This window comes from Bombina bombina, chromosome 4, assembly GCF_027579735.1.
Source record: "Bombina bombina isolate aBomBom1 chromosome 4, aBomBom1.pri, whole genome shotgun sequence".
NCBI classification, from domain to species: domain Eukaryota; kingdom Metazoa; phylum Chordata; class Amphibia; order Anura; family Bombinatoridae; genus Bombina; species Bombina bombina.
The window spans coordinates 787,847,234-787,991,412 of record NC_069502.1 but is presented as its reverse complement, the minus strand read 5'-3'; the positions used below and the strand labels follow the sequence as shown (position 1 = coordinate 787,991,412).

Sequence of the window (144,179 nt, the reverse complement as noted above, 5' to 3'; positions counted from 1 at the left end):
TCTAAGTACGTTTTTAAACGGTTTTATACTGGATTTTTATATCAGTATCTGTGCATTTTATTCTTTATAGTAGTGTCTATTACATGCAGTTATATGAAAATGAGTGTATACTGTCCCATTAACCAATAGTATGTACAGGCCCCACTTAGCTAAATAATTATCCAAGTCAACTACATAGTGGCCTAACAAAGCCTGAATAAGGTATTAAATACAAAATTAGACCTCAGATTTTTTCATTGAAATATGATCACCTATAAGTAGATAATAGCATTCGTAGGAAGAGTATCCCCAAACGGTAGATAGTTTTCACTCTAAGGCCACATAACATACTATGTCAATAAAGGGGAAGTATCAGGGGAAAAAAAAACTTGAAGTTTTATTAACAGCTTGGGCTTCCTCCATTTTAAGATTATATCACTGATACATTAAAAATAGAGTATGCTAAACTCTCTCTCACCTTTTATTGTTCTTCCACCTCTTAGATTTGGGAAAAATGTTCTTTCCACTCTACAGACAAGGCACCCCATTTGTATGTTGCCCTTTTTACAGGACAAGCCCACCTTAAAGTTGACCAGTCAGTTATATATGGTTTAGATGTACTTAACAATGACTGTCTAAATATAATAAATATGCATTATACTTTTGTTTTGTACATTTCTATCTTTTTCAATAAAGCGGATTTGAAATTATATATATATATATATATATATATATATATATATATATATAAAATATAAATATATATAGTATGCTCACCCTACTCATGTTTTCCATGCCACCAGCTACAACAATATCAGATTCCCCGGTCATTATAGACTGAGCTCCAAGACACACCGACTTTAAGCCAGACCCACAGATCATCTGGCAGCTCCATGCTGGAATGCTATAGGGAACACCTGCAGCTACACTGGCCTGACGAACAGGGTTCTGACCGGTACCTTAAAAATAAAGAGAGCGACAATGAGTATTTTACTGACAGTTCTCAAATTCTCCAATTACAATATATATTAGATATTCATAATAGTTTTCAAGCATTTTGAACATGCAAGACAGTAACTTAAATAAATCACGTAAAACAGTCCCTAAAAAAAATTGAAAATGTTAGATACTGACTTCAACAAATTTTCAGGACCATATTTATACAGTTCTGTAGGTTAAATAGTTTGCTAAATTAAGAATAAAAGTTCTATAAAATATGTACAGGAGGCCCGCGTTTTACAACGGTTCAATTTACACCGTTTCAGAATAACATCCTTTTTTCCAGTCATGTGACTGCTATTGAAAAGCATTGAGAAGCAGTGCATTTATTAAAATAGCCAGTAGGTGGAGCTGTCCGCTTATGCAAGCAAAGCCAAGCAAGCTGAAATTAATCAGTTTAACCAGACCTGAGCTATCGAGCAGATTTCAAAGGAACAAGATCTTCCTGTCTATAAATCAGTCCAGATTGGAATGCATAGATAGAACTGTTTGCAGAAAAATGCAAGTGAAGTCTGTGTTGTGTTATTTTATTAGGTTTATAATGCTGTTTAGCATTTAAAGTCTTCATTTCGAAGCTTTAAAAATAATGTATTAGGTGTTACTTATGACCAGGAACCTATCTCCCTCACTTCCCATTGACTTACATTATAAACTGGGTTTCAATTTACAACCATTCCTTCTGGAACCTAACCCTGGCGTAAACTGAGGGCTACCTGTACTAAGAAAGGATTTTTTTTTATTTATTTTTTTTAAGGGTGGGGCTTTGTACATATCAGGTCCAAAATGCTTTTTTTATGCCAACATACTGCAAATATAATTATAGTGAATTTTAATTTAATGGACATGAAATGTGTTTTCAAAGGACAGTAGTTAAATTTTAATGATTCAGTTAGAATGTGCAATTCTAACCCCTTCACTACCGGGACTTTCAGAAAAGAACTTGCCCAAAATACCAAAGAATTTGTAGCTTTTTTGCCATCAATCCATTTAAAAAGAACCTTGTTTTTTCCCCCATTTATCTGTCAAAACTATATATTTCTTTTTTAAGTAGACAACCCAAGGTATTAGCCCACTTAGGTATATTTCATGCCATCATTTCACCGCCAAATGTGGTCACATAAATATAAAATGTTAACTTTTTCACAAACTTAGTCATTTTTGTTACTGAAATTATTTACATACCACTTGTGCAATCATAGCAAAAATGATTGTAAAAGCTTCTCTGGGATCCACTTTTTTCAGAAATAGAAGACATATGTGGCTTTCCCATTACTTTTTCGTAATTAGAAGGCTGCTTTTTGCTGCTGCGAACCACACTTCTATTAATCGCGGCAGTGAAGGGGTTCATCGGGTAGCTTGTAAGGTTAATTTTAGCGTAGAGATTACCCTCCCACCCCCTGACCGCTCCCTCACCCCCTTCTTAGGTACTGGCAGACAGTCTGCCAATATTAAGTTTTAAGGCAATTTATTTTTAATCAATTTTTTTTTATTTTATTTTCTGCAGTGTAGGATCCACCCTTACCCTCCAACCTTCCTCATTCCTCCCAAACAGTTCTCTAACCCTCTCTCCTCTGTGTCTGCCATCTTAGGTACTGGCAGCTGTCTGCCAGTACCTACACAATTGTATTATTTATTTATGTATTATTTTCTGTAGTATAGTGGTCCCCCCCTCCTGCGATCATTAGTTAGGAACCCCCAACACTACCTTTTTTTCTGTAGCATAGTGCCCCTTCCCTCCTTCTCCCTTTATTTTTTATTTTCCGCATTCCTGCCCCTGCTGGGCTGCCCACCTGCCTTCCGGATTCCCCCCCACACCTCCCGCCAGCAAATGATCGTTCCAGACAATGACACAGTGTGCCACCATCTGTAATGATCTGGCATCTGCCCTCATATGGAACCGGAGCACCGATCATGCTCCAGTTCCATATGCAGGTAGATGCCATGAGTAGCGTAGAGAATGAGGCAAATTTGATAATAGAAGTAAATTGGAAAATTGTTTCAAATTGTATGCTGAATCATGAAAGAACATTTTTTTTTTATTTTATATCCCTTTAAACTGTCTCCGCATAATATGTTTAAAAAAAATATAGAAACTTTACTATAAACATCATGTTAATAAAGTTGATTTCAAGCATTGTTTGCAGATTGATCATGAAGCACACCTGCAGCTAGTACATGTCCAAATATCACTTCAGAGACTTCATCTGGTTTAATACTTGCTCTTCTTAAAACTTCTGTGATCACAGTAGACCCCAGGGTATGTACAGGAATGCTAGACAGAGTTCCATTGAATGAGCCTGGGGAAAAGAACACATTGTTTAATAAGGCTACTAAAATAAAATACAGCTAGGCCCATATTTTCTGAGCAGTGCTATTACACAAGATTATAGCTAGTTAAAAAGGGACTATTGGGTGAATAAATCTATAATTTTACATCTTTTTTTTTTTTAAAAAAGGTATGGTTACCTATTACAGAATTCTGCAAATAGTGCAGAATTATGTATCAAAATAGAAAATTACATTTACTGTCCCTTTAATAATAGCCTGAAAATACTTAATTATTCTGTTTAAATTGAATCGTCATGCGATTCTGTTTCCTATAATTAAATGGACTATGTTATAAAGGAAAACTCCCACCTGTCATGCATATGAAAGACAACGATTTAAAGGGACATAATACTCTTATGCTAAATCACTTGAAACTGATGCAGTATAACTGTAAAAAGCTGACAGGAAAATATCACCTGAGCATCTCAATGTAAAAAAGGAAGATATTTTACCTCACAATCTCCTCAGCTCAGCAGAGTAAGTTCTGTGTAAAAAATTATACTTCACCTGCTCCCAGCTGCAGGTTAAACAAAAAAAAAAAATGAAGAAATGAACAGCAGCCAATCAGCATCAGCAGTGCTGAGGTCATGAACTCTTACTGTGATCTCATGAGATTTGACTTAACTCTCATGAGATTTCATAGTAAGCTTCCTTTACCTGATTGGTGAAATAATATGAGAGTTCACAAGGCTCATCCCCTAAGCTGTCCCAGGACAGACACACTAAAATGCTGCTTAGAAATCCTTTATAATGGGAGATGGCTACTGAGGTAAAATATCTTTCTTTTTTACATAGAGATGTTCATGAGATATTTTCTAGTCAGCTTTTTACAGCTATGCTGCATCACTTTCAAGTGTTTAAACATTTGGGTATTATGGCCCTTTAAACATCTTAAAAAAAAGCGGTTTGTTTTGAATTTAAAACCAACAGTAAGTGCATGTTTGTAAATAGGTGATCCATGTGCTATAAAACGGCCTACAAGCATATAAACAAACCGCAAGAACATCCATTTTTATTAAGAAAAAAAAAAAAAAAAAAAAATGTAATATATTATAAATGCCCTCCTCCAGAAAAAAAAAAATACTTCAATGACTAATTTTGGACATTGTGTGTGTATGTTATACATATTTAAAAGGCAAGCCCCCAAGAGCAGCCAGCCATTGGTGTTTTGAAGGCAAAGGGTGAACACCAAAAACTGATTTGATTTAGATTTTTTTTCTGTTCACCCATTTTGCATTTTTGAAAGCATTCTTACTTTACAGCATTTTCTCACAACCGCCCAAAACATTTGCACAGTGCTAATATATTATACACACACAAAGTACATCTTAAAGGGACACTGAACCCAAATTATTTCTTTTGTGATTCAGATAGAGCATGCAATTTTAAGCAGCTTTCCAATTTACTCCTATTATCAAATTTTCTTCATTCTCTTGGTATCTTTATTTGAAAAGCAAGAATGTAAGTATAGATGCCGGCCCATTTTTGGGGGAAAACCTGGGTTGTTCTTGCTGATTGGTGGATAAATTTAACTGTCCAATAAACAAGCTTGTCTTGGGTTCTGAACCAAAAAATAGCTTAGATGCCTTCTTTTTCAAATAAAGATAGCAAGAAAACGAAGAAAAAATGATAATAGGAGTAAATTAGAAAGTTGCTTAAAATTGTATGCTCTATCAGAATCACAAAAGAAAAAAAATTGGGTTCAGTGTCCCTTTAAAGTACTTGCATAGTATTTTAAAATGACTTTTACTCTGAAATACCATAATAATTGATGCATAAACACAATATTAATCAGTATTATAACTAAATACACAGGCAAAAAATATATATATAAAAAAAGCTACATAATCAAATCTCTCTCTATAGATATAGATAGATATCACACCTTTCTTAACATTTTTGTTAATTATAACAAAACATAGTATTTATAAAAAAAAAATGACCATTAATTACTATATTTACTGAAAATAAAAGTATAGAGAAAATAGAATTACAACCAACCAAAATAAAACACAGAAATGGTCTAGCTTAAAGGAATAGTGCAATTATAATTAAACCTTCATGATTCAAATAGGGCAGCAATTTTAAGCAACTTTCTAAATTACTCCTATTATCAATTTTTATTTGTTCTCTTGGTATCTTTATTTGAAAAGACAGGAATATAAGCATAGGAGCTGGCCCATTTTTAGTTCAGCACCTGGGTAGCACTTTCTGGTTGGTATCTAAATGTAGCCACCAATCAGCAAGCCTTATACCCAGGTTCTGAATCAAAAATGGGCCGGGTCATAAGTTTACATTCAAATAAAGATACCAAGAGAACGAACAAAAATTAATAGGAGTAAATTAGAAAGTTGCTGCTCTATCTGAATCATGAAAGTTTAACTTTAACTAGACTATTCCTTTAAAAGGGGACAGGAAACTCCCTAAAAAAATGCTCATGATTGAAAAGAATATAGAGTTTTAAACAACTTTCCGATATACTTCTATTATTAAATTTGCTTCAGTCTCTTGTTATCCTTTGCTGAAGGAACAGCATTGCACTACTGGCAGCTAGCTAAACACATCTAGTTAGCCAATAACAAGATATAAAATGTGTGCAGGCACCAATCAGCAGCTAGCTCCCACTAGTGTAGGATATTGTTTGTCAACAAGGGGATACCAATAGAATGAAGCACATTTGAAAATAGAAGGTGAATTTAAAAGTGTCTAGAAAGTAAATGTTCTGACTCATGCAAGTTTAATTATGACTTTCCAAAGATTTAGACTTGAGATTAAACATTTACAGAAAAAAAGGTCCTGTAAGGGCATATACAAAAAAAGTGTTTACCTAATGATTTAATATTTCACTAATTCAAAGATCCCAATGTTCCTGAATCAGCAGCCAATGACAAACCAGAATTGGAATGGTTCTACTATGCAGCCAATCAGAGCACAGGTAAAACAAGGACACTAACACAACAAATATACATTTGGTATAATGTATACTGCGCTTTTCTCCACATTTACAATCAAATCATGTATAGCCACTCATAGCAACACACACACATTTAAAAGGGGATAGAAATGTCAAAATTGAAATGTGCATGGGTGTAATTTAAACTTTAAATAGAAGCATGTTTGCAATATACTAACATTAGCAAAAATAATACTAGTAAATGTTATTACTGTATTCTGCAGTATACGCAAATATCCTGTGAGGGCCGTGCACCAGTATTCAAACACTACACCTCCTCACAGACTCAGGTGTGGCTTGCATGACAAATTACGTCTACACAGAAGAAACACACACCACTGCCAATTCTTTGAACAGGCATTTTGTTTGAATACAGGTGCGCAGGAACGTACAGGATATGTGCATATGCTCCAGAAAAACAGCAATAACTTTTACTAGAAGCAATTCTGCTAATGGGAGTATATTGCAAAAAATGATACTATTTCATTTTGAAATGCACCTATGAACACTTCAATTATGACTTTTCCATCCCTTTAACTATATGGTGATTGTATTATTGTAAGCACTTGAATATTGGTTCTGCAATGATGTTGTAAAACGTCATCCCCTTTATTATTGATGTATCAAGTATTGCTGTACTTTTGTAACTAATAAAATGCTACATTAGGGCCAAAAACAATTCAATAAAAAAAGCATTCAGTGCAAATGTACAGTGTTCAAAAGTAACCCAGTCTACTTCCAAGAACATTAGCTCCAGCAATGGTGAAAATAATTGTGGTTTGTACAAATGGTTTGTGGTTTGTACAAATCTTGTTCTTAAAATGTTATATGAGATTTGCCATAATATAGTAATAAACAAAAAACAGAGGTGTTCTTTATAAATTAACTACAATGCACAAATTAGAGGACTAAGAACAACTGTTTTCAGTATTGCTAAATGCTCTTGAAACATCTGGTAAAATCCTTAAAGGGACACTAAACCCAAACATTTTCTTTCATTATTTAGGAAGACAATAAAATAAAATAAAAAACATTTCAATTTACTTTATTATCTAATTTGCTTCATTCTTTAGATATCCTTTGTTGAAAAAATAGCAATGCACATGGGTGAGCCAATCACACAAGACATCTATGTGCATCTACCAATCAGCAGCTACTGAGCATATCTAGGTATGCTTTCCCGCAAAGAATATCAAGAGAATGAAGCAAATTAGATAATAGAAGTAAATTAGAAAGTTGTTTAAAATTGCATGCTCTTTCTAAATAATGAAAGAAAACAAATTGGGTTTTATGCCCCTTTAAGTTTCTATAGTAGGTTTCAAACGCTGCAAAATGGTTACATGTAAAACAAAAGAATACACTAAATACAACAAAGATTTGTTTTTAACGTTCCTGCAATATTGTTTATTCTGTGTTGCTGTTTGATTTTATATCAAGTCTTACCTATAGCAGTGCGAGCTGCAGACACAATCACTACAGGTTCTTTTCCACAGCTCATCTTGTAAATCTGTGAGCTTCTATCTCTACTGCCAAGTTCCTACAGATCTGCTCTGTAACAGGCACTGACAGCAGTATTGTATGCACTGCCTAAAGACCTCCCCTACTTCCTGTCAGCTAACAACACGCAGGCTATGTCTAATGTAGATCAAACGCCCCCTGAAGGCTTGGAGGGGAATGACAATTAAACTGACAGCAAGGTGGGTAAATATATATATATATATATATATATATATATATATATATATATATATATATATATATATATATATATATATATTATTCACTTTGATCTCCCATTTAAGAGAGTTAGACACTTCTGGAACCAATGGATGGGTATTACTATATTACGTGAGGCAGAGTGGTAACAACTATTTATTATGTATATCAGCATTATAACTATACTTAAAACAATAACACGTCAATATCTCATACATTATGAAATAACATTGCAAGGCCAGCCAGTTTTCTCCTCCCTTTTTTTTTTTCATTCACGCCACGCTCAGATTCGTACAGTCAGCAACCAATGAAAACACAAACGTGAAATGGTCCTACAAAAGAAGCAGCCAATCAGAGCACTTGTGAAAGGACTGACACGTTATTAACCAACCAGCGAATAAACTCTGATATGGTTCTACGTTGGAAGCCAATCAGAGTAAAGAATGAACTATGACTAAATGGGTGATTTTCCCACGGTCTAAACAAAATGAAAATGAATTACCATAATTGTTACAAAGAGATAATCGGTTGTAGAATTAATTAAACATCGGTTTGTAAAAATAAATCCTCAGTGTGTTACATTTTAAATCCATTATTTCTGCTGTGTTGTAACTATTCAATTTTAAAATAAAAAAAAAAATAGTGTACATAATACTTTGTAATTTATTGGTCTTAAAAAAATATCCAGCAATCGTGGAAATTATAGTTCTTGCCGATACTAGTTATCACATTCTATCAATGAATGCTAGCATTAGAGACTACATATTTTGTCCCAGTTATAACATACTTTGATTAAACTGGAATTACTATTTTTGTTATTTCTTGCACAGAAAGGGATTTCTCCTGATATAATTCATTCAGAAGTATCTCTAATTTAAAAAAAAAAAAAAAAATGTTACAAATCGTTAGCAATTACTGATTATAACATATGTAGTTGCTAATTTTAACATACAGATTTTAGTGAAGTATCTAACAGACATTGTAATATTTTACCCTTTTTAATTATTTTATCTTTAATATCTACAATATCACTTAAATCATTCAACAATTCATGCAAAGCTGGCTCTGAAGCATCCATCAATTTAAAAGGGCCACCATATTTCTTAAAGGGGCAGTAAACCTACACAATAATGTTATATAATTCTGCACACAGTGCAGAATTATATAACATTATTTTAGCGCCAACTGTATATAACAAAGTATTTAAAAGATTTTTTTTTATCACAAAGTAGAATTTTACAGAACGCCGCTCCTGGCTCTACTGAGCGGGTCTGTTTTTTTTTTTTCAGAAGAGCATCGCGGCACACTGTTTAGTCACAGCCGGCCCAATCGCGCCATTAAACTCAATGTAGCTCGCTACTGGACCAGACCAGAGCGGGAGTGAGTTACATTGAGTTTAATGGCGCAATAGGGCCGGCTGTGACTAGACAGTGTGCCACGATGAACTTCTGAAAAAAAACAGACCCGCTCAGTAGAGCCAGGAGCGGCGTTCTGTAAAATTCTACTTTGTGATAAAAAATCTTTTAAATACTTTGTTAAATACAGATGCGCTAAAATAATGTTATATAATTCTGCACTATATGCAGAATTATATAACATTATTGTGAAGGTTTACTGCCCCATTAATGCTAGCAATTACACAACCTTAAAACATATGAAAGAGATTATACAAAACAGGGGTGGATCTTTGATCTGTGTCCATTAGAGGGACATGAAACCCAAAATTGTATTTCATGATTTAGGTAGAGCATACAATTTGAAACAACTTTCCAGTTTACTTCTATTATCAAATGTGCTTCAATCTCTTGGTATCATTTGTTGAAGGAGCAGCAATGCACTACTAGTTTCTAACTGAACACATGGGTGAGCCAATGACTATTGGTGTATATATATGTATGCAGCCACCAATCAGCAGCTAGAACCTAGGTTCTTTGCTGCTCCTGAGCTTACCTAAATAAACATTTCAGCAATGGATAACAAGAGAAGGAAGCAAATTAAATAATAGAAGTACAATTGAAAGTTCTTTAAAATTGTATTCCCTGTCTGAATCATGAATGTCTAATTATGACTTTATTTTCCTTTTAAGTCAAAGTCAATGGTGTGCACAGCCATAGCTTAACTCTATTTGATAAAAAAGAAACAAATACTTACAAGACATCCAGACACATCCAAAGTGTTCAATGGCCAGCAATGAAATCACTTATGGGTCCAAGTTTTCAAATCCCAGGAATTCTAGCCCCCAAAGTGTTGTATCCTCAGTCTAGGGGCTGTCACTAATAAGTGATTAGCAACAGCTGTATGATCTCACAAAGGAAGCAAAAGAAGAGAAGGAGCTGTAAGAATTATTCTTTTAATATACAGTATAAGTATTATATGCCTTGATTAGATTAAACTGATTATAGACAAATATTCAATCTGGGTTATCTAACAAATTAAAATAACACTCATATTTTATCAAATATTAGTTGACATAAATCTATTTATTAATTGCCATAACAAGTAAAGATTAATACATACCTTGAGATCTAGAGGTACCAAATACAACATTTAATTCCAGTCCACTGTATTTATATAAAAATTTTTTCCAAGATATTTTTTATTTAAAAGTTTTGTTTTTACATAAGTAGTCAAATAATCATGAAACATGAATATGAACATAAAATCAGTCAATATACACAATAGATGCATACAGATGCATATACAATATCCAATCGTGAACATAAAATCAGTATTACTTTGCACTGTATCCAAACTTTAAACGAGTACTATAGGTACAGTGGGGCAAAAAAGTATTTAGTCAGCCACCAATTGTGCAAGTTCTCCCACTTAAGAAGATGAGAGAGGCCTGTAACTTTTATCATAGGTATACCTCAACTATGAGAGACAAAATGTGGAAACAAATCCAGACAATCACATTGTCTGATTTGGAAAGAATTTATTTGCAAATTATTGTGGAAAATAAGTATTTGGTCAATATCAAAAGTTCATCTCAATACTTTGTTATATATCCTTTGTTGGCAATGACAGAGGTCAAACATTTTCTGTAAGTCTTCACAAGGTTGTCACACACTGTTGCTGGTATGTTGGCCCATTCCTGCATGCAGATCTCCTCTAGAGCAGTGATGTTTTGGGGCTGTCGCTGGGCAACACGAACTTTCTACTCCCTCCAAAGGTTTTCTATGGGGTTGAGATCTAGAGACTGGCTAGGCCACTCCAGGACCTTGAAATGCTTCTTAGGAAGCCACTCCTTCGTTGCCCGGGCGGTGTGTTTGGGATCATTGTCATGCTGAAAGACCCAGCCACGTTTCATCTTCAATGCCCTTGCTGATGGAAGGAGGTTTGCACTCAAAAATTCATTCTTTCATGTACACGGATCAGTCGTCCTGTTCCCTTTGCAGAGAAACAGCCCCAAAGCATGATGTTGCCACCCCCATGCTTCACAGTAGGTATGGTGTTCTTTGGTTGCAACTCAGCATTCTCTCTCCTCCAAACACGACGAGTTGTGTTTCTACCAAACAGTTCTACTTTGGTTTCATCTGACCATATAACATTCTCCCAATCCGCTTCTGGATCATCCAAATGCTCTCTAGCATACTTCAGATGGGCCCGGACATGTACTGGCTTAAGCAGGGGGACACGTCTGGCACTGCAGGATCTGAGTCCCTGGCGGCATAGTGTATTACTGATGGGAGCCTTTGTTACATTGGTCCCAGCTCTCTGCAGGTCATTCACTAGGTCCCCCCGTGTGGTTGTGGGATGTTTTCTCACCATTCTTGGGATCATTTTGACCCCACGGGGTGAGATCTTGTGTGGAGCCCCAGATCGAGGGAGATTATCAGTGGTCTTGTATGTCTTACATTTTCTAATTATTGCTCCCACAGTTGATTTCTTCACACCAAGCTGCTTGCCTATTGCAGATTCAGTCTTCCCAGCCTGGTGCAGGTCTACAATTTTGTTTCTGGTGTCCTTCGACAGCTCTTTGGTCTTCACCATAGTGGAGTTTGGAGTGTGACTGTTTGAGGTTGTGGACAGGTGTCTTTTATACTGATAACAATTTCAAACAGGTGCCATTAATAAGTGGTGGACAGAAGAGCCTCTTAAAGAAGAAGATACAGGTCTGTGAGAGCCAGAAATCTTGCTTGCTTGTAGGTGACCAAATACTTATTTTCCACCATAATATGCAAATAAATTATTTCCAAATCAGACAATGTGATTGTCTGGATTTGTTTCCACATTTTGTCTCTCATAGTTGAGGTATACCTATGATGAAAATTACAGGCCTCTCTCATCTTCTTAAGTGGGAGAACTTGCACAATTGGTGGCTGACTAAATACTTTTTTGCCCCACTGTATGTCACATTATCATTGGGATTTGGTAATATATCCAATAGGGGCTTCTTCAGTCGCGGGCTTTGGTAATGTTAAAGGGACAGTCTAGTCCAAAACAAACTTTCATTATTCAGATAGAGAATGTAATTTTAAACAATTTTCCAATTTACTTCTTTCACCAATTTTGCTTTGTTCTCTTGGTATTCTTAGTTGAAAGCTAAATCTAAGCGGTTCATATGCTAATTTCTAATCCCTTGAAGGCCGCCTCTTAGCTCAGGGAATTTTGACCACTAGAGGGTGTTAGTTCATGTGTTTCAGATAGATAACACTGTGCTCATGCACGTGGAGTTACCTAGGAGCCCGCACTGATTGGCTAAAATGCAAGTCTGTCAAAAGAACTAAAATAAGGGGCAGTTTGCAGAGGTTTAGATACAAGGTAATCACAGAGGTAAAAAGTGTATTATTATAAAAGTGTTGGTTATGCAAAACTAGGGAATGGGTAATAAAGTTATTATCTATCTTTTAAAACAATAAATATTCTGGTGTAGACTGTCCCTTTAAGCAAAAGTACATATTACATCTCAAGTGGTATTATTCTTAACATTGGATAGTAAAACAGTTAGACATACATGAAAACCAAAATAAAATTCTACAGGATTTATTTTCCTCTGCTTACGAGGTAAGGCTCAAAGGTGTAAGGAAGTGGGGTATGGGTTCCTGGGAATTTATTATTATTATCGGTTATTTGTAGAGCGCCAACAGATTCCGCAGCGCTAATTTTTTAATAACGTAACTCAGTAGGAATGCTGATGGTGTCAGGGGGAAAGGGAAAAGAGCGGGTGGGGGGGGGGGTGGAGCCGAAAGATAGAATTTTAAGGCTGGGTTGGCAAAGAGTATTATATAACATTGTAAGGAGAAATAAGAGCTATGCATGAAGTTGTAACCCCATAAGGTACTCAGATGTATCACCCCTCTAGGATTTTGTCGCCACTAAACCTATATGGGTAAGGGATGTGAGTTGTATCTCCCCTCAGGGATTGCTGTCACTACTGGACGAAGACGGAGAAGGGGTATTGGGTATGACCCATTCTGACTCACAGAGTGGGAAAGGGTGAGGAGAGATACCTTTACTATCTTTTTTAATATAATTTTTCTTAAGGTGTTGAATAAATATAAACATTCAATATATTGCAGTTTCCAAACATATCATGTAACTAAATGTATAAATGATATAAACATAACATAACTATGTCAAAACATGGTACTCAGTAGGAAATATTGCTGAGGTACGTAATTTGCTAACTTATAAAAATGTTTCAGACCATAACCTTCTGCTCAAAGACAAGTCTCATCTGGAGTCGCAAAGGTCTCATAGAGGGACTATAGGAGTTATGAAAATGGTCAATATATAAAAATGCATTCTAGGGTAAGTAGAAATTATTACATTATAGGGGTTTCTCGCTAAAGATCCAGGCTGCGCCATCTCGGCCGCTGACGGCACAGCAAGATCATATATACTTTTAGGAATCATAGCATAAATACAATAGCCCCATCAGACACACATAAGCATAAACTTAAGCATATAAATATACTACATTCAGCGGCCTGTAAACAGACGTGTTGTGTTCCAACAAATAAGATATATGAGCCAATGCAATCCTATTAATATCATAAATGGCAGCAACTAAGGCTATGGGACATAAAGTTGGGCTATTTCCTCATAAACTAGGTAACCTTATGAATAAGGAAAAGTAGTGGGTACCTTTAGGTATCATTAATTGGTGATGGGGCATGTCTATATATACATAGGGTGACAAATAGCAATCAGAAGGTAGTAACCAAGAAATAAGTAACGTTCATATAATTGGAACATATATAAACCTAAGGCAGTGAACCCAAAACAAAGGGCATTATGTAATAGTGGGTCCTATATCCCAGACATGTAAAAATTAAACATACATGATAAACAACAACAACATTTGTATGTAGGTAATAGCCCTCATTGACATATTATATATTAACAAAAGATATACAAGAATATATACCTATCCAGCTATTTTATATAAACCAACATATATAGCTAGTAGGTTAGAGCAGGATCAACTGGTAGGATATCTTTGGGACTAAAGACTCTTGTTAAGATTGGGTTCCGGAGCAAGTCCATCATACTATCCAGCACTGAACATTTTATAAAAGGGTAGTATCAAGTACTCAACAGGATTATTCAAATAATTGGACCGGAAAGAGGGGTAGGGTTTTAACCGATTTTGGATTTACAGGATGTATTCTCTGAGTTCTTAATATGGAAAGTAACAATCATACAATCGTACGAATAGAACATAACAACCAGATCAAAGTTACCAAGAAGGAAGTATGTCCCCCATCTTCAGAACAGTGCAGAAGTTAGGAACATTAGTACTATTCTCATGTATGGCATAGCTATGCCTGCTAGTAAACTTTTAGGTAAAGATTATTTTCAGCCAGAGGCTGTAGAGTAATAAAGAACTCAGTAGCCAAATCTGTTCGCATTGTGTCTGGCAGGCAATGAAGGCAGGTTCCACCGTGCACAGATCCAGAATACACAGACTGCCGACATACAAACATCAACAAAAAAGACATATTACTGCAAGTATAAGGTACAACCGAACAATAACAAAAAACTTTTAAACTGATAATAGGTATTAAATGTTCTGTTCGCATACTATTTATACTATCCAATCAGGCCCATAAATCCAAATGTCCTTAGTGCCATAGTTGCAGGAACAACCCATACAGCGCTTCTAGACAGTGGGTCTTTACAATTTCTGGCAGCATACCTCCCGGGTCAAATATATTGACTCCCCTCCACCCAAGCAGTGGGCTCACAAAGAAGGATCCTGTCTCCACAATACGCCTGCCAGGGATCGCTCCATGTGGGCCTCCCGGGTCTAACATCAGCCGAGACTGCATGGATCATGGCAGCTTTGTCGCTTGTACTTTCAAAGGTGGGGTATTCATTATACTCCTTTCCGGGGTCACTCTATTGAAGTTGCTAGACTCCCATATGAGGAAGTGGGTTCACATATACAATTCTCAGTGGTAGCTGCGCAGCCATTATTAGGTTCTCCTCTGTAGCATGTGGTGCGTCTGCAACCACGACCATTGCGGCCTCCAACATGTGAGATCCCCCTTGCTTTTGTGTAGCTTTGATGAGTGGCGATCGACTAGGAATTGTGTCCGCCAGGACTTTGATCACCCGTGACTCCAGTTGTTGACAGGAGGACTCAAATAGCTGCAAGATGTTTTCCCCCCATCCATTCATAGTTGCCATATTCCCTCTTGAGTCGCACTAGCCCAAATGTAGTGATCAGTCCAAGGTGGCACAGTCAACTTCACTGGCTCAAGAAGTTGTGCACGGGTATATACGGCCACTCAGGCACTGGGAGCCGCAATGCTGATTATATCTGCCTCTGAGATCACATCAATAGTAGTCATAGATGGCAGCCTCGTGGCGGTTTACCCATGTATGGATCCGGGCAAAATCTACCTCTTAGGTTCTAAATCTTAAGTAGTTGTGCTAACAATGAGTTCGTCTTATTGGAGTGTAGAGCATGGATCCTAAATAATATACGGCTAGATTACGAGTTTTGCATTATGAGCAGTGCGGTGCTAACTTGCAAGTTAATACCACCGCTTACTTCCCTACAGCGCTGGTATTACAGGTTTATAAAAACCCGGCGTTAACAGGCAAAAAGTGAACATAGAGCAAAATTGAGCTCCATACCGCACTCCAATACCAGCGCTGCTGAAAGCTGCGGTGAGCTGGTTTTACGTGCTCATGCACGATTTCCCCATAGACATCAATAGGGAGAGCCGGCTGAAAAAAGTCTAACACCTGCAAAAAAGCAGCGTAAAGCTCAGTAACGCAGCCCCATTGATTCCTATGGGGAAACAAAATTTATGTTTACACCTAACACCCTAACATGAACCCCGAGTCTAATCACCCCTAATCTTACACTTATTAACCCCTAATCTGCCACCCCAGACATCGCAGACACCTACATTATACTTAGTAACCCCTAATCTGCCGCTCCGGGCATCGCCGCCACTATAATAAACAAATTAACCCCTAAACCACCGCACTCCCGCATCGCAAACACTAGTTAAATATTATTAACCCCTTATCTGCCGCCCCTAACATAGCCGCCACCTACCTGCATTTATTAACCCCTAATCTGCCGCCCCCAACTCCGCTGCCACTATACTAAATTTATTAACACCTAACCCTTAGTCTAACCCTAACACCCCCTAACTTAAATAGAATTAAAATAAATCTAAATAAAACCTACTATCATTACCTAAATAATTCCTATTTAAAACTAAATACTTACCTGTAAAATAAACCCTAAGATAGCTACAATATAACTAATAGTTACATTGTAGCTAGCTTAGGGTTTATTTTTATTTTACAGGCAAGTTTGTATTTATTTTAACTAGGTAGACTAGTTAGTAAATAGTTATTAACTATTTACTAACTACCTAGCTAAAATAAATACAAATTTACCTGTAAAATAAAACCTAACCTGTCTTACACTAACACCTAACCTTACACTGCAATTAAATAAATTACATTTATTAAAGACAATTACCTCAATTACAAAAAAACCAACAAACACTAAATTACACAAAATAAAAAAGAAATGATCAGATATTTAAACTTATTACACCTAATCTAATAGCCCTATCAAAATAAAAAAAAAAAACCTAGCCTAAATTAAACTACCAATAGCCCTTAAAAGGGCCTTTTGCAGGACATTGCCCCAAAGAAATCAGCTCTTTTACTGTAAAAAAACCCCATAATTTATGTAAGAACTTACCTGATAAATTAATTTCTTTCATATTGGCAAGAGTCCATGAGCTAGTGACGTATGGGATATACATTCCTACCAGGAGGGGCAAAGTTTCCCAAACCTCAAAATGCCTATAAATACACCCCTCACCACACCCACAATTCAGTTTAACGAATAGCCAAGCAGTGGGTGATAAGAAAGGAGCGAAAGCATCAACGAGGAATTGGAATAATTGTGCTTTATACAAAAAAATCATAACCACCACAAGAAAAGGGTGGGCCTCATGGACTCTTGCCAATATGAAAGAAATTCATTTATCAGGTAAGTTCTTACATAAATGATGTTTTCTTTCATGTAATTGGCAAGAGTCCATGAGCTAGTGACGTATGGGATAGCAAATACCCAAGATGTGGAACTTCCACGCAAGAGTCACTAGAGAGGGAGGGATAAAATAAAAACAGCCATTGGCCTGGCAAATAAAATTAAATAACACTAGCAGACTGATGTAAAAGTTTTTTTTTACAAAATTTAAACTAATGTTACACCAGATAGGAGTGGTGGCACTGAGGATGGAAGTAGGCACAGTATATGCTGGGAGCCTGACACACAGGCTGGCACTAGTGGCACGCTGGCCTGGCAACTTAAATTAAATAACAATATCAGACTGATGTAAAAGTTTTTTTTTTTAAATTTACACTAATGTTACACCAGATATAAGTGGTGGAAAACAGAGCAATTAGGCAGAGTATATGCTGTGGGCCTGACACACAGGCCTGATGGAAAATGAAATTAGATTACACTAGCAAAATGATGTAAAAGTTTTTTTTTTTAAATTTACACTAATGTTCCCTTAGGCCCTTACACAGGCTGGCACTAGTGGCACGCTGGCCTGGCAACTAAAATTAAATAACAATAGCAGACTGATGTAAAAGTTTTTTTTTTTTAAATTTATACTAATGTTCCCTTAGGCCCTTACACAGGCTGGCACTAGTGGCACGCTGGCCTGGCAACTAAAATTAAATAACAATAGCAGACTGATTTAAAAGTTTTTTTTTTAAATTTACACTAATGTTCCCTTAGGCCCTTACACAGGCTGGCACTAGTGGCACGCTGGCCTGGCAACTAAAATTAAATAACAATAGCAGACTGATGTAATAGTTTTTTTTTTTTAAATTTACACTAATGTTCCCTTAGGCCCTTACACAGGCTGGCACTAGTGGCACGCTGGCCTGGCAACTAAAATTAAATAACAATAGCAGACTGATGTAAAAGTTTTTGTTTTTTTTAAATTTACACTAATGTTACACCAGATATAAGTGGTGGAAAACAGAGCTATTAATCACAGTATATGATGTGGGCCTGACACACAGGCCTGATGGAAAATGAAATTAGATTACACTAGCAAAATTATGTAAAAGTTTTTTTTTTTAAATTTACACTAATGTTAACCAGATATCAGTGGTGGCACAGAAGAATTAATCACAGTATATGCTGTGAGCCTCACACACAGGCTGACAGGCAGGCAAATGCAAATAAAATTACCACAAAAAAAAAGACTGAAGTTCTAGCCCTAAAAAGGGCTTTTTGGGGTGCTGTCCTTACAGCAGAGATTAGATGAGTCCTTCAGGACTGTAGTGGACACTGAATACACTAGCCTAACTATCTATTTCCCTATAAAATCACCAGCAGCAGCACTAAACCTCCTCTCACTAAGAATGCAGGATCGTAATGAATCTAAAATGGCTGCTGCCCAGGAGCTGGGAGGGTCTGGGAGGGAGTGTCTGCTGCTGATTGGCTCAAATGTGTCTGCAGACTGTGAGATACAGGGTCAAAGTTTCCTCAATGATGACGAATAGGGGGCGGATCGAACATCGCATATGTTCGCCCGCTGCGGCGAACGCGAACAAGCTAAGATCGCCGGGAACTGTTCTCCGGCGAACAGTTCGCAACATCACTGTTACACAGCACACCCTCTATTACTGGAGAGCACTCCCTGTAGGAGCCCATACGAGCTGACTAGGTTGAGCTTTAAAAAAAGGGAGGTCTGTGATGCATACCATTTATAAGCATTCTGACTTCTTTAAGCTTCACTGTAGAACTGCTCCATGTGGAGGAAAACTTACCCGGACAAAGTGCAAAGTGAGCCTGCGCCAAATACTGATCAGCAAAGATGGTACGCTGTGCATACAGATATCAGAGAGCACTTAAGACCCATGACATACTAGGAGATGCGTGCCAAATCAGTTTGGATCGGGAACAATAGCTATATTCCACAAAAGCACATCAAATCCCCTACCAGAATAAAAAAACATATGGAGTCCCTTCTAGGTAGGAAACTAGCCCCGTGTGATGGGAAGTACTGCTTGCTTGAGAAAACCCCGTTCACACTGTGAACACCGTAGGGATGGGAAAAATATATGTGTCTATCCAGCAAACAACCTCGGTCTTGAGGTTCTATATGTGGCCCAAATTACCTCATAAAAGTGCAGCAAACCAGAGTAACTTACCCCATACTGTCTCTGGGATTCCTAGATTGGTTGCAATTTGGACAAGAATCTGCTTACATGTCTGCAAAAGGAGGTACCCTGTGCCCACAGTCTGTGAGATGGTCTGACCCCCTATTATTGTATATAGTGACACTGTTTAACCCACCAGTACTGTATAAAGTGAGTTAGTGACACAATCTGTAATCTGCCGGTGAGATGGCTGGCCTGACCCTACCCGCCCCAGTACTTTATAAAGTGACCACAGTAGTCAGTGACATGGTCCAGCTCCCCTTGTACTGTATATTAGGGTTGCCACCCGTCCCTTAAAATACAGAACACTTAAGTTACACATGCTGCAGGGTGTGCAGGGAGTAATATGAATAGTGCTGTCCAGAAACACCATACATGTTCCTCCCTGCAGAGTGTGTAACTCATAAGTGTCCAGGAAAACATGGCTGAGGTGGCAACCCTAACTGTATATAGTGGTACTGTAGCTGTAGTAACAAGGTCTGTAATTTGATGGTTCCACAAACATACACACACATACATACATGCATAAATACACACACACACACCATACACACACATAAACACCAATGGGTAAAACAGAAACACTAACCCCTGTAGTCAGAGACAGAGACACTAGTGAAGCATCATGTCACACTCATATATCATCAGTGCAGGCAGTGGCAGGTCAATGTTTTTTTATTGGAAAAAATATATATATTTTTTAAGCTGGGTCCCAGTCCAGTGACGTGCTGTCATAGGAGGCAGGTGAGGCAGCGCCTCACCTGTCCTGTGTAATTACACCTTATTTTATTAATACTAATAAGAATTTTTTTTATTTTTTTTTTAATAATTGTTGTGTGTGGGTATTTTCGGGTGACCCCCCCCTACCCCCCCACCCCCATTAATTGTGTGTCACTAATTAATTATTGATTTAAATAAAATCCTAATCCAATACATACACATTGCGCAACTAGGCAGAGGCTGTGAGCCCTACCGTTGCGCAATGTGTAAGTATTTGTTTGTATGGGCCGGCGGAGAGTGAGACTGCCACCCAGTGGCTGCTGGCAAAAGTCTCCTATTCCTCTTCGCGGCCCATACCGCTCCTAATGGAGGCTGGTCTATACCAGCCTCTGGAGCCCTGCCTGCCCCATCAGCGCAGCGGTCCCGGGGTGGGACATACTGGTGCGGCAGGCGGGAGACTGAGGTGCGGCATGACGTCATCAAGGTGGGCGGCGGTAGGCGCACTTGCAGAGGGAAACTGAGATGCGCTGCGGTGCACACTGTCACATGCTATTGCTCACTGAGACACACTGGCCTCCACCCCGTGACTACTGCAGCAGCCCTGAGCCAGCCACGCAGGCCACCGGGTCCGTCAGGCTGTCAACAGGAGTGAGACCGGCGTGAACGTGAGTCGACTCAACAGTCAGTGATGACCAGGTAAGTGAGAGGCTGAGCTGCTGCAGCTGCCATGATGTACTTCCCCCCGGGGCCCGGGAATCCAGCAGCATAATGACCCAGAACACCAGCCCCTAAATAACTGGACAGTATTGGAGGGACACAGTCATGAAAATTATAGTTTTGGAGGTAAAAAGTTATTTCTTTGATTTTTTCTTTTTTTTTTTTCTTGATACTTTTTTTTCTTTCTACCACAGGGGATGTTTAGGAATGCTTAGGAATCATGGCGTCTGTCTTTTTGAATTATCATAATTCAAAAAGACAGACCCCATGATTCTTAGATATATCTTGTTAGATGATCAGTGATTTAGCCAAGTGACCAAATAAGTTTATTATCTTTTGTGTATGGGGGAGTTTGTTTTTGGTAGAGATTTTTATGTCCATAAGGTGTTCTTCACTTCCACCTTAGCATTTACATGGGTCATTAAATAATCATATTGCAGATCCATAGCCAGTGAACTTATTAATGTGCTCTGGGGTCTTCCATGAAATAAGCATTCCTAAACATCCCCTGTGGTAGAAAGAAAAAAAAAGAAAGAAAAAAAATCATAGAAATAACTTTTTACCCCCAAAACTATAATTTTCATGCCTGTGTCCCTCCAATAACCTCCTGAGCTGACCCCAATGCACTTTGAGAACATAATGAGCCAGGGTGAGTTTAGGAAGAAGTCTTATACCTTGTCAGTTCTCTTAAGCCATAAATTAGCTTCCTCTTATACAGCCAGTTTACAACTTGATCACTCAAGCAAAGTTCTATGAGTTCTCAGAGATGTGATGTGTCATTATGAAAAAAAACATGACTATGCACAAGTCATTTTTTGTTCTCCAGCAGCCATGCTGGGATTAATAGGAAATATAAAGGGAGAGCCCGGACAGGCTTATTGAGAAAATATGGCTACAGCAGTACAGCTGTTTATCAAGGGTGGTGGTGATTATACTGCACAGTCATCACCTCTTGGGCTGAGGGCTCATGTCATGACCAAGTTTATATTTAATAAGACAGAGTGCCTAGAGTATTACTCTTTTTTTTGGTATGCCTTCCAAATCTCTGCCTGCCTTTGCCTTGTAATATCCATAGTATTTTTTATTTAATTAGCAAGAAAAACAAATAGCTTGACAATAAATAGTTACAGGGGATTCTCAAAGAACCTCATGGTGCTGAACCTAATATGGGCTGGCTGCTAAGATTTACATTCCTGCTTTTAAAATAAGCATAGCAAGAGAACGAAGACAATTTGATAATAGGAGTAAATTAGAAAGTTGCTTAAAATTGCATGCTTTATTTGAATCATGAAAGAAAAAATTTGAGTTTAGTGTCCCTTTAACCCCTTAACGACCAAGGACGTACGCCACACGTCCTCAAAAAAAATACTGTTAATGACCGAGGACGTGTGGCGTACGTCCTTGGTCTGGAAAGCAGCTGGAAGCGATCCTGCTCGCTTCCAGTTGCTTTCCGGTTATTGCAGTGATGCAATAATATTGAGGCATCCTGCAATAACCCTTTTTAGCAATCCGGTGCAGAGAGAGCCACTCTGTGGCCCTCTCTGCACCGGACATCACCGGCTAAATTCGTTGGTGGGTGGGAGCCGGTTTGGGAGGCGGCCATCGATGGCCCTGATGATGTGTAGGGGGGCGGGATCGTGGGCGGGGGGTCATCGGGGGCGCGCACGGGAGGGCGGGCGCGCACACGGGAGGGCGGGCGCGTGCACGGGGAGGGAGCGGGTGGGAACCGCTGCACTACAGAAAAAAAGATGTATTAAAAGTTTTAAAATACAAAAAAGATTCATTAAAAGTTTTAAAATAGTATTTCTATACATTAGTCAGGGGGTGGGGGATTGCTCTGGGGGGGGGGGAAGCTACACTACAGAAAAAGTACATAACAATTAAAAAAAAAACATTTCTCTTGCAAACTGGGTACTGGCAGACAGCTGCCAGTAACCAAGATGGCCCCCAATAAGGCAGAGGGGGGGATTAGAGAGCTGTTTTGGGGGGGATCAGGGAGGTTGGGGGCTAAGGGGGATCCTACAAAGTAGCATATGTAAATATGCTAAAAATGTATTTTTTATTTTTTTAAAAAAAACTTTTATTTTAGTACTGGCAGACTTTCTGCCAGTACTTAAGATGGCGGGGACAATTGTGGGGTGGGGGAGGGAAGGGAGCTGTTTGGGAGGGATCAGGGGGTCTGATGTGTCAGGTGGGAGTCTGATCTCTACACTAAAGCTAAAATTAAACCTGCAAGCTCCCTACAAACTACCTAATTAACCCCTTCACTGCTAGCCATAATACACGTGTGATGCGCAGCAGCACTTAGCGGCCTTCTAATTACCAAAAAGCAACGCCAAAGTCATATATGTCTGCTATTTCTGAACAAAGGGGATCCCAGAGAAGCATTTACAACCATTTGTGCCATAATTGCACATGCTGTTTGTAAATAATTTCAGTGAGAAACCTAAAATTGTGAAAAATTTAGCGTTTTTTTTTTTTTATTTGATTGCATTTGGCGGTGAAATGGTGGCATGAAATATACCAAAATGGGCCTAGATCAATACTTGGGGTTGTCTACTACACTATACTGAAGCTAAAATTAACCCTAGAAGCTCCCTACATGCTCCCTAATTAACCCCTTCACTGCTGGGCATAATACACGTGTGGTGCGCAGTCGCATTTAGCAGCCTTCTAATTAGTAAAAAGCAAAACCAAAGCCATATATGTCTGCTATTTATGAACAAAGGGGATCACAGAGAAGCATTTACAACCATGTATGCTATAATTGCATAAGTTTTTTTTGTAAATAATTTCAGTGAGAAACCTAAAGTTTGTGAAAAAAATTGTGAAAAGTGAACAATTTTTTTTATTTGATCGCATTTGGCGGTGAAATGGTGGCATGAAATATACCAAAATGGGCCTAGATCAATACTTTGGGATGTCTTCTAAAAAAAAATATATACATGTCAATGGATATTCAGAGATTCCTGAAAGATATTAGTGTTCTAATGTAACTAGCGCTAATTTTGAAAAAAAAAGTGGTTTGGAAATAGCAAAGTGCTACTTGTATTTATGGCCCTATAACTTGCAAAAAAAGCAAAGAACATGTAAACATTGGGTATTTCTAAACTCAGGACAAAATTTAGAAACTATTTAGCATATGTTTTTTTTGGTGGTTGTAGATGTATAACAGATTTTGGGGGTCAAAGTTAGAAAAAGTGTGTTTTTTTCCAATTTTTCCTCATATTTTATAATTTTTTTATAGTAAATTATAAGATATGATGAAAATAATGGTATATTTTGAAAGTCCATTTATTGGCGAGAAAAACGGTATATAATATGTGTGGGTACATTAAATGAGTAAGGGGAAAATTACAGCTCAATACAAACACAGCAGAAATGTAAAAATAGCCTTGGTCCCAAACGGACAGAAAATGGAAAAGTGCTGTGGTCATTAAGGGGTTAAACAGCTTTGTAGCAAAACTGAAACCGTAGGTGTCATATTTTCTCTATCAAACCTGTATATCCTTTTGCTTCCTGTGTCCAGCAGTTGCATGTTAAGATTCCATAGCTCTCAGATTCTTATCCATTATTTAAAAAAAAATAAAAAAAAATATATATATATGTCTAAGTATCCAGAATTATTAAACGGTACTGTATATTCTACACAAATATTAGAATACTGGAATAAGTATTTATGTTACGCTGTGTAGAGAAATTAAAACTACAATGATACATTGTTGCATGTTAATAATTTTGTGACAAATTCATTTTAGTAACAAAAACAACATTTTGATGTACAACTTATCATTGAAACTATGTTCTACCATTAACTATCTCTGTCATAGATCCAGGAGTTTTTAAATGGATTGTGACATAATAACCAAGCCATTGGATTGGATCAAGCAGAGATTGTTAACCACATGAATAACCTCTCACAAAGAGTAGATTTACTCACACAAGGTCTTAAGGACTTGCAAACAGAGAATGTGACGCTGCGTAGCCTCATTAAAGATACACTTGCAGCCAAAGCTACCACAACTGATAAAACTCAGGAACCCACTGTATCCCCACCTGATATTTTCAGAAGTGATAGAACTGAGTTTCGCCAATTTAAAAACGCCTGTTATTTACTCTTTACACTCAAACCAAAAACATTTATTAAAGTTAGGCAAAAGGTTCTAACCACTATTTTGTATATAAGAGATGAACCCTGTGTGTGGACTAATACTTACTTTGAGAGTAATGATCCAATATTAGATTTGGTAGATGCATTTTTCTCTACTATGGCCCTCCTCTATGTGCTGAGAGTGCTATGAGAGCTTTGAAACATGGTAAAAAAAACTGTAGAGGACTATATAGAAGAGTTTAAGCATTGGTCAAAAGACAGTTCATGGAATGATATATCATTATGTAACCAGTTTAGATTAGGTTTATGTGAGTCTTTAAAAGATGAATTGGCAAGGGTAGATATGCCCAGTACTCTAGAAAGTTTAATCACCCTCTCCATTACTAGGGAAAGACGATTAGAAAGATATCAGACGGATACATATCTTAAAAGAAACATACCTGTTAACCCTTCCACCATCAAACAAACTACTGAACCTATGGAAATAGGATTCACTCGAGGTCCATTAACCTCAGATGAAAAGAACAGGAGACGTATCATAAACCTTTGTCTCTACTGTGCTACTCCAGAGCATGAGGTTAAATCCTGTCCACTCCCCTCGAGACAGAAGAAGGGTAAGAGACTTACAATTCAAGAATGTTTCTCTTCTAACTCATCCCATAACACTTATTGCACTTTACCTGTTTCCTTACAGTGGGAAAATCAATACCTACAATCCCAAGCAGCAATTGATTCAGGCACATCCAGCAATTTCATTGATAAAGTACTTGTCAAATTAAATAAAATCCCTATATTTAAAAAACAAACACCAGTTGTCATAAGAGTTATTGATGGTTCCTAGATTTCTACTGGACTCATCACACACCACACTGTTCCAATATCAGTCACCATGAGTTCAGGGCATAAAGAGCTCATAAGCTTTGATATAATAACATAACCTCTTTTCCCTATAGTTCTTGGACTAAAATGGCTCCGTTTACATCAACCATCTATCTGTTGTATCTCTGTACTTTTAAACTCACACCACTGTACTCATAGTTACCAATCGCATAACCTTCATATATCTGAATTTACTTTACCACCACACTATAGAGATATTTCTGATGTCTTTGACAAAAAAGAATCAGAAAATGTACCTACTCATAGGAGTTATGATTGCCCAATCGATTTAATCCCTGGTTCTACCATACCTTATGGACACTTTTATTCCCTATCAAAAGAAGAATTATCCCATCTAAAAAATTACTTAGATGGAAATTTTAAATAAGGCTTTATAAGACCATCATCATCACCAGTCAGGTTATTTACTGAGCTTGATCTCAGAGGAGCATATAATCTTATACAAATAAAATCTGGTCATGAGTGGTTAACAGTCTTCCGGACCGCTATGGCCTCTATGAGTATAGAGTTATGCCTTTCGGCTTGTGCAACGCTCCCGCAACTTTCCAACATTTTATAAATTATATATTCCGTGATCTATTGGACATTTGCTTAGTGATCTATCTGGACAACATCTTCATATATTCTACCAATTCCGAGGATCATGTGAAACATGTTCATGCAGTACTCTCCAGACTCAGAGACCATCATCTATATGCTAAGCCAGAAAAATGTATTTTCGATACAGATCATAAATCATTCCTCGGTTATCAGATATCATCAGAAGGTATACAGATGGATAATTCCAAGATTACAGCCATTACCAGCTGGCCATCCCCAAAGAATAAAAAGGACGTACAGAGATTCATTGGGTTTGCTAACTTCTACCGAAGAGTTATTAAGGGATTTTCTGCTATATGTAAACCTATGACACAATTAACTCGCAAGACAAAAGTTCCCATTGGACTGAAGAGGCACAAAAGGCATTTGAGTTTTTAAAAGAGCGCTTTACTTCTGCCCCTAAATTTCGTTTTCCCAATGAAAACATTAAATTTATTTTGGAATTAGACGTTAGAGGTAATTTATGTTGCAATGTGCAAATGTAATTTGATCTATGTGGGAGAGACCTCCAGAGAATTAAGAACTAGGATTTTGGAACATATTGGGGACATTAAATGGAATAGATTTGTACCAATAGCTCAGCACATGGCAGCAGAGGTAATGTAAATAAAATCCTGCTACAAAAGGAGTGCAGATGGATACATGAACTCCAGTCAGCTGCACCAAAAGGGCTAAATGAAGCAATATCATATAAATGCTTCCTGGGATAAAGATGCTGTATACCTTTAAGATCGGTCTCAAACAATCCAGCATCATAAAAGCTGAATTTAAATAGATCTAAAAATCAATTATGAATGTACATACAATAAAGCCCCCTAAACACACTCCAATCCTGTACATGATCGTCCCAAAGAAAGAAACATCATACAAATACTTTTGGGTGTTAATATGGCATATACCTTTAAGGTTTGGTTGATAATACTGCAGATCCTGACCAGTTTAAATACCATTTACGATCAATAAGCATGCAATAATTATAAGAATTCAAGCTGTACATACAAACTAATTATATGTATATAAATGTGTATCCTTTTATATACTCTAAAAACATGCTATATATCTCAAAATCTTGCTATTAACACATTTTTTGATCATGTTAAGGACTGACATGCTTAGGGTTACTATATGCATAACCTCTAAAAACTACATAGGTACCGTATAAAGAGTGAATCATATGTGTATAACTGTAGACACTTGCACATAATAGAAGAAGAAAAGGAATGATGTAATTTTTATGGTTAAATAATACGCTTCGATTCTGTAAATTGATGACATGGAGAATAAAACATATTAGAAAGGACATTAGTTTAATGTTCCATAATATAATCAGATATCAGTGGACAAGATTAGTATGTCCAAATAATATGAGCGCACTCTGCCGATATGTATTGTTCAAAGCGGACGCCAGGCAGTAAACACTGCTGCCAATAAAACTGATCACCATGGCAACATATTCCTATAAAAAAAGTAGAGATGGCTGAGACCGCCCCTAAGCCCTGACGAATTCATGCACGAGTGACGAAACGCGTCGGTGGGCGGGGCTATGAGGGAACTGTGGATATGATACTATACAAACCAGAACTTAACTGAAAACCTTTGATACATTTGATACATTGAATATGATACATTAGCAACATTAGTCTGTTAATGTTATCAAGTTAGTTGGAGACTGAATAGCCAATTAATTTGTGTGATTACATAACGCTAAGGTGGATGTTGCCTAAGGACAACGCTCAATTATAAATGAGTGTTTGGTTCAAGTTCTAGGTATTGATAATTATGAATGTTTGTCAATAAGTATTAGGGATACAGTTAGAAATCGGCTGACTGTGTTAAATCACAGCAGTACGCAGGAAGGAGGTCGCATTTGAGCTCATAGATTGATTATATGTGCTCCATACGTGTATCCCTGTATACCTATATGTTCCCTTATACTGACATTTTAATCCATAGTCCCTCATAGCCCACGCTGTCCTTTTTTAATTTAGCAGTTCACTACCTGGCTATCATTTAAATAGTGGAAGTGAATTAGCCCCTATTGTCCTGTAGTTGCAGCTGTGTTTTTAAATGTTTTGTGTATGTTGCATATTTGTAAATAAAGTCTTTCTTTTTATAAGTAAATGTGGGATTCCAGGTAGCCCTGGAAGAATCTGTCTTAGGCGCTTCCATGCTCCTCTGGTTTTTGTTTGGGGGAAAAGGACAAAAACATATCCCACCTTATGACCCTTGAACTTCGACCTCTTGTCCTGTGGTAGGAAAGCTCCCTTTCCACCTGTAACCGTAGCTGTAATGGAGTACAGACCCGGACCGAAGAGGGACTTGCCCTTAAAAGACAAGGATAGTAGCGTTGACTTAGAAACAATATCCACTGACCACGATTTGGGCCACAAGGCCCTCCTGGCCATATCTGCAAAAACATAAATTATGCTTACCTGATAATTTTCTTTTATTCAAATGGAAAGTGTCCACAGCTGCATTCATTACTTTTGGGAATTCAGAACCTGGCCACCAGGAGGAGGCAAAGACACCCCAGTCAAAGGCTTAAATACCTCTCTCCCACTTTCCTCATCCCCCAGTCATTCTGCAGAGGAACAAGGAACAGTAGAAGAAATATCAGGGTAAAAAGGTGCCAGAAGAATAAAAACAGATGACACAAAGAAAAACACGGGCGGGGAGCTGTGGACTCTGAAGAAAAGGTAAGCATAATTTATGTTTTTCTTCATAAATTGAAAGAGTCCACAGCTGCATTCATTACTTTTGGGAAAACAATACCCAAGCTATAGAGGACACTGAATGCAAAACAGGGGGGTACAAAAGGTGGCCCATTCTGAGGGCACCAGAACTACAAACCCTACCCAAAAAACCCTGCTTCGTCCAAAGCCTATAAAGCTTTGAAAAAAGGAAAAGTTCCCAAGGACACTGACCCACAGATAGTCCATAAAACCTTGCTAGAGACCCCAGAAAAGGACTCGACTGAGCTAACCCGCCTCCAGGAGACACCGCCGCCCAGGAGTCGGTCCCAACAATCCACCCCTTACTAGAGAAAGGGATCAAGCACCAAAAACTCCCCAAAAAAGGAGAAAATGTGAAAGAAAAAATCAAGGACCCCCGAAGGGACCCCAAATATAGTGCAACCGGTTCCAAATGAAAAAGGAACCCCCGATAACCAAGCCAAGCTCACAGACACCTGAAACGGTCTTGAGAAACAAGCAGGCAACGAACACATATCTCAGATCCTGCTCCACACCGGACCAGCCCAAGCGACAGGCAGGTCTGAAAAACAGGGAAACAGAAAAGACCCAAACACCAACCCCTAGGGAAGGACGGAATGGGGTGAACTTGGTCACCCCAACAGAACTCAGGGCTAACCCAAGAGCTCCTTCAAATAGGTACTGCCAAAGATATCCCCATAGGAGATAAACATCGCAAATGCAGAAGATTCCTATGAGAACCCATTATAACTGACAGTCAACACAGAGATTCTAATCTCCACAGAAGGAACAGCACAGGCTCCCAGAAAGCAAACTGCTCACCCTTACAGGATAAAAATATCTGTTCCAACTTCCTGCACACAGGACAGGACAACAACCCTCCAGAAAGAGGAAACCCCCCTTCATAAGAAGGACCAAACAACCCCCCCAAAGGGAAGGGCACATATAAGAACATGCTCACAAGGCATGAGCCAAATCTGATGATAACAAAAACCGAATGAAAGACATCCAGATGTCCCGAAGAACACAGAAAGAACTCCCCACGAAGGGGAATATACATTGTTCAAAGGACAAGGCAAGCCATAAGTAACGCATCCGAGAGCGCCCAGAACCTGGCCAAGCTGCTAGCAGGCTTAACTAGCCATTCCTTAGGCCATAGCTTATGTTCTCTGGGAAAAACTGAACAACCACAGGATTATAAGTTTCAAGACTTTCAGAAAGATCCCAAAACAAAACTATGGGCCCGAGCCCCAGAATTGTTTAAAACAAACAACACCCCAGGGAAGACGAATACCCTGTCTGAAAAATCAGACCTCACCGGGGAATAACCAGACTAACCCGGAGAACGGGAACAAGACTCACTCACAAATCTCAACCCAATAGGAATAGAACACCCCCTACAAGAGTTCAAACACTCCAAAAAGGAGCTGGAGCATGAAATAGGTGCGCCAAGACTCTAGAGACCAAGTAAGAACCTTGAGGAGCAAAGTCACTCGAAGAACGAGTAGAACAAAGGCAAGGATCCATATCTCTCTAGAGTACGCAACCGGAGTACCACACCCAAGGAAAAAGAATGCAGAGCATCCCACCCCAGTAGGACAAAAAGCCCCAAGTGAAGCTCGGAGAAGGAGACATAGTCTAACGTCCCTTTTAGGAAAACAAACTCCCGAATAAGGAAAAACCACACGGCCCTCCCCATAAAGCGGTTAAAACCGCTAAGGAGAAACGGACAAGGAAGAGAACCTCAAAAGGAACCAGTCCAAAAGGACAAATCCAAGGAGCCCCTGAAAGTCAAGACCGTCAAGGCCGGCGGCAAGGAGGCCCTGAGTCCTCCACCTTCCAACCCACACTCCCATTCCCGACAAAGTAACGGAATCAGAGTGTTGCAGCGGAACTTCACTGAATCCCTGTCGCTAAGCTAGAGGGGCTAACGTCTCGCGGACCCTATATAACGAAAGGCACAGCATGCCGGAGCAGAAGACCCCGACCCTGAAGGTTGACCCCCTGAAGGACAGTTTCCCCCGATAGCTGAGCAGGCCATCCCATGTCTAAAGAGCCACGGTCAACAGAAAAATACAATATCGTAAGCAAACTTCTGGTAGCTGCAGATGCACCAGCGCCATAATAATGGACATGCGAAAACGTGCCATAACCTCCGGGGGAACAAGCCACCTTCCAGAGAAGGATAAGCAAAATCTGGGTTACCTGCATGTGTAGTAAGAGTTGGTGGTAGGGAACTCGCCACTCGGGGGAACGGGGCCCCCAGAGATGGATGGCTCAGCGGCTCAACTGAAGGGCATGTATCACCCGGGCCAATTCGTATTCCTCAAGAGAAATAGACTCTGAGTCAGAGACGTTCGTCTCCACATTATCAGAGTCCTCCATAACTGGGATATTGAATACAAAAAAACAGACCAAATAAGAAAAGTAAATGGCACCTGACACCCACAATGGCTGGGGCACTCACCACCTCCTAGGACTCAGACACCAGTGGACCAGAAATGTTCCGTTGCCACATGGTCAGGAGTGCGGAAATGGAGAGTCAAAACGTAACCACGCCCGGTCACCAGGTGCACCGTGCGGTCCAGAAAAAGCGTGCTCAACCGTAAAGGCTGCGTCACTTCCAAAGGCTGTTATGTTCCTAGCCAAGAGCCTAAGTAACACCACACATAAGCAGGTTGAATCACATAACAAACATGATTAAAAAAAACCCTGTTCGATAACCCCCCAACAGGAGATATTAACCCTTGATTCCAAGATACAAAAGGAGCCTCACTGAGACCCGCAAGGTGGTAGCCTCTAAGGAAAACATTTATAATACAAGGCAATCATAATGAAAGAAAATGAAATAATCTTACCGGAATCTATGCCGTGGAACAGGAACACGGCCCTTCAAGTGTGACAGATAGTAGCGTCTCCTCTGCCATGGACTTGAGAGAAGAAAGCAGGCAGCGAAACTCGTCAACGCCGATTGCTGTGGAGCTGTTAATATGAGTCGGGATGGTTTCGCAGAAAGATTCTCCCTGCATCTCCGGACTTTCATCCATGCTCTCATGAGAGGCTGACAGGACTACTTAAAACGCCAGTCCCATGCCGAAGAGTACTACCCTCCATAAGAGACTATTGAAAAACTTCTGACACTTCTCTGCCAACCTCCTGGGACGAAAGGCAAAGAATGACTGGGGGGTGAGGGAAGTGGGAGAGGTATTTAAGCCTTTGGCTGGGGTGTCTTCACCTCCTCCTGGTGGCCAGGTTCTGAATTCCCAAAAGTAATGAATGCAGCTGTGGACTCTTTCCATTTATGAAGAAAACTAGAGTTTTCAGCATTAATGCAGATAATTTGGAGAATGGCATCTCTGATGAAAGCATTTGCCAACCATAGGGACTGGATATGCTCCTGGATCATCAGAAGGTTGCCCATAATGGTTTATTATATTTGCCTCCGCCAAAGCATTAGGGTTATGTACTTGCGAACAATGTTTAGTCTTTCTTTTCTTCTTCCCTGCTACGGGCATAGTGCTCAGGGCAGCAGACACAGCAGCCTGTATACAGGCTGTGAGATTGTTGGACAAAGGGTCTACCCCCAGCCGGAGTCACACCGCTATCTTCACAGCATCCTGTGGTGACCATGGTTGGGACCGGAAAGTCTGCATCAGCAGAGATCTGAGAATCTGCCAGATGGAGACAGGCACCACGGACATTTCTCAGCAGGTGGCTTGGGCCCCCACAATGAGATGTCAAGATGAATGACAGGCAAAAATCGCATAATTGTGCTGGAAGGCACACTGTATTTCATTTGCATAGCATACATTTATTGTTGTCTATGGAATGTACAGAGGACTATTCCTCCATATTCTCTATTAGTATAGAGCCATCCATAGTATGGCAGTGTATAATGGCAATCTTTGGAACAATCTTGAGCCTCACAGCGGGATATCCCTAGGCTTTCTATGCACAAATCTACTGTCCTCCTTTATGCCCTGCTCAGGGCATCTTACCACCTCTAATCCAGCCGAGCCGAGTTGCTACTGCTCTCCAACAGGTCTGTTGCACAGTGAAACTGATGCGAAAATGGTGCAAAAAGGGCTGTCTATGGCAGGAATCTACGTCTCTGCCCACTGCTACATCATAAATGGCCTGTGGGCTGTATTAGTGACAAAATTACATAAAAACGGCACTGCCCTCGGGATGAGCCTGCACCTAAACTGTATGGAGTGAACAGAGCACCGGTATTGCATCCAGTGTGGCTGTCTCACAAACACCATTGTGTGTCAGTGTCTGACTGTTATGGTGTCCATACACTAGGACTGTATAATTTGTCGGTGTCCTGAATAACTGCACGAGTAAAGCACTCCCCTCTCAACCGCATAAACACACTGAGTCTGCTTATAACCGTTTACCGCTTGATACAAACTAGGGGACATAAATGTGCCTCTAATAACCACAGAGACACAACCTTACACCTCCTCTCTTTTTGACAAGTTGCCATGAGAGAGGGCACAGCTTACCCCTAATTTGCATTTTTGTATATCATTTAAGATGGGTTTAAAGGACCAGTCAACACAGTAGATTTGCATAATCAACAAATGCAAGATAACAAGACAATGCAATAGCACTTAGTCTGAACTTCAAATGAGTAGATTTTTTTTTTCTGACAATTTTAAAAGTTATGTTTTTTCCACTCCCCCTGTACCATGTGACAGCCATCAGCCAATCAAAAATGCATACACGTACCATGTGTTCTTGCACATGCTCAGTAGGAGCTGGTGACTCAAAAAGTTTAAATATAAAAAGACTGTGCACATTTAGTTAATGGAAGTAAATTGGAAAGTTGTTTAAAATGGCATTCTCTATCTGAATAATGAAAGTTTAATTTTGATTGAGTGTTCCTTTAAGTCTGTAATTTAGTGAGTCACATTGCATTACCAGACGGGATTTTGGTTAAAGGGATACTAAACCCAATTTTTTTTCTTTCACAATTCAGATAGAGCATGCAATTTTAAGCAGCTTTCCAATTTACTCTTACTATCAAATTTTCTTCGTTCTCTTGCTATCTTTATTTAAAAAAGCAGTAATTTAAAGCTTAGGAGCCAGCCCATTTTAGGTTCAGCACTCTGGATAGCATTTGCTTATTGGTGGCTTCATTTAGCAAACCAATAAGCAAGCATAACCTAGGTTCTAACCAAAAATGGGCCTGCTGTTAAGCTGTACATTTGTTTTGTTTTTTTTAAATAAAGGTAACAATAGAACAAAGAAAAATTAGAAAGTTGCTTAAAATTACATGCTCTATGGGAGTCAAAAAATTTGTGTTTAGTATCCCTTTAAGAAACTGGAAAGAGACGTGGGACTCACAGTTTCTACCAGTATTAAATATGCCTATAGAGAGAAGTGCTCTCACAGGAATGAGCAACTGGCTCAATACCATTGTTAGCCTGTTCTATGGTGATTTACTACCTGGGTGCAGCTTTTTAGCCCAGTAATGCTTTTATGGCTATATCATCCCCGGCTCTCAATGAAAGCCAAATCCATGTATTAAAACTTAATTTCTTCTTAACATTGCACCCAGGGCCGTCTTTAATATTGATTGGACCCTGGGCAAAAATTTTCTTGGGGCCCCCCACCCCATGCAATTTTGATCTCCACCCCAACATCCCAAAAAACAACTAAATCAATTTTTTATTATTATTATTATTAGCCCAGCGGTGGATCATCCACTGCTGGGCTAATCATTTAAAAAAAAAATGCAATATGTGAAACTGGACGTAAGCAGTACTAATAAGTAAATAAATATATAAATTCCTCCACTGTGGATTCATTTAATATTCTTTTGAATGTGATTCTGGTGTGAGGTTAGCTGGTTAAAGAGATTTAGGGCAGCCAACAGGAGCAAAGCAAGGGAAAGAAGGAAGCATGGAGGTGCAGACAAATATAAGTTTACTGACTGGAACAGCAGAACTACTATGGGAAGCTGTAAAACCTGAGACAGAGAGAAAATAAAAACTATAAAAATAAACCTTACATTAATGTGTGAAGTATCAGCATGACACTATACATCAGCCACACCAGCACATGTCGCTTCTTTGCTAGGAACAAGTTCCCTCTCACCCTGAACTAGACAATGCTGCATGGGGAGGGGCGTGTGTGCACTCACTTATTCTTCCCACTGACACCTTTCTACAAAGCACTATTCTCCTAACAAACTTCAGTTAGTTGATCTTAGGGCCACAGCAGAAAGAGCAGGGCTAAGGGGACCAGTAGACTGGATGCTGTCTGTCCAAGGCTGCATGGATACAGTGTGAGATGAGTCACACAGCCTCAAGACTGAAGAGAGCAGTGTATGCAGCTGCACAGATGCTCAAATCCTCATGTGCCTGCCGCTCCAGCTTTCTGCTGCATGCGCCTACAGTCAGCCCTACCCAGAAACAATCCCCACCACCAGAGCAGTTACCTGGTAACAGTGGTAACCCAAATAGGACCTTTTCTGATGCAGTGGGAAATGGCTGGATGCCTAGTTAGGGCTTTGCATTCAGTGCTGCCCAGTGCACATCTAAAACAGCACATGGCACTAGCTTGGCATGTCACATGACACCGGCACGGTCTGGCACAGTTTTTTAAAAAAAATATAAGCAGAGTACTTTTGACTGTGACAGTATTAGGACTGAATGTGTGTGTTCCCCATGTCACATCAGCAGTCTGGTATGAACAATAAAAAAAAAAAACTCTTGGGCCCCTCAACAGAGACTGGGCCCAGGGCAGCTGCCCCTTTTGCCCTGTGTTAAAGACGGTCCTGATTGCACCTCTTTCTTCCTACCTTCATGATATGAGGCAAATAACCACTGGGAGGGTAGGGGAAGGGATATTTATTGCTTTGTTTGGGGTGTGTCTGCCTCTCTCTTGGCTGCCAGGTTGAGTAATTCCCATAGGTTATGAATGTTCTCATGGACTCTCACTGCCAATAGAAGAAAATTAAGAGACTTACCCAGCTTCCTGCGTAGACCCATGTACTAAAGCAGACATTGCTAAATTTAAAGAGATAGTAACACAGAAATTTTAAAAAGTGTCCAAAATGCTAATAGAAGGTGTATGGTGTATAAATATGTCTGCAGCATCATTTGTAGATGTTCATACTAACAGTTGGTGCTCTATGAAAGTGAATGTAAACTTGAGCATCGTCGTCTCCCCACCCCCCGGCGTTTAGCCTCCTAGCACAAACGTCATGGCCCGGGGGGGAAACTAGTGGATTGCAGATTTGTCGTCTGTCAATCAATTAAAGAATCCTGATATCATTACAAGGTAAAAAAACAGAATTTATGTTTACCTGATAAATTACTTTCTCCAACGGTGTGTCCGGTCCACGGCGTCATCCTTACTTGTGGGATATTCTCTTCCCCAACAGGAAATGGCAAAGAGCCCAGCAAAGCTGGTCACATGATCCCTCCTAGGCTCCGCCTACCCCAGTCATTCGACCGACGTTAAGGAGGAATATTTGCATAGGAGAAACCATATGATACCGTGGTGACTGTAGTTAAAGAAAATAAATTATCAGACCTGATTAAAAAACCAGGGCGGGCCGTGGACCGGACACACCGTTGGAGAAAGTAATTTATCAGGTAAACATAAATTCTGTTTTCTCCAACATAGGTGTGTCCGGTCCACGGCGTCATCCTTACTTGTGGGAACCAATACCAAAGCTTTAGGACACGGATGAAGGGAGGGAGCAAATCAGGTCACCTAAATGGAAGGCACCACGGCTTGCAAAACCTTTCTCCCAAAAATAGCCTCAGAAGAAGCAAAAGTATCAAACTTGTAAAATTTGGTAAAAGTGTGCAGTGAAGACCAAGTCGCTGCCCTACATATCTGATCAACAGAAGCCTCGTTCTTGAAGGCCCATGTGGAAGCCACAGCCCTAGTGGAATGAGCTGTGATTCTTTCAGGAGGCTGCCGTCCGGCAGTCTCGTAAGCCAATCTGATGATGCTTTTAATCCAAAAAGAGAGAGAGGTAGAAGTTGCTTTTTGACCTCTCCTTTTACCAGAATAAACAACAAACAAGGAAGATGTTTGTCTAAAATCCTTTGTAGCATCTAAATAGAATTTTAGAGCGCGAACAACATCCAAATTGTGCAACAAACGTTCCTTCTTCGAAACTGGTTTCGGACACAAAGAAGGCACGACTATCTCCTGGTTAATGTTTTTGTTAGAAACAACTTTTGGAAGAAAACCAGGTTTAGTACGTAAAACCACCTTATCTGCATGGAACACCAGATAAGGAGGAGAACACTGCAGAGCAGATAATTCTGAAACTCTTCTAGCAGAAGAAATTGCAACCAAAAACAAAACTTTCCAAGATAATAACTTAATATCAACGGAATGTAAGGGTTCAAACGGAACCCCCTGAAGAACTGAAAGAACTAAGTTGAGACTCCAAGGAGGAGTCAAAGGTTTGTAAACAGGCTTGATTCTAACCAGAGCCTGAACAAAGGCTTGAACATCTGGCACAGCTGCCAGCTTTTTGTGAAATAACACAGACAAGGCAGAAATCTGTCCCTTCAAGGAACTTGCAGATAATCCTTTCTCCAATCCTTCTTGAAGAAAGGATAGAATCTTAGGAATCTTAACCTTGTCCCAAGGGAATCCTTTAGATTCACACCAACAGATATATATTTTCCATATTTTGTGGTAAATTTTTCTAGTTACAGGCTTTCTGGCCTGAACAAGAGTATCAATAACAGAATCTGAGAACCCTCGTTTTGATAAGATCAAGCGTTCAATCTCCAAGCAGTCAGCTGGAGTGAGACCAGATTCGGATGTTCGAACGGACCTTGAACAAGAAGGTCTCGTCTCAAAGGTAGCTTCCATGGTGGAGCCGATGACATATTCACCAGATCTGCATACCAAGTCCTGCGTGGCCACGCAGGAGCTATCAAGATCACCGACGCCCTCTCCTGATTGATCCTGGCTACCAGCCTGGGGATGAGAGGAAACGGCGGGAATACATAAGCTAGTTTGAAGGTCCAAGGTGCTACTAGTGCATCTACTAGAGTCGCCTTGGGATCCCTGGATCTGGACCCGTAGCAAGGAACCTTGAAGTTCTGACGAGAGGCCATGAGATCCATGTCTGGAATGCCCCACAGTTGAGTAATTTGGGCAAAGATTTCCGGATGGAGTTCCCACTCCCCCGGATGCAACGTCTGACGACTCAGAAAATCCGCTTCCCAATTTTCCACTCCTGGGATGTGGATTGCAGACAGGTGGCAGGAGTGAGTCTCCGCCCATTGAATGATTTTGGTCACTTCTTCCATCGCCAGGGAACTCCTTGTTCCCCCCTGATGGTTGATGTACGCAACAGTCGTCATGTTGTCTGATTGAAACCGTATGAACTTGGCCTTTGCTAGCTGAGGCCAAGCCTTGAGAGCATGGAATATCGCTCTCAGTTCCAGAATATTTATCGGTAGAAGAGATTCTTCCCGAGACCAAAGACCCTGAGCTTTCAGGGATCCCCAGACCGCGCCCCAGCCCATCAGACTGGCGTCGGTCGTGACAATGACCCACTCTGGTCTGCGGAAGGTCATCCCTTGTGACAGGTTGTCCAGGGACAGCCACCAACGGAGTGAGTCTCTGGTCCTCTGATTTACTTGTATCTTCGGAGACAAGTCTGTATAGTCCCCATTCCACTGACTGAGCATGCACAGTTGTAATGGTCTTAGATGAATGCGCGCAAAAGGAACTATGTCCATTGCCGCTACCATCAAACCTATTACTTCCATGCACTGTGCTATGGAAGGAAGAGGAACGGAATGAAGTGTTTGACAAGAGTTTAGAAGTTTTGTTTTTCTGGCCTCTGTCAGAAAAATCCTCATTTCTAAGGAGTCTATTATTGTTCCCAAGAAGGGAACCCTTGTCGACGGAGATAGAGAACTCTTTTCCACGTTCACTTTCCATCCGTGAGATCTGAGAAAGGCCAGGACTATGTCCGTGTGAGCCTTTGCTTGAGGAAGGGACGACGCTTGAATCAGAATGTCGTCCAAGTAAGGTACTACTGCAATGCCCCTTGGTCTTAGCACCGCTAGAAGGGACCCTAGTACCTTTGTGAAAATCCTTGGAGCAGTGGCTAATCCGAAAGGAAGCGCCACGAACTGGTAATGCTTGTCCAGGAATGCGAACCTTAGGAACCGATGATGTTCCTTGTGGATAGGAATATGTAGATACGCATCCTTTAAATCCACTGTGGTCATGAATTGACCTTCCTGGATGGAAGGAAGAATTGTTCGAATGGTTTCCATTTTGAACGATGGAACCTTGAGAAACTTGTTTAAGATCTTGAGATCTAAGATTGGTCTGAACGTTCCCTCTTTTTTGGGAACTATGAACAGATTGGAGTAGAACCCCATCCCTTGTTCTCCTAATGGAACAGGATGAATCACTCCCATTTTTAACAGGTCTTCTACACAATGTAAGAATGCCTGTCTCTTTATGTGGTCTGAAGACAATTGAGACCTGTGGAACCTCCCCCTTGGGGGGAGCCCCTTGAATTCCAGAAGATAACCTTGGGAGACTATTTCTAGTGCCCAAGGATCCAGAACATCTCTTGCCCAAGCCTGAGCGAAGAGAGAGAGTCTGCCCCCCACCAGATCCGGTCCCGGATCGGGGGCCAACATTTCATGCTGTCTTGGTAGCAGTGGCAGGTTTCTTGGCCTGCTTTCCCTTGTTCCAGCCTTGCATTGGTCTCCAGGCTGGCTTGGCTTGAGAAGTATTACCCTCTTGCTTAGAGGACGTAGCACTTGGGGCTGGTCCGTTTCTACGAAAGGGACGAAAATTAGGTTTATTTTTGGCCTTGAAAGACCTATCCTGAGGAAGGGCGTGGCCCTTACCCCCAGTGATATCAGAGATAATCTCTTTCAAGTCAGGGCCAAACAGCGTTTTCCCCTTGAAAGGAATGTTAAGGAGTTTGTTCTTGGAAGACGCATCCGCTGACCAAGATTTCAACCAAAGCGCTCTGCGCGCCACAATAGCAAACCCAGAATTCTTCGCCGCTAACCTAGCCAATTGCAAAGTGGCGTCTAGGGTGAAAGAATTAGCCAATTTGAGAGCACGGATTCTGTCCATAATCTCCTCATAAGGAGGAGAATCACTATCGATCGCCTTTACTAGCTCATCGAACCAGAAACACGCGGCTGTAGTGACAGGGACAATGCATGAAATTGGTTGTAGAAGGTAACCTTGCTGAACAAACATCTTTTTAAGCAAACCTTCTAATTTTTTTATCCATAGGATCTTTGAAAGCACAACTATCTTCTATGGGTATAGTGGTGCGTTTGTTTAAAGTAGAAACCGCTCCCTCGACCTTGGGGACTGTCTGCCATAAGTCCTTTCTGGGGTCGACCATAGGAAACAATTTTTTAAATATGGGGGGAGGGACGAAAGGTATACCGGGCCTTTCCCATTCTTTATTTACAATGTCCGCCACCCGCTTGGGTATAGGAAAAGCTTCTGGGAGCCCCGGGACCTCTAGGAACTTGTCCATTTTACATAGTTTCTCTGGGATGATCAAATTCTCACAATCATCCAGAGTGGATAACACCTCCTTAAGCAGAGCGCGGAGATGTTCCAACTTAAATTTAAATGTAATCACATCGGGTTCAGCTTGTTGAGAAATTTTCCCTGAATCTGAAATTTCTCCCTCAGACAAAACCTCCCTGGCCCCCTCAGACTGGTGTAGGGGCATTTCAGAACCATTATCATCAGCGTCCTCATGCTCTTCAGTATCTAAAACAGAGCAGTCGCGCTTACGCTGATAAGTGGGCATTTTGGCTAAAATGTTTTTGATAGAATTATCCATTACAGCCGTTAATTGTTGCATAGTAAGGAGTATTGGCGCGCTAGATGTACTAGGGGCCTCCTGAGTGGGCAAGACTCGTGTAGACGAAGGAGGGAATGATGCAGTACCATGCTTACTCCCCTCACTTGAGGAATCATCTTGGGCATCATTTTCATTGTCACATAAATCACATTTATTTAAATGAGAAGGAACCTTGGCTTCCCCACATTCAGAACACAGTCTATCTGGTAGTTCAGACATGTTAAACAGGCATAAACTTGATAACAAAGTACAAAAAACGTTTTAAAATAAAACCGTTACTGTCACTTTAAATTTTAAACTGAACACACTTTATTACTGCAATTGCGAAAAAGTATGAAGGAATTGTTCAAAATTCACCAAAATTTCACCACAGTGTCTTAAAGCCGTAAAAATATTGCACACCAAATTTGGAAGCTTTAACCCTTAAAATAACGGAACCGGAGCCGTTTTTAACTTTAACCCCTTTACAGTCCCTGGTATCTGCTTTGCTGAGACCCAACCAAGCCCAAAGGGGAATACGATACCAAATGACGCCTTCAGAAAGTCTTTTCTATGTATCAGAGCTCCTCACACATGCGACTGCATGTCATGCTTCTCAAAAACAAGTGCGCAATACCGGCGCGAAAATGAGGTGTCTAAAACAGTGCCTGCCGATATTATTTTACAAAAATACCCAGATTAAATGATTCCTCAAGGCTAAATATGTGTTATATATGAATCGATTTAGCCCAGTCTACAGTCTTAATAAGCCCTTGTGAAGCCCTTATTTACTGTCTGAATAAAAATGGCTTACCGGATCCCAGAGGGAAAATGACAGCTTCCAGCATTACATCGTCTTGTTAGAATGTGTCATACCTCAAGCAGCAAAAGACTGCTCACTGTTCCCCCAACTGAAGTTAATTCCTCTCAACAGTCCTGTGTGGAACAGCCATGGATTTTAGTAACGGTTGCTAAAATCATTTTCCTCTTACAAACAGAAATCTTCATCTCTTTTCTGTTTCAGAGTAAATAGTACATACCAGCACTATTTTAAAATAACAAACTCTTGATTGAATAATAAAAACTACAGTTAAACACTAAAAAACTCTAAGCCATCTCCGTGGAGATGTTGCCTGTACAACGGCAAAGAGAATGACTGGGGTAGGCGGAGCCTAGGAGGGATCATGTGACCAGCTTTGCTGGGCTCTTTGCCATTTCCTGTTGGGGAAGAGAATATCCCACAAGTAAGGATGACGCCGTGGACCGGACACACCTATGTTGGAGAAAGATAAGTATGTACTGCACATTTTATGAATTAATTAATTTTTTTAAATTCTATCCTTTGACTTGAGCGACTATGCTCAAGTTTACATTCACTTGAAGGTTCAAAGCTCTTACCTTACAGTAGCACCGTTCATGATGCTTACCTCAGCTGCAGCACAATGCCAAAGATCTATCATAATTAAAAGCATTCCACAACCCTGGGGAATGGTGGATAAATTCACATTTCATCTGGGGAGAGGGGTGTGGATCCGACAAGGAGTAGCACATTATTTCCTGCTGTAAAAAGATCCTTCATTGCCTGGCTGAAAACTTCTTGTCTGCACCTTTGTCCGACAGCACACTGCAATAAGTAAATGGTCCTCAGATTGATTTGAGAACCCCTCTTAACGATGAGTAGATAAGCATTTCAAACCTTCACCTCAAATGACTGAGGATTCATGCAAAGTTGGAGGGATTTTAAGCTCTGTGATATTGTGGTGTCCTCTGCCTCCTCCAGAGGTCAGAAGGGCAGTTCTCCCACATGATGGTTCACGGACACACCATCTAATGAAACAGGCACCTTTAAGCACTTCAGAGCAAATTGAAAATGATAATGTCCTTTTTTACATTTAAAAGAAAAAAACAGGACTCTTTAACAGACACAATCCTACAGTTCCACTCCCAATTTTTGTATTTTTAATAGGGACGTTAAACTGCTGGACATAACGTCAAAAGAGTACTTACTGCTCACCATGCTATTGTGCTTTGTACTTGAAGCTCTCGTCTGAACCGCTCTCAAGTGATGCACAGTCACAGATCAGTTGTGTTGCCAGATTTTCTATAGATTTAAAGAGAAGTAAAAGTGCAGGAGAAATAAAATTAGCATTGTGAGTAGTAACCATTCTACTGTAGTTGTGTCCAGCAGTTTAAAAACATAAATTATGCTGACCTGATAATTTCATTTCCATCGTGGGGAGGAGAGTCCACTGCTTCATTTATCACTTGTGAGAAATAAGAACCTGGCCACCAGAAGGAGGAAAATACACCACAGACAAAGGCTTAAATACCTCCCCCCCACTTCCCTCATCCCCCAGTAATTCTGCCAAGGGAACAAGGAACAGTAGGAGAAATATCAGGGTATAAATGGTGCCAGAATAACAAAAATAAATTTAGGTCCGCCCACCGGAGAACATGCAGGTGCAGTGGACTCTCCTCCCCACACTGAAAACGAAATTATCAGGTAAGCATAATTTATGTTTTCCATCTAAAGGGGAGGTAAGTCCACTGCTTCATTCATCACCTGTGGGAACAAATACCCAAGCTCTAGAGGACACTGAATGAAGAAAACGGGAGGGTAAAGGAGGCAGACCCTATAGTGAGGGCACCACAGACTGCAGAACCTCTCCCAAAATCTGCTTCCGCCAAAGCAAAAACGTCAAATTTGTAAAATTTTGCAAAAGTATGTAAGGATGACCAGGTGGCTCCATTAATGCCTCATTCTTAAAGGCCCAAGAAGAGGCCACAGCTCTAGTCCAGTGAGCTGTAATCGTCTGAGGAGGCTTATGTCCGCTGTCTCATAAGCCAGAAGGATCATACTCCTCAACCAAAAGGATAGAGAAGTTGCAGAGACCCTCTGCGCTTCCAGAGTACACAACAAATAAAGACGACGTCTGTCTGAATTCCTTTGTGGCTTGAAGATAAAACTTCAAGGCTCGAACCACATCCAGATTATGAAGTAATCTCTTCTTCGAAGAGGAAGGGTTAGGACACAAGGAAGGAACCACTATTTCCCGATTAATGTAGCAACTCGACACTACCTTGGGAAGAAATCCCAAAGCGGTTCGCAGAACAGCTAAAACAGAAAATCTAAGTAAGGAGGCTCAAATTGTAATGCCACCAACTCAGATTCTGTGTGCCGATGCAATAGCCAATAACAACAGGACCTTCCATGAGAGAATCTTAATGTCCAGGGCATGCATAGGCTCAAACAGAGCCCTGTGCAAAACCTTAAACACCAAGTTTAAGCTCCAGGGAGGAGCCAGATTCCTGAAGACCGGTCTAATCCTAATCAGAATGTTAAGGTATGGAGGGAATGGATTCAATATAACTAGACCCCAAAATAATTATAAGCTAGTATATAGTATATCTAGGGTAATCAAACCCAAATATTCCTGTCTTAGCTATTAACTATAAATCTGGTGGGGGGTGCTCTTATCCGGTAAAGTAGTAGATAAACAAAGAAAAAAATGGATAACCAGAGCACTCTTAGTATTCAATTATAGAACAGTGAGGTAGTATGCAGTGGGTGTAAGGTAAAACTTAACATTTAATTGTATTAGTTAAAAAGGTAGTAATGACTACCAGTGTAGTGCATTAAAAGCTGTATTGTGGTACAGTAGAGCTGGTGAACCTAGGAGAGTATCCTTAAAGACGTAGCTGCAACAATGTAACCAAGTATAAAGTCTATAAGCATAGAAGGGAATGGGTCTGCTGCAAAAACACCATAAAATGCTCGCGGATTGCACTAAAACTAATCTACTAAAGAGGACAAGCCTCAACCAATTATGCTAAGCTGTGCAGTACTGGAGCGGTGTATATGGCAGCAGAAATTCCAAAATTCAATAACAGAATGGATACAAAGTAGCGCTAAGTAACGTCTATGAGGTTGCAGAGCTCTCAATTAAGCGCCTGATGCGCATTTCGCCCTATCCGGGCTTTGTCAAAGGCTAACCCGACTGGGTAGAGCCTCACTGTTTAAAAATAGTATGGTGGCCAATCAAAGGGGTTGTAGTCCTACACACCCCTTTCCCCATTCGTACACATGGGCGTCATTTCTAATTGGCTATGGTTTACCACATGACATCATTCGAGTAGAGTCACATGGGGCAGGAAAATATTGACAGCGCTTAAGATTGTAAATACAATCTGCGCTAGAATGACAGTGAATATCATCAAATGAAGATGTTACAATGATTTCTGCATTGCGTAATATCTAGTAATTCCGCACTTAAAATTAATTTATGCAGTAAATACATCTGCGGGAAGGGAGATCTTACCAATGTTTCAAAGGTTAAAATAAACCTGCGATTATTTCTTACAAATATCTATCTTTATATACTCCCATCATTAGCAACTATCAGAAGTTATAGAGTACAACTTTGACGTTATTGATCAAAAATTATGGGGTTACTCTCATATACGGTGATCAGATATAAATGGGGGTTATGTATGGTTATTATATGTGTGTTAAGAACCCGATTACAAAAATATAGATGAGACAACTGGTGTAATGTATCTCCGGGATGTCTGTATGTACTTTCAATCGTGGTTCAAAGACTGACACCTCATCTATACTCCAAAATAAGTCTCACAATAGTAATCTTGGTTACATGTAATTACAGTATTTTTAACCTTCAACAAAGGATAGACTTGAGAATAAGGTCAATGGTTTGTAATTTTACGTTTTCACTAAGGAATGGACATAATACAATTGTTAGTCTCTTAGTTAAGTGGCAAATATCCTGGTTGATTATTGCTATCAATCTTATATTGCTTCAACAAAGGATAGGCATTAGAACAGAATAAAAAATTATTGTATTTTAGTATTATTTCTTTTCAAACGATATATCAAAAATCCAGTTAGACCTGGTCATAGACTAAAGTCTCGCGAAATTGCTATATTCTTCTGGATCATAACAGCAAGATTAAAGAGGAAGTGTGCTAATGTCAATGTTATTTATTAGACTTTAAATGAGCACGTAATTCATTTTTATTAGTATGGATTATAAGAAGGAGTTATATCCGTCCTGTTCGTTCAATCCATGTGGTGTTAAGGTTTTCAGCCAAAAAATCCATCGGCACTCAGCCTGTAACAACATATTTTCCACATTTCCTCCTCTAATGCCTGTCTTAATTACTTGTAAGACTGCAATTTTTAGATCTGGTTTGTTCCCATGTTTGCGAAGATAGTGTTTCGCCACTGGTGTTAGGGTTTTGCCTTTCTTACTGTCTGTTTCACAGTTTTTTTATACTATTAATGTGTTCTCCCAGTCTGACGCGGAGTTCCCGTGTCGTGATGCCTATGTATTTCATTCCACATTTACAGAAAAGGCAATAGACCACATTTTTAGTTTTACAGTTTGCAAAACTGAGCATTCGTTTAGTGTCGCCCACACAGGTAGTGAATTCCCTTTCGTTTGTCATAAATTTACAGAAACTGCAATTCCCACAGGCATAGGTTCCGGTAATATTCCTATTACTTGGATTTCTTCTTGTAAAGTGACTCTTGACCAGTCTGTTCCCAATGGTGGGCGCTCTTCTCCAACTGGTTAAAATTCTCTTACCCAAGCATTTCGATAGGGATTCATCTGATTTCAGTATGTTACTGTGTTTGTTCAGAATTTCACATATTTTTGTGCAGTTGTTATTAAAAGTCGTCACAAATCTAATTTCGTTGGTACTACTTTTTATTTTGTTCTTAGGAGTTAAAAGGGAGTCACGTAAAGTTCTTTTAGCCCTTTGATAAGCTACACGTATTACTTTTCGGCTATATCCTCTTTCTCTCAACCTTATTTTCAATTCTTTGGCTCTTTTGTTAAACACTTCAAAATCAGTGCAATTTCTCCTAATCCTCAGAAATTCTCCAGTAGGTATCGCTTTTTTGGTACTTTCAGCATGGCAACTATCATATTGTAAGATAGAGTTGGTTGCTGTGTCCTTCCTGTAAAGATCCGTTTTTATTTTATTGTTCACATCCTTATAGATTGAGATGTCAAGAAATTCTACTTTATCCCTACTTAGATTGTAGGTCAGTTTTAGGTTCATTGTGTTCTGATTCAGAATGGAGATGAATTCCTTGAAGAGTGTTTCGTTGCCTGTCCATATTATGAAGAGGTCATCAATATAGCGGCACCATAAACTGATGTGTTCCGTATATGCTGTTAGATTTTCATTAAAGACATGTTCTCTTTCCCACCATCCAAGATATATGTTCGCATATGTGGGTGCGCAAGATGACCCCATGGCAGTGCCTTGTATTTGGAGATAGAAGTAGTCATTAAAGACAAAATAATTATGTTTTAATACGAATGTAAGTAATTCTATCACAAATTTATTGCGCTCCATTCTGTCACTTGATTGCATACTAAGAAAGTACTCTACTGCTTGACAACCATATTCATGTTTGATTGACGTATATAGTGATTCAACATCACATGTAATTAATATTGAATCATCTTCTAATGTTAAATCATTTAGTTTACTGAGGATGTCCATCGTATCCCTGGTATATGATGGTAAAGTCCAGACTATTTCCCTTAGGTATAAATCAAGGAATCTGCTCGCTTGCTCACACAGGCTGTTTATGCTTGACACTATCGGTCTTCCTGGTGGAGATTCTTTATTTTTGTGGACTTTGGGTAGTAGGTAGAGTGTTGCAATTCTTGGTGTCTTTACTTGTAAAAAAGAGTATTCTCTTTGACTTATTAGGTCATTATCTTTCGCATTATCAATTAGCTTATTGTATTCATTCAAGAATTGTTCTGTTGGATTAGAGAAAAGGCATTTATAACACGTTTTGTCATTTAGCTGTTGTTTGGCTTCAATGATGTACTTGTCTTTTTCCCATACCACTATGTTGCCCCCTTTGTCGGATGGCTTAATGAGGACATCTTCCCAAGAATTGATCTCCTTTAGAGCTTGTTCTTCAATTTTACTAATATTGTGTTTAGTATTGTTGTCTAGTTTGAGGAAATCAGTCATTACCATTTTAAGATATACTTCTATTTGTGGAAATTTCGATATTGGAGGCATGTACTTAGATTTTAACCTAATCTTTTTGTCCAAAAATGTCTCAGTATCTGTTGTGTCATGTCCTTCACTCTCATTCCATAGCCCAATTAGGGTATCAAGTGTTTGTATATCAGTAGTTGTTACATCATCCTGAGTATTATACAACTTATGTAGTGCCAATTTCCTACAAAAGAGATGTAGATCTTTAACTAGTTCAAATTTATCAATAGAGGGCGTTGGTGAGAAAGATAGGCCTTTCGATAGGACAGATAAATGGTTCTCATTCAGTGTTCTTTTAGATAAGTTAATTACTTGTAGCTTATCAGATTTTGTTTCTACCATTTTGGGCGTTTGCCCCAGTCCTCCCTCCTCCTGTATCCATTCTCGTTCCTGTATCCCCACCTGGCTCGATCTCTCAGTGTTCTGTTTCCCCCCTTGGCCCCTTCTTGTGGGTTTTTTATGGTTTCTTTTTCTAACTGGCTGGAATTCCTGCCTAAAAAACTCTGATTGTTAGTTCTTATAGCATTGTTTTCTGAGTCACTATCTTCAATGGCTGAAGATTCACAGTCAGATTGGTGTGTGTTAGTAGGTGGGGGTAGGCTATTGATTGGTCTGCGTCTGGACTGTTTGTCGTCCCATGTAAATATTCTCCCTTTTTCGAAATCTTTCAGATCTCTTTTCATTTTTGAACATTTTGTCTGTATGATCTCCTTCTCTCTTTTATCTAGTTCTTCCCTCATCTCTTTGTATGTTTGTTTGAATTTGTCTAAGTTGTCAAATTTCTGTAGTTTCATGTTATACTCAGATATTTCTTTATCTAATTCTGACATAACTTCTACTTCATAGTCAGACAGGATAGCTACCAATATTTCAGAACAGTTAATTAAAGCCTGTTCCCACCTATCTTTGTATGAATCAATATGAAAGGAGAAACTTGGGAATAGCCGGACTCGTAACCCTCGTGGCATTATGTGTTTGGCTAAATATTTATCATATGCGCTCTTATTCCAGAATGAGCGTGTGTGTTTTTTAATTAGGTAGCTTAATGATTTAAGACCCTCTTCCCAATTGTCAATTTCAGTTTCTGTTGTGTTTTCATTGTCATATGCTAGCGAGAAGGTTTTGTCAATATCTTTTATTCTTTGTTCCTGTCTATTTTTGTAATCCTGCGAGAGATTAGATGCCATTGTGTGTGGATTGGCTCTGAATTGACTAAAAAGTCACAGAAAAATCCCAAGAAATGCTGTCATAAACAGCGGATAGAAGATAATATAGAATGATAAGGTATGGAGGGAATGGATTCAATATAACTAGACCCCAAAATAATTATAAGCTAGTATATAGTATATCTAGGGTAATCAAACCCAAATATTCCTGTCTTAGCTATTAACTATAAATCTGGTGGGGGGTGCTCTTATCCGGTAAAGTAGTAGATAAACAAAGAAAAAAATGGCTAACCAGAGCACTCTTAGTATTCAATTATAGAACAGTGAGGTAGTATGCAGTGGGTGTAAGGTAAAACTTAACATTTAATTGTATTAGTTAAAAAGGTAGTAATGACTACCAGTGTAGTGCATTAAAAGCTGTATAACTGTACAAGTTAAAGATCTACATCTCTTTTGTAGGAAATTGGCACTACATAAGTTGTATAATACTCAGGATGATGTAACAACTACTGATATACAAACACTTGATACCCTAATTGGGCTATGGAATGAGAGTGAAGGACATGACACAACAGATACTGAGACATTTTTGGACAAAAAGATTAGGTTAAAATCTAAGTACATGCCTCCAATATCGAAATTTCCACAAATAGAAGTATATCTTAAAATGGTAATGACTGATTTCCTCAAACTAGACAACAATACTAAACACAATATTAGTAAAATTGAAGAACAAGCTCTAAAGGAGATCAATTCTTGGGAAGATGTCCTCATTAAGCCATCCGACAAAGGGGGCAACATAGTGGTATGGGAAAAAGACAAGTACATCATTGAAGCCAAACAACAGCTAAATGACAAAACGTGTTATAAATGCCTTTTCTCTAATCCAACAGAACAATTCTTGAATGAATACAATAAGCTAATTGATAATGCGAAAGATAATGACCTAATAAGTCAAAGAGAATACTCTTTTTTACAAGTAAAGACACCAAGAATTGCAACACTCTACCTACTACCCAAAGTCCACAAAAATAAAGAATCTCCACCAGGAAGACCGATAGTGTCAAGCATAAACAGCCTGTGTGAGCAAGCGAGCAGATTCCTTGATTTATACCTAAGGGAAATAGTCTGGACTTTACCATCATATACCAGGGATACGATGGACATCCTCAGTAAACTAAATGATTTAACATTAGAAGATGATTCAATATTAATTACATGTGATGTTGAATCACTATATACGTCAATCAAACATGAATATGGTTGTCAAGCAGTAGAGTACTTTCTTAGTATGCAATCAAGTGACAGAATGGAGCGCAATAAATTTGTGATAGAATTACTTACATTCGTATTAAAACATAATTATTTTGTCTTTAATGACTACTTCTATCTCCAAATACAAGGCACTGCCATGGGGTCATCTTGCGCACCCACATATGCGAACATATATCTTGGATGGTGGGAAAGAGAACATGTCTTTAATGAAAATCTAACAGCATATACGGAACACATCAGTTTATGGTGCCGCTATATTGATGACCTCTTCATAATATGGACAGGCAACGAAACACTCTTCAAGGAATTCATCTCCATTCTGAATCAGAACACAATGAACCTAAAACTGACCTACAATCTAAGTAGGGATAAAGTAGAATTTCTTGACATCTCAATCTATAAGGATGTGAACAATAAAATAAAAACGGATCTTTACAGGAAGGACACAGCAACCAACTCTATCTTACAATATGATAGTTGCCATGCTGAAAGTACCAAAAAAGCGATACCTACTGGAGAATTTCTGAGGATTAGGAGAAATTGCACTGATTTTGAAGTGTTTAACAAAAGAGCCAAAGAATTGAAAATAAGGTTGAGAGAAAGAGGATATAGCCGAAAAGTAATACGTGTAGCTTATCAAAGGGCTAAAAGAACTTTACGTGACTCCCTTTTAACTCCTAAGAACAAAATAAAAAGTAGTACCAACGAAATTAGATTTGTGACGACTTTTAATAACAACTGCACAAAAATATGTGAAATTCTGAACAAACACAGTAACATACTGAAATCAGATGAATCCCTATCGAAATGCTTGGGTAAGAGAATTTTAACCAGTTGGAGAAGAGCGCCCACCATTGGGAACAGACTGGTCAAGAGTCACTTTACAAGAAGAAATCCAAGTAATAGGAATATTACCGGAACCTATGCCTGTGGGAATTGCAGTTTCTGTAAATTTATGACAAACGAAAGGGAATTCACTACCTGTGTGGGCGACACTAAACGAATGCTCAGTTTTGCAAACTGTAAAACTAAAAATGTGGTCTATTGCCTTTTCTGTAAATGTGGAATGAAATACATAGGCATCACGACACGGGAACTCCGCGTCAGACTGGGAGAACACATTAATAGTATAAAAAACTGTGAAACAGACAGTAAGAAAGGCAAAACCCTAACACCAGTGGCGAAACACTATCTTCGCAAACATGGGAACAAACCAGATCTAAAAATTGCAGTCTTACAAGTAATTAAGACAGGCATTAGAGGAGGAAATGTGGAAAATATGTTGTTACAGGCTGAGTGCCGATGGATTTTTTGGCTGAAAACCTTAACACCACATGGATTGAACGAACAGGACGGATATAACTCCTTCTTATAATCCATACTAATAAAAATGAATTACGTGCTCATTTAAAGTCTAATAAATAACATTGACATTAGCACACTTCCTCTTTAATCTTGCTGTTATGATCCAGAAGAATATAGCAATTTCGCGAGACTTTAGTCTATGACCAGGTCTAACTGGATTTTTGCCACTAAGATTCACATTTTTGATATATCGTTTGAAAAGAAATAATACTAAAATACAATAATTTTTGATTCTGTTCTAATGCCTATCCTTTGTTGAAGCAATATAAGATTGATAGCAATAATCAACCAGGATATTTGCCACTTAACTAAGAGACTAACAATTGTATTATGTCCATTCCTTAGTGAAAACGTAAAATTACAAACCATTGACCTTATTCTCAAGTCTATCCTTTGTTGAAGGTTAAAAATACTGTAATTACATGTAACCAAGATTACTATTGTGAGACTTATTTTGGAGTATAGATGAGGTGTCAGTCTTTGAACCACGATTGAAAGTACATACAGACATCCCGGAGATACATTACACCAGTTGTCTCATCTATATTTTTGTAATCGGGTTCTTAACACACATATAATAACCATACATAACCCCCATTTATATCTGATCACCGTATATGAGAGTAACCCCATAATTTTTGATCAATAACGTCAAAGTTGTACTCTATAACTTCTGATAGTTGCTAATGATGGGAGTATATAAAGATAGATATTTGTAAGAAATAATCGCAGGTTTATTTTAACCTTTGAAACATTGGTAAGATCTCCCTTCCCGCAGATGTATTTACTGCATAAATTAATTTTAAGTGCGGAATTACTAGATATTACGCAATGCAGAAATCATTGTAACATCTTCATTTGATGATATTCACTGTCATTCTAGCGCAGATTGTATTTACAATCTTAAGCGCTGTCAATATTTTCCTGCCCCATGTGACTCTACTCGAATGATGTTATGTGGTATGGTAAACCATAGCCAATTAGAAATGACGCCCATGTGTACGAATGGGGAAAGGGGTGTGTAGGACTACAACCCCTTTGATTGGCCACCATACTATTTTTAAACAGTGAGGCTCTACCCAGTCGGGTTAGCCTTTGACAAAGCCCGGATAGGGCGAAATGCGCATCAGGCGCTTAATTGAGAGCTCTGCAACCTCATAGACGTTACTTAGCGCTACTTTGTATCCATTCTGTTATTAAATTTTGGAATTTCTGCTGCCATATACACCGCTCCAGTACTGCACAGCTTAGCATAATTGGTTGAGGCTTGTCCTCTTTAGTAGATTAGTTTTAGTGCAATCCGCGAGCATTTTATGGTGTTTTTGCAGCAGACCCATTCCCTTCTATGCTTATAGACTTTATACTTGGTTACATTGTTGCAGCTACGTCTTTAAGGATACTCTCCTAGGTTCACCAGCTCTACTGTACCACAATACAGCTTTTAATGCACTACACTGGTAGTCATTACTACCTTTTTAACTAATACAATTAAATGTTAAGTTTTACCTTACACCCACTGCATACTACCTCACTGTTCTATAATTGAATACTAAGAGTGCTCTGGTTATCCATTTTTTTCTTTGTTTATCTAATCCTAATCAGAGCCTGAACAAAGGACTGAATGTCAGGAAGCTCCGCAAGCTTCTTATGCAACAGTACCGATAAAAGCCGAGTTCTGTTCCCTTAGGAAACTGGCGGCAAGACCCTTATCCATACCTTCCTGGAGAAAGGCCAAAATCCTGGATATACCTTGACCTTGTGCCATGGGTATCCTCGTTCCTCACACCAGGACAAGTAGGTCCTCCACACCTTGTGGTAGATGCGTCTAAAGACCGGCTTCCTGGCCTGAACGAGAGTGTCAATCAATCTGTCCGAAAAACCTCTTTTGGCTAAGACTAGGCGTTCAATCTCCACGCAGTCATCCTCAGAGAATCAAGATTTTGATGTAGAAAAAGGACCTTGAACTAGCAGATCCTTGCAACAAGGTAACTGCCACGGCGGATATGACGACATCTCCACTAGATCCGCAAACCATGTCCTCTGCGGCCACAACGGAGCAATCAGAATAGTCGAAGCTTGCTCCTGCTGGATGTGGGTCACTACTCGAGGTAGAAGAGGCAACAGTGGAAATATGTAGATTAGGTTTAAGTCTCAGGCTACCGCCAAGGCGTCTATCAGTTCCCTCTGGGGATCTCTGGATCGCGACCCGTATCTGCGTAGCTTGCAATTGAGTCTGGATGCCATGAGATCTATTTCCGGCGTCCCCCATCTGCTTCAGATCTCCGCAAACATCTCGGGATGGAGAGACCATTCCCCTGAATGAAACGTCTGTCTGCTCAGAAAATCCACTTCCCAGTTGTCCACACCCAGAATGTGGATCGTTGAGAGCGAACAATTGTGAGTCTCTGCCCAATCCAGAATCCGAGATACTTCCCTCATTGTTAGGGAGCTTCTCGTCCCCCCTGGTGGTTTATGTAAGCCACTGAGGTGATGTTGTCCGATTTGAATCTGAAGGCTTGGCCCCCTCTGGGGTCATCCCAATTACTCAGAGCGTTGAATATCACTCGAAGTTCAAAAATATTTATAGGTAGACTGTCTTGTGCCTTTCTGGCACCCCAAATGGCTCTCCATCCAGATACTCGCATCTGTGGTTACAATCTCCCAGGATGGTCTCAGGAAGGAAGTCCCGAGACAACTGGCCTGGTCGGGTCCACCAAAAAATGGAACTCCCTCACCGGTCTGTCCAGAGATATCTGTTGGAATAAATCTGAATGATTGTCGTTCCATTGTCTCAACATGCACAGCTTAAGAGGTCTGAGATGGAACCTGGCAAAGGGGATGAAATCTATGCTGGATACCATGAGCCTGATTACCTCCATACACATGGCCACAGATACCCCGGACAATGTCTGCAGGGCTAGACAGACGCAAGCTTGCAACATCTCTGGTCTGTCAGAAATGTCTTCATTGCAGAAAAATCTAGTATCGTACCCAGGAACTCCACCTGTTGCTGGGGACCAATTAACTCTTTCCTTCGTTTATCTTCCACCCGTGGGATTGAAGTAGAAGCGCTCTCGAATGATCCTCCGCCAGACTGTAGGATGGAGCCTGGGCCAGGATATCATCCAGATACAGAGCCACTGCAATCCCTCTGGCTCTTGCTACATGCGAGAAGAGCTCCCAGAACCTTTGTACAGACTCTTGGGGCCGTTGCCAGACCAAACGGAAGGGCCACAAACTGGAAGTGCTGGTCCAGGAAGGCAAACCTTAGAAATTTTAAGTGATCCTTGTGGATTGGAACGTGAAAGTAAGCATCTTTCAGGTCTAGTGTCATGAATTGCCCCTCTTGAACCTGGGGCAAAATTGACCTGATCGTCTCCATCTTGAACGATGGGACTGACAAAAACTTGAATTGGACGAAACGTGCCCTTTTTTGGGACCATGAAAAGACGATTACCCAGAGTGATGAGAGATCACTCACACACCCCAGGAAGGTGTCTCTTTTTTGGTCTTGAAGAGATGATTGACAGGAGAAACCTGCCTCTGGGTGGATACGATTTGAAACCTATCCTGTACCCCTGGGCGACAACCTCCAGGACCCAAGGGTCTGTAACATCTCCCCTGCAGGCCCCCCCACAAAAAGAGATAGTCTGCCCCCTACCTGGTCAAAGGACGGGTCGGGCCGCCCCTTCATGCCGACTGACTCGGCGGTCTTCTTGTTCTGCATGGACTTGTTCCAAGAGTTTGCTGGCTTCCAAGATCCCTTGGATTACTCAGATTTTTTGCGGAAAGCTGCTGAAGCTGAGACTTGTCTGCACGAAAGGGATGAAAAGTAGATCCCTTAGGTTTGGCTTTCTTATCCTGAGGTAAGAAGGCACCCTTGCCATCCGTGAATGTAGATAGGATAGAATCCAGGCCCGGGCAAAACAAAACCTTCCCCTTGAATGGTAGGGAAAGCAAGCGAGACTTAGACGTCATGTCAGCAGAGCACGATTTTAGCCACAGAGTCCTGCGAGCTAAAACAGAAAACCTTGACCATTGCTGATAGTGCGTCACACTAATAGGTAGCCGCACCAGCCACCGCAGCAACTGCCGCTGCCGGTTGGAAAACGAACCCTGTCAGTTGGAACATCTTCCGCAACATGGACTCCATCTTTTTATCCATGGGTTCCTTAAAAGAGGAGCTATCCTCAAGCAGAATGGTCGTTCTCTTTGCTAGCATGGAGATTGCACCATCCACCTTAGGGACGGTTCCCCACAGTTCAAGCTGCGCGTCCAGAACGGAGAAAAGCTTCTTAAAAGAAGACGAGGGAGTAAAGGGCAAACCCAGTTTCTCCCATTCAGTCTTAATAATCTATACCATTTTGATAGGAACCGGGGCACTGGGGCACTACCCTGTCCTCGTAAACCCTATCCAGTTTAGGGATTGAAGGTTCCTCCGGGAGTTTCGGTTCTGGAACCTCCAGCGTAGCAAGCACTTCAGCAGGAAACGCAAATGCTCCATCATAAATTTGAAATCCGCGGATGGAGGCCTAGAAGTAGCAGATTCCAACCCAGAAGAAACATCCTCCGATAAGTCGGAGTTGTCCTCCTCAGCGGATAATCTGTCCAAGATATCCAGCAAAATCGAAGACCCCTGAGACGGATAGCAGTGCCGTACCTTCCGCTTGTGCTTAGGACAAGGCATTGCATTTATGGCCACAGAAACCAACGTCTGCAACTGATCGGTGAAGTCTGGAGGCCAAAGGGCCCCTCCCACGGGAGGGTTAGTAGTGCCCTTGGGAACTGCTTGTGTAATTGGAGATGCTTGTAGGGAAACCTCGCGGGTCGGAGAAACCTCAGGGCTCTCAGGGTGGAGGGCTCAGTCGTACTAAATACTTTATTCTTTTTGGAAGTAGTAATATTGTCATAACATGTGGAACAGAGCTGTAACTGCGGTTCCACCGCAACATCCTCACAGTATACATAGTTAGTAGGTTTAGATAAAGGAGTATCCTCCAAAATATCCTCCATAGCTTGCGCCTTTATTACAGACTTGATTACTGATTAAATGGCACCTTTATATCCCAATGGCCGGGGCACTCACCACCTCCAATGACCTGGACTACAAGAAACAGCTTTCGTCTCCTCCGAACACAGGTCGAGAAAGAGGAAGTTACTGAGGCCACACCTGGGCACATGGAGTGCCATGCAGGACCGCCCCTGCACTGAGCGAGAGACACGCCAAAAAAGCCTGCCTCAATCTCTCTCTAACTGTTCCACAGTGAGAACCTCATCTCACACAAGTGCAGCAAAAAACACAAACATTATGTATATTAATATCCCCCCTGTTCCATAACCCCCTTCTGAGGGTACTACCCTAGATTCTATACAAATAAAAGGAGTCACACTGTGACCCTGTCTTCTTGCGTTATCACACACACACATATATATATAATGAAACTATCTTACCAGAATCAACAACGTGGAACAGGGACACGGCCCTTCAAATGTGACAGGTTAATAGCGTCCCTCCTGACAGACTTGAGAAAATAAAAGCAGGCAGCGAAACCCGTCCACAATGATTGCTTAAGGAGCTGTTAATATGAGTTGGGATGGTTTCGCAGAAGTACTCCCCCTGCATCTCCGTACTCTAACTTTCACCCATGCTCTTACTGAGAGGCTGACAGGACTACTTAAAACGCTAGTCCCATTGTGAAGAGTACTACCCTCCATAAGAGACTACTCTGAATCTTCCGTCACTTCTCTGCAAAGAATGACTGGGGGATGAGGGAAGTGGGGGAGGTATTTAAGCCTTTGTCTGGGTTGTCTTTTCTTCTCCTGGTGGCCAGGTTCTTATTTCCCACAAGTGAAGAATGAAGCAGTGGACTCTCCTCCCCTTTAGATGGAGAGAGACACTAAAGATAAAATTAACTTTCCTGATTGTGATAGAGCATGCCGTTTTAAAGAGGCTTTCCAATTAGCATTTAGTGCAGTTTTTTTTCTATAAATACTTTGAGGCTCCAGATGTGTGCAAGAGTACAAAGGGAATATATATGTCTGTGAATGGCTAATAGCTATCCATATGATACAGGGGGCCAGTTAATTTAAGTAAATTTAGAAATTTGTCAAAATCTACCGCTCATTTAAAATTCTGAGTGTGATTGCATTATCTCTTGTTGATTATGCATGTTTTCTGTATTTAATGGTCCTTTAATATTTGTTTGAATCCAAATGTATGCAACTGTGTCCAGACCGTCATCTATAAAAGAATTGTTAAGTCCCAAATTGAAAATAAGACAAAGCTACTTCCATCTAGGTCTGAAGCAGAATAACATTAAGCCTACTATATTTTAGTTCACATTTTTTATTTAGATTTTTTTTTTATAAAAATGCAATGTGAAAATGTTTATGCATGTACAGGCAATATAATGAAATAAGCCTTGTGTGATGACATTGTAAAATCTTTATTTTGGTTTGGTCAGTACAGGCAAGATAATAATGAAGTCACAGTCATATGTATAAACAAGATACAACTTTTTTTTTATTTTTAAATTGAGTAACTGTGCACACAAGTCTCGATCATTCAGCCAGAAGAGGAGAAAAAGAAATATGTACAGATATGTTAAAGAGGAAAACTGCAATTAACACGGACACTACCACAGGACTGGTCTACAGGTCCAAGTTGGTGAATAATCTAAACTACTTAGTCAACTTTGGCAGCCAAACCCTCACAATACCATGAACAGTTCTTGATTAGGTTTAAATATGATGAAAACATAAGAATGCCCTGACACAGCAAAGCATTGTTTTGCTAGAACAGTTGTACAGACATTAAATGTTGAGTTTCAGAAATAGTTTAATCGTTTTAACTTTTCATTATTAACTTACATAAAAAAACTGAAGTCTAAACAATGTGTGTGAGTGTGTATGTATTATATATATATATATATATATATATATATATATATATATATATATAATTATACACACACATACACTTTTTTTTAAACAATTTCCAACTTATTAACTGTTAAAATGTCCAACTTGGCAGAGGTACTACTTTAAGCAACAATTAAAGGGGAAAACCTCAGCAAGGCAAATATGACAAATTATGTAATATTAATGGACAGAATGTCTTGTGAAAGTAAATGCCGTATAAAAAAAAAAAAAAAAAAGTAAGTCTCAAAATAAAGTATGTTTTCTTCTTTCTTACAAAACAGCGTTTACATTGGAGTCCAGGCCATTCTGAATGTGACGTGAGCTGACAGTTCTGCTTTTACCACTCATGGGCTTCTCCTCCTGAGAGTCATGATTGGAGTCTGTGTCATTTGAATGATGTGTGAGAGAGTTCTCACTGCCAGTTGGAGAATCTACACTTTCATAGCCAGTACTAAGTTGATTCAAGTAGCTGCTACCACTTCTACCAGTTCTGTCTCCTGAGTGGTTTGAGTGCTTGCCCTCATTGCCTGGAGATGCTGGAAAGTCCTCTTCTGTGCTGCTGCCCTCCCTATAAAGCACAGCTGAACTATGAGTTCTCTGATGGGAGGAGCCACCATTGCTAGGGCCATTTGGCAGTCTGTTGCAGTCTTTCCCAGAAGGTTCTCCCTCTTCTTTATGCTCTGATTGAGTCCTAGTGTTACCTGAGTTTTGAGATTGCTGCTGTTGGAACTGAGATAATTGTTGTCTGGTCTCTTTAAGTTGCTGTTGCAGAACTAAGATAGTGCTCTGCATACCCTCCACCTCCTCATCAAGTTGGATGATGAAATCATTCAGTTCTGTGTGACAAAAAATACAAACTTAGTCACAGTATGCAGAAGTGAATGCTTTTTGTTAAATACAATTTCAATACATTGCAGTCATTTAGAACTGACACAAGATTGATTCACAGGAGCATGCATTCAAAAGGCAGAGGTAAATGGTCAACCCCCCCCCCCCACCACCACCTTTTTTTCTTTTATTGGAACATATCAGCAATACATAAACATAATTTATGCTTGCCAGATAAATCCCTTTCTTTCTGGATAGGGAGAGTCCACGGCTTCATTCCATACTGTTAGAGAATATAACACCTGGCCACCAGGAGACGGCAAAGACACCCCAGCCAAAGGTTTAAATATCCCTCCTACTTCCTCATTACCACAGTCGTTCTGCAGAGGGAACAAGGAAAAGTAGAAGAAACATTATGGTATAAATGTTATAAATTCCCAGAGGGGGAACTTAAAAGGGCGCGCTGATATATTGGAAAGATAAATAATAATGATTGGTATATATTTCTTAATCGGATGTCTAGATAAAATCTGCAATGGTAATACCAAAAAAGAAAGAAGTTAAAAGTTCACCCAAAGGACGATTAGCCGGTGAATACAAGATTTCCTTGGTCTGAACTGGAGACAGCTCCTCTTGTTCCCGGTGCAGGGGACAATCTAAATATTCAAAGAAAAGAAAGAGGGCGCCTCATAGTGTAAGTAGGTCTTGAGAATGCCGTTTGAGGTATAAGATGAAAGGCTTACCGGATAGTGTTGCACCGTACTCTTGACTGGTGCCAGCAGGCGGGCTAACACTTAACATAACACTTAACAGTGGTTAGTACACTGGTTTGACTCATTAGTCAGCTGGGTCTTGAATTTCTCTGGATCGGTCTCAGCCGTGCTCCAAAAGGTAGCCACTCCGTGGGTATAGACTCAGTGTAGCGATATCCCTTATTGAATCTCCATAAGGCAATAGATCATGAAACAACTTCTAAGCGGTTTAAGATAAAAATGATTTTATTCTTATCACTGCAACGCGTTTCTCGACCGTGTAAACTGGTCGTTTCCTCAGGCAATGCAAACTGAATCCGTAGTCACAATCTCCCAGGATGGTCTTAGGAAGCATGTCCCTCGGGACAGATTATCTGGACAGAGCCACCAAGAGAGCAATTCTCTCGACCGGCTGTCTAACACAATCTATTGAGACAGATCTGAATCACCGTTCCACTGCCTCAGTATGCACAGTTGTAAAGGTCTGAGATGGAACTTGGCAAAAGGAATGATGTCCATGCAGGACACCATGAGACCAATCACCTCCATACACTGAGCCACAGGGGGACTCAAGGTGGTCTGGAGGGCAAGACATGCTGAAGTTAGCTTGCAACGTCTCTGATCCGTTAGAAATATCCTCATGGATATGGAGTCTATTTTAGTACCCAGGAATTCCACCCTGGTACTTGGGATAAGAGAACTCTGTTCCAAGTTTATCTTCCATCCATGTGATCGAAGAAGACTGAGAAAGGACTCAGAATTCTTCCGCAAGACAAAAGGATGGTGCTTGCACCAGAATATCATCCAAGCATGGGGCTACTGCAATACCCTGAGTTCTGGCAACAGCTATAAGAGTCCCCAGAACCTTCGTAAAGATTCTTGGAGCATTAGCTAGGCCAAATGGAAGGACAATAAACTGGAAGTGCTGGTCTAGGAATGCAAACCTCAGGAACTGAAAGTGTTCCCTGTGGATTGGAACATGAAGGTAAGAGTCCAGATCTATAGTGGTCATAAACTGGCCTTCCTGAATTAAATGAAGGATGGACCTTATTGTCTCCATCTTGAAGGGACACTGAGAATTTTTTTTAAGCACTTTAAGTCCAGAATTGGGCGGAAAGCTCCCTCCTTCTTTGGGACCACGAAAAGGTTTGAATAAAAGCCCAAACCTCTTTGTTCGATAGGCACCATGACAACAACTCCTAGAGGAGGATAGATCCTGAACGCACCCTAGAAAGGCATACCTCTTTTCTGGTCTGGTAGACAAATTCGAGAGAGGGAATCTGCTCCTTGGCGGATGAGATTTGAAGCCTATCTTGTATCCCTGAGATACCACCTCCAGGACCTACTGATCCTGTACGTCCTTGAACCAGGCGTCTGAAAAAACAGACAGGCAGTCTGCCCCCTACACAATCCAATCCTGGATCAGGGGCCGCCCCTTCATGCCGATTTGTTTTTGGCGGGCTTCTTATTCTGCTTTGATTTATTCAAGGACTGAGCCGGCTTCCAAGTATTCTTGGGTTGCTCAGGCTTGAAGGAGAATAGATATTGGGATTTGTCAGAACGAAAATTAGAAGATTATCGCCCCTTAGACTTGTTGTTCTTATCTTGCGGTAGGAAGGCACCCTTCCCTCTGATAACCGTAGAAATAATGGAGTCCAGGCCTGAACGAAATAAAATCTTTCCCTTGAAGGGAAAATAAAGAATATCCTCAATGAGTTCTGACAAAGAGTCGCACCTGTAGGTAGCCGCTACGGCAACTGCAGCTGCCGGTTGAAACAAAAATCCTGTATGTTGAAACATCTTTCGCAGAAAGGTTTCCATTTTCTTATCCATCGGCTCTCTGAACGAAGAACTATTATCAAGAGGTATAGTAGTACGTTTAGCAAGCGTAGAGATAGCACCATCCAGCTTAGGAATGGAGCCCCACAAATCCAGTTGAGAGTCCAGGACCATTTTTTTTTTTTTTAAATAGATGAGGGGGAAAAGGAAGAAGCAAATTCTTTCCCATTTGTTCTTAATAATGTTTGCCATCTTAACCGGCACAGGAAAAGTAAAAAGGAACTTTCCTGTCTTCGTAAACTCTGTCTAATTTAGTATAATAGGTTCCTCAGGCAGCGCGGCCTCTGGAACCTCTAACGTAGACAGAACCTCCTTTAATAAAAAAATGCAAGTGGTCAATTTTAAATCTAAAGGACAGTTCCTCCGCAGCAGGAGGCTTAAACGCTAAGGACGCCGACCCAGAGAGTTCACCCTCTGAGGCTACAGAGGTTAACTCATCATAGGATAACTGGGTCATAATAGCTAAATCCGATAAATATTTAGATGACTCCTGGTCAGGAGAGCTATGTTTAATCTTTCTCTTGCGTTTATTAGAGTGAGGTAAAGCACTGAGGGCCGCAGACACCGCCGCTTCTAACTGCACAGCAAAGTCTGCAGGAAGAAGGCCCCCTCCGGATGGAGGATTAGATGTGCTACGGGGAACTGCATGTTGAGTGGATAATGTAGCAAGGGTAGTAATCTTAAAGGACGCCGAGTCCTGAGAGGTAGATGGCTCAGAGGAACTAAGAGCCTTAGCAGACTTGTCTCCCTACTTAGACTTTATAACGGTGTTAAAGGGACATTAAACCCACATATTTTATTTCATGATTCAGATGGAGAATACCATTTTAAACAACTTTCTAATTTACTACTATTATCTAATTTACTTCATTATCTTGATATTCTTTCATGAAAAGCATATCTAGATAGACTCAGTAGCTTCTGATTGGTGGCTGCACATAGATGCCTCATGTGATTGGTTTACCCATGTGCACTGTTATTTCTTTAACAAAAACATAATTTATGTAAGAACTTACCTGATAAATTAATTTCTTTCATATTAGCAAGAGTCCATGAGCTAGTGACGTATGGGATATACATTCCTACCAGGAGGGGCAGTTTCCCAAACCTCAAAATGCCTATAAATACACCCCTCACCACACCCACAATTCAGTTTAACGAATAGCCAAGAAGTGGGGTGATAAGAAAGGAGCGAAAGCATCAAAATAAGGAATTGGAATAATTGTGCTTTATACAAAAAAATCATAACCACCACAAAAAAGGGTGGGCCTCATGGACTCTTGCTAATATGAAAGAAATGAATTTATCAGGTAAGTTCTTAGATAAATTATGTTTTCTTTCATGTAATTAGCAAGAGTCCATGAGCTAGTGACGTATGGGATAATAAATACCCAAGATGTGGAACTTCCACGCAAGAGTCACTAGAGAGGGAGGGATAAAATAAAGACAGCCAGGGGGGCGGAGTTTATAGCTGAAGCGGCAGGACGCATCTGAGAGGAGCTCCTGACTTTAATTCATTTTCATAGCCACTATTTTAGGATATTTCCTTAAAAATTTAAGAATTCCCATACTTTATAACAGCCTGAAGAATATTGAAGATCAGACCTGTATCGGGATTGCTAACTGCCTATGTTCTTTGGCTGAGTCATGAAGAGAGCGCCATTGCTTGCAGGGCCTTCATCTTTGTGACCAGGGCTGCCGCATGTTACCCCCCCCCGGGAAACTGGGTTACCAGGCAGATATTTAACGCTGCCCCAAAATTAGTGGAGAGAGATTCTACTAAAGCTACACGCAAGAAAAGTTAAAAAGGGACTTGACTTGGATTGCAAAGATATCTACACTTGAGCAGACCAGATGGATTCTAAGGCCCGTTTCATAATGGAGTCCGTGGCCCGACTGCTCACTGAACATTACGAGAAATTGTCACAAATATGGTCCGACGAAGTACATAGTCTCCGTACACTTACTCTACAAATTAGTAATCGGAGTACTATAGCTAACGGACAAAACGAGCAAGTAAGCAGAGGAGGTGATTCTCATGTACACTCTACAGACAGGGAGATGCCTACCCCACATGGTCATGAGCCAGAGAAGGATCTTGTCCCCAGTATCTCCCAGCAAGCTACACTACTTGCTCCTTCTACTACGCAACCCACATTGTGGAAAGGAGACGCCATAAAACGGCGTGGAGAGCGAGTTACAGAGACCGGGGTCAGATCTCCGGGAGCAGAGAAAGGTATCATTGCCAAGGCACCACTTCACCTGTCTAGCTCCTCAAGCCAACCCTGGGGCAACTCAGAGGAGACAAGCGATGTCCACAAAGATATAAGAGCAAATATGGAGGAAGCCTCAAGTATTATCCAGGTAGAACCCTCGCTCAACCGACTAACCGTCTGGATCTCATCAGGCTGTCATGGTTCCCTTAGAGATTTGCCCTCCAGACATCGGCTTTATTTAATAGCAAGGGCAGATCATTGGTACACTCTCAGAGACATTAAGGCAGGTATCGGCTGATCGGATCCTATGATGAACTTAATTAGCGGGACTGTCCTCCTGCATGTTCATTTCCACTATCAAAACTCTTTATCCGGGAGCTATGTTTACATTTATAGTGTGCCAGTGTACATTTTGAATAGACATTAATTGTTCCAGACTTAGTCAGGTTGACTATTTCATTTACCAGTTTTCCTTTGTTCACTATTTTGTCTCCTACATGGCTATTTATATGCAATATGGTTGCTATATGTTCTGGAGTTTGTTCTGGGTATATATTGTAGTCCTGTGGAACATTATGCTTGAATTCTAATGCCTATATCTATGTATGTTCATCGTTGCTGCAAACATATTTTACGATTACATACAGATGCCAGGTTTCACCACTAGAGGGGAGTAAAGTTTTACCTATAACTTTAAAAGTGTCCCACTACCCTCCCAGCTCTATTCACTCTAGAACAGCACCTAGAATGTGGCAGCTACACTCTGGTAAGACATGGAGTAATCTCAACAAACACACTACTTATATTCCTTAGTTCCCTAATATGCTATTGGTAGCAATATTAATTAAGTCTGCAACGTTCTAGTTCTTCTTGCCACATTGTTGTTGTCCCTATCACCATCTGTCCTGCTGCACCCTCTAGAATACCTTAACTCTAAGAGTGGCCTGATCCCTTATATTATTTTCTCCCCCAAAATCTCATTACTCTGGTCCAGGAGGCCCAAAAGTGGCCCCCTTGTGTCTTATGATCTTTCAAGGGGATACATCATAATGGGAGCGCTTAACTTCTTTTATGCTGTAATGCAAATTTGTATTATTATTTGATTTGATAAGTTACTGCATGTTTAGTTGTTTTATGATTTCCTTTCTTTTCTCTTTATGCTTTTTGAACATTGTTATTTCTTATTCTAAATAAAGCTCTTTGGAAAATTTAAAAAAAAATAAAAATAAAAAAAAAATAAAGACAGCCAATTCCGCTGAAAAATAATCCACAACCCAAAACAAAAGTTTTAATCTTAATAATGAAAAAAACTGAAAATAAAAGCAAAAGAATCAAACTGAAACAGCTGCCTGAAGTACTTTTCTACCAAAAACTGCTTCAGAAGAAGAGAAAACATCAAAATGGTAGAATTTAGTAAAAGTAGGCAAAGAAGACCAAGTTGCTGCTTTGCAAATCTGATCAACAGAAGCTTCATTCCTAAACGCCCAGGAAGTAGAAACTGACCTAGTAGAATGAGCCGTAATCCTTTGAGGCGGGGATTTACCCGACTCCACATAAGCATGATGAATCAATTCTGATGAAAACAATTTCTCTACTAATGTTGTTAGAATTCACAACCTTAGGTAAAAATTTAAATGAAGTCCGCAACACCGCCTTATCCTGATGAAAAATCAGAAAAGGAGATTCACAAGAAAGAGCAGATAACTCAGAAACTCTTCTAGCAGAAGAGATGGCCAAAAGGAACAAAACTTTCCAAGAAAGTAATTTAATATCCAGAGAATGCATAGGTTCAAACGGAGGAGCTTGTAAAGCCCTCAGAACCAAATTAAGACTCCAAGGAGGAGAGATTGATTTAATGACAGGTTTGATACGAACCAAAGCCTGTACAAAACAATGAATATCAGGAAGTATAGCAATTTTTCTGTGAAAAAGAACAGAAAGAGCAGAGATTTGTCCTTTCAAGGAACTTGCAGACAAACCTTTATCCAAACCATCCTGAAGAAACTGTAAAATTCTAGGAATTCTAAAAGAATGCCAGCAAAATTTATGAGAAGAACACCAAGAAATGTAAGTCTTCCAGACTCGATAATAAATCTTCCTAGACACAGATTTACGAGCCTGTAACATAGTATTAATTACTGAGTCAGAGAAACCTCTATGACTAAGAATCAAGCGTTCAATTTCCATACCTTCAAATTTAATGATTTGAGATCCTGATGGAAAAATGGGCCTTGAGATAGAAGGTCTGGTCTTAACGGAAGAGACCAAGGTTGGCAACTGGCCATCCGAATGAGATCCGCATACCAAAACCTGTGAGGCCATGCTGGAGCCACCAGCAGTACAAACGAACGTTCCATTAGAATTTTGGAAATCACTCTTGGAAGAAGAACTAGAGGCGGAAAGATATAGGCAGGATGATAATTCCAAGGAAGCGACAACGCGTCCACTGCCTCCGCCTGAGGATCCCTGGATCTGGACAGATACCTGGGAAGTTTCTTGTTTAGATAGAGGCCATCAGATCTATTTCTGGAAGTCCCCAGATTTGAACAATCTGAAGAAATACCTCTGGGTGAAGAGACCATTCGCCCGGATGTAACGTTTGGCGACTGAGATAATCCGCTTCCCAATTGTCTACACCTGGGATGTGAACCGCAGAGATTAGACAGGAGCTGGATTCCGCCCATACAAGTATCCGAGAAACTTCTTTCATAGCCAGAGGACTGAGTCCCACCTTGATGATTGACATATGCCACGGTTGTGACATTGTCTGTCTGAAAACAAATAAACGATTCTCTCTTCAGAAGAGGCCAGAACTGAAGAGCTCTGAAAATCGCACGGAGTTCCAAAATGTTGATTGGTAATCTCGCCTCCTGAGATTCCCAAACCCCCTTCGCTGTCAGAGACCCCCATACAGCACCCCAACCTGTCAGACTCGCATCTGTTGAGATCACAGTCCAGGTTGGACGAACAAAAGAAGCCCCTTGAACTAAACAATGGTGATCTATCCACCACATCAGAGAGTGTCGTACATTGGGATTTAAGGATATTAATTGTGATATCTTTGTATAATCCCTGCACCACTGGTTCAGCATACAAAGCTGAAGAGGTCGCATGTGAAAACGAGCAAAGGGGATCGCGTCCGATGCAGCAGTCATGAGACCTAGAATTTCCATGCACAAAGCTACCGAAGGGAATGATTGAGACTGAAGGTTTCGACAGGCTGAAACCAATTTCAGACGTCTCTTTTCTGTTAGAGACAAGGTCATGGACACTGAATCTATTTGAAAACCCAAAAAGGTTACCTTTGTCTGAGGAATCAAGGAACTCTTTAGTAAATTGATCCTCCAACAATGTCTTTGAAGAAACGACACAAGTTGATTTGTATGAGAATCTGCAGAATGTGAAGACTGAGCAAGTACCAAGATATCGTCCAAATAAGGAAATACCGCAATACCCTGTTCTCTGATTACAGAGAGAAGGGCACCGAGAACCTTTGAAAAGATCCTTGGAGCTGTTGCTAGGCCAAACGGAAGGGCAACAAACTGGTAATGCTTGTCTAGAAAAGAGAATCTCAGGAACTGATGGTGATCTGGATGAATTGGAATATGAAGATATGCATCCTGTAAGTCTATTGTAGACATATAATGCCCTTGCTGAACAAAAGGCAGAATAGTCCTTATAGTCACCATTTTGAATGTTGGTATCCTTACATAACAATTCGATATTTTTAGATCCAGAACTGGTCTGAAGGAATTCTCCTTCTTTGGTACAATGAATAGATTTGAGTAAAACCCCAGACCCTGTTCCAGAACTGGAACTGGCACAATTACCCCAGCCAACTCTAGATCTGAAACACATTTCAATAACGCCTGAGCCTTCACTGGATTTATTGGAATGCAAGAGAGATAAAATCTTCTCGCAGGCGGCCTTAGCTTGAAACCTATTCTGTACCCTTGTGAAACAATGTTCTGAATCCAAAGACTGTGAATCAAATTGATCCAAATATCTTTGAAAAATCGTAACCTGCCCCCTACCAGCTGTGCTGGAATGAGGGCCACACCTTCATGTGGACTTGGGAGCTGGCTTTGACTTTCTAAAAGGCTTGGATTTATTCCAGACTGGAGAAGGTTTCCAAACGGAAACCGTTCCCTTAGGGGAAAGGTCAGGCTTCTATTCCTTATTTTGAAGAAAGGAACGAAAACGATTAGCAGCCCTGTATTTACCTTTAGATTTTTTGTCCTGAGGCAAAAAGGTTCCTTTCCCCCCAGTAACAGTTGAAATAATAGAATCCAACTGAGAAACAAATAATTTATTACCTTGGAAAGAAAGAGAAAGCAAAGTTGACTTAGAAGTCATATCTGAATTCCAAGTTTTAAGCCATAAAGCTCTTCTAGCTAAAATAGCTAAAGACATATACCTGACATCAATTCTAATGATATCAAAGATGGCATCACAAATAAAGTTATTAGCATGTTGAAGAAGTTTAACAATGCTATGAGTATTATGATCTGACACTTGTTGCGCTAAAGCCTCCAACCAGAAAGTGGAAGCAGCAGCAACATCAGCCAAAGAAATAGCAGGTCTAAGAAGATTACCTGAACATAAATAAACTCTCCTTAGAAAGGATTCAAGTTTCCTATCTAAAGGATCCTTAAAGGAAGTACTATCTGCCGTAGGAATAGTAGTACGTTTAGCAAGAGTAGAGATAGCCCCATCAACCTTAGGGATTTTGTCCCAAAACTCTAATCTATCAGATGGCACAGGGTACAGTTTCTTAAACCTTTGAGAAGGAGTAAATGAAGTACCCAGATTATTCCATTCCCTAGAAATTACTTCAGAAATAGCATCAGGGACAGGAAAAACTTCTGGAATAACTATATGAGTTTTGAAAACCGAATTTAAACGCTTAGTAGATTTAGTATCAAGAGGACTAGACTCCTCCATATATAATGCGATTAACACTTCTTTAAGTAAAGAACGAATAAATTCCATCTTAAATAAATATGAAGATTTATCAGTGTCAATATCTGAGATAGAATCTTCTGAACCAGATAGATCCTCATCAGAAACAGACAAGTCAGAATGATGACGGTCACTTAAAAATTCATCTGAAATATGAGAAGTTTTAAAAGACCTTTTACGTTTACTGGAAGGAGGAATAACAGACAGAGCCTTCCTAATAGATTTAGAAACAAATTATTTTACATTAACAGGAACAGCCTGAGCATTAGATGTTGAAGGAACAACAAGAGGTAATGGATTATTACTAATGGAAATACTATCTGCATTAGCAAGCTTATCATGACATTCATCACAAACTACAGCCGGAGGAACAGTTACCACAAGTTTACAACAAATGCACTTAACTTTGGTAGAACCAGCATCAGGCAGCGTCTTTCCAGAAGTAGATTCTGATCCAGGGTCAAGTTGAGACATCTTGCAATATGTAATAGAAAAAACAACATATAAAGCAAAATTATCAAATTCCTTAAATGACAGTTTCAGGAATGGGAAAAAAATGCCAATGAACAAGCCTCTAGCAACCAGAAGCAATGAAAAATGAGACTGAAATAATGTGAAAAAAAGGTGGAGACAAGAAAGACTCCCACATTTTTTGGCGCCAAAAATGACGCCCACATTATTGGCGCTAAGTACAACGCCTATATTTTTTGGCGCCAAGTATGACGCCACATCTGGTGACGCCGACAAAAATAACGCCCACATTGTTGGCGCAAAAAAATGTCTGAACACAAAAAACGTCAAAAAAATGACGCAACCACGAACAACTTCCGGCGTCAATTAGGGCGCCGGAAATGACAATTTTTGCGACAAAAATGACGCAATAAATTGAAGCATTTTCAGCCCCCGCGAGCCTAACAGCCCACAGGGAAAAAAGTCAATTGAAAAATTTTAAGGTAAGAAAAAATAATCCTTCATATGCATTATCCCAATAATGAAACTGTCTGAAATAAGGAATACTGATTACCCTGAATCATGGCAAATATAAGTTTAAACACATATATTTAGAACTTTAAAAATAAAGTGCCCAACCATAGCTTTAGAGTGTCAAATAAAATAAGACTTACTTACCCCAAGACACTCATCTACATATAGTAGATAGCCAAACCAGTACTGAAACGAGAATCAGTAGAGGTAATGGTATATAAGAGTATATCGTCGATCTGAAAAGGGAGGTAGGAGAAGAAATCTCTACGACCGATAACAGAGAACCTATGAAGTAGATCCCGTAGAAGGAGACCATGGTATTCAAATAGGCAATACTCTCTTCACATCCCTCTGACATTCACTGCACACTGAGAGGAAAACCAGGCTTCAGCCTGCTGCGAAGCGCATATCAACGAAGAATCTAGCACAAACTTACTTCACCACCTCCACGGGAGGCAAAGTTTGTAAAACTGAATTGTGGGTGTGGTGAGGGGTGTATTTATAGGCATTTTGAGGTTTGGGAAACTTTGCCCCTCCTGGTAGCAATGTATATCCCATACGTCACTAGCTCATGGACTCTTGCTAATTACATGAAAGAAATATATCTAAAGAATGAAGCAAATTAGATAATAGAAGTAAATTGGAATGTTGTTTAAAATTGTATTTTCTATCTGAATCATGAAAGAAAATTTTTGGGTTTAATGTCCCTTTAAGGCATGTGGAACATAATTGAGTGGGTGGAAAAACCACAGACTCCTCGCAATATAAACAGGTATGATTTAGTACAGAAGGAGTACCTTCTAACATGTCAGAGTCCTCCATAGCTCAGGTTATACCCACAGGAGGACACAAATAAAAAGTTGTTTTTTTTTAATAGAAAACTGCACCTTTATACTCCCAATGGCTGGGGCATTCACCACCTCCTAGACCCAGACAGTTAACAGAGGAAACACTCTCCTCAGGTTCAAGTCTCAGCCGGAATGGAGGAAATGAACATAGACCACACCCGGTCACATGGAATGCAAGACAGTACTTCCCCTGTTATTACAAGTACAGCAATAATAGGAGCTGTGCAACACTTCAAAAACGAAAGTGAAACTTAAAAAGTGAAACCCGTTTGTTCCAGCTAAAAACCCACAATTAGCCCAGGAAAAAAAAAAATAAATCACACAAAGCAGCATGTTGATAGTGCACTGATTAATTAACCCCAACTGTTCAATAAACCCCCTTCAGAGGATATTAAAGGGACAGTCTAGTATAAATTAAACTTTCATTATTCAGATAAGACTTAATTTTAATCAACTTTCCAATTTACTTTGATCATCAAATTTGCTTTTTTCTCTTGGTATTCTTAGTTTAAACTAAACATAGGCAGACTCATATGCTAATTTCTAAGCCTTTGAGGGCTACCCCTTATCACATGCTTTTTAAATCTCTTTTCAACACAAAGACAGAAAGTACAAGTGGGCCATATAGATAACACTGTGTTCAGGCACAGGGGGTTATTTAAGATTTAGCACAAAACAATGCTAAATTTAAGACAAAAGATAATAAACAAACAGTCACAGTTATATGATCAGGGGGCTGGAAGAAGGTTCCTAGATACAAGGTAATCACAGAGGTAAAAAGTATATTAATATAACTATGTTAGTTATGCAAAACTGGGGAATGGGTAATAAAGGGATTATCTATCTTTTAAAACAATAACAATTCTTTGGTAGACTGTCCCTTTAACCCTGGATCCTATCAAGGTATAAAGGAGCCACACAGTGACCCTATTATAGCTTTTTATGGTGTATAAATTGAAACAATCGTACCCCCAGGATCCATGCTGTGGAACAGAACACAGACTCTCAAATGTGACAGTCTTATAGCAGCTCTCCTGACATGGACTTGAATGAGAGAAAGCAGGCAGTGAAACTCGTCAAAATTGATTGCTTAGGAGCTGTTAGCAGTAGTCTGGATGGTTTAGCAGAAAAATTTTCCCTGCATCTCCAGACTCTTTCACTCTCTCACTGAGAGGTTGACATGACTACTTCAAACTTTAGTCCTATATCGAAGGGCAGATACCCTTTTATCAGGACTCTCCGAATCTTCTGCCACTTCTCTGCCACCTCCTAACGTGACGAAAGGCAAAGAATGACTGGGGTAATGAGGAAGTGGGAGGGATATTTAAGCCTTTGGCTGGGGTGTCTGCCTCCTCCTGGTGGCCAGGTGTTGTATTTCTCAACAGTAAGGGACTCTCCCTATCTTAGGAAGGAAATAAGAAAATATAGTTCAGCCTGAACATTTCCTTAACATTTACATTTGATTCTTCCCTATATAATAAAAAAAACTAACCAAAAAACTATATGTACACATACACACCATATCATCTCCCTCTCACAATCCATCTCTCTCTCTATATCTCCTAGGATTACCCGGATAAATCTGACATTACCTAAGCAGCTGATTTATTGTAATTCCCCTTCTACATTTTTTTTTTTGCGTCTGCCAGGGTGGCTCAAGGAAGGCCCCCCGCAGATCCTCTGGTATCCACCCTACGTGAACCTTGGGGAATGAGGCAAATGAATCCCCAGGCGGAGGCAAAAAAAAAAAAAAAAAGATAGTGAAGATTTGTGGATTACAGTGCAGCGTATATGTTTGATGCGGTGACTCGATGCACTAAGAAGATTTATCATGTACTATCGGTCTTTACCCACAGCCGCTTGGGTAATGTCAGGTTTACTCGGGTAATGCTAGGATTGCACAATTTCTTACTTCACCCGCAACATACATACAGTGGATATAAAGTCTACACAACCCTGTTAAAATGTCAAGTTTCTGTGATGTAAAAAATATAAGACAAAGATAAATCATTTCAGACCTTTTTCCACCTTTAATGTGACCTATAAACTGTACAACTTAATTGAAAAACAAACTGAATTATTTTAGGTAGAGGGAAATAAACAAAAAAAACTAAAAATAATGTGGTTGCATAAGTGTGCACACCCTCTTATAACTGGGGAAGTAGCTGTGTTCGCAAAAGCCATGGTACGCAGAGAGCTTCCAAAGCATCAGAGGGATCTCATTGTTAAAAGGTATCAGTCAGGAGAAGGGTACAAAAGAATTTCCAAGACATTAGATATACCATGGAACACAGTGAAGACAGTCGTCATCAAGTGGAGAAAATATGGCGTAACAGTGACATTACCAAGAACTGGAAGTCCCTCCAAAACTGATGAAAAGACTAGAGGAAAACTGGTCTGGGAGGCTGCCAAGAGGCCTACAGCAACATTAAAGGAGCTGCAGGAATTTCTGGCAAGTACTGGCTGTGTGGTACATGTGACAACAATATCACGTATTATTCATATGTCTAGGCTATGGGGTAGAGTTGCAAAACGGAAGCCTTTTCTTACGAAGAAAAACATCCAAGCCCGGCTAAATTTTGTAAATACACATCTGAAGTCTCCCAAAAGCATGTGGGAAAAGGTGTTATGGTCTGATGAATCCAAAGTTGAACTTTTTGGCCATAATTCCAGAATATATGTTTGGCTCAAAAACAACACTGCACATCACTAAAAGAACACCATACCCACCGCGAAGCATGGTGGTAGCAGCATCATTCTTTGGGGCTGGTTTTCTTCAGCTGGAACTGGGGCCTTAGTCAAGGTAGAGGGAATTCTGAACAGTTCCAAATAGCAGTCAATATTGGCACAAAAACTTCAGGCTTCTGCTAGGAAGCTGAACACAAAGAGGAACTTCATCTTTCGGCATGACAACAACCCAAAGCATACATCCAAATCAACAAAGGAATGGCTTCACAAGAAGAAGATTAAAGTCTTGGAATGGCCCAACCAGAGCCCAGACCTGAATCCGATAAAAAAATCTGTGGGGTGATCTGAAGAGGGCTGTGCACAGGAGATGCCCTCGCAATCTGACAGATTTGGATTGTTTTTGCAAAGAAGGGTTTACAAATCTTGCCAAGATGTGCCATGCTGATAGACTCATACCCAAAAAGACTGAGTGCTGTAATAAAATAAAAAAGGTGCTTCAACAAAGTATTAGTTTAAAGGGACAGTCAAGTCCAAAAAAAAACTTTCATGATTTAAATAGGGAATGTAATTTTAAACAACTTTCCAATTTACTTTTATCACCAATTTTGCTTTGTTCTCTTCATATTCTTAGTTGAAAGCTAATTCTAGGAGGTTCATATGCTATTTTTTTTAGACATTGAAAACTGCCTCTAATCTAAAAGCATTTTGAGCACTAGAAGGCATTAGTTCATGTGTTTCATATAGATAACATTGAGCTCATGCACGTGAAGTTACCCTGGAGCCAGCACTGATTGGCTAAAATGCATGGCTGTCAAAAGAACTGAAATAAGGGGGCAGTCTGCAGAGGCTTAGATACAAGGTAATATAATGCATTGTATGTGGTCATGCATAAAGATCAGACAACTGTGGTTTAAAGTTAACTTCTGGATAAATAAGTTTTTGGAGAAGGGGATAACGTTATCAGATTTTCATTGTTTTATATTATGATCAATTACATACTAATATTAGTGCGCAAAATTTAAATTAATTCGGTAATTTTGGCTACACGGAATCTTATATTAAGAAGCTGGAAAGAATCTAAAGTTCCTAGTATAACAGATAGTCAATAAAATATATGTTCAAATGACCTTAGAACTAGATGATATTAAACTATTTTCTGAGCCACGTGTGAAGGCTTTTTTTCTAAAATGGAAAAAAAATTATCCTAGCATGGCCAACTATAGTACAACTTCAATTTATTGCGCCCCATTAGGAACTCTGAAATCCTTATTTCTTTGGTGGTGGATGTTCTCCCTCAAACATGGCTGCCAGATAATAGGAGTGGTAATTAATTTAGTCAAGATAACTAACAAGGTCAGAGTTGCATATGGTGGACTAGGGTGAGAGGAAGGAGAGGAATGTATTATGCTTTTTTTTTTTCTTCTTTCTTTTCTTCTATTTATTACGCAATAGTAAGGATTCCTAGTATTGTAAAAACAAAGAGGGGCTCAAAGAAAAACAGAATTTATGTTTACCTGATAAATTACTTTCTCCAACGGTGTGTCCGGTCCACGGCGTCATCCTTACTTGTGGGATATTCTCTTCCCCAACAGGAAATGGCAAAGAGCCCAGCAAAGCTGGTCACATGATCCCTCCTAGGCTCCGCCTTCCCCAGTCATTCGACCGACGTAAAGGAGGAATATTTGCATAGGAGAAATCATATGATACCGTGGTGACTGTAGTTAAAGAAAATAAATCATCAGACCTGATTAAAAAACCAGGGCGGGCCGTGGACTGGACACACCCGTTGGAGAAAGTAATTTATCAGGTAAACATAAATTCTGTTTTCTCCAACATAGGTGTGTCCGGGTCCACGCGTCATCCTTACTTGTGGGAACCAATACCAAAGCTTTAGGACACGGATGATGGGAGGGAGCAAATCAGGTCACCTAGATGGAAGGCACCACGTTTTGCAAAACCTTTCTCCCAAAAATAGCCTCAGAAGAAGCAAATTATCAAATTTGTAAAATTTGGTAAAAGTGTGCAGTGAAGACCAAGTCGCTGCCTTACATATCTGATCAACAGAAGCCTCGTTCTTAAAGGCCCATGTGGAAGCCACGGCCCTAGTGGAATGAGCTGTGATTCTTTCAGGAGGCTGCCGTCCGGCAGTCTCATAAGCCAATCTGATGATGCTTTTAAGCCAAAAAGATAGAGAGGTAGAAGTTGCTTTTTGACCTCTCCTTTTACCAGAATAAACAACAAACAAGGAAGATGTTTGTCTGAAATCCTTTGTAGCATCTAAATAGAATTTTAGAGCACGGACAACGTCCAAATTGTGTAACAAACGTTCCTTCTATGAAACTGGATTCGGACACAAAGAAGGTACAACTATCTCCTGGTTAATATTTTTGTTGGAAACAACCTTCGGAAGAAAACCAGGCTCAGTACGTAAAACCACCTTATCTGCATGGACCAGATAGGGCGGAGAACACTGCAGAGCAGATAACTCAGAAACTCTCTAGCGGAAGAAATTGCAACCTAAAACAAAACTTTCCAAGATAATAACTTAATATCTACGGAATGTAAGGGTTCAAACGGAACCCCTTGAAGAACTGAAAGAACTAGATTAAGACTCCAGGGAAGAGTCAAAGGTCTGTAAACAGGCTTGATTCTAACCAGAGCCTGAACAAACGCTTAAACGTCTGGCACAGCTGCCAGCCTTTTGTGAAGTAAAACAGATAAAACAGAGATCTGTCCCTTCAGAGAACTCGCAGAAAATCCTTTCTACAAACCTTCTTGTAGAAAGGAAAGAATCTTAGGAATTTTTATCTTGTTCCATGGGAATCCTTTAGATTCACACCAACAGATATATTTTTTCCATATATTATGGTAAATTTTTCTAGTTACAGGCTTTCTAGCCTGAATAAGAGTATCCATTACAGAATCTGAAAACCCACGCTTTGATAAAATCAAGCGTTCAAACTCCAAGCAGTCAGTTGGAGGAAAACCAGATTCGGATGTTCGAATGGACCCTGAATAAGAAGGTCCTGTCTCAAAGGTAGCTTCCATGGTGGAGCCGATGACACATTCACCAGGTCTGCATACCAAGTCCTGCGCGGCCACACAGGAACTATCAAGGTCACCGAAGCCCTCTCCAGATTGATCCTGGCTACCAGCCTGGGAATGAGAGGAAACGGTGGAAATACATAAGCTAGGTTGAAGATCCAAGGTGCTACTATTGTATCCAATAGAGTCGCCTTGGGATCCCTGGATTTGGACCCGTAACAAGGGACCATGAAGTTCTGACGAGAGGCCATCAGAACCATGTCTGGAATGCCCCATAATTGAGTTATTTGGGCAAAGATTTCCAGATGGAGTTCCCACTCCCCCCGGATGCTCCTCCATCGCCAGGGAACTCCTTGTTACCCCCTGATGGTTGATATATGTAACAGTCGTCATGATGTCTGATTGAAACCTTATGAATTTGGCCTTTGCTAGTCGAGGCCAAGCCTTGAGAGCATTGAATATCGCTCTCAGTTCCATTATGTTTATCGGGAGAAGAGAGTCTTCCCGAAACCATAGACCCTGAGTTTTCAGGGGTTCCCAGACCGCGCCCCAGCCCACCAGACTGGCGTCGGTCGTGACAATGACCTATTCTGGTCTGCGGAAGCTCATTCCCTGTGACAGGTTGTCCAGGGTCAGCCACCAACGGAGTGAATCTCTGGTTATTTGATCTACTTGTATCGTCGGAGACAAGTCTGTATAATCTCCATTCCACTGTCTGAGCATGCACAGGTGCAATGGTCTTAGATGAATTCGTGCAAAAGGAACTATGTCCATTGCCGCAACCATCAAACCTATTACTTCCATGGACTGCGCTATGGAAGGAAGAAGAACAGAATGAAGTACCTGACAAGAGCTTAGAAGTTTTGATTTTCTGGCCTCTGTCAGAAAAACCTTCATTTCTAAGGAAACTATTATTGTTCCCAAGAAGGGAACTCTTGTTGACGGGGACAGAGAACTTTTTTCTATGTTCACTTTCCACCTGTGAGATCTGAGAAAGGCTAGGACAATGTCCGTATGAGCCCTTGCTTTTGACAGAGACGACACTTTAATCAGGATGTCGTCCAAGTAAGGTACTACTGCAATGCCCCTTGGTCTTAGCACCGCTAGAAGGGACCCTAGTACCCTTGTGAAAATCCTTGGAGCAGTGGCTAATCCGAATGGAAGTGCCACAGGTAATGCTTGTCCAGAAAGGCGAACCTTAGGAACCGAAAATGTTCCTTGTGGATAGGAATACGTAGGTACGCATCCTTTAAGTCCACCGTGGTCATGAATTGACCTTCCTGGATGGTAGGAAGGATCGTTCGAATGGTTTCCATTTTGAATGATGAAAGCCTTAGAAACTTGTTTAGAATCTTGAGATCTAAAATAGGTCTGAATGTTCCCTCTTTTTTGGGAATTATGAACAGGTTGGAGTAAAAACCCATCCCTTGTTCTCCTAATGGAACAGGATGAATCACTCCCATGCTTAACAGGTCTTCTACACAGTGTAAGAATGCCTGTTCGAAGATAATTGAGACCCGTGGAACCTTCCCCCTTGGGGGTAGTTCCCTGAATTCCAGGAGATAACCTTGAGAAACTATTTCTAGCGCCCAAGGATCCTGAACATCTCCTGCCCCAGCCTGAGCAAAGAGAGAAAGTCTGCCCCCCACCAGATCCTTCCCAGATCGGGGGGCCAACACTTCATGCTGTTTTGGTAGCAGTGGCAGGTGACTTGGCCTGCTTACCCTTGTTCCAGCCTTGCATCGGCCTCCAGGCTGGCTTGGTTTGAGAAGTATTACCCTCTTGCTTAGAGGGTGTAGAATTTGAGGCTGGTCCGTTTCTGCGAAAGGGACGAAAATTTGGCTTCTTTTTAGCCTTAAAAGACCTATCCAGAGGAAGGGCGTGGCCCTTTCCCCCAGTGATGTCTGAAATAATCTCTTTCAAGTCAGGGCCAAACAGTGTTTTACCCTTGAAAGGGATGTTAAGCAAAAGCGCTCTGCGCGCCACGATAGCAAACCCTGAATTATTCGCCGCTAATCTAGCTAATTGCAAAGCGGCATCTAAAATAAAAAAGAGTTAGCCAATTTAAGAGCTTGAACTCTGTCCAAAACCTCCTCGTACGAAGATTCTTTATTGAGCGACTTTTCTAGTTCTTCGAACCAGAAACACGCAGCTGTAGTGACAGGAACAATGCATGAAATTGGTTGTAGAAGGTAACCTTGCTGAACAAACATCTTTTTAAGCAAACCCTCTAACCTTTAATCCATAGGATCTTGAAAGCACAACTATCTTCTATAGGAATAGAAGTGCGTTTGTTTAGAGTAGAAACCGCCCCCTCGACCTTGGGGACTGTATGCTATAAGTCCTTTCTGGGGTCGACTATAGGAACTAATTTCTTAAATATAGGGGGAGGACAAAAGGTATGCCGGGCCTTTCCCACTCCTTATTTACTATGTCCGCCACCCGCTTGGGTATAGGAAAAACATCGGGGGGCACCGGAACCTCTAGGAACTTGTCATCTTACCTAATTTCTCTGGAATGACCAAATTGTCACAATCATCCAGAGTAGATAATACCTCCTTAAGTAGTGCGTGGAGATGTTGAAATTTAAATTTAAAAGTTACAATATCAGGTTCTGCTTGTTGAGAAATTTTCCCTGAATCTGAAATTTCTCCCTCAGACAAAACCTCCCTCCTGGCCCCTTCAGATAGGTATGAGGGTATGTCAGAACAGATATCATCAGCGTCCTCTTGCTCTTCAGTGTTTAAAACAGAGCAATCACGCTTTCTCTGATAAGTAGGCATTTTGGAAAAAATGCATGCAATAGAATTATCCATTACAGCCATTAATTGTTGTATGGTAATAAGTATTGGCGCACTAGATGTACTAGGGGCCTCTTGTGTGGGCAAAACTGGTGTAGACACAGAAGGGGATGATGCAGTACCATGCTTACTCCCCTCATTACAGGAATCATCTTGGGCAATATCATATCTATGGCATTATTATCCCTACTTTGTTTGGACATTATGACACAAATATATCACATATTTTAAATGGGGAGACACATTGGCTTTCATACATATAGAACATCGTTATCTGATGGTTCAGACATGTTAAACAGGCTTAAACTTGTCAACAAAGCACAAAAAACGTTTTACAATAAAACCGTTACTGTCCCTTTAAATTTCAAACTGAACACACTTTATTACTGAATATGTGAAAAAGTATGAAGGAATTGTTCAAAATTTCACCACAGTAACTTAAAGCCTTAAAAGTATTGCACACCAAATTTGAAAGCTTTAACCCTTAAAATAACGGAACCGGAGCCGTTTTTACATTTAACCCCTATACAGTCCCAGGTATCTGCTTTGCTGAGACCCAACCAAGCCCAGAGGGGAATACGATACCAAATGATGCCTTCTATAAGCTTTTTCAGTGGTTCTTAGCTCCTCACACATGCATCTGCATGCCATGCTTTCCAAAAACAACTGCGCATTAGAGGCGCGAAAATGAGGCTCTGTCTATGACTAGAAAAGGCCCCCAGTGAAAAAGGTGTCCAATACAGTGCCTGCCGTTTTTATTAAAACAATCCCCAAGATTTAACAACTATTAAAAGTAATAATCTGCCAAATATACTTAGTAAAGTAATCGTTTTAGCCCAGAAAAATGTCTACCAGTTTTTTAAGCCCTAATGAAGCCCTTTATTCTTTTACTTAAACTAAGAAAATGGCTTACCGGTTCCCATAGGGAAAATGACAGCTTCCAGCATTACCGAGTCTTGTTAGAAATGTGTCATACCTCAAGCAGCAAAAGTCTGCTCACTGTTTCCCCCAACTGAAGTTAATTCCTCTCAACAGTCCTGTGTGGAAACAGCCATCGATTTTAGTAACGGTTGCTAAAATCATTTTCCTCTTACAAACAGAAATCTTCATCTCTTTCCTGTTTCAGAGTAAATAGTACATACCAGCACTATTTTAAAATAACAAACTCTTGATTGAAGAATAAAAACTACATTTAAACACCAAAAAACTCTAAGCCATCTCCGTGGAGATGTTGCCTGTACAACGGCAAAGAGAATGACTGGGGAAGGCGGAGCCTAGGAGGGATCATGTGACCAGCTTTGCTGGGCTCTTTGCCATTTCCTGTTGGGGAAGAGAATATCCCACAAGTAAGGATGACGCTGTGGACCGGACACACCTATGTTGGAGAAAATAGCATCTTCTCTGGTAATATATATATGTAATTATAAAGATTATTGTTGTGCAAACTTTAATGCTTAAATACACATATTCTGTTATTTGTTTTCTTTTCTGTGATGAAACAAATATTTATTCTTCTTAACATATTATATTTGTTTTGCAATACATTGGAATTTTTTTATGTTATTGTTTTTATTTGTTTTCTGTTTTGTACGTGATGAAATGAATATATATTTTTTGTTATATTGTAAAATATTGAAGAAACTAAAAAATGTGTACACCCCGGTAGACGCTTTAAAAAAAAAAAAAAAAAAAAAAAAGTATTTCTATAACAGTGTTGGTTATGCAAAACTGGGGAATGGGTAATAAAGGGATTCTCTTTCTTTTTAAACAACAAAAATTCTGGTGTTGACTGTCCCTTTAAGGGTGTGCACACTTATGCAACCATATTTTAATTTTTTATTCTCTTCACCTAACAGATTTGTTTGTTTTTCAATTGAGTTGTACAGTTTATAGATCACATTAAAAAGGTGGAAAACGTTCTGAAATGATTTATCTTTGTCTCATTTTTTTACATCACAGAAACCTGACATTTTAACAGGGGTGTGTAGACTTTTTATATCCACTGTACATATATACACACAAACACACAGGGATCAAAATTTCAAGTCCAAAGCTACTAGCCAGGCCAAAATGTTACTCGCCCACTGATCCCACTGTTTGTTTTTAATTTTAAACCATGACAATGTAAGTTCTTGTATAACAGTTATTAAGCTGCCATTTGGCAAAGTGTATAGATAGCATTTATCTCCCTCTCACATGATGCTAAGTGGTGTAAACCAGGGGAGATCTAAGGCAGCAGGGACATGAAACAAATGTGGTTTGGTGTCCAGTTTTTTTTTAAAATTTTGCACGGGTTGTCACCTGGGAAACTAACCATTGGTGGCCTTTAGCTTGATGAAGGGGACAATCAATTTTAATAGTTGATTTTGCCATCTATACTGATCTTGTCAATACTGCAGTATTTGCTAAATAAAATCTATGTAATAAAGAGAGATAGTGGCAGTGGGGGTAGAAGAAAAAAGTGCCCGGCAGTTACTTTGAAAAAACAAAAGAAAAAACGAAAAAACACACACTTAGCACATTATCCCATTAAGAGAGTTATCTGCTAAAAATGTTCTGAGTACAGCAATTTCTTATATCCCCACAATATTATTTTAAATTAATGTTTAAGCACACTCCCCTATTTTGTAACCTATGATATCTACGTGCCACAGTTCAATTTGTACTCACCAATGGCTAGTGGGTGAGTGAAAATGTTGAACCCTGTATAATTGTGTGTGTAAATTATATAAATTTAGATTTTTAAAACAAACTGGAGAAAGAAGTCTGAAGTGCAAAAAGGAAGCGGTAAAGGGGGAAAAAAAAAGGGGGGGGGGGAAGATATCCATGTAACATATGTTATTATTATTTCTTAAGGTCGAACCCCCTCCCCCACGCAAGTCATCCCAGCTTCTCTCATTTCTGAGTTCATTTTAGTTCACATCCTCTCCAACACACATGCCACCTTAGCAATAATTTAACAAAGAGCTCATACAGAGTGGTACAGTGCATATCAGATTGCTTCTGTTATCACCTTTTGCCAATCTGCCTCCCGATGAGTAATTCCCATCTTTCTCTTCCAATATATCGTGGGATGAGACTTTACAAATGAATGGGACGAGACTTTACAAATGAGTGGGACATTAAAATTGCCTGATAATGCAAAGATAGTTCTTTGTATAAGGGTTTACCAGGTAACCATCTTCTTTCCCACTGTGTTAGGGCACACAATCTAAGATATTCAAAATGTAACTGTTTAGGGATATCTGGACATGGGTGAGCTATTGCAGAAAGTATCAAATAGTTACCTTGATATATATATTCCACCAATTCGGTTGAGAATCACGAAGACAAAACAGCATGACTAATGGATTAAGCTGGTGAAGAGTGAGGTGTCCCTTTCTTGTTATGCCGGAGCTCTCTCCAATGCTTAAAACAGGGGTCGACAAATCTGTTTACAATTTAGGAGCCAGTAAGAATATCTACGAGCCAGATATACTTTTAGGCACCAGACAGTGTTATCCGTATATAGATGTATAGAGAATAACCCAAAAAGTTAGGAGCCAGTGGCTCCCAGGCTTCTGTGTTTGTCAAGCCCTGTCAATGGACACAATTTGACTATGGGGTTGGTTACTCCCTCAAGAACTATAGCATGCTGTGGAAACCAAATTAACATTTGCCGGTAATGATGCCTGTTCCAACAGTCGCCACACCTAGGCTTATCTGTCACAGTACCCCAATCAGAAATATGGTAATGCAAAGCAGCATTATAACAGATTTTATTAAAGACCGACAAACCCCCAGTTCTTATTGTTTTTTGCAATTGTTGCAACGAGACTCTTGAGGGTCAACCTTGCCAGATCTATTTTGTAAACACTGATTGAAAATGATTAAATAAGTAGGGAAAGACAAAAGGCAGACAAGTAAAAAGGTAGGTAAATTTAGGAAGCAACATCATTTTCAGTGTCATAACCCTCCCTAGCCCTGAGATCTCTGAAAAAGACAATTTAGTAGTTAGGGTTCTAAGCTCTTGTCGGAGAGACTCAGTTTGCGGAGGGATCATGCGATAAATATTTTAACTTTTTGGTAGAACATTTGAAAGGATAACGTTTTTGCAGATTCTGCAATCGCAAGGGAAAGTCCAACGCCTAAGCCTCTATCTTTGTGTAATTGTAATAAGACAATCTTCCAAATTATATTAAATAATGAAACCGATGTCGTAAATATTGTTCCGGATCCAAAATTTATATGATCAAATCATCTGCGAAGAGGGTTTGTGATGAAAATATATTAAGACCCTACCTACAATTATGTGCTCTCTTATCTTAATAGCAAAAAGGCTCCATAACCAGATAAAATAGGAGAGGGGACACCCCTGCCTAATGCCGTTCATTATGTCAAATGGTTCAGAGCAGAACCCCAATCCTCTCACCACAGCAGATGGAGCCGAGTAAAGTGCCATTATTGCAGAAATAAAGCAACCTGGAAAGCCAAAAAAGAGCTCAGCATCTCTATCATGTAATCCCACAGCACCCTGTCAAATTCTTTCAGCACCCAATGACAGGATGATTAGCGAGATCTCAAGAGACGCCTATTCAAAAAAATATTTTTAAAAATCTGGGCACATTATCAGACCTTTGTTGTCCAGGGGGAAATCCCTCTTGATCTAAGTGAATGAGCTTCGCGCATTTAAGCACTTTTAAATAATTTTCTCTGTTGTATAAAAACTATGCAGCCTTTGCCGCTCTACAACTATTTCTCAACTCCAATCCTAAAGGCACTAAAAAGCCAGATTTTCAGGATTTCCATGGGTTACTAAACCAGCTGATTGGTGTACCAAGGTTACTCAATGGTTCAGATATTCTGAAAATCTGTACCCCATTAGTGTGCCCTGCCGACTAGAATTGATAAATACTGCTCTATATCAATGGGAGTTCATTTGCTCACCTTTCTCAGGTTTATAAATTGAACAGAGAAATAATACATATTCACAATACAGTGCAGCTATTTTGTACAGGCATTGAAAACTAAATATTCTGTGTTGCAAAGGGTGCCACAACCAAAATAAATATGAATAATGCAGCAACAACAAATATAGTAAATTTTCCCCCACATAAAGTTTAGTCAGATAAGTGTTTATAAAATTTAGGGTAATAACCACAGTTCCAGAAACTACTATTTTTTGCATATGCTGTGCTTACCATCTTGACTGCTCTTAAGCTCCTCACTGTATTTCTTCTGTAAAGCCAACTCAGCCTCAAGTTGTGCAATGCGACCCTGGGACAGCTGCCTCCCAAGCTCCTGGTTTTCCTGGATAAGCATTCGGCACTTCGCCATTAACTTTTTACCGGTTTGGCTGCAAAAGGAAAGAGTAATCTATTAAAACATGATAGGAACTAGCAAAGACTTTCAGCATTTGTTAAACTTACGATTCACCTTTACCCATGGACCAAGAGCCTGTGGTTCTTCTGTTCTTATTGTTGGCTCTGGAAGGACTGACATCAGTATCAACAGCTGTAATTTGCTAATGTGAAAGGGAAAAATAGTCCCATTCCAGATTTTTTTATATTTTAAAAAGGAGACACAAAAACACTTTGAGGTTGTAATATAATATGTTTACTTATGTGCAGTAAACAAACATGGCAATATACCTTATTTTGTCCCATTTTCTTGTGAATTAACCTGAAAATTCCTATGTATCTATAAAGTAATGGGCATTTCCATGCAGCCACTGTAAGCACACTGTTACTGACTTGTTTAATATCTGTCACTAATTATTCCCAGCATAAGAAAAGGATAAGGGGAAACCTAGTTTTCAACATGGCAGCACTCATTACTTTATAGAAACTAAAACTTGAAATATTGAATGCAAGTATAAACAAACTAAAACAATTTAAAACAAAATAAATGTAGTTATTTCGCAAGCCAGTGTTTGCTTTGATACTATAACATGTTTGCCTTCAATGTGTTCCAAATTACTTCTTAAAGGCCACTACATTACTTCTTAAAGGCCACTACAGAGCATAAAATGTATGGGAAACCGTTCATGTTCATTTTTATATTTGAAACAGCTGTTCAAGGACATTCCCATAAAAATGGGCTGAGCTTGCAGGTAAAGCAAACCTGTTAAAGGACCAGTAAATACAGTAGATTTGCATAATCAACAAATGCATGATAAATAGACAATACAAAAGCATTTAGCCTGAACTTCAAATGAGTAGCAGATTTTTTTCTGACAAATTTCAGTAATGTCTATTTCCACTCCTCCTGCATCATGAAACAGCCATCAGTCAATCACAAATGCATATACGTATATTCTATGAAGTCTTGCACAGCACATGCTCAGTAGGAGCTGGTGACTCAATGGAAGTAAAATTGGAAAGTTGTTTAAAATTGCGTTCTCTATGTGAATCATGAAATAATAATCTGAAAAAATTATGTAACGGTAACCCCAATATATAAAAAGGAACAGGAAAGTAAAAATAGTAATATAAGTTCATCGCAAAAATACAGCAGTTGCTAGTGCTCCAAATCCTGCCTCACCCCTTAAAAGGGACAGTCTAGTCCAAAATAAAGTTTGATGATTCAGATGGGGCATGTAACTTTAAACAACTTTCCAATTTAGCTTTATTCTAATAGCATTCTTAGTTGAAAGCTAAACCTAGGTAGGCTAATACGCTAATTTCTTAGCCCTTGAAGGCCGCCTCTTATCTGAATGCATTTTGACATATTTTTAAACAGCTAGAGGGCATTAGTTCATGTGTGCCATCTAGATAACACTGCGCTCACACACACAGAGTTACCTAGGAGTCAGACCTGATTGGCTAGAATGCAAGCCTGTCAAAAGAACTGAAATAAGGGGGCAGTCTGCAGAGGTTTAGATACAATTTAATCACAGGTAAAAAGTGTATTCATATAACTGTTGATTATGCAAAACTGGGGAATGGGTAATAAAGGGATTATCTTTTTAAACAAACATTCTGGTGTAGACTGTCCCTTTAACATTCCCTTTCCCCAAGTTTTGCTCTAAGCAGCCAACTAGATGTTGCTCAGATTGGATACACATAAGCACTGATTGGAACAGCTGCATAAACACCTTGACAAGAGAAGGCAAGTAACGTCAGCTATGTTAAACTTCAGCAACTGGTTTGCAAATATAAAAACCATTACATTTTATTTTTGCTAAAACATTGAGAACCATTTCATTTTATATTTCACATTTAAAATCCAAACCAAAGCCTGAACACGATTTGAATTAGCTTTGCGGTAATACAAAGTCTACAGATAGGTTTACAAATACGTAGACTGCCTAGATTAAAGGGACATTGTAAAAGATTTTTCTTTGCATAAATGTTTTGTAGATGATATATTTATATAGCCCATCTGGGAGTGTATTTGTAACTATGTATACTTTTGCTTATTTTTATTTTTTTAATAACATTGTGCAAACTTTCAGGCTCCTAACCAAGCCCCAAAATTTTAGATGTATACCGATGTCTACCAATTTCTTACAGCTCCTGTTTGTATAACCTGTCTTTTCTGTTTTCCCAGCACATTTTACTGGGTATTCCAGCCTAAACTCATCAACAGTGCTAAACTGGGAGCATCTAAGTAAGTTTATAAAAGGTTTTATACTTGATTTTTAGATTAGTAACTGGCATTATTCTTTATAGTAGAGTTCCTTTTAATTCAAACAAGCCAGTGAATAGGCCATCCAATTAAACAAGTAATCAGATGCTCATTTTACAAAAACCTGATTTAATGATATGCTCAGTGTAACAGTCTAGAACTACTGGGATAACAAAAATCATATTAGAATATATGGGTTATTATGGGCACCAATTTTGTGGTCTTAAAAAAATAAAAATGTATTAGTGCAGGAAAGTTTCCATTTAAAAAAGGGTAATGTATTTGAAGCAATATTAACCCGAGAATAATATGCAGGATTTGTTTTAAATATTGGGTGGGAAATGTAAAGTTTTAAACTTTCATAATGCATAGGTGCCACAATGCTGATACCTAGATTTCCTTCTCTGCTGTGCAACCAATGACTTTATAGATTACAGCAGTTCCATTTATAACATGACTTGGAAAGCCCAGAATGAGCAAAGTTAATTTACAGCAAAAAGTGAAAAAATATATATTAAATATTATATTACAACCTCAAAGTGTTTAAATCTCCCTTTGTTGGGGGAATAAAAAAATAAATATATGGATTTATAGCAAATTGATCTCTCACCTCACATTATTATTCCTCCTCCAGGGTAGAACATTAGATTCCCCTGATTAGCTAATAGGAAGACAATTGTTTTTCACAGATATGAAATAGCTTAATGAAATAGGTCATATTTGTATCCTACCAGTGTGGAGACAAATTCAATGAAGAGGTAAATTAAAAATGCAGCAATTGCGCACTGCAAAATAAATATTTACAAATAAATTTCACATCATTTTATTTACACAATTTACATGGTAATACCTGTTGAAAAGAATTGACCCTAGGTTGTGGCCAGTTAGGGACATATGTAAATTAGCTTGTGCTCAGATTTTTCAGAATGTTGCAGGCTCAATAAAATGTCAGCATACTTAAAGGACCCTAAATAGAGTAAAAACAGAATTTATGCTTACCTGATAAATTACTTTCTCTTGTGGTGTATCCAGTCCACAGATTCATCCTTTACTTGTGGGATATTCTCCTTCCCTACAGGAAGTGGCAAAGAGAGCACACAGCAGAGCTGTCCATATAGCTCCCCCTCTAGCTCCACCCCCCAGTCATTCGACCAAAGGTTAGGAAGAAAAAGGAGAAACCATAGGGTGCAGTGGTGACTGTAGTTTAAACAATTTTTTTTTACCTGACTCAATTGCCAGGGCGGGCCATGGACTGGATACACCACAAGAGAAAGTAATTTATCAGGTAAGCATAAATTCTGTTTTCTCTTGTAAGGTGTATCCAGTCCACGGATTCATCCTTTACTTATGGGATACCAATACCAAACCTTTAGGACACGGATGAAGGGAGGGAACAAGACAGGTACCTTAAACGGAAGGCACCACTGCTTGCAAAACCTCTCCCCCAAAAATAGCCTCCGAAGAAGCAAAAGTATCGAATTTGTAAAATTTAGAAAAAGTATGCAGTCAAGACCAAGTCGCTACCTTACAAATCTGTTCAACAGAAGCCTCATTTTTAAAAGCCCATGTGGAAGCCACTGCTCTGGTAGAATGAGCAGTAATTGTTTCAGGAGGCTGCTGGCCAGCAGTCTCATAGGCCAAACGGATGATGCTTTTCAGCCAAAAGGAAAGAGGTAGCAGTCGCTTTCTGACCTCTCCTCTTACCAGAATAGATAACAAGGAAGATGTTTGTCTGAAATCCTTAGTTGCTTGTAAATAGAACTTTAAAGCAGGAACTACATCAAGATTGTGTAACAGACGTTCCTTCTTCAAAGGATTAGGACACAGAGAAGGAACAACTATTTCCTGGTTAATATTCTTGTTAGAAACAACTTTAGGAAGAAAACCAGGTTTGGTACGCAAAACTACCTTATCTGCGTGGAACACCAGGTAAGGTGAAACACTGCAAGGCAGATAATTCTGAGACTCTTCGAGCAGAAGAGATAGCTACCAAAAACAAAACTTTCCAAGATAACAACTTAATATCTATGGAATGTAAAGGTTCAAACGGAACCCCTTGAAGAACTGAAAGAACTAGATTTAGACTCCATGGCGGAGCCATGGGTTTATAAACAGGCTTGATTCTGACTAAAGCCTGAGTAAACACTTGAACGTCTGGTACCTCAGCCAGACGCTTGTGTAAAAGGATAGACAGAGCAGATATCTGTATTTTTAAGGAACTAGCTGACAATCCTTTCTAAAATCCCTCTTGGAGAACCCATGGATTCACACCAACAAAGATATTTCCGCCATATCTTATGGTAGATTTTCCTGGTGACAGGCTTTCTAGCCTGAATCAGAGTATCTATAACTGACTCAGAGAAACCACGCTTTGATAGAATTAAGCTTTCAATCTCCAAGCAGTCAGACGCAGAGAAATTAGATTTGGATGCTTGAACGGACCCTGTATTAGAAGATCCTGCCTCATTGGCAGTGTCCATGGTGGGACAGATGACATGTCCACTAGGTCTGCATACCAAGTCCTGCGTGGCCACGCAGGCGCTATCAGAATCACCAAAGCCTTCTCCTGCTTGATTCTGGCAACCAGAGGAGGGAGAAGAGGAAATGGTGGAAAAGCATAAGCCAGATTGAAGGACCAAGGCGCTGCTAGAGCATCTATCAATACCGCCTTGGGATCCCGGGTCCTACCACATTCACTTTACCCTCCCGAGAGAGACCCTAGTGCTTAGAGTCGGTAAAGAGAATGACTGTGGGGTGGAGCTAGAGGGGGAGCTATATGGACAGCTCTGCTGTGTGCTCTCTTTGCCACTTCCTGTAGGGAAGGAGAATATCCCACAAGTAAAGGATGAATCCGTGGACTGGATACACCTTACAAGAGAAATTAAATGATTTCCAATTACTCCATAAAAAGACAATGCAATACTGCACTTTTTTAAAATTTAAAGTAGATTTTCTGCCAAATTTAAAAGTAAATAAAAATGTCCCTGCTCCTGTATTACGTGGCAGTCATCAACCAATCACAACGTGCACATACATCTATACTATGCACAATTCTTATAAAATTTTCCTTAAAATATTTTGTCAGTTAAAACCTGTAAATTCCAAAATTCTATCTGTAGTCTCGTGATGTGGCAAAGGTCAATCCATTTCATCAACGCTTGCTCCTAAATGCAATTTAAGGAATAAAAAGGTAAAGCTATTAATTTGCATTCCTTATAAAACCATTTGGAATTAAAGGGACAGTCTACACCAAAATTGTTATGGTTTTAAAAGGTAGATAATGCCTTTACTACTCATTCCCCAGCTTTGCACAACCAATATTGTTAGATTAATATATTTTATAACATTTAAACCTCTAAATTTCTGCCTGTAAAAAAAAAAAAAAAAAAAACAGCCTCTTATCACAAGTTTTTAAAATTTTTATTAGACTGCAAATCCATGTGAGCTATATAAATAACATTGTGCATGACATGGCTAAAATGCAAGTCAACAGATTACAGTCATGTGATGAGGGGAATGTCAGATGAGGCTTAGATATAAGGTAACCACTATATTAATATAAACATGTTGGCTGTGCAAAACTGGGGAATGGGTAATAAAACATTAATTGTGCTTACCTAATAATTTTCTTTTCTTCAGACAGGGAGAGTCCACAGCTGCATTCATTACTTTTGGGAATAAAGAACCTGGCCACCAGGAGGCGGCAAAGACACCACAGCCAAAGGCTTAAAATACCTCCCTCACTTCCTCCATCCCCCAGTCATTCTGCCGAGGCTACAAGGCCACCCCATATAAAAAACACGGGCAGGGATCTGTGGACTCTCCCCGTCTGAAGAAAAAAGGATCAGGTAAGAATAATTTAAGTTTTTCTTCATAAATGGGGAGAGTCCACATCTGCATTCATTACTTTTAGGAAAAAATACCCAAGCTAGAGAGGACACTGAACGCAAAACTGGCAGGTACAAAAGGCGGGCCCTTCCGAGAGGCACCACAGCCTGAAACGCCCAAAACTCCCGACAGAAAAAACTGCTTCACTAGAAGCCGAAGGTCAAAAAGAAAAAAGGCTGAGATAACTGCCCAACAGTTAGAACCAGCAAGGCCCTTGTTGGAGACCGCTCAAGTTAGACTCGACCGAGCCAAAAAGCCTCTGAGGAGTCAAAGTTCTGCAGGCACGCAGCCCGCAAAATTAAACTCACTCCCGATAAGAAGAAAGGGGAAACATCCACAGGGACTCAGATAAAGGAGTCCAAAAGGACCCTGAGAACCCAAAGGGCTAGGGCCAAAGAAAGGTAACTCCAAGAGTGAACCAGGATGAAAACAGGGCACCTATGAAAAAACCCTGCCGACCCAGCACCTCAAAGGAGGACTTTTAAATCGCCATCTGCATAGAAACAAAAGGACCAAAGTAAAGCCCTGAGAACATAAACGGGAGAAGGAAGAGACCCTCCCCTACGCAGAGCGCTAACTCGCACCCAGAATAGAGCAACCGAAAGACCAACTGTCCCCGGGAGCCGCTGAAAAACAGCATCAGATATCTGAATATGCTCTTCCAAACCATAGGCGTCCTGATGCAAAGGAGGACTTAGCGAACACAAGTCACCAACCCTAGCTATTAAACTGCACAGGACCGTCTTCAGAAAGAACTCCGACTGAAGTGCAGGACAACACCTTCCCAAAAGGGTCGGGAAAAGGAACAGAACCCAGAAAACAGAGAAAACTACCTGCCGAGGAGGGATCCACCGCAAAGCCTCTCACCTAAGGAAGGCTCACAATATCTAACTATGATACGCTGCCAAAGAACTACAGATCAGACAGATCCCTGACTCTCGCTCCGGGCAACAGATCTAGCACCAAAGTGACTGATGATGTCCGAAGGACTTAGGGAATTCAAAATTCCCTGAAACATCAAGACCTGCAGGAAGGAAAGAGGGAGGGATCAAGGCCCCCAAAAGAGCTCGGGTTACAGAACCCAGACATAGCCCCCTTCTCGCAGACTAAGGAGACCCTCTACTGAAACTACAATAAGGCATGGCACAAGAATCCATCCCTTCACACTGACATCCTGCACACAAGGCAGGGGAAACACCCCACTGAACAGAGGAATAAAAAAGTACCTCCAAGCACCAGGTGGATACTATGGAATGACAATTTCACCTCAAAGGAGGGAAAACAAAGCCATAACTTAACACTTGCTAGCACACAATCAAGGTGCAAATAGCTGCAGCTGGTTTCAAACTGCAAACCTTCCGCTCGTTAGACAGCTAAGCTAACCATGAGGCTACTACCGCTGGGCTGGAGCATAAAGCTGTAGATGGACTCAAAAAGGTCAAGTACCGAATGAAGAAAAACCATCCGGCCACTACGGCCAGCCCAGTAAGAAGTCTAATTCTCCATGAAAAGAGAAAAATACGCCCATAGGAACAGAATATGTCCCAGAACCGGGAAACTGGGCCGCCTCGAACCAGTCCTAAGGGATCTTGATACAGACCCCCAAAAAATCCAGTCCAAGACAGGACAAAAAAAACCCCGGAACTCTGAGACTGCTTTAATATTTAATAACCCCTGAGGAACCACTAGGTTACCCCATTCGGAGTAGACTCTGCACCACAGGCAATGCAATCACAGTCATATCCAAGACACCTTGGACACTGAACTCTCACTTAAGTGTCCCAGACACCCACAGTGGGATACAACTCCCAACTTAAAGGATGTTAGGCAATTATGAAAGCTACACAGCTACTCTGGAAGGACCTAAAGGCTCTAGGGACAACACCCACTAAGTCCAAAGACTAAGGAAACGTACGAGAGAACAAACTCAAACCTTAGATACTGGATTGAGGAGATAAAAAAAAAAAATTCTCCAAGATCCTCTTCCCTGGAACCCCTACAGCTCGAGGATTAAAGAAGGAACGTGTATCCTAACCCCTGGCGGGTGAAAACCCAAAAACGCCTAAGCAGAGGCAAACACAGGAAAAAGGGGAGACAAACTCTTGTGTAAATCTCAAAAATATATGGGAGCAGATGAGATCCCGTAAGTAGAACAACCAAAAAGCTCTAACTCCCAGAAACAGATGACCAGAAGCCAACCCCAAGAAAAGGGGACAAAAAAAAGCCCTCTCAACCCGAAGAAGAGATACCATCATTATCAAGGAAAACAGATTCCATGAGGAGAAACCTCAAAAATAGGATCCGCACTGGACCCCCGCCAACAAGGAACAGGACCGTGAAGACTGAGCACAATTCCCTGATGACCCACCCAAAGGCAGAATGAGAACCAGCCTGACGTTTGGAAATGAAGGCTTCCTCTACCATGCGTTAGCCCTGCATAGGCAGAGCCTCAAATTTATTGAAACTCATGGAAGGTCCACTTCACGAAAACGCTTAGCAAAGGCAAAGCATTATTCGATCTGAAGAGAAACTAAGAATAATAAACTCATCCGAGTGAGCAACTCACCATCCAACTAGGTCAACCAGTTACAACGGCACCACGTGGATAATATAGACCGTAAGGAACAGAGATAGCGCCCGATTTGGACCAGCCTGCTACCTAGGGCACTCTAAACTGACCCAGGCCACAGAAAATTTGAGACCCCAATAGGAATCGACAAAAGGATCTAAAGACATAACAATGTACTAAGACCTTAACAAGCGACCACAATATCACTAGTATCAAATTCCAGATAAATATTTTCCAAGGGAAAAATAACAGACATGAGCTTCTTAAAAAAAAACAAAAAAAAACATCATAACCGGATCAAAGAAAAAGAGGGCAGCACCCGCAGGTGAACGCCCAAAAGAATGGGTACACCAACAGGACCAGCCAATCAGAGACCCAATTCTTCCAAAGCTCAGAACTGGAATAAGATAGCCAAAAAAAGTAAAAAGTAAATTGGAGACGACAAGGAGATTAACTTCATCCCCACACGTCTAACCCAGCTTGCCGTCTGGAACAGAAGACAGAGGATCCCTCAACCTATTAGTAATAGGATCCTCCAGCACTGCCAAAACATGCTGTAGTAGGACACGAAGGCGCCAGTCTATAACGAAAAGCCTTACCTCCGCTGGGGCAACTGACGACCCAGACCATTGGACCCCTGAAGCGTCAGAGTAAACCGCTTCCCCAGATGGCTGATCTGACCCAGACGATACCACGCCAGATGAGCCCTGGTTAGCATAACATGGACAGTATCTCAGTAACACATCCTCTGGAAGATGTAAATGCGCCAAAGCCATAGATATGGCCATGCGGAACCGTGCCGTAACCTCTGGATGAAACAAGCCGCATTCAGGAGAAGGGGTAATGGCATTAGGGACACCTGCTTGCGTAGCACAGAATATGGGATCCCCAGTGGCGGATGGCTCGGCGGACTCGAAGTTCCCTGTTTCGGGAGAAGAGAGCACTATAAAGCGGTATTCGGAACATAACTGATGGGCATGGATTACCCGGGCCATTTCATACTCTTCGCAAGAAGTAGAATCTGAATCAGACACATCCATCTCCCCCCCCCCCCCCAAAAAAAAAAAAAATCAGAATCCTCCATAACTTGGTGATAGAAAAATTAAAACCCCAATGGCTGGGGCACTCACCATCTCATGAGACCCAGACAGCTAGCGAAACAGACTCTCTCCGTCGCCACATGGTCAGGAATTCAAAAATTGAGTACAGAATGAGACCACGCCTCGACACAAGGTGCACCGTGCAGGCCAGAGAAAAGCGCGCCAAGGCCACAAGGCCCGCGCAAACTGACAAGAAAAGGCCGTTATGTTCCGATCTAGCCACGAGCCCAAGTGTCACTACACATTAGACAGAATCACATTACAAACATGATTAAAGTCCCCCCCTGTTCAACAACCCCCTTCAGGAGATATTAACCCTTGATTCCATAAAGATAGAGTCCCACTGAGACCCCGACTTCTACGTTTACATTACTTATTCACACATGGAAGTAAAATGAAACGATCTTACTGGAATCAACGCCGTGGAAATGGAACACGGCCCTTCAAGTGTGACAGATAGTCTCGCTTCTGACATGAACCTGAGTGAAGAAATCATGCAGCGAAACTAGTCAACGCTGATTGCTAAGGAGCTGTTAACATGAGTCGAGATGGTTTCGCAGAAAGACTCTCCCTGCATCTAACATTCATCCATGCTCTCTCACTGAGAGGCTGAAAAGATTACTTAAAACTCCAGTCCCATTTCAAAGAGTACTACTCTCTATAAGAGACTACTCTGAATCTTCCGACACTTCCCAGCCATCCTCCTGTGACGAAAGGCAAAGAATGTCTGGGGGATGGAGGAAGTGGGGGAGCTATTTAAGCCTTTGGCTGGGGTATCTTTGCCGCCTCCTGGTGGCCAGGTTCTGAATTCCCAAAAGTAATGAATGCAGCTGTGGACTCTCCCCGTTTATGAAGAAAATGGGATTATTTATCATTTTAAGCAATACAATTTTTGGAGCAGACTGTCCCTTTATGGCACCCTGCACAAAATAAACAATTTTTTTAAAATGATTTAAGTGTTGCAATGATTTCTTTCAAGTATAACCCACTGCTTTTTTTTATCACAACAATGAAAGACTGTTTATGCATTTAATATATTAGATTAAGCGAATGGCCTCCTACAATGCTTTCATCTGCCTTGTAAATGCAGACTTGTGGAATTCCATAGTTTATTGGAATGGCAATGGACTATAAGTCTAAAAACGACTAAGGAAATCTGTGTGTAAGCTACACCCTTTAAAAGGAACACTAAAGTCACAATTTAAATTTCATGATCGATCAAGCACAACATTTTAAAACAACTTTCCAATTCACTTCCATTATCTTAATGCACCCAATATTTTTATTTGTACATTTTCTCAGGCACTAGCTGCAAGAATTAAGAGTATATGTATTTTGTGATTGGCTGATGGCTGTCATAATGTAGTGAAAAAAAAAATAAAACTAAAATTTTTCAGAAAAATCTATCACGCATTTGAAATTGAAACAGTGCTTTATAGTTTTGGTTTAACATAATTAGAGATTATGCTATACTACTGTGTTTAGGGGTCATTTAACCTATGGATCATAGATGGTCTTAAAAGAGTTCTATGCAAATAGTTGCAAATTAAGCCATTGCCAAAGTGGACTGACATGAGGCATATGCTTTAGGGCGGGGATTGCAAAATGCCAAGTTGCTTTAAAAAACAAACAAAACTCCACTGGAGTTACTGTATTCTAGCTAGTCATTCAAAGCAGTCTCCATTCCAGGAGTTCTGAACGGTCAGACTGCCTGGTAACAAAGAAGTATACCATGCCATCTCCTAACGCTGGATCATACACACAGACCGATGAATGGGGCATATTAACCCATTGGCTGACAGTAAAACAGTTCTGCATTAATCAATATTGTCTGTTACTCTCAATCTAATGGGTTAAGCAGCAATGTGTATGCTAGATTCAGAGCTGAAACTGTCTATTCCACAGATGTAAATAATGTTTGGGCTATGATGTTTGGTATAATCTTTAAAAGCAAAACTGAAGTAAAAAATATAATTTATGCTTACCCGATATATTAATTTCCTTCTTGGCGGTGAGAGTCTACAAAAAATACATACAGTGGATATAAAAAGTCTACACACCCCTATTAAAATGTAAGGTTTCTGTGATGTAAAAAAATGAGACAAAGAAATCATTTCAGAACGTTTTCCACCTTTAATGTGACCTATAAACTATGCAACTCAATTGAAAAAACAAACTGAAATCTTTTAGGTGAAGGGAGGTAAAAATAAAATATGGTTGCATAAGTGTGCACACCCTTAAACTAATACTTTGTTGAAGCAACTTTTGATTTTATTACAGCACTCAGTCTTTTGGGGTATGAGTCTATTAGCACGGCACATCTTGACTTGGCAAGATTTGCCCACTCTTCTTTGCAAAAACACTCCAAATCTTTCAGATTGCGAGGGCATCTCCTGTGCACAGCCCTCTTCAGATCACCCAACAGATTTTCGATTGGATTCAGGTCTGGGCCATCCCAAAACTTTAATCTTCTTCTGGTGAAGCCATTCCTTTGTTGATTTGGATGTATGCTTTGGGTTGTTGTCATGCTGAAGGATGAAGTTCCTCTTCATGTTTAGCTTTCTAGCAGAAGCCTGAAGGTTTTGTGCCAATATTGACTGGTATTTGGAACTGTTCATAATTCCCTCTACCTTGGATAAGGCCCCAGTTCCAGCTGAAGAAAAACAGCGCCAAAGCATGATGCTGCCACCACCATGCTTCACTGTGGGTATGGCGTTCTTTTGGTGATATGCAGTGTTTTTGTGCCAAACATATCTTTTGGAATTATTGCCAAAAAGTTCAACCTTGGTTTCATCAGACCATAGCACCTTTACCCACATGCTTTTTGGAGACTTCAGATGTGTTTTTGCTAAATTTAGCTGGGCATGGATTTTTTTCTTAGTCTACCCAAACATATGAAGAATACGGGAGATTGTTGTCACATGTACCACACACCCAGATATTCCTGCAGCTCCTTTAATGTTGCTGTAGGCCTCTTGGTAGCCTCCCAGACCATTTTTCTTCTCGTCTTTTCATCAATTTTGGAGGGACATCCAGTTCTTGGTAATGTCATTGTTGTGCCATATGTTCTCCACTTGATGACTGTCTTCACTGTGTTCCATGGTATATCTAATGCCTTGGAAATTCTTTTGTACCCTTCCCCTGACTGATACATTTTAACAATGAGATCCCTCTGATGCTTTGGAAGCTCTCTGCAGACCATGGCTTTTGTGTAGGACGCAACTAAGAAAATGTCAGGAAAGACCTACTAGAACAGCTGAACTTTATTCGGGGTTAATCAGAGGCACTTTAAATTATGGCAGGTGTGTGATGACTCCTATTTAACATGGTTTCTAATGTGATTGCTTAATTCTGAACACCGCTACATCTCCAGTTATAAGAGGGTGTGCACCTTAAAGGGACATACACTCATTTTTTCTTTGCATAAATGTTTTGTAGATGATCTATTTATATAGTCCATGAAGTTTTTTTTTAAAAAAACTTAGTTTTGCTTATTTTTTAAATAACATTGCTCTGATTTTCAGACTCCTAACCAAGCCCCAAAGTTTTAGGAGAATACCATCAGATACCTTCTCCAGCTTGCTCCTGTTTGTGTTTTCATATGCAAAAGGAGGGGGGGGGGAAGTGTCTTATTTCCCACTTGCAGTGGGCTTTCCAGCTACCTTTTCAACAAAGCTAAACTGAGAGCTTCTAAGTACGTTTTTAAACTGTTTTATACCGGATTTTTATATCGGTATCTGTGCATCTTATTCTTTATAGTAGTTATATAAAAATGAGTGTATACTGTCCCTTTAAAGATTTCAGTTTGTTTTTCAATTGAGTTGTGTAGTTTATAGGTCACATTAAAGGTGGAAAAAAAATCAGAAATTATTTATCTTTTGTCTAATTTTTTTACATCACAGAAACCTGACATTTTAACACGGGTGTGTAGACTTAATATCCACTGTAACCTATGGGAAATACTTCACCAGGCCACGCAAAGACACCCCAAACAGAACATTGAAGTATCCCTCCCACTTCCCTAACCTTCAGTAGTTCAAGTCGAGGATAAGGAAAAGTAGACAAGGCGTAGAGAGGTGCCAAGACTGCCGCCAATACACAAGTACAGGGTGGGTTCTTGGACTCACTGACGATGAAATGAATCAGGTAAGCATAAATTATATTTTCCTTCTAATGGCAGAATCCATGAAAACATTCATAACCTATGGGAAACCAATACCCAAGCTGTGGAGTAGTCCGTTAGGGAAGGAAAATAGGGATGGCAGTCCTAAATACTAGGCACCACCCATTACAGAACCCTTATCACAGACTGCCTCCGCTGAGACAAAAAACATAAAATCTGTAGAAAAGTTGTGAATAAGTAAGAAAGACCATGTAGAAAACTAAGACCTTATTCTTGAAGACTCAGGAAGAAGACACTGCACGGGAAGAATGTGCCATAATTCGTAATAAAAACAGCTGGCCCATTTCTATATAGGCCATGCAAATCAAACTTTGTAGCCAGAAGAAAAGAAAAAAAAGTGTAACTACTTAGGTCGTCTGTCCCTTGCGCTTACCAGAAAACAGGACAAAGTAGATGACTGACAAAAATCCTTGCTAGCATGAGGGTAGAGCTGTAACACTGATCACATCCAAATAATGCAACAATCAATTCCCTCAAAGAAGACTGATTAGGACAAAGACAACTTCCTATTGTTGTAGGAACCTTCGTATCAAAACATGAAGAAAGACAGGTCACAGAGCAGATTTTTCAAAAACTCTTTCCAAATGAACAACCTGATACAATGCATATATGGAGCCTGTTGAACTCCAAGAATAAGGGCAAGGCTCCATGGACGAGCAACAGGTTTGAAAACAGGTGTTTGTCTAGCAATAGTCTGAATAAACTCCTGAACATCTGGAGCAAACTTTTAGAGAAACAGAACTGAAAAGGGCAAAAATCTGAGCACTAAGGGAAGTGGCCGACAGGTCTCTCTCCAGACCATACTGAGAAACTGCAAGATACGTGGAACCTTCAATCTATGCCAGGAAATTACACTCTTTTCACACCAATAGATTCAAGCCCTCCAGACCTTATGAGAAATGTGTCTAGCAACAGGCATGCGTGCCTGAATGAGAGAATCAATCACCATCTCAAAAAATCTTAACTAAGACAAGACTAGTCGTCCAATCTCCATGCAGTCAGTCTCAGAATATCTATGACTTGATAGAACAGACCCTGCTCTAGAGAAGGTCGGGCCTCAGAGGCAACCGCTATGGAAGAGCAGACTTCATTCTCACTAAGTCTGCATACCTAGTCTTGCATGGTCACACAGGAGCCAGAAGAATAGTTGAAATTCCCACCCGTCGATCAGACCTACCATTCGGAACAGCTGAATGATCAGAATTAACAGATACACTAAAGTGCCAGTAACCGCCAGAGTGTCCACCAGCTCGACCGACCCATATCTCGGAAACTTAGCTTTGAGACAGAATGCATTAGGCCTATATCCTGACACCACCACAAGGGGGACTGTGTTAACCCCCCCATCCTCCAGTCCCATGACTGCAACTCTTAGGGAAAGACCAAAATGTATGTACCGCAACTGCATATGGACTCACTCTGAGTCCAGAAACACAGCTGAGCGGGCACTAAAAGGCAATTAGTCAGCCCTGTATACAGTGAAATCTCACAAGTGCACATCAGATCAGAAAAACCAGCAGAAAACTAGTATGGTGTCCCTTTTAGGTAGGCAACTAGCCCCGTAGTGATGGGTGGAGAAAACTCCAGCTATTCTTCTGGCTCCTGCGTGACCACGCAAGACTAGGTATGCAGACCTAGTGATGGAAAAGGTATGTGTGTCCATAAACAATCTTGGTCCTGAGAATGTGGCCCAAAATTACAACAAAACTGAAACAAACTGAGTAACTAACCCCATGCTGTCCCTGTGGTCCATAATAACCCCATTCCTCAACTGGTGGCAATTTGGTCAATAATCTTCTCTTAAGCAATAAGCAAGAGGGGTTAAAGTAATACAATTCAGGACTTGCCCATCTGTTGTCCTCCTGAATAGACCTGCAACACAAGGAAAATCAGTGTAACAGGGTATGCCAGAAAAGGGAAGGATAGCATGGTTACCTGGAGGATAGCATGGAAACTTCTCTGCGACATCCAGTAGTAAACAGCCACCAAAACTTTACTAAGAATTACATGGCTTCCAACAACTCCCCTATCCTCTCTTGCAGGAAACAGTCCATTGAGAGCAATACAATCTGAATCTTCAGCAGAGCACCTCTCTCTACCTACCTCCATGAAACGAGGCAAAGAACTACTGAGAGAGTAAGGGAAGTGTGAGGGATACTTCAATGTTCTGTTTGGGGTGTCTTTGCCTCCTCTTGGTGGCCAGGTTAAGTATTTCCCATAGGTTATGAATGTTTGAGGACTCATTGCCATTAGAAGGAAATTAAACTTTCACGATTCAGAAAGAGCAGACAATTTAAATTAACAAAAAAACTCTACAATTTTCATCCATTACCAAATTAGTCTTTACATTCACACCCCAGAAAATAAGAGCGTTGTAAATATAATTACCCAAATATATATACTATTTTGTCAATTTAAGGAAGTAAGTTATTTTGCATTAGTTTAATTAGAAGTAAAACAGAGTCCCTTTAACAAAAACAAGTCATGAACTACTGATGGAGGTTCATTAGAATATCCAATTTAAAGGATCAAAAATGTACTGAAATAGCAAAACAAATGCTAGCTCTAAACTTTTTAATATCTGCAGTTTGTGATTTGATAAATCAGTATTTTAACACTTCTGCTGTAATCTTGTGTTTGCTAGTAAAACTTTGCAACAGTTATTTTGCTTTTGAATAGATTCACAAAACACAAATAGGGGGAAATGGTCACAATGTGCTCTTCTGCTTAACTTCCCTTGTGAGGCGTAACCGTCCAACTATTACAGACCACTAATGACCATTAGAATATATCCATGTTAAAGCGTAAAGGGACACAACACTGTAAAATTGTTTTTATATTATTGCATTTTTAATGACTTGTTAAACCAATAGCAGAGAATAAAATCTATGAGAAATTGCATTTTCAGGTAGCTGGTTTTGAACTTTTAAACCACAGCCTATTACAATGGGCTGAGTTTCAAGTAATATCAGATCTTATTGTTATCACTTTATGTACACACACTTGGTTCGGTGTCTTATATTTGTCTGGAAAACCAAAGCTCAATACTTAGAGAGAACAATGGGAAATTATTTTATTCTTCAACTATCCTGCACTCCACCAGGAGTGTAATCTCTTTTGCTGACTGTGTTTACTTGGGCTTATCAATAGCTGAGACTCCAGTATACAAACTGTCAGTATATGTGGGGATACCACAGGCTAAATCAGCTATTTCAAATGCTAAAATAGGGGTAAAGGAGCTACATGTAAACAATGTAATACACTCCAGCATGCAAAATGGATCGTTGGGAACAATTTAAATTGGAGAAAATTCTGTCCCTTTAAAGAATATGCAAAGAACTTCCAAACCCCTTTAATATATTAGTAACCCAATTTGATTACATGGAGAAAAACATTTATACATTTCATAAAAGACTTGCACTATGTTGCAAAAACAAGATTTATGCTTACCTGATAACCTTTCCTGGCATGGAGAGTCCACTAATCCATTCTAATTACTAGTGGGAATTTAACTCCTGGCCATCAGGAGGCGGCAAAGAACACTCCAGCAGTTAAAGGGCCACTGTAAGTAAATATTTTCTATGCCTGTTACTAACTAACTACCCCAAATACGCTTTTTATCAATAGCATTTCATTAACATATCTCTACCGTATATCAGAAATCTTGTCTGCAAATTTAATTGTTTTCCAAACCCACTCCGTGGGTATCCTTTGCTCTGTACCAATCCGTTTACAATACCTAGGTTTCAAAATGGCGCTTTAAACACAATTTCATTGGTTTAAGTATTTTGAACATGCAGTGCTGAAAATAGTGGGCAGGATAACGTGACATCGGGGAATAAAAGATATAACTTTTATAACGTTATGAAACTTCGTTTTGGAGAAAATATAGGTCAGTAGGTTTTAATTAATGTTAATTAACTTTAATATGTTAGTTGTTTGGCTTAAAAATTATAACAGAAAGTAATCCTTTAAGTATCACTCCTATTTCCAATAAACCCCCAGTCATTCAGCCGAAATAATATGGAAAGAGAAGAGGACACAAGGGTATAGAGGTGCCGGAGGTTTAAAGATTGACAAAAGCCATCTTAAAATTAAGGGCGGGTCGTGGACTCTCCATGCCAGGAAAGAAAAGAATTTCAGTTAAGCATAAATTATGTTTTCTTTCCAATGGCATGGAGAGTCCACAAATCCATTCTAATTACTAGTGGGAACCAATACCAATATACAGAATGGAAGGGAGGGAGAACAAGACAGGCTGACCTAAACAGAAGGCACCACTGCTTGAAGAACTTCCCTCAGAATAGAAGCCTCAGCTTGAGGCAAAAGTATTGAATTTGTAAAATTTGGAAAAGTATGCAACGAGGACCAAGTGGACTCTTTGCAGATTTGTTCCATAGAAGCTTCATTTTTGAAGGCCTAGGAAGAAGAGACAGCCCTACCAGAGCGAGACACAATTCTCTCAGGAGGCCGTTGTCCAGCTGTCTCATAAGCCAACCAAATAACACTTCTCAGCCAGAAAGAGTAGTAGTGACCTTCTGGTCCTTACACTTACCAGTGAAAACAACGAACAGGGTAGTAGATTGTGAAAAAAAGTCTCTAGTTGCCTGCAGATAGAATTTCAGAGCACACACACAACATCCAGGTTATGCAACAGACGTTCCTCCTGAGAAGGATTAGGACAAAACGAAGGAATGACAATTTATTGATTGATATTGCGGTCCAACACCACCTTAGGAAGAAATCACAACTAGGTACGAAGGACCGCTTCATACGCATGAACAATAAGGTAAGAAGGATCACACTGCAGAGCCGAAAGCTCTGAGACTCTGCAAGCAGTAGAAATAGCAAGAACAAAACCTTCCAAGACAATAACTTAATATCAACAGCGTGTATAGGCTCAAACAGAACCCTAAGAACAAGATTAAGGGTCCATGGAGGAGCAACAGACTTAAACACAGGCCTGACCAAAAGATTGAACATCTGGAATTTCGGCCACACGTTTGTTGTTTTTTGCATAAACAAAAAAACCCCGAAACGGCAGAGATCTATCCTTTCAGAGAACTGACTGACAAGCCCTGCTCCAGGCCCTCCTGAAGAAAAAAAAAAAAAAAAAAAAGGACAGAATGCGGGGAACCCACACCAGACTCCAAGAGAAAACCCTAGAATCGCACCAAATAAAGCTATGTACACCACACCTTATGGTAAATCTGGCGAGTTACCGGCTTATGAGCCTGAATCATGTTATCAATAACCTTTTCAGAAAACCCACGTCTAGACAAGACTAGGCGTTCAATCTCCAAGCATTCAGCTTCAGAGAATCTATGTTAGGATGTAGAAACGGACCATGAAGTAGAGTGTCCTTCCTCAGAGGTAATTTCCATGGGGAAAAGGACGACAGCTTCACCAGATCCGCAAACAAAATTCTGTGAGGCCAAGCTGGAGAAATAAGAATCACTGAACGCTGCTCCTGATTGATATGGGCTATCACCCGAGGGAGGGCAGGCGGAGGAAACTGGATAATTAGACCGAAGTCCCATGGAACCGCCAAACCGTCAACCAGAGCTGCTTGCGGATACCTTGATCCGTATTTTGGAAGTTTGGCATTTAGATGAGACGCCATCAGATCCAACTCTGGAACTCCCCACACCTGAGAGGTATCATTGAGAATACTTCCAGATGAAGGGCCCACTCCCCTGGATGAAAAGTCTGCCTGCTCAGATAATTCGCTTCCCAGTTGCCCACCCCTGGGTTGGGGACGGCAGGAAAGTGAGAACTGCGAGATTCCGCCCACTGAAGAACCTGGGTCCTCTCCTTCATGGCTAAGGAACTCAGTGTTCCTCCCTGTTGGTTGGCATACCCCATCGAAGAATGTTATGGTAGAAATCTGATAAACCAGACCATACTCAGTTGAGGCCAAGCTGTCAGTGCATTAAAGATTGCTCTCAACTCTAGGGTATTTATAGGAGGGACAGACTCAGTTTGAGTCCAGATTCCCTGAGCTCATAAGGAACTCCAAACTGCTCCCTATCCAGAGAGGCAGGCACTAGAAGAAACAACCTACAAGGATGGTCTCAAGAAACATGTAACATTAGGACAGAAGGTCCTGAGAGAGTCCCAGGACAGAGTCTTTTCGTCAGGTAGTCTAGGACTACCCTCTGAGAAAAGTCCAAGAGGTCTCTGTTCCTTGTCTGAGCATGCAAAAAAGTAGAAGTCTCAGATGGAATCGAGTAAAAGGAAAAAATGTCCACGGAAACCACCCTTAGACCAAATACTTTGAGTCCAGGTAAGGTGTCGCCGCAATGCCTAGAGATCTGGCTACTGCCAAAAGAGCTCCTAGAACCTTTGTAAAGTGGGGCTGAGGCCAAGTCGAAAGGCAGGGCTACAAACTGGATAGTGATTGCAAATAAAAAATAAAAATTGTTACACAGAGCCTTTTCAGGGGAAAGCGAGCATGCAGTCCCCCACTAACAAAGTGTGCCGTCGAGTTTCCCACATGTGGGGAAATCGCATAGGTCAGTGGGCTCGGAGTACAATGAACCAGCCTCGCCCTGGGAGAGCCACCCTAGAGATTCTGGCTAAGACTCCCCTGTCAGGTATGTATGGTCCCCAGACTCTCTATTCCTGAAAGAGAATAAAAAGGAGGGGTATCTTGATGTGTTTGAACCTTCTACTTAGAAGAAATAAGCACTTATCCTTGGAGATTCAGCTGTTGAGCAGGCACAGCATCCCAGGTCTGACGACTTCTGACAGGGACCTGGGGAAAATGGAAAAGCAGAGTAACCAACCCTGGATTTCTATATGGGGGTTAGCATAAATTGTTGAAGGTGAAACAAGGACCACCCTGCTGATCTACAAATAGCCAACAGCTACCACAACTCTTAAGAGAATTACTATGACATAGCATAACCACTTACCCCGCGCTTGCAGGGAAACTACCCATTACAGGACAAATAAAAAAATAAAAAACACCATGTTGAGGCATTGTCCTAGGCTCAATACCTGTTCTAAAGAAAACAATAGTAGAATCATATCTAAACAGATAGGAAGAAAACACAACTCCTTAAGAGTCCGAAGAACACTAAGAAAGGAATCCCTCTGACCTCGGTCCCTATAATATGTAACTAGTATAAAACAAAATCTCAACAAGAGAAAGATGAAAGATCCTTAGATTTCTAAGATTACCAAGAACAAAAACAAAAAACATGTCATAGGTCACAGACATAGTAATCACTTCAAATTTAAAGGGACACTGTACCCAAATTTTTTCTTTTGTAATTCAGAAAGAGCATGCAATTTTAAGCAACTTTCTAATTTACTCCTATTAATTTTTCTTCGTTCTCTTGCTATCATTTAAAAAAGGCATCTAAGCTTTTTTTGTTTCAGTGTCCTGGACAGCACTTTTATTGGTGGATGAATTTATCCACCAATCAGCAAGGACAACCCAGGTTGTTCACCAAAAATGGGCCGGCATCTAAACTTACATTTTCAAATAAAGATACTAAGAGAATGAAGAAAATGTGATAATAGGAGTAAATTAGAAAGTTGCTTAAAATTTCCCGCTCAATCTGAATCACGAAATAAAATGTTTGGGTACAGTGTCCCTTTAAAGATTAATAACAGATGTAATAACATCAAAGCCCCACAAGATGGCACCAAATACCAATAACTGAACAGAAATTCTTAAAAACGGGGAATAAAGAATATATGACCTGTAAGGGAGAAATGAAATGTAACCCACAATCCTCATATTGCATACCCCAGACTAGGGGTTAAAATAAAGGAGGCACCATTAAATTAAACCCACAGGTCCGGAGAGAAAAACATGTGAGAACAAGGACAAAAATGAAAACTAATCTAAACAGCTTCTCATACTGATCATTCAGACATTTACTACCTCTCACCGGAGTTCACATACAGATAACTCCCCATGATGTTGATACCTAAAAAGCGCGTAGCACAGCTATAATAGGATAGCTGATAAAACTATTAACAGAATGTACTATAAGTCCCACTCTCACTTTCCTCTGCACACACGGCTATATGTATGGAAAACGCTGTAAATGAAAAGAGTCCTATACAATATACGCCGATTATTGTAAAGGCTTATGTCAAAAATGTAGACTGCTGTTACTTATAACAATATCCTCACAGTTGCGCCCATTGTAAAAGTACTGAGATTCCTCTATATTTTAGAAAAAAAAGAAGTCGGGCATTTAAAAAATAAGCAACAGGCAAATAAGCAACAGGCAAAATGGCGCTAAAAACCATCAGTGTACTGATTAGCAACCTCCATGAAGCACTGTTAAGGCCGTTCATTTTGCGGTTGTAAAATAAACATAGGCTAGTTGCCCCACAGAATATACATATAAACCCTTTACTAGGAAAATACATATAACTTCTATAGAAGTCACAATCCAGCAGAATGAAAATAGTTCAACCGCATTTCAAACTTACTCTTAATGAAGTATCTGCAAATAAGCTGCAGACACCTGGCAGCAGAAGACGCCATTCTGTGTTAAAAGCGCGCCAAACTCTTGCGGCGGGAGAAAAATGGTTTAACCCTAACACCGCCGCAGGACAGTTGGGTGCTCAGCGTCTAAAGGGTCCTGTCTGTTATAACAACCCCTTGAGTAAAGTTTAGGATTCTACCTGAAAAAAAAAGTGAAAAAATGCTGCCCGTAGTCATAGTAGAATAGCCCAATGGCAGCTGGTCCTGACTTGACTTTAGTGTTCACGTACACAAAAGTACTTTATGAGGACATTTTATCCGCTATGTAAATATTGGGCCCAAGGGATAAGCTAATGGTGTACATTGATAACGCCACCGTAAGTAAAGGATCCCTCGTACTTCTAACACAGGTTGAGTGTACAACAGATAGGGAACAATATTTAGCCATCAAAAATCTCCCATAAGAAACCGGAGGAGCTGTTCCTGTAGAGTAACCTCAGTAAATGATTTAATAAAATCAAATAGGTAGCGGCGGACCCTTGATAATTAAAATGGCACCATGGCATAGTCTGCAAAAGAAAACAACTACGCTAGTATTAGCCTGGACTTACATGTCTCAAGAGAAAGCTTTACAGAACCGGTCAAAATAAAAAAGGTAAACCTTATATACAAGCAGGCGGAGATCCCAGATCATACAATAAATAAGAAACTGAGTCACCGCCACTGAGAGGGAGAGTTATAAGCACTGATGTTAAAAACAGCTTCCACCAAAAGCAACACCTTACAAGTGCCCATAATGTCACCCTCCCTCGTTTCCCACCCCACACTAGGGAGATATCCAGCAATAAAATTGAAAGTCCCCTACCCACATTTAGACTATTCAGCCATAGGGGCAAGGGATACAGGGACTCACGGTTAGAAGTCTTCATTCTTCTCACCAACTTCAGGTCTGACAAAAGCAATCTTCATCCTGACAGGGACCTGAAGTAGAAGAAAAGCAGAGTAACCCTGCATAAATGTTGAAAGGGATGCAAGGACTACCTCGCTGTCTTCCAACTGCTAAAAGCCACCATTACTCTTATGGGTAGTTTCCCGTACTTGCCAGGAAACTACCCATTAAAGGAATAAATATCTTCAGACACCATCTTCGCACATACTCCTGATGTACAAGGCAAAGAATGACTGGGGGTTTATGGGAAGTGGGAGTGATACTTAACATCTCTGCTGGGGTGTTCTTTGCCTCCTCCTGGTGCTCAGGAGTTGAATTCCCACTAGTAATTAGAATGGATTCATGAACTCTCCATGCCATTGGAAAGATATACATAAAAAAATAACTTAAAAGCTTTTAAGCCTGCCATTTTGTTTACAAAGTGTGAAGGTTTTGCAAACGGTAGTATTGAGATATACCCTGAGAAAATCCACTAGAATATTTTTACCTGGTCTCCACTGCGGTGGCTGATTAAAAGACAAACACAAATGAGCATGTGCACAGATCCAAGACAGTGTTTCTCAGTTCCAGTTCTCAGGGCAGGATTTTCAAGATGACTCAGAACAGGTTAATAACCATGGTTATTGATCAAATTATTTCACCTGTGCTCTAGTTCAGATATCATCAAAATCTTGCCTATCAGCATGCCTGAGTACTTTGCCAGCTGCAGAATACTTAAAGGGACAGTAAAGTAATTAGACATTCATGATTTAGACAGAGCATACACAATTTAAACAAGTTTCCAATTTACTTCTATTTAATTTGCTTCCTTCTCTTGTTATACTTTGCTGAAAGGTTTATATAGGTAAGTTCAGGGGCAGCAAAGAACCTAGTTTCTAGCTGATGATTGGTGGCTGCATATATATACCGATTGTAAACTGGAAAGTAGTTTAAAATTGTGTGTTCTACCTAAATCATGAAAGACATTTTTGGGGTTTCAGGTCCCTTTAAGTATGCACAATCCAAAAAGGGAGTGGAAAAAGCACAACACTAATAAATGTAAACATAGGAAGATACCCATTATATAAATTCTATAAGCACACAAGGGATTTCATGTCACTTTAAGACATCAAGAGTTAATAAAAATGTCACTTGAGTTAAAACCAAAATATATTTCCCAATGAACATTTATACAATTGAAGTGTTACTAATCAACTAATTATTTCAATGTAAAAACAATGCCAATTTAACAATCTGGAATCTTCATTTATAAAAGGGAGTAAAGAAAAATGCGCCAAATACATATTTAAAAGAAATTACTTCTACAGTGTCGGTGGCAAGCAAGGAATTATCAGTTTATGTTACAGGTAATCTCCTGAAAAGCAGTGAGAACTACCGATGAGGCTGGTCTCTTCACTACATCAGATATTAATCTGGTAGCCTGCAAGTTGTACCTAGCATCTTGTTTCAAGTGAGCCAAAGTTTAAAAGGGACACAAAACCCAAAAATGCTCTCATTCCGATAGAGAATACAATTTAAAAAGTTTAAAAATGTACTTCTATTAACAAATTGACTGTTTCCATGTTATTCTTTGCTGGATACCTAGGTAGATAACGTGCATATGCCTGAAGCACTACTTGACAGGAATTAGTGCAGCCATCTAATGTTCTTGCACGTCTGCCATATAGTGCTGCAGACACGTGTACACTCCTGAGTTTATATCCCCGCTTTTCAACAAAAGATCACAAAAGAGAATTTAATAGAAGTAAATTAGAAAGTTGTTTAAAAACTGTATTCTCTGAATCATTAAAGAAAAAAAATAAAATAGTTTTTTGTCCCTTTAACTTCCACCACTACGTGGAGGTGGTTGCACTTATTTCAGAGCACTGCTTGACTACAGAAAAAGGTGCAACCTCTTGCCATTGTTGCTACTTCCAAAAAAAAAAACAAAAAAAAAACAACACTTCTGTGAAAACAGCAATTAAACACCTTAAAAACCATTTACCGAGCGAAAAGGGTTAAGCTGGTTAAAGACCACGTTATGTTTGTTTACAACTGATCCTTAGTGATCAATAATGAAAAAAATTAGGAGAGAACCATCAATTTTTCAGAACAGCAAACTAGAATACATAAATAAAAAAAGAAAGTCCATTAAGTCATGATCTGAGCTGTCCAATGTTGGCCCTGTTCAGAGAGAGAAAAAAAGTAAAAATAGCAAAAAAGTGAAGGGGGAGAAAAAAAAAAAAAAGTCTGAAAAGAAATTAAAAACGGAGAAGAAAACAGAAACAAAGAAATGTGAACTTTAACTTACCATAATTTCAATACTTGTCTATGTAGTTCCCACCATGATGTCCCTTTAAGAACAGTCTGAACAGAAAACACATAGCCTGAGATATCCACCAAATCTGGTTAATATGTCAAAATACTGATCTGCCTCTGACCATTTTATTTTACTCAGCAAAATATGGAAAGAAACTGGGAGTGTGCTACATAGTGAAATAAGATACAAAAAAAAAAGTGTTTTAAATTAAAATTTCTAGTTCAGGGCTGACAAATCCAGGAGCCAGGGAGCCATTGGCTCCTAGAATTCTACTTTTGGCTCCTAACTTTATGGGCTGTTCTCCATATATTTGTATACAAACAACACTGCCTGGCTCCTAAATATCCTTATTAGCTCCTAATTTTTAAACAAATTTGTCGAGCACTGTGCTAGCTATCTTGGCTCATCTTAGTAGCATTCAAGACTTGTAAAGAACTGGGAAAAAAATGTAGTGTGAATAAAACTTAAACGGTATAACCAATAATAAAGCTTGGCGAAAAAAAATACAGAAGAGTTTTACCTAAACAGAGAAAAGCATGAGTAGAGGAAGGTGTTAAGTGTCTGTTTTCCTACATTGATTTGTACAATATAGATGCAAATTTTGAAGACATCTGGAGTGTATAAGTACTTCTCAATAAAAGGAATATATAGAGAAACTATGTAATTCAGAACTACCTACAATCAAAATGTAGGCACAGGTTTTAGTCTCTAAAAACAATGTTGGAATTAAATAACTATCTTGGTAAAAACAGGCCTGAATAAGGAGCCCATAGACATTCCCATTTTTCATTTCACAGCCAATACAGACAGAATGACATCAAGAACAAAACTACATTGGCTAGTTTAAAGTCTCTGATAAAATCGAATTCCTGCAACGATCTGCTTGGATATTGCTTGTCCCTTAGAGGTGTTGAAAATAATTGTCACCCCCATGCAGCATTGAACAATGCTGCATCGATGCAATGAATATTAGAATCGACTCTGGGTCAGTGACATCACGTGACCCGCTCATGTAGGCTACCACAGAGGTTTCCATGACTACAATGGCGCCGGCTCAAGGGGCTGTATGTCTAACCGTTCCACCACAGCCTCCTCTGCCACAAAAAAACAATTTATGCTTACCTGATAAATTTATTTCTCTTGAGGTGTATCCAGTCCACGGATCATCCATTACTTGTGGGATATTCTCCTTCCCAACAGGAAGTTGCAAGAGGATCACCCACAGCAGAGCTGCTATATAGCTCCTCCCCTAACTGTCATATCCAGTCATTCGACCGAAACTAGCCGAGAAAGGAGAAACCATAGGGTGCAGTAGTGACTGTAGTTTAAAATTTAGACCTGCCTTAAAAGGACAGGGCGGGCCGTGGACTGGATACACCATAAGAGAAATAAATTTATCAGGTAAGCATAAATTATGTTTTCTCTTGTTAGGTGTATCCAGTCCACGGATCATCCATTACTTGTGGGATATTCTCCTTCCCAACAGGAAGTTGCAAGAGGATCACCCACAGCAGAGCTGCTATATAGCTCCTCCCCTAACTGCCATATCCAGTCATTCGACCGAAACTAGCCGAGAAAGGAGAAACCATAGGGTGCAGTGGTGACTGTAGTTCAAAATTTAGACCTGCCTTAAAAGGACAGGGCGGGCCGTGGACTGGATACACCACAAGAGAAATAAATTTATCAGGTAAGCATAAATTATGTTTTCTCTTGTTGGATGATCCGTGGACTGGATACACCTATTACTTGTGGGATACCAATACCAAAGCTAAAGTACACGGATGAAGGGAGGGACAAGGAAGGTACTTAAACGGAAGGGACCACTGCATGTAGAACCGTTAAGAGAAACAAATTTTGCCAAAATTTGAAATAACAGTGAAAAAAGGCAGTTAAACTAACGAAATTTTTACAGTGTATGTAACAAGTTAGCAGAGCATTGCACCCACTTGCAAATGGATGATTAACCCCTTAATACAAAAACCAGATTAACAAAACAAAAAATATGTTTTTTAAACAGTCATAACAACTGCCACAGCTCCTACTTTTGAACCCTTCAGAGATGTCCTATAGCATGCAGGGGACTGCTGAGGGAAGCTGAATGTCACAGTTTGTAATTTTAACTGCACCAACTGTAACTTTTATACTATAACAGTCGAAAGCCTCAGGAAACTGTTTCTAGGCAAAAATAAAGCCAGCCATGTGGAAAAAACTAGGCCCCAATAAGTTTTATCACCAAAGCATATATAAAAACGATTAAAACATGCCAGCAAACGTTTTATATTGCACATTAATCAGAGTATATACCTCTGATAGCAAGCCTGATACTAGTCGCTATTAAATCACTGTATTTAGGCTTTAACTTACATTAATCCGGTATCAGCAGCATTTTCTAGCAAATTCCATCCCTAGAAAAACTTAACTGCACATACCTTATTGCAGTATACCCTGCACGCCATTCTCCCTCTGAAGTTACCTCACTCCTCAGACATATGTGAGAACAGCAGTGGATCTTGGTTACTTCTGCTAAGATCATAGAAAAACGCAGGCAGATTCTTCTTCTAAATACTGCCTGAGATGAGATAGTACAACTCCGGTACCATTTAAAAACAATAAACTTTTGATTGAAGAAAAAACTAACTATATTTTACCACTTTCCTCTTACTACCTCCAGCTATGTTGAGAGCTTGCAAGAGAATGACTGGATATGGCAGTTAGGGGAGGAGCTATATAGCAGCTCTGCTGTGGGTGATCCTCTTGCAACTTCCTGTTGGGAAGGAGAATATCCCACAAGTAATGGATTATCCGTGGACTGGATACACCTAACAAGAGAAACACTTGTTAACTCACGGCCATTCTGCATACAAAATACAACCAATGCAAACTTAAGGACGCGTAACAGACCTCAGTCGAATGCACTGAGTAACAGGAAAAGGATACCAACCATTAATTTTAAGTACCGATAACTACAGTGCGTGTAATAAGTTTTCAACTGCGACGCATGTGGGTTGACAGCTGCTCGCGATACAACACGCAGCTTTTAATGGGTTTGATTGCAAACTTAAAATGGCCACAAGAATCACATAGAATCTATCTCCTAGCACAGCTTGGATGCAAAAATTTACGATCACCACCATTTTTTAAGCTAAACTACTAGTTTGTAAACAAAGTAACACCAACAATAAGCACAGTAATGAGCCGATTACAAGGAAATCCTTGCTCAATATTTATAAGCCTAATGTACTGACATATCATTACTTTTACACTATGATGAACTTTAGGGTAGGCATCTAGTCAGTCATTAGTATTCACTTATATGTATAACTCATGTCTAAAATGCATCACATCCTGTAGTATTCAAACAAATGTGTCCACTCCATCAAAGCAAATCTAACATGGTAGGTTTTAACGTACACAATATCCTGTTCAAGTAGGGAACGCAATAGATTTTCTATATTCTGTAAACTGCATCTTATTAAGATTAAAGTACTTACTATTACTAATTAGTCAAACTTAATATAATTTCCCCCAAATTCTATATACCTATTGGTCACGTGACAATTGCCTTGATGTATACCAAATGCAAAACTGTAAATTAACCTAATTGAGGTATTTTCTGTAGATCCCAATATATATAACACTATAATATCAATCTGTGTAAATCTATACCCTTATACCACATTTTCAGGCTGGTGTCAGTGCTTAGGTTATAAAGGGATATGAAACCCAAACATTTTTGTTTAATGATTCAGGTAGAGCATTTAATATTAAACAACTTTCCAATTTACTTCTATCTAATTTGCTTTGTTTTCATGGCATTAAATGTTTAAAAGCATACCTAGGTAGGCTCAGATGCAGCAGTGCACTTTTGGGAGCTAGCTGCCGATTGGTGCCTACACAAATGCCTGTTGTAATTGGCTCACCCATTGTGTTCACCTAGCTTCAAGTAGTGCACTGTTGCTTCTTTGGGGAAAGTTTGAGGCCCTCTATTAACTTTTCACTTATACTAATGAAATGTGCATTATTTTTTTTGTACCTTTTTTTTGGTATGAAATGGATGTTGCTGGTGATCATACAAAAAACAAGGAACACATTACATAAACAATTTGTAGTAGGTATTAGTGGGATATAAATGATGGTTACACTGAACCATGGTTTCTATAGGGAGAAGCTTCAACAAGCCTAGAAACAACCCCCTTTTTTTCTTTCAGTAATTCATTTTGAAATATGCTTTCCATGTGACCTTTGTAATGTTATCCTGTGTCATAGCCACTTTCTTAAAATGTCACAAAACTGTAAACTAAGAAAACATCTTAGTACAATGACTTGCTCATGTGATTGTCCCTCACATAGACATGCGGATGAAAAGGGATGTTTACTTTTACCCCTAATATTACAATCTAACTGCTTTCCTTTTGAAATATTTTTATTTTCTTATTTAGTCTTATTCATAAAACCAAAGTGCTGTACAGCCTCAGCGGACTACCATGGCGCAGCTTGCCCAAAGCAGCCTTTTTTTTTTTAGAGCAGATAAAATAAAAAGGGAGTTCTTCTGACTGCTTGAATTTATTGATGAAAACCATGGGCAGTAATCGTGATCCATCGCGGAATCGAAACGTTGACAGGATAATCGTAATCTAAACGTGAGCCCAGTAAAGATGCGCACCCCTATTGTCCATGGCAGGTGAATTACAAATTATTCAACATTATGCTCAAAGCTGAGGTTTTTTTTTTTTTGTTTCATTGGTAGTATTCTCCATCTTTACCAATAGAATTGTTGACAATTTTACAAACGATTCAACCATTGTTTTTAAAAGATGTGCTGGGATGTATCATGAATTGTCTTGCTAGCCTGATTAAATCGTGGATTATTTTGTATTTACTTGAAGAAAAGTCACCATTAAAACTAGGAATAAGAGTAAAAACGTTTTAATTGCTCAGGTGGAACTCTCAAAATGGCTTCGACTTTCAGTTGTATTAACACAAAATCATAAATCTTCTGCTGTGTAAGATCTGTAGGAAGAGACTTTGAATTAAACATGGTAAACTATTTTTACAGTATCTCGAGAGAGGTGTGTGTGTGTGTGTGTGTGTGTGGGGGGGGATGGTTATCATCTGAATTAATGTTTCAGATTTAAAATTTTGAGTTATAGTGAGGGGCAGTTTTAAAAGTAGCATAATGGAACCTCTAATACATACAAGTAAGGAGAGGTACTTACCAGTATACATACAAAAATATCCCAGCAGGCAGCAGAGAAAGAAAGAACAGCTAGTACACGTCTCCTGATACTACAAGCTAACATAAGGAACAGTGCACATGGCAGCACATCCCAATATGGCGCTGGCCAAAGATCATTATCCACCAAATTAAAACATGCTAAAATCGCAAACACCTGTGGTGTTACAAACCTATGGGCCCTTCAAGCCAATAAAAACAATTACGTAGTGCAACAACTAAAAGCAAATCTAGCATTTCTGAACACCCTGTCCGTAGGACAGAAAAACAAAAATATGATGGCCAAAGACAGGGGGCATGGCATATACAACAAAGGGATGTTATCCTTAGGGTTTTTTGCGCTGAAACTCATGGAAGAAAATACGTTTTCATTGTTTTTGTGCTTATATACATATATATTTTTGTGCCCCATTAGATTGTGCCGTTTTATTTTTGCACTCTGCCATTTTTTGCGTTCTGTCATTAGTTTGGCACCCCAATACATATTTTTGGGGCTCCAATATAAATTGTGCCTTGTAGAGCCCTTAAATGTAACATTGCTTCTACAACTGGTAGAGAATAGATTTATAAATGCTGTTCTCCACAGTAGTTATGGAGAACTTTAATGCGTGCATTTAAAGAACTTTCAGTCCGATGATAAATTTGCAACTAGTCAAATGAATAAGTACTACAGGAAATATGTCTAAAAGGATCTTATTTAACCCCCCTTTTTTGGAGCACGTGCTCTCCAAGGAGAATGGAAACACAGTAGGAGAATTTTACAGTTGAAGTTGCCCTTTTTTTAAGCACATTTTTGAATGAAAAATATTTGCATATTTAGGAGCAAATATAGGAGAATAGCAATGAAATCGTGCACTAGAGTGGGTAAAGAAAAGATGCCCAGCGAATGCAGAACAGGAAAATAGGCAAAACACTGTGCTGACAGCTTGGATGGATGTAGAAATAATTTGGAACAATAGAGAAAGAACACAAATAAAAATGAACGTTAGAGAAAAGTGAGAGAATGGGGTTCATAGATAGAGATATATATATATATATATATATATATATAAGATTTATGCTAAATTTGTGTAGTGTGTACAGAGAACCGACGCCTCATAATACAAGAATGCCATTCAATTGAGTATTTATATGACTGAGAACAAGCAATTTACCAACTGTGCAGTGCTATGTTGACAAGTTATATGAGCTAGAGCACACAGTGATCAGTACATGATTGACTTGTACTGCTGCATACCATAGGTTTTTTATTTCATTGTGTGGGTTTAACAAAATGCAAGATTAAAGTTGGGGAATGCAAAATGGTCAAAAAATATGTCCGATTCTGTATCAATTTCTAAGCCCTTAAAGGCAGCCTCTTATCTAAATTCATGACAGCTTTTCACAGTAAAAGGGTGTTAGTTCATGTGTGCCATATAGATAAATAACTCCATGGGCGTGAGCACAATGTTAAGAGTCAGCACTAATTGCCTGAAATGCAGAGGCTTAGATACAAGGTAATCAGAGGTAAAAAGTATATTAATATAACTATGTTGGTTAGGCAAAACTGGGTAATGGGTAATAAAGGGATCATCTTTTTAAACAAAAAACATTTTTTGTTGTTTACCGTCCCTTTAAATGTTCATTTAATAGCTTACTAGAGATACCATTTATTGATAATCTTAAATGAGTAAGATGGTCTTCCCATAGTTGTAAAATAACACACATTAAAGTGCCATAAAACAGGTTGAGATCTGTGCATATCTTAAAAGGGCTGATTAATTTAAAAGTTTGCATTTAAAAAAAAAAAAAAAAAAAAAGTTTAATTGCCTGCAAGTATTTTAAAATAATTTTAAAAAATAAGCAAAATGAATTACATAGCTAAGCTGCCTGGAGCAGCTAACTCCACCCCTCTTATCAGTGTTTAGGCACAGACATTGTATTCCAACTGAGCTCACAGCTTCTAGGCATGCTCCAACAGATAATCCCTATTCACTTTTGCATTTTACCAAAAGAACAAACAGATACAGCCATAAAAGGAATTGTGTGGGGGGAGTTAGAGCTTTACAATTCAGAAACTAAAAAGAAGGTTAATGACGAGGCACTGCAGTATACATGTGCAGGTAAAGTAATTAAAGTACATATTATATTACTTTGTCTCTATCCCAACTTGTTTTATGTCCCTTTAACAGGATATGCAAACCCAGCATGCATGCAAAATATCGTATTAACTCCATTACACAAAAAATAAATACAAACGTGGATTATGAAGGGTATTTATATAGGGGTACTAGTCAAGTTTACCTGTCATCAAGTTGATCACAACGGTTCAATGTCAAAATGGTTTTGCAGTTTCATAATTTGATCAGGTAAGCAAGTAAAGTAACAGTATTAAATTATTTTTAGAAAACAAAGATCAAGAAGAACAAAGAGGAAAGAGCAATTTGGTATGCAGAAATTTACACAACCTTAATATTGAAAACCTGGATTTATCTGAGGAGTAAAAATGTTAAATTCAAAAATGTGTGTAACACTGTTAATAACTGTAGATAATACAAAATAGAAGTAATCATACAGATATCACTGACTTATAATCTGAAAAAGCATGGTATTTGAAAACCAATTACCCTTGTCTGACATGAACATAAATACCAAAATTAAATGCTTGATATTCATCTAGGTCATTGAATGTAATAACATTTTTTCCATGTGGTTTTAACAAATGCAGCAAACCTCTCAATAAATTAAAAATATATAAATAAAAAGGGAGGTGAAATAACCCTGCCTCCCCCCAGGGTACGTCAAGTATTAAATTATTTGTTACTAGCTTTATGAAAAAGGGGGGGGGGGGGGGGAGATAAAGTTAGTAGAAACTTTTTTATGTGCCTAGCACAGTATATAAACTAAATAAATAAAAATTCCAACACTTATACTATCCATCATTTAGCCCAGAGAACTTGAAACAGTCTAAAATACAGCTGTGAACTACAAATATAATACAAGCTGGTTGCACAGAGGCATGCACTACTCTGGTATGAGCTTGGCTCATTAATACATGCCTATGGCTACTAGCTGATGTGCCCTTTAAAAAAAAAAAAAAAAAAAAAAAAAAAAATCACCTTAAAAATTTTACCCAGCGAACAGTTTACAATCATGAAGTCCAGAGTCTTATTTGGAAATACCAACTTAGTGTCTATAAGTCACTAGGCTCAATATTAAGAGCAAGGAACATTCCAACTTTTACATATAATGGGAATTTTACATGTTCAAATCATGATTTATAGCAAAAGAAAAAAAAAATCACTAGGTTCTTTCCTCCATAAAAGGCTGCCGACACAACGTGCCAGACTAAAGACTTCTTTTGCTCCCTGTATTCTTCAAAACAGAATGTTTTTTTTGCAAGTGTCTAAGTGTTCTAGGTATGGGGGTACTGCCGGCTGTGGCCACTTCTTCGGAATAGTCCGACGCTCTCAGGCCTTTGAAGCAAATGAGGGGAGGAAAATAAAAAGCTGAAATACAAGGTTCATCTGGTAAGTTTTACATTTAGCATAATAAGCTGGACAGTGTAAGAATGAGGCTTTTTGGCTCAAAAGAGTCTGAGTCTCGGTGTGCAAAACGAGAACTTGGCCATCCCACAAGAGCATTCTCGCAGTGGGACTGTCAGAAAAGTCTTGACTGGGGAGTATTTGGTTTGTTTACCTATCAGGCGTAAATTTCCAGGCACTCAGTTCATTTTGGGCTTGTTCCAGTTTGTCTTTAGTCTGTTCCAGTTCACCTTTCATTTTGAGGAAAAACAAGTTGATGGCTGGGTCGACCATGGTTGTTCTCAGCTGGGCAACGCTTGGCTGCTGTACTTGCTTGAGGTGCTGTATCTGGTTCTGCACAGAGGAACCAAAGAGATTGTTACTAGCATATCACCAGTGCAACAATACCATTTGGCAGAAGCAGAAAAGCAATATTAATCGGTTTGAGATGGAAAAAAAGGACAAGTCAAAATTATACCTTCAAGATTCTGAGAGCGCAAACAATTTGAAGAAACATTCCTATTATCAAACTAAGCACATTATTTTTATATGCACACTTTGAGACGCCAGCTACTACTGAGCATGTGCAAGAGTTCAGTGTATACATATAGGAGGCAGGGAAATAGAAAATGCCAAATGTGTCAGAAAAAAAACTGCTCATTTGATTTGAAATTTAGAGTATTATGCATGGTCTTTTTTATTAGACATTTGTTAAATATGCAATTCTACTGTATTGAATGGTCCTTTTTAAGCTTTTTCCTACATTTAGCATTGTACCAGCAACACACAGGCACAAAGATAGCTAAATGCATATGCATCTAACTTCTTCAGCGTATCTATGCTCCAAACACAAGGAACCAAGTGCATCTCAGTTTAAATTTTCAAATTAAACTTAAACAAAGTTTTTTTTTTTTTAATGAACATAAAAAAGGTAGCAACGTTTATAGCCAATTGTGAATACATTAACTCATTACAAATGTTTCAGAATACCTAGTTACCTGAAAAAGCTTTGCAACCACCATTTACTTGTGATTAATGTGATGGTAAACTCTTCCATTTATAAAAACAAATCCGAAATGTTAGCAATATTTTAGATGGAGTTTAACTTCAACTTTAAGTTGTAATAAAGATGCGCTGTAACTTACTTTTTTAATGAAGATATGAAATTAAAATACACTGTGGTCCAGCTGCCCACTTCAAATCTAAATTTTTCAGTGAGCCAAAGGTTTGAATTGTTCTCCAATCAGTACACTCCCCTTAAGGCACTTTTGTTGTAGCAAGAGCGCTGATTGGAGAACAATTTAGACAGTTAGCTCACAGAAAAATTGATTTGACGTGGAGTATTTGAATTTGATATCTATATTAAAAAGTAAGTTATAAAGCTTGTAAGATACAGCGCACCTTCATTACAACTGCTAAATTAAACTCCATCTAAAATATCACTAACACTCCGGATCTGTTTTTATAAAAGGGGAGGTAATACCATCACTTTAAATAGCTTTCTGAAACTATTAGCAGTGCTGAAAAGTTTGTGATACAGAGTATTGCCAAGCTGTGATGTTGCAAGGAAGACTTGTGGTTCAGCAGGGAAAATACTTTTTTCATAACTTTCCTAGATACTGACTTGCATGGATATCGAAGATTAGACTTTAAAGCAGTATGCTTTTCTTGTGTTTGTTTAAACACTTTCTTATGTAGTATTAAAAGTAATGTTTATTCACTGAAAATAATTAAGTGAAAAAAAAAAAAAAAAAAAAAAGGTTCACAAAAAAAGTTTGTGAATAAATACAGCACACATACTTAAAGGGCCATAATACCCAAATGTTTAAACACTTGAAAGTGATGCAGCATTGCTGTAAAAAGCAGACTAGAAAATATAGGTGGCCTTCGGTTTACAACGGTTCAATTTGCACCGTTTCAGAATAACAACCTTTTTTTCCAGTCATGTGACTGCTATTGAAAAGCATTGAGAAGCAGTGCATTGATTAAAATACACAGTAGGTGGAGCTGTCCGCTTGTGTTACAGCAAAAATATGCAAGCCAAGCAAGCTGAAATTAATCAGTTTAACCTGAGCTATCGAACAGCTTGCAAAGGAACTTCCTGTCTATAAATCAGTCCAGATTGGAATGCATAGAAAGAACTGTTTGCAGAAAAATGCAAGTAAAGTCTGTGTTGTGTGATTATTTTATTAGGTTTATAATGCTGTTTAGCAAATGTTTTTGTTCATTTAACTTAGTTTAATTATATATTCTGTGTTGTGTGGTTATTTTATTAGGTTTATAATGCTGTTTAGCATTTAAAGTCTTCATTTCAAAGCTTTAAAATAATGTATTAGGTGTTACTTATGTGAATTTTGAGAGGGGCCTGGAACCTAACTCCCTCACTTCCCGTTGACTTACATTATAAACTGGGTTTCAATTTACAACGGTTAGTTTTACAACCATACCTTCTGGAACCTAACCCTGGCGTAAACTGAGGGCTACCTGTATCTCCTGAACAACTTTATGTAAAAAAGAAAGATATTTTACCTCAAAAGTTCCTCAGTAGCCACCTCCCATTGTAAAGGATTTCTAAGCAGCATTTTAGTGCGTCTGTCCTGGGACAGCTTAGGGGATGAGCCTTGTGCACTCTATTATTTCCCTATTCAGCTTACTATGAAATCTCATGAGAGTTAAGTAAAATCTCATGAGATCACAGTAAAAGAGTTCATGACCTCAGCACTGCTGATGCTGATTGGTTGCTGTTCATTTCTTCATTTTTTTTATATTATTTTTACCTGCAGCTGGGAACAGCCGAGTATAACTTTTTACACAGAACTTTGCTGAGCTGAGGAAATTGTGAGGTAAAATATCTTCCTTTTCTTACATAGAGATGCTCAGGGGATATTTTCCGGTCAGCTTTTTACAGTTATACTGCATCAGTTTCAAGTGATTTAGCATATGAGTATTATGTCCCTTTAAAGTTGCAGATGGAATTAAAGTCAAAGTTGCAGATGGAATTAAAGTCTCTTTAAAGCTAACTGGCATTGCTTTTAAAGTTTAAGGCATTTAAAAGTGGCTGAAAATAGTGGCACCATAGAAGTTTATAATGTTTAAATGGCATGACTGTTATAGTAAGATGTAGTAAATATTGTTTTACATTCTTAAATTATGATAAAACATGATTTTGCTTTCTGCAAGCAAAAGAAAACGGCACTTGAGGTGCTCTGGAGAGAGTGGATAGCAACATTTGCTGCCTCTGGATGGCTTGTAGGGTATTCTGGGAACCTGTATGATAAACCTATATTATAAAGCCAGTCTACTAGGATAATAAAAGGTTTCTGATTATCAACTAGAAACTAAGTTATCCAAATCTTACCGTATGTTTACGTTCAAAACTGTAATACAAAATTCAAAACTATTTCACATTTTACTAGAATTTTAGAAAACAGCGTATAAAACAATTCCAGAGATAAAATGTCTAGTTAAACAACTAAACTAACAGAGCATCTTAGTATCAGCAATTTGTATGAACACTTTTTTACGATTGGCACAAAGGTAAGAAATTGCCTGCATTCAACCTTTTTTTAGTTTTGTCCAGCACTATAAAACATTAGCTTGATAGAAAAGGAACTGGTGTGTTTCCATTTTTGTGTACTCTGTGTAGAAACGTTTCAGCACTATGAAAAACAAATTTTCTAAAAAAGTCCTAATTGTTTCTGGTCTTAAAACCCAATGCCTGCTACAAATATACTGGATTCCTTTTTGTTTTTATTTTTAACTGCCCACAACATCTATATTTGTTACAATTCATACTTTCACAACATGTTCCATGTATTCCTTTCATAACTAATCTAATAAAATGTGTTGTGAATATACTGTAAAAGTGACATTAAACAAACCTTTCAATAAAGGTTTTGTCCTATTTTTGTTACTAGCTAGCAGAGAAAGAAACCTATGTATCACCACAGTGGTGGACACTGCTTTTTGGGCACACAAAAAACAAACAAAACACTTCTTTAATTTAAACAACAAATCCTTTGTATAATTCTTCAATTTGTTTTGAATAAATCATTCTGTCTAGCATTTTAGTGTTAAACGTCCCTTTTCATCTTGGTATAGATGTTAACTGAATTATACACTAAAAATCTTTTATATATGAATACACTTTCATTCGTAGACATTTCATTTCTCCATCCCAAGAAATATGCATTAAAGCGAAGTAGCAGGTCTTATTCTGAAATAAAAACTTAACTCACCGTGCATTCTTGCATTTCTTGCTCTTTAGTAGCTAATCTCATCACTAGTATGTTTTCTCTTCTTGCAGACTCTTGCTGTTGCTGCTTTAACTTTTCTTCAGACTCACGTAATCCAGTAACATCATTGGCTGAAGAAAAAAAAAAAAAAAAAGGTTTCATCAGTGTTTGCTATGTTAACAGTTTAAAAAAAACAAACAAACACCTTTTAAAGGTGAAACCAAGTATACACTAAATAGCAAGCTGAAATATAGACCTTTAAAGGGACAGTCAACACTTACTTTAACATGTTTTTATATTGAAAATAACAAAACGGAGGTCCGCCTACACTATACCCCTCCTGCCTTGCCGCCTTGCTTCTGTCCTAATCAGCGGCGCTAACTACTCTAATACCCGGTAAATATGGATGCCGGACTCCCCCCACCATTACGTAGCTGCCTTCTTCTTCAACTGATAAGCAAATCAGAATCCAGTCCTCGGACTGAAATTGCACGCGCTTGCAATTTCTGTCCGATGCCTGGATTCTGATTTGCTTATAAGTTGAAGAAGAAGGCAGCTACGTAATGGTGGGGGGAGTCCGGCATCCATATTTACTGGGTATTAGAGTAGTTAGCGCCGCTGATTAGGACAGAAGCAAGGCGGCAAGGCAGGAGGGGTATAGTGTAGGCGGACCTCCGTTTTGTTATTTTCAATATAAAAACATGTTAAAGTAAGTGTTGACTGTCCCTTTAAGATATTTCAGACGCCCTTTAAACAATTCAAACATGGTAAAGCATATAGCTTTTAACCAAGCAGCAAGAGTGCACAACGGTAAAAAAAGGATATTGGAGAACACATGATATAACATCTAAATGTAAAGTTACTATCATTTACGGTGTGAAAAACAGTATGAGAGGGAACTAAAAAGAAATTAAACTAAACTAGGGGTTAACATATGTTTAGAATTTATGAGCCTGTAAGAACATTTAGGATCCAGACAGTGGTATTTGTATATAGTTATATGGAGAATAACCCAAAAAGTTAGGAGCCAGGGTAAAATTCTAGGAGCCAGTGGCCCCCCTGGGTTTGTCAAGCCTGAACTAAACATTTGTGTTAGCTTTTTAAATTGCCCCAAAACATGCAGGGGTTAAAAAGGGACATAAAACCCATTTTTTTCTGTATCCTAATTCAGTGTGTGAAGATGAGCTATTTTTTTAGATACCTTTAAAGGAAAATTAGTTTAAATAAAGTTACAACAGTAACTGCCTTGTAATAGACATTGTTAAAATAATCTACATCCCTCTTTCAATAAAATGTTGGTTCTATGCCAATTTTACTTTTGAGGGGAAAAAAAAAAAAAAAAAAAAAAAAAAAGGCTCTACTAAACACATACTATATACATCAGGGATCAAGAAATTTAAAGTTGTGGTGCCAGTCACACATCTTTAGGAGCCAAACTGTGGTATTTGTTTATATATACACATGGAGAATTACCCAAATTTTATATATATAATTTAGTATAATATGTCTCCGTCTAGTTTTAATTTAGTCCTCAATTGTCAAACAGAATTTATAATTTGCAGAAAGATAATTTTATAAGAAATTGTTAACATTTGTATGAATTCAATTATTACAGAGTGGCACTCTACTGCGGTTCTTAATACATTATAAAGAAACAGTAACTGGAGAGAGGCTGGCCCACTTCAAAATGAGCAGTATCTTTTTTATTAACTGAATACCGGCTTTGTCTTTACAATAATTGCAATTTACTGAATAAAGCATTGAGAATTAATGATTTTTAATTTGCTCATATGGTGCCATATATAATAAAGATTTAGCATTTTTTCATCATAAAAACTTGAGGAATGCAATCTTTGCACACAGAATTGATCTGCAAACAAATTATTTTAAAACATTCTTCTCCAGTGTTACTTTCTAGATAAATATGGAAACACAATGCTTGCTTTAACTAATTGCTGGCATCATTGTTTCTATTTAGAAATCCCTTTTCCCCCCACAAACCATAGAGAGTACCTATGAAAAGGTCAATATTTGCAAAGATAGACACAGGTTGGGCATATACAAACTAGATTCTCTCTCTCTATAAAGTGTGTCTTGTGATTGATAACATTTGCACTGTTCCCCCCCACACACTTGATATGGCATCAGCCAAACATGGTTAGGAAGCTGAATCACAATTTTAATTAGCGACATAAAAAGGTGCCAAGATAACTATCCATTTGTTTCTGCCCACTCAATTATCTTTATCTTCTTTCATGGCATCTGCTCAATATTTCAATAAAAGGCATTTAGAAGAAAAATCTGATTGGTTTGACATTGTATAAAATAAAATAAAAATTCAACCCACCACATAAAAGTTGGATAGCACTGATCAACAGGCATACCTCGGAGATATTGCGGGTTTGATTCCAGACCATGGCAATGCTAGTCACAAACATGTTTTGGTTTCTCATTGCATATAAGTTAAGTTTACACTATACTGTAGTATATTAAGTGCGCAGCAGCATTAAGTCTAATGCTCTGTTCAGCTCCGAATGCTGAAGGCGGTGGCTCTTCTTGCAGCTCGCCTATTTTCACTGCTGCATTTATTCATGTGCAACAGCTAAAATCTGGATTTGTGGCAACAAAAATAGCTGAGCAGCATGAAGAGCCACGTTCTTCCATATTCTGAGGTAATTGCCACCTATATTATGTATATCTATATATCTCACTGTCTACATATTGTCTGAGTAGATTAAAATTTAGGGGAGTTTCAATTAAATTAGAAAAAAGGAAAAACACTATATTCAAAATCGTCAATTAATATTACATGCATGGGCATTTTTTCCCCCCCGTTTACCACTGGTAATGAATTTATAATACTTCAGCATTTGCTGAACAGGCTAGATATTCCATTAAAGCCTTTCGGAATTCACTATATAACACTTTGGACTTACAATTAAGATCAGTGTACTTGTTCTCCAGAGCTTGAACGTATGCTTCATATTGCTTCCACCTATAGTTGAGAGGAAACAAAATTTTATACATAAATGTTAGCAAAGAATATCAAAGCATGAGCTTTAGATTGCAATACAAAACCTCAGTGGTAAACGAAGCTAGAGAACACAGATAAAGCACTTTTTAGGCAAACAAGACTCAACACAAGTTGAAAAGTTTATACATCTAAATTGTGTGCTAGTAGTAACTAAAGGCAGAAATTTTGACGATCTCTAGTCCCTACTGTCACACTTGCCACCATCGAGGTTGCTTATATAGCATTTCTACACACTGCTCAAGACAAGCACTGTCCTGAGCCTACTTTAGTATGCTTTTAACAAAAACAGGGCAATTTGTAACCAAGGGGACTAAGAGAATGGCACATTTTAAGATTACAAAAAAAAAAAAAAAAAAAACACCACACAAAAAACAACAACAAAACACACAAAATAACATGACTGACCATTATAGGCAGTCTAGTTGAGCTTCATTCAAAGACGGCCAGTGTATCCGCTCCATTCAGTTATATAATTTACTGTGGCTCTCTTGTGATGTCATTTTAAATCTTAACATGACTTGACTAATTTACTTATGAGCTTAGTCAACCCACAAATATTTTTTGTGGGACATATAAAAGTATAAACTACAGCATGTGTGCCCATTTACATGGATTATCAAGCTACTACAGGGTGTGCAAAACAGTTTACTGCTTGCATATAAAGATTATGCGTTTTAATAACATGGCTCCTTTAGGGGCATTGGAAAAAGGTAGAGCACCAAAAAAGGAAAGAGAAATGTTAATAAACAAAAAAAATGGAGGGCTATGGTCTACTGGCCTGAATACTAAAAAGGCTGAGCAAATTTCTGTTTCACGCATTCCAAAAATGTGTAAACTGCATTTAAAAGGCCATTTCAAGTCCATGTAAAGAGATCAGACATTTCAAAAGACAGAAAAGGAAGAAATCCAACCAAAATGTTTGCGAGATAGAAACACCATTGGGAAAGATGCATTGTGTAAATGCTTGTCTGTATTACAAACTTCTAGACACAATTCTGGGCAAATTGAAATTAAAGTGAGAGTAAAAACCTAGCAATTTTAATATAAAAGGTTTAGCTATGCATTGTAAGAAAACGGACCTGTACTTTTATTTCGACCCCCTTGTCATAGAACTGAAAAAAACTGCAGACTTCTTAAGGCTTCTCTAATTCACTTAACAGGTAAGAACCGCAGAATAGTGCCCACTATACTAATGACCATGGCTAGACTTATCAGCGGACTCAAGCCCAGATTGGCAAATAGTTTTCTTTATTTCACATACAAAAGAAGTGCATTTACTTACAAAATGTGTCTTTTTAATTTCAAATAAAAGGTGAATGGATATCAGTATCTTGTTTTGCCTGCTGCAGCCCATTGTCGTAGAGTTACTTTCTTATATATTCACCTTGTGATCTTCGTTTCTGTTTGAACTGCTTATTTTGGGTGCGCTACTTCTTGTACTTTGGAATTTATTGTCATAGTTTATATTAGTGATGGGACTAATTATGTTTGTGTGTTGTTTCCTGGATGAGCACTTGCAGGGGCTGCACCTGAAGATGGACAGAGACTACTGACGAACCATTTGCACACCACTACAGTGAACAATTAGGCTCAGTTTGTTTGCCTTACAGTATTGAACCATTATAGATATAAATCTTTAATAAAGATTGTTTTAAAAATATGTAGGTGATGCTCTGTCACAGTGCCAACTGATGGGACAAGGTAGACGTTATAGCAACAGGAAGCATTGTAATCTTCTGCATCTTCGCTGCCAGTGAGGGCTTGTAATGCGTTGCAGAGTTCTCCTAACAGTCAAGGAGCTAATAATCCGTAAACATGTGTGCGAGTCTTGCCTGGGTGATTTGGTTAAAAAGGCTCAAAGCGTTACTTTAGTGATATCTTTATCCCTGCATCATTTATTGGTAACCTTGCTGCTTGTTCAGGCAGCAATGTGCACAGATTAGTTTTAATTAAATAACTTCTCACATTAAAGGGACAGTCTAGTTCAAAATAAACTTTCATGATTCATATAGAGAATGTAATTTTTTTTTCTTCCCAATTTACTAGTATCACCAATTTTGCTTTGTTCTCTTGGTATTCTTAGTTGAAAGCTAAACCAAGGAGGTACATATGCTAATTTCTAAGACCATGAAGGCCGACTCTTCTCTCAGGGCATTTTGACAGTTTTCCACCACTAGAGGGTGTTAGTTCATGTGTGTCATATAGATAACACTGTTCTCACGCACATGAAGTTCCAGGGAGCCAGAGGATTAATTTAAGCTCAACTGGAGCTTTTTTGTAAGTATATTAGATTTGTATAGGTTAAACTCTTATGGACTTCAGTCTTTTTTTTCAACCTCATTTACTATGTTACTATGTCATGCAGAACATAATGCACATCTATGAGTTTATTTTTTCCTTTTCAAGATTATTGGCAATCTGGGTACACAAAAATGCCTCCCCCTTGGTATAGAACATCCCATCTATATAATGTGGCAGGCGTTTTATATATTATCTCCAAAAATGGAGCCACCCTTAAAGGGACATGAAACTATTTTTTCTTTCATGGTTCATATAGAGCATGTGATTTCAAACAACTTTTCAATTTACTTCTATTATCTAATTTGTTTTGTTCTATTTATATCCATTGTTGCAAAGGATACCTAGGTAGACTCAGGAGCTATGGCTGCACATATATGCCTGGTGTTATTGGCTCACCCAATGCATTCAGCTAGCTCCCCGTAGTGCATTCTCTATCTGAATTATGGAAGAAAAATGTTGCATTTCATGTCCCTTTAAGGGATTCCAGCATATGAAAGGCATGGGAAAAATAGTGTCACCAAGTTGATTATGAAACTTGTAGCGTTAGCAATGCTCTATTTTAAATGTTAGCATCTCTTACCAAAAATATGAATTCAACAAATTAATATAAAATCAATAAGGTGTATTAAATACTAGGTGTTCTTGCATTTCCACTGCTCCTTTAAAGGGACATTGTACACTAGATTTTTCTTTGCATAAACGCTTTGTAGATTATCCATTTATATAGCCCACATGGGAGGGTTTTTATAACATTGTATAGTTTTGCTTTTTTTTTTCATAACGTGCTGAATCTAAAACTCCCAACTAAGCCCCAAAGTATCAGATGTATACTATATACAGATTCCTGCTTGCTCGGCCCCTTTCAGTGGGTGTTCCAGCCTAACCTCATCAGCAGTGCTAAACTAGGAGCTTTTAAGTAAATTTTTATACTGGATGTTTATATCAGTATTTGTGCATATTCCCCTTTATAGTAGTGCCTATTACATGCAGTTAAATGAAAATTGGGGTAAATAAAGGTTTTTAAGTTAGAGTAACAAGATGGTGATGTCAGCATTACATTTAAAAAACAATCAAGGAACATTGGACATTAAAAGCTACATGATTGCCCTCAGCCCCTTTCAGTGGGTGTCCCAGTCTAACTTTATCACAGCTAATTATTCAGTGCTAAATTGGGAGCTTTTAATCAAGTTTTTAAAAGGTTTTATATTGGATTTTTATATCAGTATCTGTGCATATTATTCTTTATAGTAGCATCAATTACATGTAGTTAAATGAAAATTGGTGTATACTGTCCCTTTAAATCTATATTTTAAAAGGCTCTGAAATGCATTTGATAAAAAGCACTGTGTTTACTATTGGGGGAAAATGCTTCTGCTATAAGTTGTCAAATCTTTAGTGGTTAACTTTTACAGTGAATATAGCATGCACAGGAAAAGGATATGGGTCACGTTAAATTACACATGTAGACCTAGTGCAGCAATGCTATATTGTCAGCAAAATTGCTTATTATGTTGCCACTGTCACTCTGAGCATTCATATTTGAGAAAAGGCATCCACTGGGGTTTTTTGGCAAACGCAAGTTATAACAGAATGGTAATATTCTTAATGTCAGGTTAATGTTTTCTCCTTTAAACCTAGTGAAACCATAAATGTATGGTTCCTGGCCAGATTCAGATTGGTATAACCCTTCTTTAAAACCATCAGAATTGCAGATAGACACCAGTTACCACATCACTAACTTTATTTAAAAAATAATTAGGAAATCTCAGGAGGTTGAATTACGTAATGTTACAGAGGGATCAAATATGTCATATCCAATATAAATATAATCCACTTGGTTCCACAACGGGATTGGGCATAACTGTTTAGTCACTAAAGCTACCAGCAAAAATTTATATTAGGTCTTATAATTTTCAGCCGTCTCTTAGGAACTAGTTTAATTGGTTGACATAAAAAGGGTGGTTAAGCTCCTTAACCCAAAATTCAAGATGATCTCAAAATATATTTAATTTGGTACAGAAAATGTGTCACTTGGAGCCAATAAAAAATTATCCGGATGGATATTTTTATTTTATTAATCCCCCTTGGAGCATAATTGTCTTTATTATTGTTATTTGTATGCTTTTATCTTCACACTGTTTTTGAATGGTTAAATAAGTTTAATTTTGATTTTTTTTTTCAGTTTCTATTTTGATATTGTAATATCTGAATTATATTAAAGAACATTTATAACAGTATTATGATTTTATATAGATCATCATCAAATAGGGTTTTAATCTTTTAGTCTGGGGTTAACGAAGGAAACCCCATTTTAAGGATCAGGGTGGATGCAGCACATAAAATGTATATCAGTGTGGGTGGCATATTTTGAGAGAACAGATGGTTTATTCATAATCAGCACACTGATCTTGATAAAATCTGCTCAGGCAAGTATATCTTCAAATACTTGCCTATTAGTTTCCAAAGAACAGGTTCGGAATCTCTTAACCCCTTAATTCGGTAATGAAACAATTAAACAAGCTGTATCCTTAAGGGGTTAAATTAAAGTTTTCATTGATAAAGCATTGCAAAACAATACAATGTTGCTGCTTCTTACTGGTCTTTAATGCTTTACCTTGTAAGAAGCTCCTCTCTGGGCAGAGCTTTAAAATCCGTTTCACTAAGGCGAACCTAAAACAAAAGTAAACAAATTTCAGACTTTATTTCAAATACATTTAGCACATATATAATAATGCATAAGTCACTAATATTTTCTATTTTGCTACACAGTTTTGAACATACAAGAGATACATTTTCTGTCTTACACTTTAAAAACTAGAAAATAAAGAAAAGTGGGGGGGGGGGGGGAAATTACAACAGGTGCTTTGAGGAAATATTGTATGGGCTGACCTTTTTTGGAAGAGGCTCCTCGTTAGTCATTGTTATCTGAATGAGAAAAAGAGAACATAATTAGAACATTTAAAAATACAATAAGAAAAAGTCTACATTTGTCCAAGCATCAAATTTATATCAGCTAACCTAGTGGTCAAACTTAAAGTTAATGTCAATTTTGATGCTAAAGTGCCCGCTTTTTAAAAATTTGATTAAAAACAGGGGCGCTTTAAGTCATCAAAATTTACATTTGACTCGTGTTGTGAAAAAATACTTATCTTTTAATCTTCACAGCAGCTCCAGCTTCCTCCACCTGTCGCAAAGCCTCTTCCTGGGTCTAAAATTAGGAATTTGGCTTCCTCCAATCACGGCATTGAATCAGACACCGATTCCCCTTGGGGGAAGCCGTGATTGGAGGATGACCTATCCATAATTTCTGACATCAGAAATGGCTTGCGACGACCGGAGGAAGCTGGAGCTGCTGTCAAGTTTAAAAAAGGTATTTCTTTACAATGAGTGAAATGTAAATTTTGATGAATTAAAGTGCCCCTGTTTTTAATCAAATTTTAAAAAAAACGGGCACTTTAAACCCATCTTAAATGAAATACAAAGATGCAAATGAAAGGACCAGTCAACACATTAGATTTGCATAATCAACAAATGCAAGATAACAAGACAATGCAATAGCACTTAGTCTGAACTTCAAATTAGTAGATTTTTTTTTTTATAAACAATTTGTTATGTATATTTCCACTCCCCTTGTACCATGTGATAGCAATCAGCCAATCACAAATGCATATACGTATAGTCTGAATTCTTGCACATGCTCAGTAGGAGCTGGTGACTCAAAAATTGTAAATATAAAAGACTGTACACATTTTTTTTTAATGGAAGTAAATTGGAAAGTTGTTTAAAATGACATGCTGTATCTGAATCATGAAATGTAATTTAACCTGAGTGTCCCTTTAAATTAATAAGACAGAGCAAACAAAACATTTAGAAGAAAAAAAAAACCTGAACAATTATAATTTATTTAACAGTGGTTCCAAACTTTTTTTACACATCTAGATCTGTGTATTCGAGTTTCAGCTCTTAACCATTTAAAAAATAAAATAAAATATTTATTTCATATATCCATGTGTAACTACTTTGTCTCCTAAATATTCGGAATGGCTTTTTATGCATCATGTGTGTCAAGTCTGTGACCTACACACTTATACAAATGATTTAGCAGTGCCACTTTTTATGAATGTGAAACACTAGAGGACTTAATATGACGTGAATAAACTGCGCTCTCCGTGTTCACAATTTTGCATGTTTGTCACTCAAACGGTTTCAACAGACACTATTCTTAAAAAATATGTAAATTAACACTGAGAATAGCTTACAGGGACAGTCAACACCAGATTTTTTGTTGTTTTAAAAAGATAGATAACCCCTTAATTACCAATTCCCCTGTTTTGCATAACCAACAGATATAATTATACATGATTTACCTCTGTAATTCTTGTATCTAAGCCTCAGCAGACTGCCCCCCTATTTCAGTTCTTTTGACAGACTTGCATCAGAGCTGTCTCCATGGTAAATTCCCGAGCATGAGCTCAATGTTATCTATATGAAACACATGAACTAATACCCTCTAGTGGTGAAAAACTGTCAAAATGCATTTAGATTAGAGGCGGCCTTCAAAGTCTAAAATTAGCATATGAACCTCCTAGGTTTAGCTTTCAACTAAGAATACCAAAAGAACAAAGCAAAATTGGTGATACAAGTAAATTGGAAAATTGTTTAAAATTACATGCCCTATCTGAATCATGAAATATTTCTTTGGACTTGACTGTCCCTTTAAGTTAAAGAAACATCAAAAACTGTATAAGAACAACTCCAGAAGTTTGCCTTGTGTTGCCTTAATGCGGGGCTCAACAAACACTGAGTGACAAGTCACCTCCCATGAGCAACTAAAATTGTGGCACTGGCACCTTGTACTAAGAGTTGTATGCAGCCTCTAAACAGTGACTATCATAGGTGGTGACAATTAGAAGCAACTGGTCCCCAGGCAGACAGTTATAAGAGTTATCCTGTAAATATACAGCAATTACTACTACTCTGAACCATAACTCTCCCTCATCTTGGATCCCAGCATATGACTGACATTGCAGGGATCTGGGAAATAAACAGTGCAAACAAATATATTTGCACCAGGTAGCCATCACATAATGAACCACCCAGAGGCAGGACTTTTTTTTTCATTTTCTGCAATGAGAATTTCTTAGTGAAATAATTTCTACTACTTAATTTTGAATTAGGCAGTTACACTAAAAGACCAGCTCAGCTGCAATGTGTTGATTTACTGGAGTATAAAGCATTTTTTTAAAAGTTTTATAATATATTGCAGCAGTTGAAAATTGCATTGTAAAATAGTTGCAGAGAGAATTAAAGAAATGTTATGTTTTTAAAATGTCTCAAATATTTCAAATTTACCAAATTCTATCCAGGAAATATTACACAGCCCAACTCAGCTCCCCACATCCCAGAGACGCTGGTTTATGGTGCATTAAATCTACCAGTAATACATGTTCACCGCTTGCACAGGTCATACTTCATTTATTAATAGAAGATTGTAAAATAAATGTGACAAATAATTTCCATAACATATTAGTAATGTAAAATTACATTTATCGCTCTATAGAGCATTTGTGTGCAAATTAATCTTTTATTCTAAAGTATTAATTTATATTAAAGTGCTTACTTAATGTAAATCTCTGAATTATGTGACATTAGAATTATCAAGTACAAGGTATGAAATATAACTACTAAACTGATAATTTTATTTGCTCTAATTGAGCTGTGGAATTACAAACTGATTACTATAAGCAGGTAGTATATATCTGCATCCAGTAAACATGATTTTCTTTCATTGTTCCTCACAAACAAATGTGGAAAATACATATATACATATTCTGTATCAGTGCACATATATTGTATCGGTATACTGATAAACAACGTCCCTTGGAGAAAAACTTGGTTAAAATTATTTTGCAAATCAGGAAATATAGATTGTCACAAGGGACAAGTAGATTGGGCTCCTGCTTTAGTCCCTTGGACAAGATTTTTTTTTTTTTTTTTAAATTTCCACACCCCTGAATGAAATACAGATCAGCTGTACCTACAGAAAAACAAGATTCAAACAGAGAAAGCTAAATAGGATTTTATCAAGGGAAACATTATCCCTAAATAGATTAGTCCTTTGAGACAGGCATTTGCACACCACAGCTGTACCACCTTATTAAAACCCAAAGTGCAATCTATTGTTGATGTGGACCAGGTGTAAAAAAATATTACAGATTAGTAATATGAAGAGCTGAAGTAAATATTTGTATTACTGAAATTATCCATGTGAGAATATGTAAGGGTATTTCCTATCTTGGCCTATGCTCCAATCATTTAGAACAGGGCTCGACAAACCCAGGAGCCTGGGAGACACTGGCTCCTAGAATTTTACCCCTGGCTTCTAACTTTGGGTTATTATCCATATATCTATATATAAATCCAACTGTCTGGCTCCTAAAAATATGCCTGGCTCCTAAATATTCTTACTGGCTCCTAATTTTTTAACATATTCGTCAACCACTGATTTTAGAATATGACATGCAAAAAATTTCCAACTTAGCTTACATATATTAGCTTTAACAGCAATATATAAAAAAAAAAAGTCTACAAAATTATTCCACAAGTCACATATGCCAGAGCTATGTCTCCCTGAATGCCAGGATTTTCTCAATTATCAATACATGGTTTGACCATCATTAACTCAATGACTATTTAACCCTATCAAGTACTGATTTTAAAGGTTTGTGCACAATATTACAATCTGCATCGATCCATCACACCTTTAGGGCATCCCAGAAAGTGTTTATTGATGTTGCAATGCGTTTCCCCTTTTCTTTATTCAAATGTTTCCAAAGACTTTTCTGCTGTCCTATAATAGATTAACATATAAGACTAGTGTGAAAGCTTTAATAATAAACACCTTGTTCTCTGCAAAAAATTAGCAATAGCCAGCCTCCACCAACAAACTTCCTTAATTCAGATGAAACAATCCAAAATTTGTACTAGAGTAGACTAGGCTTGCTACTGTCATTTTATTTGCAAAAGTTAAAGTGAAGGTAAATCCTAGCTCCATTGAAACGCTAAGATTTACCAGTACTACATAAAGGGGACTTTCAGTCAGGAGGTAAAAAAATTTCATGCTGAAAGTTCCTTTATTTGCCTGCAGCTTATGCTGTGCTGAGCACCTCATGTCATCCACAGCAGAATAGTATTTTATCATTGAGATGATTTAGCCAATAGTGTGCTAGCCATCTAGCATAATGCCGATTGGCCCATACAGCTATTAGCTAACAGGTGGAATCAACAGCTCATTAAAAAATAAAATATAGTGTTCTGCTGTGGGAGGCCTGAGGCACTCTGCACGGCATAAGCTGCAAGGCAAATAAAGGGACTTTCAGCATGAAGTATTTTAATGACAAATTCCCTTTTATTTGTAACTGGTAAATCCTAGTGTTTTAAAAATGCTACGATTTACCATCACTTTAAATTGTTTTGCAGCTCTTTATCTCATTATCTCTGCAGAAGCCAATTACAGGGACAGTGTCAAAATGAAAAACTTTCATGATTCAGATAGGGCATGCAATTTTAAAAAACTTTCCAATTTCCTTTATCAAATTTGTTTGGTTCCCTTGGTGTTCTTTATTGAAAGCTAACCCTAGGTAGGCTCAGGCTAATTTCTAAGCCCTTGAAGGCAGACTTATCTCAGAGCATTTTGTCAGTTTTAGAGGTAGACAGCTCTAATTCATGTGTGCCATAGATAACATTGTGCTCACTCAGTTGAAGTTACCTAGGAGTCAGCACAGATTGGCTGAAATGCAAGTATGTCAAATAACTGAAATAAGGGGCAGTCTGCAGAGGCTTAGATACAAGGTTATCACAGTGGTAAAGGGTATATTACTATAACCGTGTTGGTTATGCAAAACTGGGGAATGGGTAATGAAGGGATAATTTCTTTTTTAAACAAAAATTCTGGAGTAAACTGTCCCTTTAAGGACCGATGTTGTAGGGTTAGGCTTGTGAAATACAGTGTGCACTTCCAAATTCTTAGAACAGCAAAGAATTTTTACAATATGCAATTACGTATATCGTATTAAACTTCAAAATATAAAACATAGTTAATTCAAAAATGAAGACTGATCAGAAGATGTTTGTGTCCAGCAACCTCTATACTAAAACAGTAGAACATTTCCCATTAAATTAAATTTCTTTGACAAATGTCCACAATTAAAGGTTTCAAATTTTACATTACCTTGCATTTATTTAAAACACACATACAATCACCGTTCATTGTTCTACAAAAAAAAAAAAAAAATTTGAAGAATTCACCTAGTAAATAAATGCTTGCTGCAAGAGAGTAGAAGGGTGTGAACCAAGAACAAACAAAAAGACCTTGTGAGCCAATGTTCGGTCACGATCATATATACTATACTAGAAAAAAATGCCAGGAACATATATGAAACCCAACAACAACAACAAAAAAAAAAAGTCACCCCCAATATGCAAATAGCAAAAAACAGAATTCAGACATACTATACTATATCACACACTATAACAGAGCCAATATTCAAATTCACATAAAAACTCAACCTGTAAGAGTTTCCACAATACAGTATTTTGCAGATACTTTATTGTGCACAGTATTTGTCCCTACAGGAAGAAATATCGCTATGACTAAATCACAAGTCAACACCTGTATGAAATGGTCATAAAATGGTTTATAAAAGGGATCTGAAACCCCAAAATTCTATTTTGTGATTCAGACAGAGCATACAAATTTATATTAAAAAAAAAAAAAAAAAAAATGTTTCCAATATACTCCAATTTAAATTCAAATTTGCTTAATTCCTTGTTGGTAGGTGTCTGGAGCACTACATATGGCAGGAAATACTGCTGCCTTCTAGTGCTCGAAACATGTGCATGCTCCTAAGTTTTACGCTCCTACTTTTTAACCTCTTCCCGTCATGACGTTCGATGCCATCCTAAACGCACTGGTCTTTAGCGCGCTTAGGACGGCATAGCCTTTTGGCTGTACTTTAGCCAAAGGCACTTCCTGAATGAGATCGCAGGCTGGAGGGAATGCCTAACGGTCACAAGCACTCCCCCCTGACACGACCCCATCATTGAAAGTGATTTCAATTTTTTTAATTATTTGTTTACAAGGGGTTAATAAAAGATACCAAGAAAATTTGACAACAGAAGTAAATTAGAAAGTTGCAAGCCATAAATAATGGAAACAAAACATTTAGGTTTAATGTCACATCTCTTTAAAACTATCCAATAATAAATAAATAGTGTTATGTATCTATTGAGACCAACCCTTTTCATGTATAGATTAATATATATGTCTAATACAGAATCCTTGAAACTCACAAGGAAAGAAGTATTCATGTTACTGATTGAAAGGAATATAGGTGCATTATATCTGTCAGGGGTTGTCAAATTCATGAGACTTAGGCACCAAATCAGTGTTGGGTACATTTCATGTGGGTCTTATGCAACAATTTTTAGCACAGTTAAAGACTGAATCAAAAATATCAAAGACTGTTAAAAGAAATGACTAACAGTGTTGATTGACCAGAAAACTTGAGAGATCAAAGCCTAAGGCCATAACTGATCCATTGTTATTAAACTGAGAAGAGAGCCTTGTGTTCACAAAACATTTTTGTTTAAAGGGATAGGAAAGTCAAACTTAAACTTGCATGATTCAGATAGAGCATGTCATTTTAAGACACTTCTATTTTCAAATGTGCTTCGTTCTCTTAGTATCCCTTGTTAAAAAAAATGAATATGCACATATACACTAGTGGGTGCTGCTTCTAATTGGTGCCTGCACACATTTGTCTCTTCTGATTGAAGAACTAGATGTTCTCAGTAGTGCAATGTTGTCCCTTCAGCAATGGATAACATGAGAGTGAAGCAAATTTGACAATAGAAGTAAATTGGAAAGTTGTTTAAAATTGTATGTTCTATCTGAATCCTAAAAGAAAATTGTGGGGTTTACTATCCCTTTAAAGAAAAAAAAACCACAAACTGCTTTGACTCAGTTAAACTAATACCTTACTAGGAGGCCATAGTGAAAGCTTTCATTTTTTTCCAGCTCACCTTTAAAAGCTCCAAATTAAATTCTCTTTTTTTATATGAATAGCATAGGAATTTGCACATTTAGCTAAAATAAAAAAAATGTTTAATATTGTACTTACCGATTTGTTAACTAGTTGATTTGAAGACCAAAAATGTAACAATCAGATGTGGCAAACTTGATTTGTGATTATTGGTTGCCGAATTGTTTTTTTATGCCTTATTACAATGTTCAATTATTGTAACATTCTACATCAATATATCATCTCTAGCAATTAATCGAATTAAAGAATCAAACTTTTTTTTACCATTTGACATATTGGTGTTACTTATGTAAATGAATGTTTTAAATAAAATTACAGACCAGTGACGATATAACACTTTCTGCATTGGTACCTTCAGATACAACCTCATCATTATAAATCAATTGTACAAAAAAAATAAAATGGTATCACTCTGGTTATTATGGTTGTCCTTTATACCTAACAAGAAAGCCAACACTATCTCCACCATAATAATGTTACTCTTCAAACGTACATTACCACAACATAAGTTAATCGATTATTTTTTTTTAAAGTGTTTTGAGCTCAGGGGTCAGACCTGGAGGCCGCGCATCCTCCATCACCGCCATTTTTATTATGCGACTGAGAAAACAGGTTTCCGCAATACAACATTACCGTTTGCTCATTCCTTTCACAGACACTGCAGCCGTTAGTACCCAGTAAATACAACAATAAATACCGCACGCTGCTGACTTACAGAGTTCTGAGTCTCTCACCTAATGCGGGATCTGCGCAGCCGGGCGGCTCCTGCAGCTAAAACCGCACACTCGGGGAATTACTGCGAATAATGTGTAGTATGCAGAAAAGTCACTTCAGCTGCCAGCCAAACAGTCTTTTGTAGTAAAGTTTGCGCTCTGGGTGTTCTATTTTTCTTTCCTTGTTTTGCCTCTTGCTTTTTTTTTTCTCTCTCTCCTTGCACTGCTTTCTCTCACAACAACTCGGACACAAAATGGCGACTAAGGAGGAAATGAGAATCTACCCAACCTCCGTGATACGCAGAGACACACCTCCTGTGCGCGGATTACGTCTCAGAGTTGTAGGGATTAAACGACACCATAATATTATTAAAATGGCGTTTAAACCAAGAGATTTATAAACTTGGCGCTTTATTGGTAGTTTAAAAAAATACTAAAATCTGAGTTTAGCATTCAAAATTATTTTGTCGGCCATACTCATTATTTTACTTCAAACATTGGTGTGGGGGGTTCAGATGTGGGCTACCAAGAGTACTGCACTGTTTTGTGTTCCCAGGAACAAGAAGGGGAGCCTCATTTTGGGGTGGAAAAGCCCTGTCCCCCCCCCCCACTCTGGACTTTACCCAGCCAGCATTTACACATTAGCTTTGCTCACCTACATGGGCATTGTACTCTCATCTACATATTTGATATATTTCTTCAGGTTTTTATACATGTTCCGCTGTTTACTGTACACATAGACTTAAAGGGACATTAACACTTTAAAATGGTTAAATCAAATGATAAATCTTATATATATATATATATATATATATATTAGGGTGACCACATAACCAAACTGCCATTCAGGGACACGCCCCCCGCGACACCCCACCCCCAATATTATTTTGATTAGTGCACTGTATCGAATTTATGCTTCAGATTGCTATAAACATATTTCTGCCTGTGCAGTTTTTAGTATTTGTGATTGCCGCCGATAACATTCAGTAGCTAGTGTCTACCTAAACATATCATACTTCAAAATGTGTTAGACATCTCTTAAGAAACAGAAAAAGACGATAAAACAAGTTGCAATAAAGTAACAGAATTTTTTATTGTTTTCTCACAGTACTCAAATCCTTCCATATTAGACCACATGCAGACATCCCAACCAGGGATAGGCAAGGTGTCCGTACACGGACACTGGTGTCCGTGATTGGCCCTTGCAGTGTACGCTACCCGTTTTGCGGAGGGGAGGGAGGAATAGGGCAGATGAATGCTGGTCCTCACTCTTCCTTGACCGAAGCGGTGCCACGCTTAGTAGCAGGAAAGTGAGGGAAGAAGCAAGCTGCCTGCAGTCAACTAACCGTGAGTCGTGACCTGTCCCAATTCCTTGATCTGTGCGGCAGCGTGCTGCTGGTGTCGCTGCCTACTCTGACAAACCTTACGTAACCAAGTAACCAACCATGATAATCATGCAATTAACATCAAGGTGGGTGAGTTTGGTCAGGAGTTGCAGACTCTCAATATAACCACACAAAAATAAAAGGTAATACCACAAGCAGTCTTTATATAAATGTTATTTTAAACTTGTTTGATTAGATGACTAATTTGAACTAGACCAGGGGCATCCAACGTGCAGCCCATTTGACAGCAAAGTGTCGCTCTCCTGATTTATAGAAACATAGAATATGTCGGCAGATAGGAACCATTCGGCCTATCTAGTCTGACCAATTTTCTGAATACTTTAATTAGTTCCTGGCCTCATCTTATATCTAGCATAACATTATGCCTATCCCATACATGTTTAAACTACTTCATTGTCTCTACCACTTCTTCTGGATGGCTATGCCACCATGCATCCAGTACCCTCTCGGTAAAGATAGTGTTGTTTGATGTTTTTAATTTGAAATGTACCTTGGTGTCCTTCACTAATGTCTGTACTTTGGAATACGTCCGGCACAGCCTTGGTCCGTGCCTGTCTCTGATCCCAACTCTCCCTGAAGTTCAGGGAGTCTCCCTGATTGTAATAGCGACTCCCTGATGCCAGCAAATGGAATGTAATCTCCCTGAAACTCCAAGTACCATGATCCAATGTGACCCAAATCTGGAAAAGTATTTCTTTAAGGAATGCCTTTAGTTGCTGGGACGTTATAGAAAACTCAAAGCATGCATCAGTAACCAAAAAGCCCCACTGATTTTAATAAAATAAAACACAAATACTACCTTATTTACTGCACGTAATTAAACTTTGTATTCTAAAATATTTAAGCATTCAACAAGTGTACAATCACTGGAAAAAAGGTTTGTTGTAATGTGGTTGTGCAATGAAGCTACTTTTTTAAATGTGACTTTAGTGGGAAGCTACTAGTCTCTATTTTTTTTAGGTTTTCAAGGTGTCCAATATATAACTGGGAGGGGGGGGGTGGCTCAGTAGCGGGTGAAGCCACCTCCCTGAAATGAGTTTTTGAAAGTTGGGATGTCTGCACATGGCACCAGTTAAGTATCTTGTTTTCAACACTTATGTCTAAATGTGTATTTCTTGTCACTTTTTGCACATTGAATGAGTTTTTTATTTTGTTTTACGAAGCTGTAAAAAGAATTACAACCCATGTCAAAATTGATTTTCCCCTGAAGTTCAGATTTTATTAGATCAATTCTACATCTATTCCTTGTGTCAGACCAGCACAATCCCATCATGCTGAAGAATTTTTCAACTGCTGCATTTGAGCATGGAATGCTGATAACAAATGCAACCACTTTCAAGAGGTTTGATGAGGATTTCATGAATATCGTTGACCAATCATCCGCTTCAGTACTGGTAAAAATCGTTGCAAAGTGTGGACAAACGCAAACATATTCCTCACAAAGGTCATCTATTGAAAGAGAGTCTAAATTCAGAGCTTCAACTGCTGCCACCAGGTTATCAAACGTAAGGTTCTCCTTCAAATTTAAGCACTGAAATTTAGATAAAGAGTTTTTTTCTGAAAAATCAAACCACTGTTCTAAATACTGAACTGCTTTTTGATAAAAGTTTAGGAATTCTAATTCTATTTTTCTTCCTTGCAGATGAGGTAATTTCTTTAAAGATTTCCCAACAAGGTATCCAAAAAAATGGTCTGTCTGTCTTTGGATTAGTTTGCCTTTCACTGTTGTCATGATCTCATAAACATCAACTGCAATCAAGTCATTACACTCCAGTTTTAATATGGCTGTCTGAAAAATAGGCAAGCAGTTGTGTAGAAACTGGAGATACAACTCAGGAACTGATGGCGGGTCCAGTTCTGTTGTCTCACTGTCTTCATCCACAATAAATTGCCATATCACTTTAGGTGTTTCATCCTCACCAATGCTTTGGAAGTAAGCTTTTACAGCTGGCCAATTTTTTAAAAATCTGTCAATTGCTGGATAAAGAGACAGCCATCTTGTTGGTACATGGCGAAGAAGTTCTGACCACTCAAGGTCAACAAAGTCAAACATTTCTCTCAGTGTGGAAACTCTCTTGGCTGATATTGAAAAATAATTATATAATTTCAAAATTAGACTTTCCACATCAAAATTTAAAACATCTGAAGCCTTTTTAGCCGTATTATGAAGTATGTGAGCTGGTCAGCCAGCTGGCAATATCCGATCATTTACAGCATGAAGCTTCTGGTACACACCGTTATGCTTACCAAAGTTCACACTTGCATTGTCAGCAGAATATGCAGACATCATATCCACAGATTGGCCATTTGTTTTAAGCACATTTAAAATGTGTTCTGTAATTGAAGCAGCACTTTCATCACCTTTATAAAAATCCACCAAACTTGTTACCACACCTTTGGAAGGCTTAAAGTAACGCAGAACTAAGGGGAAAAGTTTAGTGTGTCGATGGTTAGATGCATCTGATGCAACACTAAAATAAGCATAACCGTTTTTCAAATCGTTAACTACTGCTTCCACACTGTAAGGAGCCAGCACGTTTGTTACAATGGCTTCAGCTTTGCTTCGACCACATGACATCTTAGTGGCTTTAGCAGAATCCTGAAATATAACAGGAAG

The 144,179-nt window shown here is 39.0% G+C and overlaps 2 protein-coding genes and 1 non-coding gene across 3 annotated transcripts in view; all 3 read right to left on the bottom strand.

Annotated features, from left to right (window-relative positions):
• ACAT2 (acetyl-CoA acetyltransferase 2) overlaps positions 1 to 7,851 on the bottom strand; it is a 48,490-nt gene extending 40,639 nt beyond the window's left edge. The window contains exons 1-3 of the mRNA XM_053711174.1: positions 7,703 to 7,851; positions 3,141 to 3,275; positions 757 to 938 (exon numbers count right to left, since the gene is read on the bottom strand). Of these exons, the coding sequence (XP_053567149.1) occupies positions 757 to 938; positions 3,141 to 3,275; positions 7,703 to 7,757 (372 nt within the window). The 5' untranslated portion in view covers positions 7,758 to 7,851. The remainder of the gene's footprint in view (positions 1 to 756; positions 939 to 3,140; positions 3,276 to 7,702) is intronic.
• A 50,673-nt stretch (positions 7,852 to 58,524) lies between these two features.
• On the bottom strand, positions 58,525 to 140,407 carry WTAP (WT1 associated protein). Its single transcript, XM_053711172.1, has 8 exons — positions 140,178 to 140,407; positions 132,230 to 132,265; positions 131,955 to 132,010; positions 126,942 to 127,000; positions 124,009 to 124,136; positions 119,946 to 120,124; positions 85,167 to 85,321; positions 58,525 to 59,859 (listed from the first exon to the last, which is right to left on the bottom strand). Exons 2-8 carry the CDS (start codon positions 132,257 to 132,259, stop codon positions 59,294 to 59,296), a joined length of 1,173 nt encoding a protein of 390 aa, XP_053567147.1. The 5' UTR covers positions 132,260 to 132,265; positions 140,178 to 140,407; the 3' UTR covers positions 58,525 to 59,293.
• LOC128658505 (U1 spliceosomal RNA) lies at positions 105,774 to 105,938 on the bottom strand. The gene has a single exon (XR_008402196.1). It is a non-coding gene; the product is annotated as a U1 spliceosomal RNA (small nuclear RNA).
• Positions 140,408 to 144,179: the final 3,772 nt, after the last annotated feature.

What these genes read in the sequence shown, in the direction of transcription:
- WTAP (XM_053711172.1), bottom strand. Translation starts at nt 132,259, where the DNA reads ATGACTAACGAGGAGCCTCTTCCAAAAAAG. An exon ending in AGAGAGGAGCTTCTTACAAG is followed by an intron (nt 127,001 to 131,954) that starts GTAAAGCATTAA and finishes TCTCAACTATAG; the next exon opens with GTGGAAGCAATATGAAGCAT. An exon ending in CAAGTACACTGATCTTAATT is followed by an intron (nt 124,137 to 126,941) that starts GTAAGTCCAAAG and finishes TTTTTTCTTCAG; the next exon opens with CCAATGATGTTACTGGATTA.